The 141,810-nt window shown below is 46.7% G+C and overlaps 5 protein-coding genes across 5 annotated transcripts; 3 read left to right on the top strand and 2 right to left on the bottom strand.

The window, feature by feature from the left end:
• Positions 1-17,436: 17,436 nt before the first annotated feature.
• SAPCD2 (suppressor APC domain containing 2) lies at positions 17,437-40,676 on the bottom strand. Its single transcript, XM_090022225.1, has 6 exons — positions 40,093-40,676; positions 30,795-30,928; positions 24,699-24,845; positions 23,594-23,695; positions 21,596-21,721; positions 17,437-21,172 (listed from the first exon to the last, which is right to left on the bottom strand). The coding sequence occupies exons 1-6, from the start codon at positions 40,634-40,636 to the stop codon at positions 21,044-21,046; spliced, it is 1,182 nt and encodes a 393-aa protein (XP_089878351.1). The 5' UTR covers positions 40,637-40,676; the 3' UTR covers positions 17,437-21,043.
• Positions 40,677-53,149: 12,473 nt separating this feature from the next.
• UAP1L1 (UDP-N-acetylglucosamine pyrophosphorylase 1 like 1) lies at positions 53,150-73,162 on the top strand. Its single transcript, XM_090022228.1, has 9 exons — positions 53,150-53,658; positions 59,764-59,968; positions 63,324-63,499; positions 64,475-64,647; positions 65,509-65,702; positions 66,373-66,513; positions 68,272-68,457; positions 69,477-69,543; positions 70,734-73,162. The coding sequence occupies exons 1-9, from the start codon at positions 53,361-53,363 to the stop codon at positions 70,818-70,820; spliced, it is 1,527 nt and encodes a 508-aa protein (XP_089878354.1). The 5' UTR covers positions 53,150-53,360; the 3' UTR covers positions 70,821-73,162.
• A 2,922-nt stretch (positions 73,163-76,084) lies between these two features.
• MAN1B1 (mannosidase alpha class 1B member 1) lies at positions 76,085-101,877 on the top strand. Its single transcript, XM_090021071.1, has 13 exons — positions 76,085-76,292; positions 77,847-77,955; positions 78,692-78,828; positions 80,112-80,272; positions 82,006-82,115; positions 84,238-84,423; positions 87,897-88,045; positions 89,048-89,236; positions 90,199-90,389; positions 91,495-91,615; positions 96,157-96,354; positions 96,681-96,812; positions 98,080-101,877. The coding sequence occupies exons 1-13, from the start codon at positions 76,167-76,169 to the stop codon at positions 98,281-98,283; spliced, it is 2,013 nt and encodes a 670-aa protein (XP_089877197.1). The 5' UTR covers positions 76,085-76,166; the 3' UTR covers positions 98,284-101,877.
• Positions 101,878-103,861: 1,984 nt separating this feature from the next.
• DPP7 (dipeptidyl peptidase 7) lies at positions 103,862-131,526 on the bottom strand. Its single transcript, XM_090021072.1, has 13 exons — positions 131,367-131,526; positions 131,154-131,267; positions 127,717-127,856; positions 126,866-127,029; positions 123,718-123,853; positions 121,189-121,270; positions 119,710-119,876; positions 118,384-118,444; positions 107,034-107,152; positions 106,798-106,954; positions 106,085-106,149; positions 105,104-105,174; positions 103,862-104,959 (listed from the first exon to the last, which is right to left on the bottom strand). The coding sequence occupies exons 1-13, from the start codon at positions 131,419-131,421 to the stop codon at positions 104,818-104,820; spliced, it is 1,473 nt and encodes a 490-aa protein (XP_089877198.1). The 5' UTR covers positions 131,422-131,526; the 3' UTR covers positions 103,862-104,817.
• Positions 107,173-118,361, top strand: LOC149855496 (kelch-like protein 13). Its single transcript, XM_090021073.1, has 4 exons — positions 107,173-109,285; positions 111,251-111,503; positions 114,065-114,225; positions 117,361-118,361. The coding sequence occupies exons 1-4, from the start codon at positions 108,227-108,229 to the stop codon at positions 117,748-117,750; spliced, it is 1,863 nt and encodes a 620-aa protein (XP_089877199.1). The 5' UTR covers positions 107,173-108,226; the 3' UTR covers positions 117,751-118,361.
• Positions 131,527-141,810: the final 10,284 nt, after the last annotated feature.

The raw sequence follows: 141,810 nt of genomic DNA, 5'->3' as shown, positions 1-141,810 counted from the left end.
GGGTCCACTATAATAATGCGGTGAAGCCATGCAATAGAAAGTGCAATAAAAGCAGACCTTTGTAAAGGTCACCATGAGTCCAAGGGGCAGAGGAACATTGCAGGGGCAAAGGGATCATGCTGTAAAGCGGTAGGGACCCACCTTTTTTAGGCAGGCATGCCACAAAGCAAGCCCTGCACCCTCCCTGGGTGCCACTCCAATTCCCTTCTCCTGCCCTATCCGCTGCTCCGTTTTCTGCTCCCTGCCCTATCTGTTGCTGTGTATCCTGCTCCCTCCCCACAGAGGCTTCTGATGCCACTTGTGGCATACATGCTGCAGGTTGACCACCATGCTATAAAGCATCTTCAGAGATGAAGACTGTTGGATTTACTTAGAAATATGTGTGCGCATTTGGGAGTGGGGGAGGCATTTTCAAGGGAGGAATCAGTCGCCCACAGTAAAGGTCTCTTCCATGTCAACCTGAGGACCCTTAAAAACTGAGCGAGTGTTTCAGCCCAAGGAACAGAGGGCTCACATACCAGGTTTCAGATGAACCCTGAGCACTGCAATTTAGGCAGTAGGTTGGGACATTTTTGTTACACAACTCAGCATGGAGGCACAGGCAAAAATCCTTCCACGCTGGGAGAAAGCAAAGGAAGAAAACAGATGTGGTTAGCTAAGAGAGGTTTCCAGGGGTTTCCTGCTACAGGGAAAAGTCCTTACATCTTACAAAGGAGTTTCACTTCCCACCTTGGGTCAGCCCAGGGAAGGAACACAGAAAGCAGAGAAAGGGAGCCTAGAAAAGATCAAAATAGTGGAGCAACACCATGAGGAGGAAATTGCCTCAACTTCACACTGCGAGCAGTTCTTTCCTCACATCCCCGCTTTCCACACCGCTGGCCCCTATTCACCAGCCCTGTGTGGCTGCATATCTTAAATAAATACATTTGAGGTCCAGAGGCTTCCTCTCAGAATGGTCAGGATCCTAGAGGAGGAAGCAGAACATGAATCAGGCATGGGAAAGGGTCTCAGGCAGACACCAAAAGTATCCAGATGGTCTGTTCTTTCCAATGGGTGCTTTGCAGCTGCAGAGTTCTCCAAGCTGGAGGGGGAGAGTGGGATCAGCACAAGTAATCTAGCATGTGTATGGGTATCAACGTGTGCTTGTGCATGTGTACACATGTACATATGCTAGTGCTCATGTGGAAGCACCTGTGTTTGTGTGTGGGAGCTCCCATGTTTGTAAATACTCATGTTTGCCTCAAAGCAGGCTCTGCATGCCTGTGTTTATGCATAGAAATTTAGTGGATGCTGTTCTAGGTCTTCCACTCTTTCCCCACAGGTTATGCTTTCTAGACCTCTGTTCATTTCTGTTGCTCCTTGGGACCATCTCAAATTGGTCCGCATCTTTCCTGAAGTACAGTACCCCGACCTGGACAACAATACTCCAGCCAAGTCCTTTTTGGCACCAAGCAGCTTCCGCCTGTATCCTACATACAGCCCTTTGTATACACACTCCCAAATGCAATGGCTGTTTCCCCCCCCAACACACACACAAGAAAATTGTTGACTTATGCTCCATTTATGATTCTCTAAAACCACCACTTCCTTTTGTGGATCAGTGCCACCCAGCCAGTCCTTCCACAAATGTATTTGTGCAAGCAATTAAACCTATCTGAAAGTTGTACTTTGCCCTTTTCTTTGTTGGGTGGAATGCTATTCATTGCAGATCATTTCTCCAATTTGTTAAGATCATGTTTAATTCTAATCGTGTCTTCCCAGCTTGGTGTTGTCTGCATATTAAATAAATGTACCCTGTTCCACCAACCAAGTCAATGATGAAAGTACTAACTAGTGCCAGTCCCAGCACAGGTGCCTTGGGAACCCTACTTGACACAGCCTTTCTCTGTGAGATGATACCACTGATAGCTACTTTATCAGTACAATTTTCCAACCGTTCAGTAGTTCTGTCTGGGCCATATTTCCCCAGCTTTCTTATAAGACTGTCATGTGAGACAGTATTGAAAAGTCTCTTAAAAGGCAAAATACATCGTATTTACTGCTTCTCCCCTATCCATAAGACCTGTTAACTTGTCATTGAATAAAACTAGGTTGATTTGACATTATTCCTTCTGGACAAGGCCATATTGACTCTTAGTTATTGCTTTATTTACTAAGTACTTATAAATAGGTTGTTTGATGCTTTTTTCAGTATCTTTCTGGCTTCTTGAGTTAGGCAGTCTGGATTATGGGTCCCTCAGCTCTGCTTTTAAAAAGGTGGGTGCTATGTTTGACTTTCCCCTGGTTTTCTAGGACATCACCATCCTCCACAACTTCTAAAAGATGGTCACTAATGGGTCTTTGATGGTTTCCACCACCGTTAAGTTCTCTAGGATAAATTCCATAATGCTCAATTGATGTAAAAACATCAAACTCACCTAAGTATCTCTAACTTCTTTGTATGCCTTTCCTATTGATGCCAATTGTGTTAGCCATCCAGTCACCATTATAACCCTCTCTTTCCTTGGTCTTCCACTTCGGACTATTAGGTTGTATTACAGATAAACACCATCAAACAACACACTGCCTTGAATCAACATCTGTGGTTACATATAAGACCTGAAAATGCCAATAGAGGGCCAAATTCTGAACTCTGTTACACCCAAGTGCACTCACATTGACCCTTTCATAACTGAGGTCAGAATACAGCCTGCGGTAAATATGACTGCTGAAACGTATGCAGCAGCCCCCATTCTGTGCCCGGTCAACAGATATGTCCTTAGACCAGCACGGCTACAACATATACCCTGATCAGCAGATAGGAGTTTGTTACAGCTGAGGCTTGTGAGCTTGAGCAGCTAATACTTCCAGCTCTGAAGATCTTCAGGACAATCCCAGCATGTGAGCTAAGATGGCAGCTCTCACATAAACACACCTCTTACTGACTTTGCCAGAACACAGAATGGAAATGGCTCTTGTCCAACACATACACCATTGTAAGATCAGCTAAGAATTCACGTAACCAGAGAAAGTAAATCAACGGTGATTCCTATGAGTGTAAAACAATGGGAAACAAAACAGTCAAAAGTAATTAAGTCGTGTTAAAATTATAGGACTGCCTTTAAAATGAGATACAGCAAACTGCACTAACGCCAATACACAAGGAAAGAATGCGTAATATAAGCAAGCATATGAGCACAAACCTCTGCAGGGGGACCAAGACCAGATAAAGTTTATGACATGCAGATCCATTGGCAGAGTTTTTATGAGAATGCATATGTTACCAGGAGACACTGGGGAAACAGACTGAATAGATATATCTTTCCAACAGAAACACACCACCATGGTTTAACTGGCCTGTAATAGAATAGAAAACGTGTACCTTATTTGTCTATGACAAGAACAGTGCTACCACTCTTGTGATCTTATTGGTAGATTTGCAATATTGGGTAGTTTCCCAAAGTCCCAGCTCCTGGGGACAGGTGATTATATGAGTTACACATTAAACTAGGTTCCTGTCAGTTATGGTGGCAGTGAAAAGCCTGTACATGTGAACTCCAATGTATCAAGAACCAGAGAGGAACAAACAAACTCTCCTAAAGGTATTATTTAAAGAATTTCATTATTCTTAGCTAGTATCACAATTTCAGAAGGTGAGGCTTGTGGTCATAGTGAAAATGGCTTGGCAACACTGCAATAAACCCAACTGTCACAGAAAACCATACAACAGTTTTGGATGAAAAAGCAACTAAAAGCTGTTGAAGAAGCAAAAGCAAAACTAAGTAATTGCCTCCTGTTAGAAAGGCATTGCAACACAGTGCCACAGTTGAACAGGAAGCAGAGGATGCACCTTCCACTCAGCTGCCTGGAGAACTGTAGGTAGGGAGAAGAGGCCTGATCCAAAGCCCACTGAACTCAGTAGAAAGAGTCCCACTGCCTCCAATTCAATCCCCCCATGACAGTCCCCTAGGGGCTATGTCTAGGACTCTAGAAGTAGCACTCCTACTCTAAAAAGCAGGTGATCATTCAGAATCAGGCCTTGGATGTTTAATGTTGCCCTCTTCCCAAAAGCTGCATTCTGGGTATTGTGCCAGAGCATCCATTTCGTTCAGCTGCTGGGGGAAGAACACCCCTATTGAATCACCAACCCCACAGCTTCCCAGGACTTTTGTATGAGGTTTCCAGGTGGAGCTGGTCTGTCCCAGCTTAGCTCATAAGATCTCATGCCAGGTGCAGAAATACCTGGGCATGAGAAAGCTGGCTGTGGCACAGCTGCCTGTGTCTTATTTATATGTTAAGAGCACATGAAAACATAATATAAATGCAAATGAATAGGTCTGCATCTGTTCTTTCCCACAGGACTCTCAGCTGCAGCGTCTGCCCTCCTGTGTTTCTCTGCATATCCAAACAGGCCTGTGCATGCTCAGAAAACATCTCTCTTCCCCTTCCCTCCCCTCCCAGGATTCCCCTGAGGACTGGAAGAGGAGGAGGAGGAGGAATGTACCTTGGGAGACGCCTCTTTGGGTGCAGACAGAAGTGACAATTTTTGCCTGATTTGGTCACAGAAAGCAGTCTATCACTGTGACCAGACACAAGTGCATGGCTGCAAATAGCTACAAAAAAGGCCGAGTGAAAAATCCGACATCAGATGCAGACGGTTTTAAAAACAGAGCATCTTCTGTAACTTCTGTCTGTGCTGCCTGCCAGCCTGTTGCAGTTTTCAGAGTGGGAAGGGGGAGAGGGAGTGGAGGGAATTCAGTCTGAGGGTTTTTCAGCCCCTGCTGGAAGGTGGGGCAGATGTATTGGAGCCCCCCCCCCCAAAGTGTGGGGGGCTCCAATTCACTTGTCCCACCCTCCAGCCTGGCTGGGGAACCCCTAGAACCAGCCCCCTCTGCTCTCTTTCCCCCTCCCATTCTGAAAACTTTGCAGCCTTGCAGGCAGGAGGGGCCATTGCTAGAGAAAACTGGCTGCAGGCTCCCAGCCAGCAGCAGCTAGACTCCCCTCCTCCTGGAATGACAGTGAACTTCTGTTTGGTTTGGGGGGCTGTTATAACTCAGAACGCTTCCTACAAAGTGTTTCTCAGCTACAGCAGGCAGGTGCATTTTTGCCTGCATCATCTGGGAGAAACAGTGCCAGGACCATTGCTTCCTGTTGTCTCAAGAACGACCTTATCATCAGACAGAGCCCTAACAAGAAGTCATCTCGCCATCCTGGAAGCTTCTAATGGTCACTAGGCCAAGCCTGGTTTCCATTAGCTTCAGTGAAACCTCACCCAGTGACTTCAGCAGGCAACACTTCCCTGTGTTTGATTCCCGCAGCAGCTGGTGATTTTTGCTGTCAGCTTCATCAGCCTCCCGTCTGATGCTTTTGCAGTGGGTAGCCGAGGGGTTCTTTAAACTGAAGTGACTAAGTATGGAGAGAGAAGTTCAGGAGCTAGTTATTACTTAGCTCATACCCCAGACTGCACTCTCTTAGTCCCAAGGGCAGTCTACAAGGAGCTGGCCTGGATGGCTGGTGCCTGGCTACTCAGTCACCCTAGAGACACATCACATAGTTCTCTGTGAAGATGTGATCCCAAATCCCTTCCCAGTCTGTTGTGGCAACCGCATGACAACTTGTCTTTCTCAAGGGGAATTATTGGAAGGGTGCTGGAGGACTATCAGAAAGCAGATTTTGCTTGCATCCTCACTGCAGAGTAAATAGACTTGAAACTGGAGCTTAGACTTTAAGCTAAAGCCTTACCCAGGCCAGCTGGCCCAGGCTGAAAGCTCCTCCACACCTGGGTCAGAGCTTTCCCCATGTGAATGGTAGGGTGGTTAAACCCATGTTACTTGTGTAGTACCAACATTTCTTCAAGGTCGTTCCTTGTAAGTAAAGTCTATGGTAGATTGGGAGAAGTCTGCATTGCCGCTGCCTACTTTTGTGCCTGTTCTGTGAAGAAACAGATGCTGTCAGTCTCCAGAGCCACCACCTTTGAATGCTCTAACTCCCCATTAACCCTCCATCTTTCCAGTCAGACCTTTCTTCACACCTGCACATACCCACAAAGCTACTGGCCTGAAAAGCAATAGCTCCTTCTGCAAACTACTTCACTTTGCAGCTCACTGTCACAGCCAGGTTGGCTGCAGCTTTGCAAACTCCTACTGTCACCAATTTAAGCCCTCTACTTTCCCCTGCTGTTCACTGAGTTGGATTTTAACACCCACAGACCTCCCTGCAACACTGCTCAATATATGCTGCTCACACAAAGGCTTTGCCAAAGCATTGGCCAGAGCATGCCTGACCAGCAAACCTGACTGATGCATGAACTCCTTATGCAAGAAAAAAACTTGGCATGTGGGCCAGATGGGCACTCCTGCCAGAAAGGGGAGATGGCTGCATAAGGTGTAGGAGACTCTAGGGTTTGCATAACACTAGAACAGGAACACCCAGGTCAGGGTGTGAAAGAAGCTCATAGTACAGGATGGTTTAAGATACTGAAGATACAGATAGAATGCAGTATGTAATTTGTTTTGATCACTGTATAAAAGGAGGGGGGCTCACAAGCCCACCAAAGCCTACAATACTGAGGAAATGCCTCTGGCAGGGAAGTTTTGCTCCATGAAAAAAAGAAAAATGGGAAGGGGAATGGATTTGGCCACTCAAGATCTGAAAGTGGTAATGGGCTAGCTGGGTGGGCAGAGTATGCTGTGCCAGGAATCTTCACTCAGTGCTCTTCCCTCCAGTTTGATTTCCTATGGACCTACCCTGCCCCTTTCCCTTGCATCACCTGATTTTTCTGTTCCTCTGGCAGTAGATTCTCTGTCCTCTCCACATAGATCCATAGACTGGAAGGACCTCGGAAGATCATTGGGTCCAGCCCCCTGCACCAAGCAGCAAAGATAACTGGGGGTCAGGGGACCACAGCAAAGTACCCATTCAGTCTTCTTTTGAAGATTTCCACGGTAGGCAATTGCACCACCTCTGGAGCGAGCTTATTCCACAGTCTGGACACCCTAGTTGTGAAGTAGTTTCTCCTAATGTTGAGCCTGAAATGGTTTTCCAGGAATTCATGACCATCGCTCCTAGTTTTCCCCAAGGGTATCCTGGTGAACAGTTGTTCATCAAGCCCTTGATATACGCCTCTGATGTAGCGATCGGTTGCTACCAAGTCTCCTCTCAGCCTTCTCTTTTTTCAGGGTGAAGAGTCCCAGATCACTCAGCCTTTCCTTGTATGGCTTGCTGCGCAAGTCTCTGATCATACAGGTGGCTTTGCTGATCATACGGGTGGCACATCCTTCCTAAAGTGTGGCACCCAGAACTGGACATAGTACTCCAGCTGCGGTGTCACCAGTACCAAGTGGAGTGGGAGAATCACTTCCATGGTTTTGCTGGAGATGCATCAATTGATGTGTGCCAGGGTATTGTTTGCCGTGCTGCCTACAGTGTCACACTTCCAGCTCATGTTCATACTGTGGTCAGTTATTACCCCTAGGTCCCTTTCATTCATCATGCAGGTCAGGTTGGTACTGTCAAGCTTCCAGGTATGCAGGGGATTGTTCATCCCCAACTGGAGCACTTTACATTTCTCAACGTTGAACTTCATCTGGTTCTGGTCTGCCCAACTTGCCAACTTGTCTAGGTCTGCTTGTATCTGCAGCTTATCTTTCTCCACACTTTCTCATAACCTGGTGTCATCTATGAACTTGGCCAGGGAGCTCTTCACCCTCATATCCAAATCACTGATGAAGATGTTGAATAGTACTGGACCAAGCACCAACCCCTGCAGGACACCACTGGCCACTTCCCGCCAAGTGGACACAGATCCATTCACTACGACTCTCTGGGTCCTGCCCTACAACCAGTTTTTTATCCACCTAACTGTCTCGCAGTTAAGCCCATAGTTTTCCAATTTTCTTGTGAGAACATCATGGGATACCAGATCGAAAGCTTTTTGGAAGTTGAGGTATATAATGCCAACTTCCTCTCTCTTATCCAGTTGGTGAGTCACCTGATCACACAAGGAGATGAGGTTGATAAGACAAAACCTAACTGCAATGAAGCCATGGTGCCCATTGTTCAGAATCCTCCCTAATGCAATCCTATCACACATAGGTTCCTGGAACAGGAGGGGCCTCTTCAGGGTCTGTCTACTGGTGACCCCAACCACCCTCCTTCTCGCCTGCCATGCCTTGTTGGTAATTAGTTAATTAAGGGGGAGGCTGCCCATTTCCTGCCCCAATGCCAGGGGGCGCTATCTGTGGCTCCGTTCCTCCCCTACACCACAGCCCAAGCCTCGCAGATGGTATTTGTAAATTCTTCTTTATGTTGGGGTCTAGGCTGCTGTGGGCCTATCCCTTTTTTCTCTCTAGCTAGGCCTGTCAGTCATCCCCCCACGTGCGCACACACACATACACACTAATCAGGGTTTGATTCCCAGGCTCTAGCTCTCACAAAAAAAAAACAAAAAAAAAACCACCCCTCACTCAGGCTCCTGCCCCTCTGTGGTGCTGGGGTCTACTCACCGCTGAATACTGCGCCCTCTCTGGTGCTGGGGTCAGCTCACACCTGAATACTGTGCCCACTCTGGCACTTGGGTCCCCACACTGCAGTGGGCCCCCAATGAGGCCTCCTCCTTCCCCATATAGCCTCACCTAAACCACCAGTGTTAACATTAAACAAGGGAGGCAACTGCTTACTTCAGATGATCATGAGCATGGCTCTGGGCATGGTGTAGTCTTTCCACAGAGACTGCAGCCACAGCACCATAGTCACTGGGAGTCTACCCCCCTGCTGCCCCTCTGGCCTTCTACCTTCACCATTTGTAGGGTCCCAGCCTTCCCCTCCCTGTCAGCTGACTGGCTGGCAGGGCTTGAGCCTTAACCCCTACTTGACCGGTAGGCCGTGACTGGAAGGTTCTGGGCTTAAAGGGACCACCCTGTCTCTTAGTAACTCTCCTGTTACCAGTCCTTAATAAATTCTTCCAGGATTTTCCCTGGGATAGAAGTTAGGCTAAATGGCCTATAGTTACCCAGGTCCTCCCTCCACCCTTTCTTGAAGACGGGCCCAACATTGACCCTCTTCCAGTCCTCAGGGACCTCCCTGGAGTGCCATGAGTTTTGGAAGAGCTTCACCGGGTTCTGTGATGACTTCAGCCAGCTCTTTCAGCGCTCTCGGATGAAGTTCATGCAGACTTGCTGACTTACATACGTCCAGTTTCTTTAATTGATCACACACCAGTTCTATGGCAATAATAGGATGGCTCTGTATGGGCTGGGGGTGGGAGCAAAGGAGGCAGTTTCTTTTATCCAATCTAACACTTCACTTCTTCTCTTAGTAAGTCATTTGTCCTTCTCATATCTCATCTTAATCTTCCCTTTGGCTTGGTTTTATTGGGGACTCTCCAGTTCTTAAATAGTTTGTGATGCGTAGTTTTAAGGATCATAGATAAAAAATAATGAGGGCTGAGCGCATGGGTGAGTATGTGTGGGCCCAGAGGGCTGACGGGAAAGAAGTATGCATGTGGCTTAGTGGGTAGGTGAGTGTGTGTGAAAATACTCATCCTACAGAATTACAGCACAGGCTCAGTAGATGACTGAGGTTTTTGTATTTAATGTGGTCCCTTCCATAGTGGTATACCCCAGGTTCCTGACTTGCAACTTCACCTGCATTTTAATTATCTGCTTTCCAATGCCAAAGTGCAGCAGGCTGGCTCTGTGGTACACTGACACACTCATACAGACCTAGACCAAGACCCAGTAATCTTATCTCATTTGTGACACTGTCAGCTTGAACCTAGAGCTGAGAGTAAATCCTCAGCTGGTGGGAACTGGCAGATCTCAACCAGCAGAAGAGAATAAAAAAGCATAACAAGAAAATAAAAGAGGAATAAATAAAAGCAGGAAAAGAACTCAGCAAATCTCTGGCCATTGTTGTGTGGGTCTGGCTGGCAAGGATTAGCTGTCAGGGGTGGCAGGTCATTTTCCCTACCTTTTTATAAGGGATATCGAGTGCTGTCATCAACCGTCCTCATACCAAGTCACCCAGCTTGTCCATCCACCAGGTTCCCCCTGCCTGGCAGCCAGCTAATGCCACTACTAGCTCAGAAGCTTTCCTGCCCTCTCTCCCTGACATGCTCTGCTTCCGGGCTGAGCTCTGTGACAGCTAAACAGAGCCCTCCTTGTGCTCTCTGAGGAGCTATGTACACAATGCAGTTTGCCGAGGGATGGGTTGATGGAATTTCTCCCCCCATTGTGCTGATGAAAAATTAGCCCTTCACTGTGACATTATGTACAGGCCCCACTCTGCGTTTGGCAAGAAAGACTGGCACCATGCCTTTCTCCAGACAGCTAGAGCACTTGTCTGTCCTTGCCATTCAGAAATCGGCTCTGGGGGAATGTGTCTGGACTAAATGAATCCAGCACAAGGGAACCACAAGTAATTAAAGTTGGGGGAGTTTTGCCTGGCAAGCACAGCAGGATCCATAGAGCAGACAAAATGGGAAAAGACCTCCAAGGGACAGATTGTCTCTGTTATTCTGTTTGCACGGCACCTAGCACAAGGGGCCTGATCTTGGTGCAGCTGTAGTTGGAATGGTTTGTGATAACAAAAAGGGATGACCCTTACTTCTGGCTGGAGTTTCTCTTGGATGAATGTTTGAAAGCTGAACTGTGTGCTGCTGGGAACAAGAGGACATATTTGTAAAAGATAAGACTCTTGCTTTTCTGCATCACTTGCTTTTCATAAAACTACAGACAACCTAAAGCAGACTGCCAAAGCAAAACCATTGCCCTCTGTGTTCCAAACCCGTGGGTGGTATATTGCTACAGGGGATGTTGGATGGGGCTGCTGAGATGTAGGATCAACTTTATTTTGGGGAAAGGATCCTGGGACAGGTGGCTGAGCTGCAGGCTGCAGCAGGCTGCTAGTGCATCAGTCATTGCTTAGTCCAGGCTGTTACTGCTTGATTGCAAAGAGCACAGTTCCACTTAGTTTTCTGCTAATGGGTAAGTTGGTTTCCATAAAGATGCTGGCAGATCCTAAAAGCTTCGCAAGCTTCAACCCAAATATTTATTTCTCTGACACCTATTGTTTGTTGTTTCATAGACCTGGCACACCAATCTACATTACACTGGACTCAGAAACAAACAGATCCACAGCCAGTTAGTATAGTGGCATGCAGCAAGCAGCTATTACTGAGCCTTGCACCTAGGTGGGTGAGTGGGTTTACCTCTAGCAAACAGCTGACATCAGATGGATGCAAACGGATGACACCTAAACTGGTGTAACTTTGCACTAGTAGATTTTTATTCCTGCTTCTTTCAGAGAGAATTCTCCACCAGACTGGGTGAAGCCTGGAGTTTGCATCATCTATCTTCTACCTTTTCACACCAATATAAATGTATCATCTGTCCATGCCCTGTGCAAGTTAAATGACCAACCACACCAGCATGAATGCCATATAATAGTAAATAGTGAATGCCATATAATCAACATGAATAGCTTCAAATCTAAAAGCATTTCACTGAAACCATGCATCAAAAACACAAAGCGGAAAAGTCATAGGAACCAGAATGTGTATGTGCAACAGACAGTGAAAGTTGCAACTACAGCTGGTTGAAAAAGAGAGAATTGTGTGAAGATGTATATGCGATATGACATTTCCAAATGTTTCAGATGTTGATTTACAATGTGAGTTTTCACAACATGTGAACCAGCTCTGGAGCGAGGGGGTGGAAGAATGAGAATTTTTTTTCTCATTTCTTTTTCCATTTGTGAAATCCAAAAGATTACGGAAATGTTCTAATTAAAAAATTGCCAAACAGCTCCATTTCTAACAAGTGGCTACTCCAACTCATGACTGTCACTCCCCACAGTGAGCAGACAGAGAGCTGCATAAGAGCTTCACCTGCCTTCCTTCAGATGCATTGCCCTTGATTCCCTTCATATTGCTCTTCTGATCTAACCAGTTCTGTAACTCGTTTAATCTGCAATGACAGCTCCTGTGTCAGTGACCAGATTCACCCCAGAATCCTTTAAGCCAGGTGGAGCTCAGTGAACTCCCCATAGGCCAACTCCACTCTTAGAGCTGTCCTATTTGGAAACAAAGCTTAAGACCTAAGCCCACAAAAATCTGAGCCTCCCTCTTGCTCTCCAGCTCAGCTGGCATTGCGGGACATCTGTTGCAATTGTTTTAATAAGCCTCAGGAAGTCAGAATGGTAAATTCAATGAAGGACAACAGTGTTTGAAATGGAACGTATGGCCCTTGATTTAGGTCCCCTTTTAGACAAGAGCCTAGAGGTTTGATACTCACCCCAAAACTGGGAAAGCCAGGTTCAGTTTCTCACTCTGAGGGGTTCAAAGCCCCTACCTTCCCTGCAAGCTCCCAATGCTGCTGCTGGCATGGACCACATTGCAGGTAGCATGTTCTCAATATGGGCAGCTGTGGGAGCTGGGTCCTTCAGGAGAAACCAGGAGGGAGAGCAGTGGTCACACAGTGAGGCTATGTCCACGCTACATCCCCAGAGCGCCTGGGGAGGGATATTCCTGAGTAGTCATGCCCAGCCACTTGGGCATTTGCACCAAGCCTGGAAAAGCTGCAGTGAAACTGCTCTGGGAACACCGCCCACAGCCACTCCCAAGCAGGCTGGAGGCAGAGGTCTCCATAGTGGCTGTGGAAAGAAGCTCTTTACCATATCTGTCACTCCCTGCCCCTCAAAACCCTCCCCTTTCTCACTGCACTCTGAGGAGTGTGTCCTGGTACCCCAGACAGCTCCGTGCTTTCCTGGGCAGAATAAGCCTGGAGAAGCAGAGGAGATTCAGAACAGCATGGTCCAGAAGTCTTAACAGGAATGGCCTATTGACTGGTGGGGTGGATGAGGGGGACCATGACTAATATGGTCCTGACAGATGGACCATATTACTTCTGATGGTAGTCATAAGCTCAGCTTGGATCTAGTTTAACCCCAGTTTAACCCAAGGGTATCTCCCACAGCTTTAGTGGAGTTACTCCTTGTTATCACAGAGTATAATCAGAATCAAGTCCAAGAGCACAAGTCCCATGACTTTGGAGAGACCTCACTGCAGGCTCTCAGGATTGTATACTTGGAAGGCAGCACAGGGCTTATTTGAACTTGGCTCATGGCAGGAAAAGATATAAGGCCCCAGGCTTCCCCATGGGACCATTTACAGAGCATTAGAGTTTCAGTGCCTTGGCTAGGTGGTTTTTACATGTCCCCAAGTTTGTTATCTAGAGCTCCAGTTGTGCCATGGGGAAGTGGAAGGAATCTCGGTGCTAATTGCAAACATACTGTGTATAATAAACAACAGCAGTCATTGGAGTTGCACATCCAAAGTGTCTCACCATCAGCAGGGCTGGGATGGGCTCTCTTTGCTTCATAAACTGGGCAGCTGAGGAACAAATAAAACAGATGTTGATTTGAATTTCTTTGGCGTGGGCTGAGGTTCAGGCTCAGGCATCCTCTGAGAGGTAGATGGGTTAGTATAACCAACCCTATTTTACAGAAGCAAAAAGCTCAGGCAGAGAGGTTGGAAGACCATGGTTTGTCTGGTTAGGGTTTCATACTATGCCCATCAGTGGATGTTCATCCATTGCTGAAATGTGGCCCCTGTGAGGTGAACTGAGAAATCCTTCAGTGAATTTACCCAGGGTGCCAGTCTGGTCCAAGTGTCCTTGAGGTCTGTGGGAGGTCCGATTACTACAAGCCACCCAGCACATGGCTGACCTCTCACACACAAAGTGATGCTTCCAGCAACAAAGCTGGTGTGGGCTCCTCCAACACCAGGCTGAGACATGGGCTCGGTCCTGACTCAGTGGGCAGAGCCATCCATACTGATTTTCCATAAGCAGGCACAGTTTTGGAGAGGGCTTTGCAAGACACTGTTACTATGCTGAAAGATCCTTTGAGGGCAGGTAGAACATGGCCACACAACAGCACTGACATCACATTCATGAGATGGCCCTGCCTTGACTTGGTCCTAGAAGGCAAAGACCTAGGGTGGGATAGAACAAAACCTTCTGTTCTGTGGCCTCCTCCTGGAGATCCCCACACTGGCAAATACTGACTAGATTTATCCCTGCTTGACTTGTGAAAGGTAACAATCACACTGCCCAAAGTGCTAACTGGAAGAAAGGGCCCCCTGGAAACTTTACCATGCTCTTCAGAGGAGCCACTCCTGGTGCTGAGACCCATAATGGTTGTGTGGCTGGTTCAGGGGAATGTCCAATATTTCAGATCCCAGGAAAGTCCTGGGAGGAGATGGTCACCTCCAGCAGCAAGACAAGCCCTCAAGCCAGGTTTTGCAAAAGGCACTAAGAGGAAAGAAGGGTTTTGCACCACCCAAGCTGTATTGATAGCAAGACACTGAGATAATCACCGAACTGCTCTGTCTCAGGTGGGTGCTGACCCCTCTCCAGCGGATACCATCTAGGGCACCTTGTGGAGGGATGGGTGGGCCCTGGCTTGGCCCCTGTTGTCTGCTTCTTACAGAGGGAGAGTAGGGACTGGATACAAGTTAGAAACAGCTGTGCACATACATACTTGAGAACAGGAACTGAATGGTCCCATGACATGCAGCTGTACAGTGATTCAGAAATTCCAAGAACCCCCTCCCCATCTCACCCCCATCATTGCAGCTCTGCTCTGAGGAGGAAGCAGCTGGCTTCAGTGTACTGTACATTGGATAAGGCTCATTTAAGTAGACTGCACCAGTATGCACACCAGGCAGGGATCTGTGGCCCCAACATGAACAAATGAGACTTGATCAGGACCTAAGAAGGCTGAGGCAATTCCAGCAGCCAGAGAGAGACCCAGGACCACACCAATTTGTGCACTGCAACATTTAGAAATCCCTGGATTAGAAATACTGGACTGGGCCAAGGCTCATGCTGTTGACTTCAATCCCACCGACTTTAGCATTTCACTCACACCTACGTAACTTCACCAACTTTCAGGAGTCATTCCTGATTTACACCAGCCTATGAGAGAATAGAGTCTAGCCCATACAAGCTAAGATGCCTGAAGGACTGTTGGTTGAGTCTGAGGCAGAAGGGAAATCTGAAAAGCACTTGGGAGTCACAATGGACAAGCAACTCCAAGTGAGTTCCCAGAGAGCTGCAGTAGCAAAAAGGGCTAATGCAATCCTTGAATGTGCAAAGAACATCAGTCAGTAGGAGCTGGGGGTATGATTTCAGCTCTGTACAAAGCACTGGTGGGGAATGGAGTTCTCCTCTGGATAGAAGATTTGCTTGAGCCAAGTTATTGGGTTAAATTTACCAGTGTCAGCCTAGAGGACCTTCCCAATCTATTAGCTGCCCCAAACTGGGCACTGTACTACTTTCAGGCTCCTCAGTTCCAGGGTAGATCCACCTGATAGCTCTACTCTGGGGCTGGAGACCGGCAGTTTCCACAATCCTTGGCTCCATGAAGACCCCCTGGACTCCAGGACAGCTTCAGGAAGGCACAACCAAGAGTGCAGCAGGTCAGCAATGAGGAGCGTGGAGCCCAGAGATCCCTGCACAGTTCCTATCCAGGTCTTGTCAAGTCAGAAGCAGCAGCTTGCTCCAGCTCCGCAAGCTGAGCAGTGAAGCAGCAATAGTCCTGCAGAGTAATGCCTGCCTAGACGGAGTCCAAAGCAGGGCAAGCCAAGCCCCACGGGCTTGGACAGATCTTTCCCCTCTTCCAGGAGAGGACAAGGGCAGTGGCTGAACTGACCGGGGCTCCAAGCACAGAGATGGCATTCAGAGGGGACAATGACCTTTGTCACTGGGGCAACCTCAGAGACTCCAGACCCAAAGACAGTCATGAAACAGCCAAGAACTGGGGACAGCCACCAACCTGGGACAGGGCCAGGACTTTGAAGTTGCTGTCTCAATCACTTGAAAGCAATTGCTAATGGGTTTAATCAGAAGCTATAGAAATGTGGCTGTTAGGAGCAGTTTACACACAGGACAGCAAGGGCCCATGAATCTAATGGGCAGCCCCAAATCCAGGCCGGGTAAAAGAGGATGTGGTTTCAATGACGTGCCAGCATCCTTCTGCTGTGCTTGGACCCCATCCAGGACAGACCACACTGCTAGCTAGAGGGGCACTATGGGCAACATCAATAGCGCCATTATGACTTGATTCTGTTGCCATCGCATCAGAGCATTTTGCACTCGTTATTGCATTTCATCTTGTAACACCCCTCAGAAGGGCCCCTTTTACAGCTGGGCAACAGGGAGATTAAATGACATGCCCCAAAGACATACAGGACACCTATGCCAGAGCAGAGGACTGAACGCAACTCCCTTGAGCCCAGGAGAGCAGAGCGCCCTAACCACTGAGCCACCCTTCCTCTCTATGCCTCTGCTAGGCTGGGAAGGCAGACCTATTGCGCAGCTGTGGTGCTAGACCTCAGGACAGCTGTAGTATTAAAGCCCGGGTCTGAGAGATGAGAGAAATGGATTTTTTCTGCTACTGAGTCATTGGGGGGGCTTGGGCAAGTCCCCTTGCTAAGCCTCCTTTCCCTGTTGTAAAGTAAGGCCTAACCCTGCTCCTCAGAGAGCAGCTCGCCCACTGGAGAGCAGAGGAGGGTCTACTGAGCTCAGGAGTGAAAATGCCACTTCCAAGGTGTATGAGCAGCTTGTCTGACTCTTAATTAAGACCTGAGGGCTTAATTAGAAGAGTAAGATGAGGGAGTGGTTTGTTAGTGGGGAAAAAACACCTCTCATTTCTAGGCCACCTGTCTCTACTCAGGGCAGCAGAGCAGTGGTGGCCACAGCACTCTCTTCTATGTCCTGGATGTAAAGTCTGTGTGGTCTCAGCCTTGTTCCTGGTCAACCACATCCCTTAAGGTACCAGCTTTTTTCAGTCAAGGCCAAGAAGGAAGTAGATATGGCAGCCAACTGCTTACCTCACTGCATCTCAGGCTGAAGGAACTGCATGGGATAGGGCAGCAGCAGCTCACGTGGCACTGCCCACATTGTAGTCCTGGCTGCAAGTCTTGCCCAGCTGGGCTAGTCCACGGGGAGCAGCTGTCTCCAGCAGTGAGGAAACACCCAGGTTCCCGGCTGAGTCAGTGTGCAAGTGATTCAGTGGACACAGATTACAGGGAACTTTCCCTGCACGTTTTCCCAACAGGCTTGGCGGGGTGCCTGGCAACATGGCTTCCTGCAGGGGCAGAGCAGGACCTACCTCTGCCTCCATATCTGTGTCCAATACATACACACTAGTGCCTGGCAGGTGTGATAAGATTAGCTGGGGTGTTCCTGCTGCCAGAGCACACGGGGGCTGGAAGAAGGAAATGGGTAGGAGAACACAGCAGAGCCCCTTTCTCCAACTGCAGTGATCCGAGTCAGGACTAGCACCTCTCACCACATAGAGGAAAGTATTTATGTATGTATTTATTTATTATTTATTTGTTATTTATGTTACAAGCATGTATTTATATTAGCTGTTGCCTGTAATGACAGCAGGGCAGCTAGTGTTTATTGGGCTAGGTGCAGAGGTGACTCATGTCGGTATAAAGCACACTTGACTGATGGAAAGCATCTTACACACAGCTGTGCAGGTAAGGAAAAGCAGCTCCCAGCAGACAGAGGTGACCACTCCTTCCTACTTCACCTTACTACTTCCTCTATTTGCTATTCCTGTTCCCTTTCCACAGAGAAGTGGCAGGGTCTGGTGATCCTAGCTCAGCAACTTTGGTGGAAAGTTCCCTCTACCCTGTGACAGAACCAGGCCTTCCTTCACAGCTGCAGATAACTAAACTGATACGCTAGCTTAGCCCTAGTCCCAGGTAGCGGCTCAGAGCTGCTGCCAGCCTGTGCTGAGAGCAGGAGGTCTGGTGGAGGGGGGGGTCTGGCTGTTCTGCACCATCCTGAGTTGGCTTGGAAAAACTCGGCCAGGATAAGCAACCCAGCAAAGCCACCTTGTCAGGATGCAGCCCCACTGATGCTTTTACAGATAAAGCCTGGAGCTTGACCTATCTTGTGCAAAGGTATCAGGGGAACTAGTGCCCTCCCATCAGCCAGGATCCCCCACCTCCTTTCCTGCAGCCTAGTACAAGCCATGTAAAGACACCCCCCTTCACGACCCACTGATTACATGCTAGCTCAGCTGTCCCAAGTCAGCTCTCACCCCAGCCAGAAACAGGGTCAGAGGCCAGGTACATCACCAGTCCTTGATTTCCATCCCCGATCCACTAGGAGCAAGGACCAATTTCTATCCCAATCCCCTCTCAAGCAGATCTGATCCTGCACACAATGAAGAAAGGCAGCCAGGAGAGCCTCACTGCGCTCTCAGAAGCCAGCCTGTGCAGCCCATGCGCCATGGCAGGGCTCCCTCCTCTGGCAGGAACTAAGACTCGGTGGACAGGGTTGCTGTCCAGCAGCAAAGCAAAACCAGAGCCACAGACTCCGCGCAAACGGGTCTCAGCACCTGGGCTTGCAGAGAATAAATGCAGATCCCTTGAGATTCTTTCTGGTGTTTATTTGAAATATAAAGAAATTGTGAGTTATCAGTGTCATTCATACACACAATAAAACCTCCCCGAGGAGAGCAGCTGTTGCTACATACAGGACTGGCAGCTAGAGTCCAGGCTGTAAACATTCAAGGTGGGGACTTCCTACTGCCCATAGCAGTGGGAGGTAGGGCAGCTCTGAGAACAGAGCAGGGAGTTCAGGACAGAAGGGAAGGGGACCCCCAGAGGCTCTGGACAGCAGGGCTTGGAGATCTCAATGGGATGGCTACAGGGGAGCGGGAAGGTCCAGGGAAACCTGCTGTGTTGTAGACATGCACCAGATTCTATGTGATTAAGCGCAAAACCAGAACATTACCTTGAAACCTAAAATCCTTCCCTTCGTTGAGGTCTTCCTACAGCATCTCTGTAGACCAGGAGGTCAAGGTCTCCGAGTTCAGCTTGCTCACACAGCAGAGCCTGGTGAATGGCCAGAATAACAAAACCAGGCTTCAGTCTCACCCCCGTACCAGAAATGGGTAGGTCTGGCTCTCAAAGCCCGAGTCTCCTGCTGCTATTGTCAGGACCCTCTGGCTGAATCAGTGCTTATTGCCAGGAGCAGCTTGTGCCCAGCAACCAGAGTCCATCATGATTTTCTGTTTGCAGAGAGGCCCTTATTACTATTGCAGCAATACCCAGAACCACTTGTGGGCATTCAGGCTCCGCTGTGCTGGATGCTGGATGCTCCATGCTTTTCCCAAGAGACGGCTGTTTTTTTGGGGGCTGGGTTGTCAGGCAGGCTATAGAAAAATATGTTATGCTGCTATCTCAGCTGCAATGCCTGGAAAAAAAAAAGGTCCATCCTACATAAACTGAGATGTGGGAGGAGGGTAAAGGGGGGAAGGCATGGGGAGGTGATGGAGTGGGAATGGAGTTAGCAGCTTTATTAATGGAGACCAACTGGATTCATTGAAGACAAAGAGAGTAGCTGTAAGAGGCCTATATCTTGCAGCCTTTTTACCAAAGACTTGATCAGTTCCATGGAGGCATTGTGGAGACTGAGCAACAGGTAAGCAGCAGAGACCTGTTTCCACCTGAGCGCTGGTGAGTAAAGACTGGACCCAGTGCATGCTGACAGCCACAGGAACACAGCACCTTCTGAACTATTTTTCTCTTTCCTGCCCCACTCCTCACCCCAGCTGTTGTAGCAGCACTTATAGTTTCATAGTTTCTAGGGACGTGAGTAGATCATCTAGTCTGACCCCCTGCCATGGCAGGAAAGAGTACTGGGGTCAAACAACTTGTACAGAAGGCAGAGGTCATATGCTAATGTTCAAGGTAAACACTTGGAGAGAAGCTGGACTTTGGAAAGGGTAGCAGCTGGGAAGATAAAAGCTCCCAGAGAGGGGAAACAGGAGATGGGCTACAGGGAAAGTCGGGCTACAATACAGCATCCTTCACTGTACTGAGAAAACAACAGAATGTGTCCAGGCCCCGTTAGGTGATTCAGTGAATGAGAAGACCATAAACATGAAATCAGATGCCATGCGTAGTGCCTGTCCCCCTTTCATAGCACCTGCTTCCCCAAACCCTACCTGCCATGTAAACATAGAAGAGGGATGTAGGTCAGAGGAGGCTGCCATGTTCAGAGGTGCAAAACAGCTATGTTTTCCCCAGCTGGGGCAGGGTTAGGAAAGGGAAGAGCCTATGTGCTTTCAGGTTTCTTAGTCTTATGGGTGCTCTAGTCTGAGGCTTCAGGAGCTCACTAATTGCTATGTCATGCTACAGATCCTAGCCTTTCATTTCAAAAATTAACTTTGACCCTTTTGGTCACAAGGAAAAACTCCACCCCTGTCCATAATGTCTGCAGGCAGCTTGAACAAGATCTCAGAGGTAGGAATTGCCTCCTTCACTCACTAGGCCAGCTGAAGTGTAAACATTGTGTAAACCCATGAGGGATGATCGTACCATGAAGAGCTGTGCCACCCACGGTTGTGAGGTCTCATTTTGATGCCACAAGCAAGCAGGGCACTGGCTGTGGGCAGAACTAGAGTATACCATCATGGGTGATCCAGCCCAGGCCTGTGGGACAACCAGGCGAGAGACTGGTAGGCAGGCAAGGATCTTGGTGCCCTCAGTGCTCAATGGAGTGTTGAATGAAAACAGTCTTCTTCCCGCAGCAATTGGTCCTGACCCAGGTCAGGCAAAGGAGCAAGGCCATCCCAGCTTCCCAGTGTGCTGCCCAACTGCAGAGGGAGGAGCACACTGAGCCTGACAATGCCCCAGGCACCCGGGGAGCAAAGCTGGAAGACTGGCAGATCTCTGGAGTTTCAGGAGCGGGAAGAATAGCAGCAGCATCATGCTGTCCAGTGCGAGTAGGAGAGTAGGTGCTACTGGCCTCTGGAGAGGCCTGTGTCAGGGTTTCTCTCTGTCAGACACAGACAGTCTGTCCAAGCATTTTGTCAGCATCGCAATCCCTGCCAGAACTGAGGTGCTGAGGAGTGAGGAGTCTTAGACAAGAGCCATAGCCCTAGAGAGACCTGCAGGAAGCCTGGGACCCACAGAAACTCAAGTGCTGGGGCTGGGGGCTGCTTTCTGGCAGAGGGCTCAGGGGGGAGCTGGAGGCTAGATGAAGGTGGAGTCCAGCTGGCTTGTTTCATGGTTACTGCGGGCCCGTGCCTCGAAGAGCTGTTTGATCAGGGAGGATTTCTCCTGCTCCAGCTGGGTGATCCGCTCACTCTTGTCTGTCACCTCCTGTGCCAGAAGAGATGAGACCTTATGAGGGCAAGGAGCCAGCTGGGGACAGCAAGCTCCTCCTGGAGTCTTGCCCAGCCCAAAACACCCCAGATGTTCAGTTCTCCTGAACCTGAGGGTGTTCCAGTTAGCCAGAAAGCAAATTTTGTGCTGGAGAGAGATGCCACAGCTGCTGCCCTGAGGAGCCCCCACACTGTCCTAGCACAGTGTGAACAGCCCCGGCTGTTGTGGGGGCTCCAAGCATCTCTGCTGCATAAGATTCCCCTCCCACCTCCACCCTTCTTAGTTTGGTTCCCATTCGCAGCCTCCCTGAGAGGGTCCCTTCCCCACAACCCCAGGTCTCTGGCTGCCCTGCCCTTGCTTTGCCCCAGCTCCTGATGTTTCTCCACTGGGGGAGGAACTTCTTATCCCACCAACACTAACCTTTGTGAGAAGCCGATTTTGCTCCTTCAGCATGTTGATGGCTTGCTGGTTCCCTGCCAAGGCAAGAGATGCTGTGGGGATAGGAGCAGCCAGTCTGTTTACCACTGATGATGGGGAATTCAGAGGCTGAAAAGGGAATGGGGAGGAGTTAATCTTTCAGTCTGTCCCCAGTAACAAGAAAGGATACAAGACTTTTCACTTGAAACTGGGAGCAGGCTTTGGAACAAAGCACAAAAGGACTGGATATAGCCACTGCTCAGAGGATGACTGATTCATCAGTGCACTGCCACTATGGAAGAGGTGAACAGGATCCCAGTATGTATCAGCTACTGCCAGTAGAGACAGGGGAGTGCCTCTATACAAGGCACAGGTGGCAGTAGGGGGGCCTAATGGGACTTAGCCCCCACAAATGTAGGATAGAAGTAGGGCCACAAGGCAGTTTGGCTGAGGGTTTCCAGCGGCTGCAGTAGTGGTGGGAAGGGAAGTCACTGCACAGCCAGTGGGGCGTGGGACTGAGCCGTGAGCAGCTTGTCCAGGGGGAACAGCTCCTGCTGCTATACCCCAGGAGGCATGGGGGCATGTGCCCCCAGATTTGCACAGGGCAAGGCAGGCTGCCATTGCAGGCTGGGGCTGGGTATGTGTCTGGGCTCTTCCCGGGGATGACTTGGAGCAGGGTGGGCACGGGAGTCCTGGGGGCTCCGTTCCCTCTGGCCCAGCAGCGCAGCCAAGGCAGGCCCCATTCCAGCCCCCAGCTTCACCCCCCTCCCCGCCAAGGCAAGGAAAGGGCTGTCTGTAAATAGAGCTAGGGGAAGCAGGGAGGAGGAAGAGCTGGTAGAAGCTACAGAACTGTGGTAGCACAAAGGTGTGACCTAGCCATGTGGCAGCTTAAGCCAGACATTGGTAGAAGACTTGTCACCATCAGCAGCAAGGTTCTGGAGCAGCCCTGAAATAGGAGTAGCAGGATCCTGGGGGGAAGGAGAGCCTTTTAGGATGGGGTTGGATCAGCTTTAAGCAGGGCTGCATGATATGATTACTGGCAACCACTGGGGCTGGGTTCTGCCTCAGGAGATCTCCCTTCCACCCCTGCCTTTCTTCTCCTTTCTGCTCGGGGCCGCTATTCAGTCCTGCCTCCCTCTTTATACCTGCCTCCTGCAGGTAGTTCATTGCAAAGTCCTTCCCCAGCAGAGGCACTGACATTTCAGTACACACCTCAGCCAGCAGAGAGCACTGTAAGATCACTGCTAGGCCCATGCAATCTACCTGTACTTTCAGAGATTTAGAGTGCTTCAGCCTTCCCCATCTTCCACCTTCCCTGGAGCAAGGATTCTGCTTGGCTGAAAGCAGCAAGGGGAGTGCGGTCAGGGCTGCAGGAGAGGGAAGAGAAGGGAGCAGCTTGGCTCTGACAGGATGGGTGCAGCTGAGTTACACCCCCACCCTTCTCTCCCAAGGTAAGGACTCCCATCTTCCAAGGGTGCCAGCAGCCCTTCCCCTCAGAGCTGATCTCTCCTGGGCATGCAGGGGAATGAGGCTCTGAACTCCTGCTCCGGACTGGAGCAAACAGGAATCACAGCTCATTAACTGGCATCACAGGGAACTGCCAGACTGTCATGTCAGAGGCATGTCTAGCTCAGCACCCTGGCTTTGACAGTGGCTGGTCCCAGAAAGGGGCTGGAGTCCTGCAGTACAGGATGTTTTAATTATGGACTTTGTGCCTAATCCCTTGACAGATGCTGCCAAGACGCATCGCTCTGGGACACACTGGCGCTTCATGGACTGATTTGCAAATGCTGCTCATGTCCTGGCTCATTTGATCCAATGCTCTCCATGTGCCACCTCAGATCTCCTATCCGAAGCCCTGGGTACCCCTGTGGTTCTCCATAAGCTCCTACTGCTGGTCTGATCACTCTATCCATGGAGCTTTTGGCACTGCAGTAGAGATCAATGCAGGCTGCCAGGCCTGGAACAAAGGGCCTGGCCTTATAGACACACAATGCTCACCTTCCCCGAGGTGGTAAGGAGCTCAGAAAAGCAGTGAATCACTTCCTGCAGCTTAGGTAGGAGGCGGCCCAGGTGGCTTTGGCTTCCTTCTGGGAGGAAGTCCTGAGGACAGAAACAGAACAAGGAGCCAGTCCCCAAAGGTTCCAGTTGCTGCAGCATGTGGACAGAAGGACCCTTTAGCTGTTGTAATATCTGCACATGCCCCTTATCACAGAACTGATTGCACTGGACTTGTCCCCAAAGGCCAGACTGACATGCAAAGCACGGAGGGCAGAGTGAGTCTATTTCAGCCAGTGCTGACCTCAGGCCCTGGATGGAAATGTGCTTTCCTCTAGCAAGCAGAGTGGTGTGGGTATAAAGGAGCCTCCTCTGGCTCTTACCCAGAGTTACGAAGTCACCAAGACACAAGATCTGTGAGAGCACAAAGCCCAGCCAGCTGAGCAAGGCTGCAGGAGGTGCATGTGTACATGCTTAAGAAAGAGGAGACATGGACCCTTCTTGGTTCCCATAGGGCAGCCCTGCCATGATCTGGGATGGCAGAGCTAATTGGGCTGTCCATGGACACTAGGGATATCCTGCTCTTTATTACACACTCGCTCTTACCATTGAGCTGGCTCGGGCTATGAAGTTTCACCTTGGTGGAAGCAGCACTAAGCCTCAGCAATGTTAGGGGCCAATGCTTGCACAGGGGCTGAGTGATCTTGTAATTGGCTCCCACAGGGTAGATCAAAACCAGGCAAAGCGGGGCTTCCTGTCATTTACTGGCAGGAGCTGCTCAGCTTTCATGAAATAAGAGGGGAAGATGATCTGCCCCGCTGTCTCCCATGGCTCCTTCACAAGCAAATGATCCCAGCTGCTCCGAGCCCCTCTTCAGATGTATGTCCCACACGTGCCCAGCTCCTGACTTGTGGGGCATGCTTTTTAGCACACTTGACTCAGCTGCTCCTGAAGCTGGGGCACCTGGGTGCAATCAGAGCTGAGTGTTTTTGAAAACCCCACCTCAGCTCCACTGGACCTTCCAAACTTGAGGCCTAACCAGATCCAGCTTCTGCCAGGCAGGGATGTGCCTTGACAAGCCAACCCCCAGAGCAAGCCCTATACTCACATTGCTGGCTTTGTTTTTGCCCAGGTATTTCTGGTGCTCCTGCACCATCTGGATCTGTTGGTGGTACCACTCCCGGACACGCTCCACCACCTCCAGCCCCTGAAGCAAGACATCCTTTTCCTGTTCCAGCTCCTTCATTTGCTTCAGCTGCAAGACAAAACCCATGTACCTTTCATGCCCCATCATTAGACCCAAAGGCCATAGATCCTATACACGTCTACCCTAGGAATAGCTTGCTCATAGCTGCTATCCCTGGAGCAGACTGATGCCAGGTGTTCAGAGAGACAGGCCCACCACTCTCTGCTCTGAAGCCATCCATGACCTAGCAGAAAGCTTGAGTCACTCCAGCTCATGGGTCCAGCTCAAAGCCATGTCAAACAGAGTGAAGCTTTGTCCAGGAGCTGGTTCTAGCCATGGCATAAACAGGAATTCAGTTGTGCACTACATAGATGCCTCGTCTGTCTTGAAAGGTGGCTCCATCCTCTTCTTGAGGAAATATCTGGATGCGACTTATCTAGACTCATTTATGTGCTCAAACTCAATGGGTGTGTCTACACATGCATATTCATGTGCAGCAATAAACTCTGGTGCATATTGTGCCAGAATGTACTGCTCCTGGGCACTGTGTTTACGTGTCCATCTGGGACTGCAGCACATCGAGCCTAGTTGGAGAAGCCCTGGCTGGCAGAAGGCCCGGGGGGCCAGCCTGCCAGCTCAATGCACTGTGGAGGGGCTGGCTGGGGCAAGAGGGCGCTTCAGTGTGGGGCTAGCTGACAGGCAGCTCCTGCACTAAAGCACACTTGTACCCCAGCCAGCTCCATCAGCATTTACATGTGTGCTGCTACAGAGTAAAAGACTCTGCTGTAGGATAATACTTGTATTTACAGGTACTAATCTGCGGCAGAGTTTTTGGTTTACTCCAGCTTAATAGCCCTGTATGTGTAGATGCCGAGATGCATCTTGTGGAGCTAATTAGACAACTCAGCAGTAAACATCACATGTAGATGCGCCTAGTGTGGCCTTTTCACTACACTTACGTTTCAGTGACCTACCAGTCCAGCCTAACGCAACAGGAGGCCCTGTGATTGCTACAGACCTGGCAGAAGCTGGCCCACCAGAGAGCATGCTCTTTCAGTGAGGGCTTTCCCACAGCAGATCCTTGCCATATAAGGAACAGGTTTCTCCCCCTGGTTGATTCAGACGCATGTCACACAAGCATGGGAGAATCATGACAGCTCTCTTCCTCTACCCTGCATTGAGATCCCAGCTCTACAGGTCAAGGAGCCACAGCAGGATATCAACCCCCCACTTCTGCCTTAGGAATAGAGGCAAGAATTCCCCTTATTACTTTGCTGAAACCTGCTATTTAACCTCCAAGGGGCTGTGCTCTGATTTCAGACAGTCTATTGCTGGAGGCTACAATTTTACAGAGATGCTTAGGGGAATTAGGTGCCCAGATCCTGATGAAATTCAATGGGCTCTGTTGGCAATCCCAGCCCCTACTAATTTAACTCAGCATTTTCTAACTCTTGCTGCCTAACTGTAGGCAGCACACTCCCACTTAACATGAATGTTACAGGCTCACACCAACATGCTGAAGGTGTATGATCTTCCAGGAACACTTGAGCGAAACACACATGCTAAAAACTTAAAAAACAGGGTTACATTGGCCCCTCTCATATCAGAAGCTCAGAACCATCATCACCTTAACTCTGAGTTGCAGTCAAATAGTCTCAAAACAGAGCAGAAAACATTGCACAGGCTGGACATTGCACATATGCACATACAAGAGCCAGACTTCAGGTGGTTGCCTTGTGACTTTGGACCTTTGGGATGAAGTCAGTCACTTAAGGTTGATGGTGCCATGGACATTGTTGACTTGGACCTGCCATGGACAGAGAAGAGTCCTAACCTCTGGAGAATGCAGAAACAGGAGGCCCACCGTGGTCCACAGCATCATTGAGATAGGACCCAGCCCTGCGCCAATGATCTTTGTCCCCAGGTACAATGAAAAATCTTGGCAGCAAAATGGCTGGAGCAAATATTTAGCAAGACAAACTTTGGGTGTAGCTCAGGGGTGGGTATAAAGCAGCTCTGTGCTGCCCAGAGGCTGCGAGTAGGTCACCAGCTTTAATCATGATGAAAAGGAAAAGAGTAATCCCTAGAGTCACCCAGGGAGGAGACATCACCCGGGGAGATATCAGCCACCCGGACAGATGGGGCTCAGGTGCATGCATCTGCAACAAGGAAGAAGAGACCCAAAGTGTGAGGATGAAAATGGGATACAAAGAACAAGCACCCTAGAAACCAAAAGGTTGTAGATCTCCCTGACAAGATACAATGCCAAGGTATTGTATGGCTCAGTGCTGTTATTTAAGCACCAGCAGCTTGGTGTTGCTCCACTCTGGCTTTTGTTCTCCTGGCAGGGACAAGACATCAAATCTGGGGGAGTGTGATAACTCCCTCCCAAGCCAATTCCTAGAGACACCAGAAGGACTGAGGCCTGCAATAGGAGAGGAGATGGCTCTCCAGATAAAACCCAGGCATTTCCACCATCCCCTTACGCTCCAAGCACTCCAGAAGGACAAAAACATACATAATGGTAGAGGAAACTACATGAGATTCTCCCCTGACATCCTTCCTTGGAGAGGGACAGGCAGGAGGGTTTCTGAACATCATGTGCTTCATTCCCAAGGGGTTGTAGCCTAGTCCCACAGTCAGCCCAAGGGTCCTGTCCCTCATCCCAGGACCTGGACCGCTAGTGCCAACTCTGGGAGCCCAAGCCCTTGGCCTGTTCTTCAACCCTCATGTGAACTCATCATGACAGCAAGTGGCCCAGGGACACCTGCACGTGGAGACAGAGCCAGCTCTCGAGCTTGTCAGTGAGGCTTCGGTGTGGAGCCCTCAGGACACCTCTCTGACACCACACACAAACAACTTAGAGACTACGCAGGGCTCAGCTCACAGTACCAAAGGCAACAGATTCACACACCACACCTGACTCCTTAAAAGAAGGGCAAACTGGAGGGTGACCAGCCAAGCCACTGCTTCATGCAGCCTGCCAGGGATACCTCCCCAGAACACCCCACTGCCACCCATTCTAGCCCTATACACAGCCCTCCAGAGCTGCAGAGCAGCCAAGCTGACCCAGTCTCTCTCCTTCCACTTTCCACAACTCCGTCTGCAATGCCAGACGGACAGAAGGACAGCTTGGGACATACCCACAGAAAAAACTGCAGGGCCTTGGCACTGCACTGGCTGCTGCTCAGAGGCACAAGGAGGGTGCTGCATGTTGCAAGGATGCCCACCCAGCTCCGGCCGCAGCTCTTGGCAGAATGCTCCGCCATGGTCCCTCTGGGCCTGGCCCAGCTAGCTACCCTGGTGACCAGAGGACAAGACAGCATCCTGCCTGCTGGTGGGACAATGCTGTCTCCGCGCAGTGGGAGGAAGGGGCATGCCAGCAGTGGGTCACAGCTGTTGGAGGAGGCGTTTTCCAGGATGGGAGGAAGACGAGTGGCCCCTTTCCACTTGAATGGGAAGGGCAGGACTTGGGGAGGTTGCCACCAGGTTGCTCATGAATAAATTTACCATCTTGTAAAAATCTTCATCCCAGCTGCAGAGAAACCATAGGGGAACAGGCCGATCAATGGGCTAAGTAAAAAACGTGATAGCCAGACGCTCACTGTCCTGGCTCCCACCCTGCCAGAGCCTCTGCATTGCCTGTGGGAGAGGGGCAGATCCTAACCCCCTCCTCTCCCCAGCTCATGGATACCACTGGGGTGGGCAGGCTCAGGGCACACTTCAGCATCCAGCACTTTCTGCCCAAATACAGAAGCATTCCCTGGAGGGGCTGATCTGGTTTTAGGCTGATCAGCGAGAACAGTCACTCCACCACCCCTGCCCAAGGAAGGTGAAGCTAGTGGTTACAGCAGCAGCCAGTCAGGGAAGAGCCAGGATCAATTCCTGCTCCACTTCCCCGATCAGCAGCAAGTGCAATCTCAGGCAAATCGTTTGGCAACTCTGTGCAGAGATCCCCACCTCCCAGTGGTCATGCGAGGATAAGTGTGTTTGGATGGCAGGGCACTCGGTTCCTACAGTGAGAGGGGCTCAGGAGTACCACAAGATGGGTCTCTCAAGGCATTGTCACCACTGCCACTGCCAGTTTGCCAAGGGGGAAACCAAGGCACAGAGAAGCAAAGGCAAATGATTTGCTCAGAGCCACGAACTGAACCCTGGTCTCCCCAGTCCAGTACCTTAACCCCAACCCACCCTGCCTCCCTCCTCTGCCTCATGCACCAGTGACAGGGACCCACAGGGCTGGTTCCAGTATTGGAGAGCTGTGCGGACACTGGAGCTGCCCCTGGCCCATGGGTCCCTCAGCAAAGAACCCCCAGCTCAAATGCGGTGACACCAAGTGTCCAGTCAAGCTGAACTGAGGCAGAGCCCTCATCCCACAGCCTCCCTAGGGCACAAGCCTCCTCTAGTGACATTCACTCAGCACTGCTGCAGCACAAGCACATGAGTGCCGCATTCAGACCTGCACAAAACCCTACCCCCCCACCATATACAGCCTGGCCAGCAAGCAGTGTCATGCAGCCAGAAGCTGATGCACCAACCTACTTAATGCTACACAAAGGCACCCCACGCGCTCCATCAGCTCCACTCAGATCAGCGCTGGGAGACTCAGTTGTATGCAGGATCCCAGAGAGGCAGGAGACTGCACTGCAGATAACAGTGCAGCCTACCCAAAGGGAGGATTTGCAGGCTTGCTAGGTGCATTCACCCTGGGCAAGGGAAGCAAGCCGATAGTGGCCATAGTGTCCTGCTACGTGGCAAGACTCCTGTATGTGACAGCTGTCTAGAGGCAGATATCCCACCCCAGTAAATAGAAGCAGACTCCCCAGTCCTGTGCTCACCAGCGCCAAGCAAATTAAAACAGAGCAGCAAGTTTGTTTGATGCTGCTGGGAGAAGAGCTTAAAGAATTTGTGCCAGTTGGTGATCAGACATAATGGAGCCTTGCTTTGCCATGTTCTGTTCCCTGCCTGTTATGCCTGGTAACTGATACAGAAGGTGGCAGAGGGGATGCTGTATAGGGGAGATTCTCCACCACTCACCTACAGATATTGCAATGCAAAGAGACAGAACAGAGGATGTGCCCCTCTCATGTTTAAAGCCCTGATCCAGCAATAGCCTGAGCCCTGGCAGAACTCTGGACTTGCACAGAGCACAGCTGACTTCAGTGATGTTGTATCTGGACCCTCCATCATTGAGAGCATACTGGGGGCAGCAGCACAAATTCTGCCCCCTTACCACTCCAGAGCATTAGACGCTGGTGGTACCATAGGCCACCACAAGCCCAGAAGGGCAAACTTAAACCTGACCAAGTTTAGAGTGCTGCAGGAGAGGAGAAACCTTGCAAGCAGCTCCGCTGCACATCAGCACATATTAAAAGATTTCTCATTACAAAGCAGGAGCAAGATCTGACCATTAGGTGAGATAGCCTAGAGATCAAGCTACCCAAAAAGTAGTTCAGCTATGAAGTTTCAGGGGTGGACCACAAAAGAGATGGCAAAGAACCATCACCTACACAACAGGGGACATCTGGGAAGAGAGAACAGGTTTCCCTTAGGGTGGCAGGGATGAGCCTGGGCAGGAATGGATTGGGGGGGAGGGGAGGAGGGGTGCACTGATGCATTTACACCCCCTTTCAATCACTGCTTCACCTAAAGTTTAAAACCAACAACCTGTTTTTTCAGTGGTCTTGATGCTCCACCAATCAAGCTATTCTTTGCCCTGCAACTCTGCTGCCTGTTAGCCACTCCTGGGAATTAAGCCCCTATTTCATAACCCTACAGATTGTTTTTAACTCATTCCAATTAAAATATATTTGTTTTTACTTCAATCTTAAACTGAATAATATAGCCCTAGGCCCCTATCAGTTTATAAAAGCTTCTAGTTTATTTTTAACAGGACAAAAATGGGTTGTGTTATATGGGATGATGCACCTCACCATCTTCCCCCTCTTTTCAAAATTCTAGGCCTGCCCACAAGCCGGGGTAGGTGGATGGGTATCCAGGACAGGACAGTGCCCCTACCATGCTGTAATCCACACCATTGGTGATGGTGTGTCTCCGGTGTTCGCCACGTCCTCTCTGGTGTCGTCGAGCATCTGCCACCCCCACATTGTTGCTCTCGCTGTGGGACTGTCCTATAGGCTTTGCATCGGCACCTGCAACACAGGAATCAACACTGTATCAGCCAGGTACCAAGACTTCACCATATCTGTGGGGACCCTCTAGTAACTAGTGAGAGGGGCTGAGTAAGACAAATACTGCTTTCACTCCAAGACAGTGTGCAGACTAGGTTTCTCACAACTGCTCACTGGGCTGAGGTCTCTGGCAAGCTCGTGCTCATAAATGTTGGGCTGGGTCACACATCAGCCTCTTCATTCAGGGACTTGCAAGATCTCATGGAATTATGAGCTGAAAGCCCAGACCCATCAGCAATTTGATTAGTGACAAAAGCCTCTCCCTATATGTCAGAGGAAGCAGAATGCACACTCTGCATTTGCTAAAGAGTGTGCAGGGGAGAGGGAAGAGGGAAGCAAGTCAGCAGCACTTCTGGGTTGACCAACTGAAGTGGCTGGTCCCAAGAGCAAAGTGTGGTAGTGGGACGAAGAGGAAGAGCATGCCCACCAGCTTGCTGCAGGGAAAAGGAGCAGAGGCCTTATGTCACCACCAGTAACCTGCTCTTCAGCACATGTGCAAATGCCAAGTCATGTCCTTCCAGGCACCAGGGCATACTTGGCCCTGGCACCAATTACAGAAGCAGCCATGGGGAGATCAGATGCCAGCAACTCCCACCAGCCAGAAACTGAACCTTGGGCTGCCTACTCTCCCTAGCCAACACCAGTCAGCCAACAGCCCCACTGCAGGTGGCACCCTAAAAGTATCTGGTCAGCTGCAGGGGCTGGGTGCAGCCAGGGCGATCAGAGCTCCATCCCCACCTGACACAGACCCCTTCACCACCTCTAAACTGCTAGCAGCTTGAAGCCAGTCCTCCTGGCACCATGCAGGCACACAACACCTCTGCTCACACCCATTGCTGGGCAGCCAGGTTAGACAGCCCTGGTCCCTTTGCTGAGTAGCCATTATCTGCTACCACACAAGTGACCTGCAGTACAAGTTGGAGGTCTGGTCAGAGCTGAGATGCTTTGCTCTGTGTGTCCTGCTTTGACACAGCTCCTCCGGGCATGGTGAAGGGTCTTGTTTTTCTGCAGTAGGTGATTTCAGGAAGGAAGAGCCCTGCATTCTGTTTAGATGCTGCTTCAGGCTGGCCACAAAGGACAAAACCCTCCAGAGACCAGGGGCTGCCTTCACACTGCCCTCAGCAGCCCCCAACCTTGCACTAAGTCGAGTAGGTAGGGATGCAGGGTGGGTTCATGGCAAATGGCCTTGGGACAGACTTGGAAGAGAAATTTGAAAGGACGGGTAGTGGGACTGGGTAGAGCTGGTGCACTGAGATCGTCCCATCAAGGATTGTCTGGTTGGCTATACATGCGAGACTGGCAAAGCTTCACAGTTTGTAACAGACTTTCAGTAAAGCCAGCCTTAATGAAAAAAAAATCACGAGACTCCTGATTTCCAAGTCAAATTAACTCTGACTCGTGGTCTCCTGTTGGAGAGATCAAATTTCAGGATTTTTTTCTTCTGGCGCATGTAGAGTGCCAAGCTGGTAAATCCGTGGAGTGGAAGATGGAGGCCCCCACAGTGATGGAGGGAGTGTGGCAGGGACTGGGGTGAACGGGGCAAAAGCAGGCTGCCTGCTACAGGCTGGGGCTCTGCACCCCGCTGCTTTTGCCCCAGGAATCATGTGCATGAACACTTCAAAAATAGCATCTCATGATTTACATCCCAAGTCTCATGATTTTTGACATTGTGGGGTTGGCAATACTGGACTTGGGTGCTGGTCTCCAGTATAGGGCAGGCTGTTTCCAGGCGCTGTTTAACGAGACCCAACTAGACTATTATCCGAGTAGACTCTGCATGCCAGGCTCTGTCTGTGGCCCCCAGGCCAGCAGTTGCCTTGTGTCACCTTCTCCCTTCACCACCTCCATTCCCTCCTCTGCCAGCTGCAGTGCTCACTGCTGTGATGGGGTTATTGTCCAAGAGGCAGATGCCTCCTCCCAGCCCTGGCTCCAGAGGGCTGCAGTGCCATCCCCAGCCCATCCAGAGCAATCCAAGCTACCCTAAGGTTGCTTTGCAAGAGCCTGGGCAGCCTGTGTGTCACTGATAGGACCAGGGAGCAGACTGCAGAGACTGGCTCCTACTCCGAGAGCCTGGAGGCAACCATCCCAATGGGCTTCCTTCTGAGGTGGAAAGGGCCATAAAGTTTAAGCCAGGGGATTTTAGAGTCTGCCTATTTCCCCCCCTGCCCTGCAGTAGAACTAGTGCCTAAAGGCAGTGATCATGATCAATCAACCCAGCTCCTCTTTTGCCAGCGAGAGCTCTGCATTGCTCCTTCCCCACTTCGCCATCACCTCCTCCTATGGACACTTCCCAAAGCTCTGTATTCCCCATCCACTTCTGCTGCTTGTCTTGCCCATGTGAACAGAGCAGATCCCGAATCCAGGGCAGGGCTTTCCTGTCTTCATGGACACTGGCTGCAGGACCAGGAAACAGTAGCAGGGGGAAGCTGGTCATGCCAGTAACAAGCTAAGGAAGCAGTTTGGGGCAGCTGGAGAAGAAGCTCCACCCTTGACTTCCAACTATGCCCCCAAGGGCCAAAACCCAGTCTCACATCCTGTTCAGTGCTGGAGTTCAACTAGCTCTCTAGGTGCCTCTGGGGCATTAACTAGTCTCCAACGAGCCCGTACACTTTGGTTAAACTTGTGCCAATGGATGTAAAAAGCTGACAGTGCCAGACAGAGAAGGACACAGCAAACAGGATCTATGGACAGTGCCGCCAGCTGATTTGCCATTGTGATCCTGACTCAGGACACAATCTGCTGCAGCTATCATGTGCTGAGCAGAGAGCGATGATCATGCACAACAGGAATGTTGGGCTGCCTGAGCAATAAAAAAGTAAGGTGGGGACTGAGCCAAGATACCTCAGCTGATTTAATCTGGAGCCTGCTGCGTGAACCCAGGTTACCAGAAGGAGAGGGAATGGCTGCTGAATCATTAGCTATTGTACCACTGTGATGCTTGATCTGTGCTGTACAGTTCTGCCAGCAGAGCTGTGTCAGCTTGAAGCGTGACGAAGACTGCTCCCCCTGCCAATACGGCTGTGTTGGCAGGGTCTCCTGGCACAGAAGCAGCCATGCTGACAAAGGGGTAATTTAGTCCCTTGGTTTCATTGTTTAAGGATGTGGTGTAGCCAGCCACTGCTCCTTCTTACCAACAATATCCTGAGGGATACCCAGCATGGGTTTGTTGCGGGTAGGTCTTGCTTGACCAATCTCATTTCCTTCTACAACCAGGTGACCTATCACCTGGACAAGGGAGAAGAGATTGATGTCATATATCTTGACTTCAAAAAAGCCTTTGATCTGGTATCCCATGATCATCTCTTGGCAAAACTGGCCAATTGTGGCCTTGGGTCCATCACGATCCGCTGGCTGGGAAATTGGCTCAGTAGTCGGACCCAGAGGGTGGTTGACGGAAGTCAATCGTCATGGTGCTCTGTGACCAGTGGGGTTCCCCAAGGGTCTGTCCTTGGACCTATTTTCTTCAACATCTTCATTAATGATGTGGACACTGGAGTCAGAAGTGGACTGGCCAAGTTCACCGACGACACCAAACTTTGGGGCAAAGCATCCACACCTGAGGACAGGAGGGTAATCCAGGCAGACAGGCTCAGCAAATGGGCGGACAAGAACCTGATGGCGTTCAACACCGAAAATGCAGGGTTCTCCACCTTGGGAGGAAAAACCTGCAGCATGCTTATAGGTTCAGCAGTGCTACGCTGATTAGCACTACAGACGAAAGGGACTTGGGGGTCATGGTTGACCACAAGATGAATACGAGCCTGCAGTGTAATGCTGTGGCTAGTAAAGTGAGCAAAACGCTGGCTTGCATCCGTAGATGCCTCTCAAGCAAATCCCGGGACATCATTCTCCTCTTGTACTCGGCCTTGGTGAGGCCGCAGCTGGAGTACTGCATCCAGTTTTGGGCTCCACAATTCAAAAAGGCTGTGGAGAAGCTTGAGAGGATGCAGAGGAGAGCCACATGCATGATCAGAGGTCAGGAAAACAGACCTTATGATGAGAGGCTGAGAGCAATGGAGCTATTCAGCCTGGAAAAGCGCAGGCTCAGGGGTGATCTGGTGGCTACCTATAAGTTTATCAGGGGTGCTTATCAGGATCTGGGGGAACATCTGTTCACCAGAGCGCCCCAAGGAATGACAAGATCGAGTGGCCAAACTCCACTGTGACTGATTCAGGCTGGACATAAGAAAGGACTTCTTCACTGTCCGAGCCCCCAAGGTTTGGAACAGACTGCCGCCAGAGGCGGTTCAAGCACCTGCTCTGAATGCCTTTAAGACACATTTCGTTGCTTATCTTGCTGGGATTCTATGATCCCAGCTGACCTCCTGCCCCTGCGGCAGGGGGCTGGACTCGATGATTTTCCAAGGTCCTTTCCAGTCCTAATGTCTATGAAAGCTATGAAACACACGGTGCTTCCACTGGAGGGCTCTGTGATGTAGAGAAGCCCGCAGCATCTCCAAGAGAGAAAACACAGTCTTTGGAAAGCTCTATCAGCCTGTTATACCAGCTGCCTTTGGCTTGCAATGGCTGTGTCTACACAAGGAGAGCCTTACTACAAAGAAATATTGGTAGGGTATACCTACAAAGCCAGGGGGACACAGCTTTGCTGAGAGCACTACTGTAAAGTCACAGATAAAGTCACATAGGGGAGCCCTGTGGGCTGCAAAGGAGAAGTGGGCTAGTAAGAGGCAGGTGCTCTTGCTACCTGTAATTAGGGTTTACGGTAGCTCCAGGGACTATGGAGAGCAAAGAACCTGGAAAAGCCTGCATCTTAATCCCACCTGAGCCTCTTACGCACTGGACAGCCTCCAACAAAAAACAACTGACCCCCGTGCCCCCAACTAATCCAGATGAAAGCCAGAAGATAAAGCAATCAGCCGGCTGACAACCAGATGCTGCACTGAGGCCAGATTGCCCTGGGGGTACAGAACCCAATCAGCAGCAGGTGCAGATGGAAGAGACCCTATTCAGGCATCAAGCCCCTTCCCCGGTGAGGTACTGCTGCTCGCTACAGAGCATCTGCCACTGCCTTAACCATATGGAGTGGAGACCAGGCCACAGATCGATGGCCCAACACTGCTGGGGCCAGATGGCTCATGGCAGTTTCATACCTAAGCTGCCAGGCAATTAGGAAGTGAACTGCTTGGGGAGAGACCCTAGCAATTGGCTATGCAATAAGACTTAACACAGGACACCCTCCCATTTAACTGGCTCCCCTTCTCCTGGGCACTCAAGAAGACATCAAAGAGAAGGTTTAGCACAGCAAAAAGAACACCTTACAAGTAATGAGCTGGGGAAAGTAAAGGCTGGGCCAGTAGTTGGGGCACCAGTATGAACTCAGCCAATATGGGTTCAGGTCCCTACTCTGCCACAGATTCCCCACGACTTTGGTCACATCTCTTAGACTTTCTGTGGCTCAAGCTCTCCACCTGTAAATGGGGTGCTGGAGAATCACTGATGACTGCTGACCCAAGGGCACAGATACTTGTGCTACATGCCCCTACTTGGAGCTTTTCCTTCAGACAAATGAAAGGGACTTCATACCATACACAAGTAGGAAGGTCCAGGGGCTGGTACATGACAGGCCACATCACCCAGGTAAATCCTTTCATTTAAACTCTGTTTAATGCAGATGATGTTGAGGGAACTATTAATCCCTTGGCACAGCTCAAGTTATTACCAGACCAGCTCACCGGATACATTAGGCTGACTATTTAAGGACCCATAAGGTCTGGGATTTTCTATTTGATTAGAACCCACAAGTGCTGGGCATGGCAATGACAAGACCTTGTGGCAATACTTAGCACTAATCTGTAGCATGAATGGTTTCTAGTATGGGAAAGTATCACTGCCTTTATTTTAGATATGAGGAAAAGAAAGCACCTACAAGCTAAATGATTGGCCCAGTAGAAGAGACAGGACTATAACCTGCATCTCTTGACTCCTATTCCTATATCTTGTCTTTAAAATTCATCTCCATGAGCTCCCTTATCTTCAAAACATGGCACCAGCAAACCCAGCCCTTTTCCACAAGTCAAAACACTCAGCCCCTTGCTAAGCAATCACTCTCCAGGTACACAGGTAGTCTCTATTCGAGTATTCAAAAGGCAGCTTCCCATTCTTGGCCAGACTTTTATACCAGCTGCTTTGTATCAGCGCGGGCTCAGAATCACCTTCAGAGCAAAGGCCGTAATCTCACTAGAAGTCGAGAGGACTCAGTAGAAGGTGTTCTTTGAGGCAAGATCGCCGGCACTGGGCACGGACTCCCACTCCTAGCTGTTGAACTGCGGCACCCAATTCTGAAGAATTCCCGCCCCCAGCCCTTTCTACCATGCAGCAAATCCAGTTTTGTCAGCTGAATTCCTGCCTGGCTGTTTTGTGACAGGCAGTGGGGAATTGTCCAGCAAACTGATTAGAGGCTTAAAACCTCCCTTGTATAAACTGTCACTGGCTCCACAGTGAAAGGGCTAGGATTGCAACAGGATGCTTTCCTGAAAAAGGGCCCCCTGTATGCACTTGGCATAGCATGGATCAGCCAGGCTTCTGTTTGTATTTGGAGTCCATCACACCTCTGCTCCAGTCCCAGATATCGCCTCCAACCTGGCAAGCACAAAATGAATGGGCACTCAGGGAGTTTTCCAGACACCCGTACTACCAGCCAGAGGACTAAACACACAGTAAAAGCCAGTTCTAAACTCACTAGTGAGATTCAGAAGCGATTCTTCCAAAAGTACTTTGCCAGCTCAGTCTTTCTGCTACCCTACCTGGCGAAGGGGTGCACGTGCAGGTGGGTGGGGAAGGCATCCTTGTTATTCTAACCCCTCCTTGACTATTGCAAGGAGAGGGGAGATCTCCATCATTCTCTGCCTCCCGACTCGGTATTTTTTGTTCCTATCAACACGAACTGGGGAGAGCCAAGTTCAGCTCAAAGCCAAATCAGTGTGAAATCAACATGGTTCTTGTCAGGTTCGTGCTGTCCCACAGAGGTGGAACTAACCGGAGTCTTGCCAATTTAATTCTGCTTTTCCTTGGAGAAACTGGGGACGTGGTTAGAGGCCCTAAGAATACACACTCCAGTCATCTCAACCTCCTCAGAGCATAAGCACAACATCCTTTGCAATCAAAACAAGGGCTGTGCAAAGAATATGAAAGCTTAAATTCTGCAAAAGTTGATGCTTCGTCCCTCTTAAAAAAAGCTTCCCAGCTGCTGATGACAGCTACTAACTATATGGAGTTTTTAGATGTTATGTTCAGGGTCATTTCCGTGATGAAGCAACTGGCTCTCATCATAGATCCTCTCAATACATGTGAAAACCCAGATCATACGGGATCCAAAATGGAAGCAAAGTGGAGCGCAGAGCACCGCAATTAGGAGGTGAGATTGTGTGTCCACTACACAGAAAAAAAAGTGGAAGCAAACAGGGCCAAACACCTGCATCATCAAGAAGATAAAGGAACTAAGCAAGTTGCAAGGAATCTCTCAACATGATGTATATTGAGCTCTTACATAGCACTTCCTCAGCAGACGTCGAGGCACTTTGCAACAGGTGCTCTGCAACACTACTTCCATGGCCAGGGGGGAACTAAACCCCAAAGCCCCTACTCCAATTTCAGTGCACAAATGACCAGCGGATTTAATCCCTCTTCTTGCCACATTTTCTCTCTGCATGAGGTTCTGAATTTCCCCTCTTCCACATAGTCCTGCACTGAATTCCAGAGAGAAGTTTCATGAGGAAAACACTCTCATCTTAGGCTCCCAGCCTGTTTTGACAGCTCTCTAATAAAAGAACTGCACAATTTGGAGCTTGGTTCTTCTCTTTGGTAGGCAGTTAAGAGGTTTTCCTTCCAGCTTGTTTTCTTCTATCACCCAGAGAGGATCTTTTATACTTTCTGGCTGGTGGTAGCCTCTTTCAGAGACATGTTATTGGGGTAAATGATTGGATCTCGTATAACAATTTCTATGTTCCTAAAAATAAGGGTAACGAAAGTGATTGACCTGCAAGTCAGAACAGAGCACTTCTCAAACTATAATACGCAGGCAATGGAGCAGCGATTGCTCTACGCATCACCCAGCTGTTAACCACATTAAAAGACAACTAAACATATGTGGAATACCTACCTAGTGTTACTTCTCCATTTAAGCAATTGCTGCAATGGCCAGCAGGTTATTATGGGAAGGTACATATCTCACTGATGTAAAGGTTGGCATTATCACGACATTTGCTAGCAAATTTATTTCTGCAATTCATTCGGTCAAAGCAGTTTCCAGCCTCCCACAGATGCAGAGAACAGAACGATCAGCACTCCAAACCCCGAGGGTGATGTCATGCAACACCAGCCTAGGCAACAGGACAACTGTGGGCATGTTCATGTTAAGTCCCCAACACTTCTTGTCATCACTGGAACAGACATGTCAACACAAGGAGGAACATGGTGCCAGTGATTAACTGGGAGCTGAAAATCTGTGTGAAGTCTATACTGTTTAAGACAAGTGTCCAGGGACTTCTGTGAGCTTTATTTGCACCAGGCACAGACAGAGAGCACGCATTGTCCAAGCCAGAGAGAGAAACAAGCCCACACTGCCTGAAAACCAAACTGGCAGTGTGCAGCCAGACACGTCCTGGCTTCATAACACCCTCTAGCTACAGCAGTCCAGTGGCAACTGCCTCCTAATGATTTGAGACCAAGAAATCACTGCTGCAGCACCTGCCTAAATCCCACAGAAGTTTCCTCGCCACAGACAGCATCTGGAAACAAAACCAGAGGGGGCTGATCCCACAGTCAGATCGGAGCTGGGCAGGAAACCCTCCAAACTGAAGTCTTCCCAAAAGGCACCGGGGGCTGCTGGAGGAAGTAAAGCAACTTCACCCACTAACCTGCCCCGGATGGGACGGCCGACTCCAGAGGGGCACGGGGAATCCAGCCTAAATTCAAGACTGCCGCTTGGCAGCTTGGCACTTTGTCGGACCCACCCGGGCGCCGCAGGCTGGCTGCACGAGCCCTGCCGGGGAAGCCTGGCCCCAGCCCTGCCCGGCTGGGGAACCAGCTCGGTCCCAAACGGCAGAGCGAGGGGTCCGCCCCGGAGCCAGGCGGCGAAGCAGAGGCGAGACCCGCGGGGCACTCACCTGCGGCCCTGCCCTGGCTCTGCTCCGGCTCGCGGGGCCCCGCGCTGCGCCCCCGGCGCTCCCCGTCGGGCCGGGCGGCGGGTGCCGGTGCGGGCGGGCCGGGGATCTTCTCCAGGCTGCGGGACGCGCCCCCCGCCGCCCCGCCCCAGCCCCTGCCCCTGTCGCCCGGCGCCCGGCCCCGGCCCGGGGGGCGGCCCTGGCCGTGCGCGGCGCCGCGGCCGTCGGGGCTGAGCAGCGCGGCGCGTAGCCCCTGCACGAAGCAGTCGAAGGTGAGGTAGCCGCTGGCCGGGGCCGCCTGCCGCAGCGCCTCCAGCACCCCCGGCGGCAGCTCGCGGGCCTCGGCGCCCTGCCAGCGGCACTCGATCTCGCGGAGGTGCACGCAGCCGCGGCGCCGGTCGTCCAGGATGTCGAAGAGCGTCCGCAGGCTCTGCAGGAAGGCCCGGGGCAGCCGCTCCGCGCCGCCCGCCGGCCCCGGCCCCGGCCCCGGCCCCGGCCCCGGCCCCGGCCCCGCGGGCAGAGAGCGGGCGCCCCGCTCCGGAGCCATCGGCGCACACGGCCGCCCCGCGCCTCCGCCGCCTCGAGGGGGTCCCCGCCGCGCGTCACATATTTGCATCCTCGCCTCTCATTGGCTGGCGTCGCGCTTCCCCCTCGCCTGATTGGCCGGCGAGGGAGCAGCCCGGTTTGATTTTTCAGCGCGGCTCGGGCCCGGCGCGCCCCACGGCCGGCTCCTCCCGAGGGGGCGGGCGCGATGTCGGCTCGGGCCCGCTCCATTTTCTGTCCAAGCCTTTCAGACCCAGCGGGAGACGCTGGGGGTCGGTCACCGGCGGCCTTGCGAGCAGCCCGGCCGGGGGCTGCTCCTCCCCTGCGTTGCCTTTGCACGGGAGTGGCCCGACCGCCACGTCCAGCAGCACCCACCGCCGCCCCATCTGCCGCCAGCGGTGTCCAGAGGAAGCCCCGGCTGCCAGGCCAGGTCCCCCCCTGCCACACAGCGTGGGGGTCTCCTAGCTGGGGCGCAGCTTTTGCAGATCTTCATGAATTAGTAAACATGCATGGCTAATGACATGCTCTCCCGTTGAGAATGTGTAATGAATTCATGATGCACGAGCTTTTATTGTGTATAGATGAGCTTTGAAAAAGGAACTGGGAATAAGGAACCGACTTCAGCCTCGTTGCCCTGTAAGGGTAGGGCAGATGCTGCCACTTCCCTTCTTCCTCCAGCCAGGAAGGGTTTTACTGAGGAGTTTCAGCCTGTCCTTGAAGACCACGGATCCATCTTCCCCTCTGTAAATGTTGCTCTTCAAACCACCCCACAGCTTGAGAGAGTCAAGTGTGTCTGGGGAATTCAAGATCATAGGAAATACTAAAGCTGCCTCTCAAAGCAAAAGCCAGGCTGCTTGGTTTCCTTGCCCCTTTGCAGTGGGCTGTAATGGCAGCTTCCCTTCCTCTGCATCCAGAGGAAGAGCATCCCATGCTTATAGGAAGAGTTATGTCATGCTGGTATGTGCATGAACCTGGCCCCCTGAAGTATTTGCACAACAGCCAACAAAGTCAACACCTGAAATACCATAAGTACAACCATCCCAGTGGCTAACAAAGCTTATTTTGGTGCACAAGCCCTGAAATGAAACAAGCGTGATGCCATTTGTTAGGAGGTTTTTTTCATCTTTGTAGACAGATGAATCTTTGACCGAACAAGAAGCAATGGACTCAAGTTGCAGCAATGGAGGTTTAGGTTGGATATTAGGAAAAACTTTCTCACTAGGAGGGTGAAGAAGCACTGGAACAGGTTACCCAGACCAGTCTCCATCCTTTGAGGTTTTTAAAGCCTGGCTTGACAAAGCCTTGCCTGGGATGATCTAGTTGGGGCTGGTCCTGCTTTGAACAGGGGGTTGGACTAGCTGTGACCTCCTGAAGTCCCTTCCAACCCTCATTCTTTATGATTATATGACACCCAAAGGCTCCAAAGCTATCTGCAAGTTTTGTCCTGCCCTTTTCCATGTTATAGGTTACTCTTCTTCCTATTATGAATCAGTGGCTCATACTGGCATGACTACTTTTTTGTAAAGTATCAGCCCCAAATATCTTTGTGCAATAAGATAATGACAGGCATCATCTCAGCACTGGCTTTACCTAAGGTCACACAAGACCTCCATAGTTGATCTAGGAACACAATTCACATTTCCTGAATCTACATGGCAGGGGGAAGCAACAAGGTTGACTGAACAAGTCAGAAGGACTCAGTTCAGAGGAGTTTAACAATAGAAAAGCACTAAAGATTTATCTATATCAGAAAAAGCCACCTTGCCAGGTGGACTAGAGCCTTTGGAAAATGCCTGCATGCAGAATGAGTGTCATATGTACCATGCTTAGGATGTATAAACACAGCATAGCTATACCAATGGTGGCAACAGTGGGTAGCAGCCCTAACATAGATCCCATAGGGATCTTGGCATTTTAACTTATGGTATGAAAAGGGGATGAACACTAACAAAACTGTATAGAACATGAACACATAGAGGTGCAGGGAGGAAAATTAACTAGGGGAGACTTCTCTCTGCCCTAGGGCTTCTCTTCGGCTGACTATATCAAGCAGCCCATCCATTTCATAGTTTCATAGTTAGTAGGGTCGGAAGGGAACTGAGCAAATCATCAAGTCCGACCCCCTGCCATGGTAGGAAAAAGTACTGGGGTCAAATGACCCCAGTGCATCTAGCCTCCTCTTAAAGACCCCCAGGGTAGGAGCCAGCACCACTTTGCTTGGAAGTTGATTCCAGATCCTAGGCGCCCTGACTGTGAAGTAGCGCCTCCTGATGTCTAGTCCAAATTTACCCTCTGCCAGCTTGTGACCATTATTTCTAGTCACTCCTGGCAGTGCTTGGGGGAACAGGGACTCCCCCAATGCCTGCTGGCCCCTCTGACTAGTTTGTAACAGGCCACTAGATCCCCCCTCAGCCTTTTCTTGTGGAGGCTGAACAGTTTCAGGTCCCATAGCCTCTCCTCGTAGGGCCTGCCCTGCTGCCCCCTGATCATGCGAGTCGCCTCCTCTGGACCCTCTCCATGCTGTCCACATCCCTCCTGAAGTGCGGTGCCCAGAACTGGATGCAGTACTCCAGCTGCGGCCTGACCAGTGCTGCATAGAGGGGGAGGATCACCTCCTTGGACTTGCTCAAGATGCATCTGTGGATGCATGACAAGGTGCGGCTGGCTTTCCTGACCTCATCCCCAGTCGGCCCTTGTTCATTTTGACATCAATGATGACTCCAAGATCCTTTTCTGCCTCTGCACTGACGAGAAGGGAGTTCCCCAGCCTGTAGCTAAGATGCTGGTTGTTCCTCCCCAGGTGTAGCACCTTGCACTTGTCAGTGTTGAATCTCATCCTGTTCTCATCCACCCACCCCTGTAACCTAAATCCGATTGCAGCCTATTCCTTCCTTCTAGCATGCCCACATCCCCCCACAGCTTAGTGTCATCTGCAAATTTGTACAGGGTGCTTTTTACCCCCTCATCCAAGTCACTGATGAAGATGTTGAACAGTGCGGGCCCAAGGACTGCGCCCTGGGGTACCCCACTGCCCACATCCCTCCAGGTCAAAAATGACTCATCCACCACCACTCTCTTTCCCCAAAACTTTTCATGCGCTCACTGTGGAGTTCAGCCAGCTTTAGGAAAAGCCAGGTGGCTGGGTTGGTCCATGGCTAGAGGGGATGTTGTGATCTCTGACTTCCAGCTTGAGTGAAGATTCAGTATTCAGTGTAGCAGAAAAGCAGGTCACAAGGCCTCTGACAGCATGAAAAGAAACTCCTGAAATCCCCACGATGGGACAGAGGCATAACAGCTTCCTGTGAGTGACTCTAGGCACTTGATGCCACCCTTACATTCGGAGCAGGTGTGCGGGTGTGAGAGAGGAATTTTCTACTGAGAAAGCAAAGGAAGTTAGTATTGTGAACTCCAGTGTATTGCCAGACTTCATATTCTTTGCTTACTGAACACATACTATAGTTGTTACTTAACTAAACCACAGCAGTTTAGCATCATTAACTGAACTCACAGCCTTCCTCTTTGTTTTATTTTCTAGCACTCTGAAAACAGCAGTTGATTGCAAATTACCACGAGGGGGCATATCAGCACTGTGCACGGCACACAGCATTGCTTTTAACCTGAAACACCAATAAGGTGGATCAGATTCTGCCCCCTGTGACAGGCAGAAAGATATTAAAGGAGGCAAGGTTTCCTGCCAATTCAAGGGAGCCACCTCCACTACAGCCAAATCCACTGTCTAAAGTCCATCTCTTGTATTTTTCCTGTCTCAGGCTTAGAGGAGGTCCTGTGCCCAACTGAACATCGTGGCAAACTGTGGACACAATTGCTGAGAAGTCTCTCTTACAAAGGAACTAGGATGGTCCAACTGTAATCACATCTCAGCTGTGATCACTAAGCTTTGTGATAGTTTTCTTCCCTTCCCCAACTTCCCCCTGCTTTTTTGTTCACTGAATGGCTTGTGCCTGCTTGATTTTCAGTGCAGTAGAAACTTTCAAATATCTAGTGCTTAAGATGCCATAAATGCTTATTCGATTACTAAGTGAGCTTCATTTTCCCCTTAGTTTTCTAGCTTTTGCCAATAGAACATCATGAACTTTATACTTTTTAAGAGTATCTTTTTTATCAGTTCTACGGTAGTCAGAAACTGTGCAGCACAGAGGGGATCTAAAGGCAAGATGCAAATCCTGGTGTGAACAAATGGACTCAGAGCAGGAGTGGATTCCCCAGATCATGCTGCAGTCTGGCCCACAGTCAGTGGGCTTTGTGTTCAGTCTTAAAGGCTAAATCTATAGAGCTAATATTGCACAATTGCACCAAATTCTTCTGGGAGAAATGCCTCTCCTCTTCCTTCCTCTCCCTCCAATGCTCTGAAGTATTGGGACACAAGAGGGTGAGTTATAGCAGACTTTTCAACCTCCCATTTGGATTTTCTGTCTCCTGCAAAGGCAGGTCACTTCAGGGAAGGGACTTTATAGCTTTCCCACCCTTTTGTTTTAGTCCAGATTCTCTACCATGAACTGGGATACAACTGTCCATTGCAATTCAAGTCGTGCAATGTTTTCTATACACATATATGATCTGAAAAATGTCATAAAGCAGATATGCCCAGGGCAGTTTTATACTCTTTCCACAATCAATACTTCAGATAAAGACAATGAAATACTATCATGTAGTTTAGATCCATATTTGATCTTATAATGGTTTAAAAACTGGAGGAGAGTACCACCTGATTTAAAAGACTGATTTATTTTAAAGGGCTCATTGACAGTGAGAGTTAATTTTTGTATCAGCTGAGGTTTTTTTGACTGGAAAAGCCTTTTTATATGGTAAATGCAAAACGATTTAGTTATTCGATTTCTCCTACCCCAGGCTTCAAAAAGGATCAGTTATACAGATCTCAATATTTACCATTTTATCTTCCAAACTGTCCTATGGAGTCATCAGCTTAGGAGACAGCAACGCTCTTATCTGTCTTCACTGAAAAGCCTTTTGAACAATACCAAATATGAGCAAACACCATTATCACTTCTTAGTGGAAGGGGAGCCTGAGGCATAGAGGAGACTTGATATCACCTAGAAAGCCAACAGCAGACAGCAGAATAGAACCCAAATCTCTTGATTCAAGACCTAGTACACTATCCACTGCTTCTCATAATAGAATAGGTCCCGTGACCTTACTAATAATAACTTAAAACATGATTTTAAGTGGATTTTGGAACAGATGGAGAGAGAGTGTTGCCTGGCACTCCACAGGGGTGAAACCCAAACCTTAGAAGTCATTTGGGCATGACCCATGGAGGTCATTCGATGGACATCAATGGGAGTTGGACACAAGAGTTATGTGAGCTCAGATTTTTGTGTCTAAAAACCATGACAGAAGTTGTGCAGAAAGGGGCATTTGTGACTAATACTACTAGACTGCAGCATGCTCAGATCCACAACTGGCCACATGCACTACCCTGCAGGGTACTCTTACTGGGAACTGCTAAGTTTCACCCTCTTTCATTGCAACCATTAAAGCACCCAAGGCCAGCTGATTTGTACCTTAGTTTCTAGTAATCTTACAAAAGAAAAGGTCTCCCCAAGCCTAGTGGCACACTGATTTCTTTAGCCAATCACACACAAGGGAATGATGTGTCTAGTACTGTACCCAATCACCTTCAATTCCCCAGCCCAAATGGCTGGGTACCATGTACAGCTAGGGCCAGCTTTTCACATCCACCTGGACTAGGAATTGAACACTGCACTTTAGCTCTGTGGCAATGTGACTAAACTGCTCTGCCTAATAGCAGAACTAGAAGTGTACAGGTGTTTATGGAGACAATCTCTGCCCCAAAAACAAAAGCACAAGAGGCTCAGGGCTGGGACCATCTTCCCATTTTCCATGCTGCCCTGTGAGTTCATGGTGCTATGAGCATGCTTCATACACCCAAGGGATTAGCATCTCACACCCTCGCAGTGGATCCCCCTGAAGGGTGATGGGTTACAGTATGGCGGTGAGGAGCCAAACTATAAAAACATACACAGAAAAATATCGTATGACAGAGGAGATGAAGGGATGACATTTCTCCCTCTAGAAAGGCCGAGACATGCAGTTGGGCTGGAGGAGAAGATGGTGTTTTGGGGGTGGGGAAGAGCAGTTGCAGTTCTGCCAAATACCAAGATCCCATGATATTTTCTTCTAGCTCCTCACAGCAACCTTGTGGGGCCTCTTCAGGCAGCTCTGTTTGTTTTGGAGGAGGGCATGAACTTTCCACAAAGTCACTTTTCTTTCCTTCCATCTGTTTTTCCTTCCAGAGATGTTCTGGGCAGGAAGCCGTCTGGCAGTCTGGCTACTCATAGACCGTCATGTGGAGCAGGTTTGCCTGGTGACAGGAGAAGCAGAGCTAAAATAAGCTACTTTCTTCTGCACTGTGGTTGGATAAGTAAATCAAGGCTTGGTATTTCCACTGAATGCCACAAAAGTCTTAATCTGACTAGGAGGCTCAAGGGGGCCAGTCCTGGATCATACTCTGTACAGAGCCTGGACCATAAGCTTCGAAATGTCTAATCTACCCCTTCAGTTGGTATAGATCCACCTTATTACTGTAAAGCTGATGAGAGACCTGTGTTCCCCTTCAAGCAAGGGGAGAAAGAAGTGATTTACCCGAGGAGTGGAGCTTACTACAGCTGGCACTTGCCATGTCTCATGGAGCAGATGGATTTCAAAGGCTGAATCACCCTGGGCCACTAACAGCATTTCTAGCTAAGCAAATGAAGACATTGCAGGTCTTTAATGACATATTTCCAGGACATAAGCTGATCACTGAGTGTCGGGAAGAGATTTTTCTCCCATTGTACAGAGCAACACAGCCAGCCAGGAGAATTAGGGCTGCTCAGCAGCCACAAATACCTGATCCTTCAGAGAAAGGTGGAGGCTGAATTTATCTGATTGGGTATGACAAAGCCTAGGTATTCATTAAGCCAGCTGGAAAAGGGTCTCCAAGAGGTCATGCTTACTGTGGTACCACAACCACTTCATCTGAAAGTCTCTTTGCAGCTGTAAATAAATGCAAATGTGCACCTACTCATAAATCAGGCAACCAGCAAATGTAAATACCAAGGCATAGAGAGACGTCAGGAAAACAAGAAGCTGAGGAAGCACAGACATAGGCTTTTAAAGTCCCAGTCACTGTACAAAACAACAATTTTGTTTGGTGCTTCACAGGGGACAAAGATATTAAATGGAAGGAAAGGATGTGCTGTGAATGATATGGAGGACTGAGAATAGAGGAATGAAGTTACTTCTTTGGGGATGAATGGAGCAATCAGTGCACCTGCTCACATGAGCAAGGGACTGTTATGTAGCCAGCTTGTCTCTGTCCCCTTGTCATGGTGTGCAGGAAGTGGAATGGCTTTTTAAGAAAGTTCCTCCAGTGCAGAGTTGTCCAGCCTGTAGCAGTGGTGCCACAAGTGGTATGGGTATGGACAGCCTCTGTGTGTTGCATGTGGAAGACAGGAAGACAGCACAGCAAGGAGCAGAAAGCAGTGCATTGGATCAGGCAGGAAGAACAGGACAGGAAGCAGAAAGCAGAGTAGCATTTTGGCCAGGGAGCACAGGGCAGCTGAGCAACAGATCAGATAATGGAAAGGGATCAGTGGCCCTTGAGGAGGATGCAGGGCTAATTTGTGGCATGTCTGCCAAAAAGGTTGGTCCTTATTGCCCTAGTTTAGGGCCAACATAGGCAGCCATAGGCTAGCTACACAACACTGTTGTAAGAGCAACCCCTAAAGCTACTTTATTTTGTGATTGCAGACAGATTGTGTCCTAGAGCAACCAAAGCTAGGGGTACACAGAGGTGGTTTAAATCTGTCTTTGCTCTCCCCTGCTCTAGGGCACAGCCACAGTTTTCTGGCAGGCACTACAGGCATTTCTCTGTTTTCCAACTTTTGGAAACTGGCCTTTCCTCTATAGGGAACAGAACATGTTAATAGCAAAGCAAACCCACAGAAGGATGTGGGGCCCCTGCAGGATATGCTTGGCAGTCTGGTGGTTGCACCAGAGGAGAAAGAGACCTCTTTAACAAATTCTTTGCCTCCATTTTCTTGTGCAGGGAACGGGACTCCCAGACCAAGATTCCAGATGGACTCGGGAGAAACGCCGCCAGGCCTAATTTTGCAGAGGACCGGGTTAGAGAGCTTCTGGAGGGGCTGGATGTGTTCAAATCAGCAGGTCCAGATGCTCTCCATCCCAGCGTACTGAGGGAACTGGCAGGTGTTATTGTGGGGCCCCTGCACTCGTGGTGCTCGGGCAGGTGCCTGATGATTGGAAGAAAGCCAGCGTGGCCCCCATCTTTAAAAAAAGGGAAGAGGGAGGACCCGGGCAACTATTGGCCTGTCAATCTTATCTCAATCCTAGGGAAACTCTTTGAGAAGATCATCAAGGAGCACATCTGGGATGGGCCGACTTCAGGGATGATGCTCAAGGGCAACCAGCACGGTTTCATTAGGGGCAGGTCATGTCAGACCAACCCGATTGCCTTTTATGATCAGGTCACAAAAGCACTGGATGCAGGTGTCACCGTGGACATAGTCTTTCTGGACTTCAGCAAGGCCTTTGACACAGTCTCCCACCCCATGCTCATTAAAAAACTAGGTGACTGTGGCACTGATGCCTACACAGTCAGATGGATTGCAGACTGGCTGAAGGGTCGGACTCAGAGGGTGGTGGTGGACGGGTCATATTTGACCTGCGGGGAAGTGGGCAGCGGAGTCCTCCAGGGCTCGGTCCTTGGGCCTGCGCTGTTCAATTTCTTTATCAGCGATTTGGACAACTGGGTGAAAAGCACCCTGTTTAAATTTGCTGATGATACTAAAATTTGGGGGGAGGTGAACATGCTAGTAGGGAAGGAAAGACTGCAGCAAGACCTGGATAGGTTACAGGGGTGGGCTAACAAAAACAGGATGCGTTTCAATACTGACAAGTGCAGGGTGCTGCACTTGGGCAGTAGTAACCAGCAGCACACTTATAAGATGGGAAACTCCCTTCTTGAGAGCACAGAGGCAGAAAGGGATCTTGGAGTCATTACTGACTCTAAGATGAACATGGGCAGACAATGCGAGGTCACGGTTGGCAGGGCTAACCAGACCTTGTCGTGCATCCACAGGTACATCTCAAGCAGGTCCAAGGAGGTGATCCTCCCCCTCTACACGACACTGGTCAGGCCACAGCTGGAGTACTGCGTCCAGTTCTGTGCGCCGCACTTCAGGAGGGATGTGGACAACATTGAGAGGGTCCAGAGGAGGGCTACTCGCATGATCCGGGGACAACAGGGCAGACCCTACAATGAGAGACTGTGGGACCTGAACCTGTTCAGCCTCCACAAGAGAAGGCTGAGGGAGGATCTCGTGACTGTCTATAAACTCACTAGGGGGGACCAGAAGGGTTTGGGAGAGACCTTGTTTCCCCTAGCGCCCCATGGCATAACAAGGCACGACGGCCACAAGTTGTTGGAGAGGAGGTTTAGATCAGACATCCGTAAGAACTACTTCAAGGTCAGGGCGGCTCGGATCTGGAACCAACTTCCAAGAGAAGTGGTGCTGGCTCCTACCCTGGGGGTCTTTAAGAAGAGACTTGATGCCTACCTGGCTGGAGTCATTTGAGCCCAGTTTTTCTCCCGCCCAGGCAGGGGGTCAGACTTGAAGATCTACAAGGTCCTTTCTGACCCTACTTCTATGAATCTATAGCTTGGTGCTGAATGCAGCCAGGACATCAATGTTAACACTGAGCAGCGTTCTGGACTGTGGATTGACTCTCAGTTGATTTGGGTTCTAGTCCTGGCTTTTCTACTTGGCTGCTCAGTTACCTCAGACAAGCAATTTCACTGCTCTGTGCCTCAGTTTCCCCATCTGTATCCTGAGGGCAAGACACTGATGCCCCATATAAAGTGCTTTGTGATCAGTTGACATGCTGTGTAAAAGGTAGTATTGACATTACAGTTGTCTCATATTATTCTCCCAGCTGCGGTTTTATCATGCAATTCAGGCCTGCTAGGACAAAAAAGCTTGGCACAAAAGTCTATGATATGGCCTTTGCTCCAAACCTGAGGGTGTGCACTAGTAGGATATTTTTTTCCATTTAGGTCTCTGTGATGCAATGATTATTGCTTCTCCACTCAATGGAGGGTGAGTTTCAGCTTCTATCCAAAGCCAAAAACTGGATGAATTGTATTAATCTGCAGAGATTTGTACTTCTGCACTCAGGGACAGGACTATTTGGCAAGGAGAGCCTTAGTGAAATGGATAAAAAGACTAGGAGTTGTCACTATTCCAGGATGACCCAAGTCCTCTATTGGCGGTGGTGGTGTTGGGGTGTTGTTTACTGGACTCTCCAATCATCTCCCCCTAAAATCCATCCCCGTTCAGGACATCTGTAGTCCAAGCAGATGATGTAGTACAATACAGATCCTTCATGGAACATCTTCCACCCCTTCAAGGCTCCACTCTTTTTTCACAGCAGCAGCTCCTAGCTTCCCTCTAGAATTGCCTGGCAGGAATTAAAAAAACAAAACATAATTGACACCTGCCAAGGTAGATTTGAGACCATCTCTGACTTCATCTGTGGGAGTTTGACTCACAGGATCACCTGCTGGGGTCCAATGGCACTTACTAATGCTAATCACCATTGGAAATACCTTTACTTCTTGTCCCTACTCGTGAATCCCTTTCCCAGAAGGAGGGAACTGGGATGTCAAGCGACTGACATCCTTTATCATTACAGAAGAGCAGGGAGCTTTATGTTATTTCTTAACGGCAACCACCTAGTGTCCCCCGCCCTTGATGAAATGTCAGGCTGAAATGAGCCCAACAATCATACCCTTCAGGGTGACAACCCACTACCTTTGGACAAGTCTGCAGGTGTAACAAGGTGAACTAATTGAGCCTTTAGTAATCCATTAACCCTGTATTAGTGTACATGGCGCTTACACACTGTCACACAAGCAAGGGTCTTGAACCCAGCACTAAGCAGGAAAATAATTTGAAATTGTCTCACAAGTAAGGTGATCCACTGCAGTTTCAACTAGAAACTTTATTTATTTTTCACTTCCTGGCCTAAATTAGTGCATAGCATTGCTCTGCTTGGATGTGCTCCCCTCCAGACATGCATTTCATTGACATGGCAGGATTGTATTTGTTGTTTCTCAGCCGGCCCTTTCTAGCTCAGCTCTCAAACAGGAATATCATCCTAGCCACAGTGCATGTGATGGAAACTGCCTAGCCTCAATTCCTGCTGAAAACAGGATGTCTCAGAGAAAGACGGGTGGACCTGTGCCCACATCCTCATATGCAAGGGAAGAGCATGCGCTTGGAGCTTTCTACTAGCAGCGCTGGCAAGGGTTCCAGCCAGGCATGTGCTCCAAAACTGTTTCTTTGCACACAGTTATTTCCTCTGCACTGAGTTTCCAGTTGCTTTGCTGCCACTGCTACTGCCTGAGTCTCTGTTTGGGGCATATGGGCAGGAATATTACTCCAAGGCTACATTATGCTTTATTCTGCTCTCAAACCCCTCTTTTGTACCAGCAGAGCTACTAGCTCAGTAAGACTTCTGCTGCCGCCTGACAGCTGGTTGAAATCCTGATAGACATGGCTATGTCTCATCTACCTGCCACAGCTCATTCAGCAGCAGGTGCCCCCACGAAGCGCACGTCGTAGTTCAGTAGCAGAGCTGCTGGGTGAAGCCAGGCAGAGCCATCACCACCAGAAGCATACGGGTGGGCATGCTCTGTGGCAGCCGCGTGTTGGTGGTGGGTGTTTCACCAGCAGTTCTGGCGGCAGGGCAGGAGCAGGATGTAAATGCCACTGCCTCATGCTGCAGGTGTCTTCCGACTGCCCATGCAAACACAAGGTGATAATGAGGTCAGAAATAGCTTCTTGTACAGTTTTTCTTATCTTCATGCATTCCAAGTGTTCCTCCTGAGATCAATACCGGGCCTATCCAACTAGCCACATCCTTTTAGACAAATGGTATTTAATTTTAAAAAATGACTGCAGAAATGTGTCTTTGGGAAGACTGCCACAGGAGACCCCTTAGCAGTGCCATTAGTAAATATGCTGAAGGCAAGCGCTCTACACAAGCCATGACACATGGAAAAGCACTCTGCAGCTGGAGGGAGAGGGCTGGAAGGCAAGCCTCACTGCTAGATCAAAGGGAACGGAAAAAGCTATGCTGACAGCCCAGGAAACTAGACAGCCTTGAAGTCATATGATGGGAAAGGAAAAACTTGCGGTGGAGGAGAGAGAAACTGAAGAGATATGAACAGGGCAGACTGGAAAGCTCCTGGGTGCCTACCACACAGTTCCCCTGGGCTGTGACTAGAGCTCCTGGCGCCCATCCCAAAAGGCGGCAGGGCCGGGCTGACACCCCTCCACACCTGTCCCCTGTGGCAGGGACCCCCCGGGGGGCAGCTGCTCCAACCCTGCCCTGTTATTTGATCCTTGGCTATGAAAACCACCACCCCGCATCCAGCCCAAGCAGACCCGAGCGTGGCAGGCGGGCAGGAGAGTGACAGGAAGCAGCCGGCAGCTCAGCCGCGAGGCTGCCGCCGGCTCTTCCTTCCCCGGGAGCAGGAAGGCCCGGGCCCGTGAAGCGGGCGGGGCGGGGCGGGGGCAGCGGAGCCGCCTCGCCCGGGGGAGGGGCTGCGACGGAGCCCCGCGCCCGCCGCCACCGCCGCTTCTCGCCGCGCCGCAGCATGCTGGGCCCGGGCCGGCTGCGGGAGGCCCGCGCGCGGCTGGAGCGGGCCGGGCAGCCGCAGCTGCTGCGCTTCTGGGCCGAGCTGGGGCCGGCGCGGGCGGGCGCGCTGCTGCAGGAGCTGGAGCGGCTGGGCCCCGAGGAGCTGGGCGAGCACTGCCGGCGGGCGGCCGCGGCCGGCGCCCGGCAGCAGGGGCCGCTGGAGCGCCTGGACGCCAGGATGCAGCCCGTGCCCGCCGGGGGCCTGGGCAGCGCCCGCCGCAGCGCCCCGGCCGCGCTGCAGCGCTGGGAGGCGGCAGGTGCGTGGCGCGGGCGCGGGCGCGGGCACGGGCCCGCCTCCGGCCGGCTCCCGGGGACAGCGCCGCGCTCAAATCCCGCTGCGGGCTGGCGGTCGCGGCGAGCTGCATCTCGGGCCCGGTGCCGGCAGCGCGTCGGCGCGGCCGGCTCCGCTTCCCCTCGCAGCTCCCCCGGGCCGCGCAGCTGGCGGGCCTGGCTGCAGGCCTGGGCTCCGGTCACTGCAGGCTTCTCTGCCCCCTCGGGGGCTCGGATCCAGCGTAGTCTGCGCTGACCTAGGCACCCCGGGGAAAACTGCGCTCCTGGTGCAGGGATGGCCCCCCCCGGGGATGTACAGTAAACCTCCCGCTTGCTGCTGGACTGGGAAGGTCTTGGCTTTACGCGGACTTTACGGAAAAGGGAGACTCCTCCCTGGCTTGCTCCTGCGGCCGTCTGGCTGAGGGCAAGCAAAATTTAGGGGCATCCGAACCCCAAGCCTCTGGGCTCGGGCCTGCAAGTAGGATGCCTGCCAAAGGTTTTGGAAACATCTGAAGCCCCAGATGGGGGGGGGAGGGTGTTTGCTGGTAGTAGGGCCACTTGTGGTTCTGGACTGACTCATGGATTTGGAATTTGTTTTGGCTAATTTGGCTTGGAATACGGAAAATTAAAAAAAAAGAGCCTTTGCCACCCTGAGTGCTAATGACTTAGTTCAAGATTGCCCCAAGCCAGAACACCAGGCTTGTCTGTATAATGAGAGGGCTGGGTTTGCGCTGAGATGCAGGAGACAGACCTACACCAGGAAAGTGAATACCTGCCTCCTGTGCTCACAGCCTTTCCCTCCTGCTCTGGAGTTGCTTGTTCTGGTACAGCAGAGCTAGCTCAGGGTGATCTAATCCTGAGCAGAAAGATACTCCCAGTGGCTAGGACAAGTTGTATGAATAGCTCTGGTCATCCTGGCAGAGATCTGGATTGTGTCCCACGTGTAACCAGTGCAGAGAAGAGAGCACTGTTGTAATGTGGGGTACTTGGGCTGGCTTATGGTACCACCTTGATGGGATGTATTAATTGGTACGAATTGGATATTTCTACCTATAAACTACAAGAACTGAGCTAATGGATCGCATATAGGTGGCTCACTGTGGCAAGGGGGAACAAAATAATAGCAGCCTTCAAATACCTGAATGGGGGAGTTGAAAGAGGAGGGAGCTAGAGCTAGACTGTCCTCAGTGGTGGCAGGAGACAGAGCAAGAAGCATGGGTTTCAAGTTGCAGCAAGGGAAGTTTAGGTTGGATATTAGGGAAAACTTTCTCATGAGGAGGGTAGTGAAGCACTAGAAGAAGTTACCCAGAGAGGTTGTGAAATCTCCATCCTTAGAAGTTTTTAAGACCCAGGTAGACAAAGCCTTGGCTGGGATGATTTAGTTGAGGATGGCCCTGCTTTGAGCAGAGGTTTGACTAGATGACCTCCTGAGGTCCCTTGTAGCCCTCATTTTCTATGATTCTTTGAAAATGGAATGGTCTTCTGGCCAGCTGTAGGCCAGCACACAGTTTATGCAGCTGTGGCTTTCTGAGGATTCACATTAGGTTGCAAGATAACTTGACAATGTGAAAGTTGGCACCCTTGATAACAAGTGATGCTGTAGAACAGCATTTTCTACAGTGGGTGATATGCTAGCCAGGTAGCATGCAAGGGACTAGCTGGAAGCACAGAACCATGGCTGTGATAAATTAGCAGGGCAGAATGAGTGTGATTGATTTTATTTTCTTGGCAAGTAGGTAGGTGAGTGGCCCAGCTTTCATAACCTTGGAAACACTTCCAGAGAAGAATTATTTCAACAAGCAATCTTGTCCATCCTGCCTTGTCATCTGTTCTTCATCTAGAGCAGCATTTTCTAAACTAGGCATCACTTGGGTTCCACGTGGGGTCTTATAGAGTTCCTAATTCCACCAAGTTTGCAATTAACAGGGGCAGGGACTTACTGCCTCTTAGCTGCTCTTTGGTAGCCACCCCTATCCCTGCAGTTATCCCATGGTATCCTGGTACAGTTTAGGATTGGGAGAGGTAGATCACAGTGATAGTTTCTTTGTGTAGGCATGGGGATAATTCTGGTTTCCACCAGAAGAAGGGGGTGCAATTCTTGTTCTTTTTATCCAGCTTAACGCTTATTAGGGCTGCACGAAGCTTCGGGTAGCGATTCAATTCGGCCTGATTCGGTGGCCGAATCTCGGAATCGAATTAGGGAACCAATTAAAAGGTCTGAATCAATTTGAAGCTCTCCAAATCTTCGGAAGAGGTTCGGAGAGCTTCCCTGGTGGCTGCAGCAGGGAGTTGCAGCCAGACTAGGAGCTGGTAAGTAGAGGGGGGCTGAGGGAGGGGACTATGGGGGGGACCCATGCCAGCCCCCATACCCTGCCTGCTCCCCCCCACTCCCACCCGCTCTCCCAGCCCCACCATGGCTGCTCTGCCCACCATAGCTCTCTGTGCTTTAAAAAAGCCTCTGACTCACCAGTTGCTGCTGGGCGGGCAATCCTTACTGCCTCCCACTGCCCCGTGCTGTGTGGGGGGTTCTGCACAAGCCCCACAAACTCCCCTTGCTCCCCCAGGCTCCTCCCATGGCTGCCCCATCCACCCCAGCTCTGGCCCTTTAAGTAAAAAAAAAACCCAAGGAAAAACCCCAGTTCTCAACTGCAGGTTGGTTTTATTTTTTCTTCACCCTAAACTTTGAACAGCAATTCAGCCAGCTCTGCTCAGAAGTGCCATGCATCCTCAAGAAGTCTTGCTTTAGTTTTTTTCCCTAGGCAGGGTTGTAATCAGTTGTAATCCTGTGGGTGCAGACTGTTCATCAGGACAGTTCAATTTGTTCTTGCAAGATGGATCTGTCCTCCTTGCAGGTTCTAATTGTATATTGACATTATCTGCATAATGAGTGTTACAGCAATATTTGTAGCAGCTGTCAGCCAACAATTTTTTCCCTTTTCAGCTGAGCTTTTTATATGCTGTGGAAAACAAATTGGATCTTTTTTTTTTCCAGAGCAAACTGCAGATTCTTCCATTGCCTGTGGGAATTGACAGTAGGATGAATTGTTTGTCTTTAATCATAAGCATTCATCCATTTTATATATTTATTATAAAGAAGGAAGAGCAGACACATGTCAGTTCATTTGTTCAAAAACCCTAAGAGCAGAAAGCTGAAATATTACTTATTTATATTCCACTGGTAGCTGTAATAGTTCTGGGTACTGTACATCCCTGTACCATCAAGGGAATGAGGTGAGGATTCAAGTATGGCTGACCTAGGAGCTAGTAATGCCACAAACACTACAGCTGGACACATGATGTCTTTTTTGGTTTAGCTGCTAACAAAAACATTGGAGGAAGCAAGTGTGACTCTTCAGTTACACCAAAGAGAGTGATTTAGAGGGTGTTGGGGTTGACAAAAAACAGAATAAATCACTGTGTTCCATTTTTAACCTCTCTTGTTCCTCCTGAAATGAAATTATTTTATCACTGTCCTGATTTGATTCAGCTACATCCAGTTCAGAGATTCAGCTGCTGCCAAATCTCTGAATCGGTCAGGCCCATCACCCACCCACTTTCCCAGCCCGGCAATGGCTGCCCCGCCAGCCCCAGCTCCCAGCACTTTGGAAAAAAAAAACGCCCTGGTGCTTAGCAGGTGCTGCCAGGTGGGGGGGTGATCCCTGCTGCCCCACGCTGCAGGGGGGGCTCTATATGAGCCCCCCAACCCCCCTCTCACTTCCCCAGCTCCACTACGGGTGCCTGCCTGCCCCAGCTCCAGCCCTTTAAGAAAAAAAAACGTGATAAAATCCTAAGACGAGCCCTGCTGCCCCCTGCTGCCCTGCACCATGTGGGGGGCTCTGCATGAGCCCCCAAGGCTGCTGCTTTTTTTTTTTTTTTTTTAAAGGGCCAGAGCTGGTGCGGGCAGGTCACCTCTGGAGGGGCTGGGGGAGCAGGGGGGAGGTCAGGGGGCTTGTGCAGAGCCCCCCATGCAGTGTGGGGCAGTGGGGATCGTCCTCCCACCCGGTAGCACCCAGTGAGCGTCGGGGCTTTTCTTTAAGTACTGAGCTGGGGCTGGTAGGGGCAGTCATGTGGGGTGCTAGGGGAGTGGGGGGCATCAAGGGGCTGGCAGGGGTCCCACCATGGTCCCCTCCCCTGCCCCTAGTACTTACCAGTTCGGAATCAGCTGCAGCTGCCTGCTGCAGCCACTGGGGACTGCCCGAATCATCAAAGCTCTCTGAACCTTTGCCCTGATTCAATTTGGATTCGGAAATTTGACCACCAAATCAAGCCAAATCTCCTTCAAATCGAATTGGTACCTGAAGCTTCACACAGCCCTAATAGTAGAGTTTTAGTAACTTGTTTGAGAATTGTATTGGCATCCTGCCAACCCCCATATTTCTCTGTTTGCCTGGAGTAGACTGCTGTAGCTCCGAGAACAGATAGGTGAGGAACCCTGCCATAGATCCACCTTGAAAAGGAGAGCAGCAGTGAGGGCAGGAAGGAGGGGGTCCATAACAAGGGGGCCTGCTGAGCTTTATGGAAAAGCTAGTATAACTCCCCACCTCTGGTCTTGTGGAGAGGCAGCACTTTTTTTAACTTCAGTCCTGTACTATTTGGAGGTTACTACTTTTACTTATGCCTAAAATAGCTGAACCTTATAAGAGTCTATTGTAAACTTTGCACATTTTCTGCAGACCTGGGCAGTGCGGGAAAGAAGCATCTGCCTAAATGTTTGTTCTGGCCCTTGGACCAATGTCCCTTTAACTGTAGTGCGCTGAACAATGATACCAGCCTGTATAATGATAACGTGTAATTGGCTTTCCAAAGTGCATTTGACTTGGTATTAGTTGCCAACTTGGAAGCAATATATTTAAGCAAAGAACATAGTATTGCTATGGTGGATCAGAGCCCTATAACCCTTGTGGCCTGTGTTTGCTGCAGCATTACCTTACATTAACTCCTCTCAACTCAGCAGTCACCCTCCCCAACAGCCCTGCAAGCTATAAGGAGAGTTGGTATGAGCTGGACACAGTCCTAAAGCACCTCCAGGATACCCTAGTATCATCTCTTAATATCATCAGTGATATTATGATATTGGGCAGGAGTCTGTCCCACTGCTTTGATTGTTGGAAGCTGAATCTCTGGCCAGCCTCAAACCACGGAGGAGGGTATTGAGATGGCAGAAGGCTTTTCCTTCTTATCACCTATTTGGAGGGATGGTTGGATGGGACTGAGGGGGAAGGATTACAGTTGTCAGAGGATTGACCCTGTGAGAAGTGCTCCATTTTGTTCGGTGTTCCTTGTTCCATATGTGTTTCTGAGTCAAAATTAAGATTTGACGTTTTGCAGCCTTGCAGATCTGAGATGACTAACACAATATCATAGTACTCACCAAAACCCACAATACCATAATACCCACCGTGCTGATTGTCAACAGTTGGCACTACTGAACACCTTTCATTGGGATGCTATCGGAAGTTGTATGTTTGAGGTTGCTGCACCAGCAGTATCTTATGGGAAATGCCTGCCATAAATGTTTGCCTCTTGCTATTAACTGGTGCAGCTCTGGTCAGTGGGAAGGCAGGGTGCATTCAAAAGAGTGCAAATGAGAGAACTTCTATCAAACCCTTCTCTAAATTTTTAAAGACTGGGATTTTTGAGGGAGGGCTTTTGTCTATTGATTGGAGTATGCAGGTTCAGGGCTTCTGGCTTGTGTTCCCCTATGCAATAGTTTTGCTGTGCATATAAATCTCACTACTTACTAGTAATCTGTTCCCATCCATCGTGGTTGCTAAGTCACAGTCATCGATAGTGTCTGCTATACTCTTAGCTAAAGAGCTGGGTCTCTTGGCTCTGTAATGTTCTTGTAGGATCCAGAGGTCATTATTTCTGTACCCAATGCTGGCAGCCAACCCAGAAGCACAGTTGCATACAGCATCGGAGAACACACGTTGTCTCTCGCTGCCTCAACATCCTCACCTGAAATTGGAGAGAATATTATGTGTGACCCCCTTTGTTGAACAGGCACATGAGAAGGGCCTGTGATTTTAGTGTTTATTGATCTTCACGTTCCTTCTCTTCTTTTTCTCTTGTGTGGCTTCTGTCCCAACCAGGTTTTCATCAGATCTCTCAGAATAAAGTGGCAGTGCTGCTCCTGGCTGGAGGGCAAGGAACGCGTCTGGGGGTGACCTATCCCAAGGGGATGTACGACGTGGGGTTGCCTAGTGGCAAGACCTTGTACCAGATTCAGGCAGAAAGAATCCGCAAAGTGGAGCAGCTTGCCAGCAAGAAATATGGCACCAAGTGTACCATCCCCTGGTAGGTGGCATGACATGTTGTGTATATGGTACTGATGCCTTTGTGTTATGCTGCCATCCACATGCTTTCACTCAGCTTCCAGTGGTGTTGTGAGGTGCTGTGCTAATGGACAGAAAGGGGTGTTCATTGTTTTTAAATGTTCATAATAAAGACAGACAAAGAGGGGAAGCACAGAAAAGGGAAGGGAGTTTCCCAAATTCAGAGAGCAGTGGCAGAGCTAGGAAAGGAGCCCTGGTCTCCTGGATCCCAGAACAGTGTCCAAACAATTGAACTATGGTTCAGCTGTGATCTCTCCATCTAGTTTTTTATACAACACCTACCTCTGATATCTGGGCATCTATTTCAGACCTATCATAAGTACCCACCAGGGCTTCTAAGAGTAGAAAAGATGAAAATGTATTGTGCCTTTCTCTGAGGGTTTTTTTGGAGCTTGAGAAATCTTATTGTGCAGCTTCCAAGAGCCCAGCATGTACTGTTTCTGCCACGATAAACAGTGGGGTTTTTTCTTCCCACAAAGGTAAGTGCTTTCTTTCCTACTTAACCTCTTGCTCCATAAGGAGAATCCTGCACAGTGATTCTTCAACATATCTCCTCTGTTTTTACCTCCTGCCATGCCTATCCAGGTGTCAGCAGGAAGCATGCATAAAAAGAACAGCATTAAATGGGTTATATCAAAGATAGAAGCCTTGAAATGCTGCCTGCTTTAAGAGCAACTGGGCTTCTAATCTCCTGCCTGCTGAAGGCTTGTTTTGCCTCCAGGTTTCAAAACAGTCAAAATGTTCAAAGTGCAGAAAAAGAGTTCCTTCAGTGAGCAGGTTATGAGAAGGGGGAAGGCTCTTAAGTGTGCACTTCCGGCAGTAGGCTGTTACCAGCAAGAAGGTTTTATTAATGTCACCACCTTGTCCTGCTCAGTCATAGGAGGGAGTTGGGGAGTGTGAAGGCCCCAGAGTATCCCTGAGGTTTGGAATTTAACACCTTGAGACTTTGTCCAGGTGCTGTTTATAAATAATTGACTAACCTGACACGGCTCCAGGTTGTTCTCTGGGAAATCTCATTGGGGCAAGTGTGTCTTGTGCCACATATTTGACCTGATTTATACTGATTGCATTTGGTATTTGCCTAGAGCTTTGTTCACTCTGAAAGGGAGCACTGGAAAACACAATAGATGAAAGCCTGATGCCAGTTTATGCCAGCACCCATACTATCCAGTGCTGGGCTGGCCATTCTAGTGTGCAAGAACAGGACCCTGCAGGCCTGTAGAAATAGGAATTGCAGAGCTACTTAGGTGAGGATTTTATGAAAATGAGCTCTTGCCCCCCCCCCAATTACCCCCCCCCCCCATTAAAGAAGAAAAATGTGGAGGAAGAAAGAGAAAATGATTTGGAAATGGAAGGAGAGAGAGGAATAACAGTATTGGGAAAAATAAAGTAGAGGGAAAACAAGGTTAGAAAATGTTCTGTTTCTCCAGGAGAAGAGGATTTGGATTCAGGCTGTTGAAGATTCATTATTGGACCTTGAGACCCAAAGCCAATGAAAACCTACTGTAGACCCTTCCTCCTCCATGTCTTGGCATTAACTTGATTATCAGGCATGTGTGAGGAGGTTTTTTTTTCTTACTTCAACTACTAAGTGACCCTCTGACACATGGATGCCACTCACTTTTGGAGAAGTCATTTCACCCTAGTTAAAAATGTCTGAAGTTAGGGCTGAGCTAGCCCTTGTGGATATCCTATAGAATAGGGCTGCGCGAGGCTTGGGACAGAGCTCAGATCTGGAGAAGCTTTGGATGCTTCGGGGTCCAAGCGCGGGCCTCATTTGGCTTCCCGAAGCGGTTCAGAGCTTCCGAAGCGCTTCAGAGCCGCCTCAGAGATTTGGCCATGGGGTATAATGGGGAAACCATAACATATCTATAATTTTGTTGTTTTTTGTCTGATTTGGATGAAATGTGCAGGGGTGGTAGACTCTGCAGAGAGCATGAAGTCCACCAAGTTTCAAGATGATCAGTGCAGGTGTCTGCACCCCAAATTCTTGAAAGCAAAACTCCTGTCACATCTGTGTTGCAACACAGGGGGGACAAAACTGCAGGAGCGGTAGCACTTACTGAGGTCACAAAGCCTACCAAGTTTCAAGAAGATAGGTGCAGGGGTTTGGTGGGGAACTGCCCCTCAAGCTGTGGACAAGCAAAACTCATGCCATGGGTGACACTGTGTGTGTTAAGGCACAGCGGGTTGACAGCTGCAGGGATGGTGGCCCCTGCTGAGGCCACGATGCCTGCCAGCTGTGGAGGAGATCGGTGCAGGGGGGTTTTGGGGGCCCTGCACCCCTGGCTTGAGGCATGGGAGACACTACTACAGGCCTGACTGCTAAGCTACTGTGTTACCAGTTACCAATCAATCATGATTCACTCATTGACCAGCTCAATACACAGGACCTAACTAATGTAGCCAGTTAATTGCCATCGATTAGCACCTACAAAACCAGGCTAAGGAGAGGAAATAATAAATTCAGGCAATCAACTGCCCCAAGACAGACACATTCAGTCCCACAAGCACCCATGGCACGAGTTTTGCCTGTCAGCAGCTAGGGGTGCAGGGCCCCAGAACCCCCCTGCACTGATCTCCTTGACACCTGGTAGGCATTGTGGCCTCAGCAGGGGCTACCAGCCCTGCAGCTGTCACCCCACTGCGCCTTGACACGTGCAGGGTCACCCATGTCATGAGTTTTGCTTGTCCACAGCTTGAGGTGCAGTTCTCCCCAAACCCCTGCACCCAGCTTCTTGAACATTGGCAGGGTTTATGCTCCCAGCAGAGGCTACCATTCCTGCAAGTTTCATCCAAATTGGACAAAAACCAACAAAGTTATAGTTATTTCATTGATTCCCCATTATACCCTGAAGCAAAAACTGGGTCCGGAGCTCCAAATCAGATCCCTGCCATCCAAAGCGGCCGGATCTGAAGCTGGATCGGATTGCTGCTGACTCACACAGGCCTACTGTAGAACAGTGGTTTTTGAACTTCTGAAGTCAGAGAACCCTTTTATATCACTCCTGGCATAGAACCCCTACCCCTATCCAGAGACTGGTGTGGTGCCAGGTGACCTGGGTCAGGAGTGGTGGTACACTGCCTCCTGGCCTGATCTGCCATTACTGTCAACCTCGTTGCAGAACCCCAGAGGTCCACGGAACACAGTTTGCAAACCACTGCTATAGTCAAATAGAAATGGCCTGAGGATGTTTCAGGCAGCTCTTTTCCCTGTTAGAAAAACCCAAACGATAGACTTGATCAGGGTATCTCCTATGTGTCGTTATTTTTAACTGTGTTTCATTCTGATTAGTTCAGTTTCTGTTCACTTGCAGGTACATCATGACAAGTGAGTTTACACTGGGGCCAACAGAGAAATTCTTCATAGAACATGACTACTTTAACCTGGACAAGTCTAATGTGATTTTGTTTGAGCAGAGGATGCTGCCAGCTGTAACATTTGATGGGAAAGCTATCTTGGAAGAGAAGGGGAAAATTGCCATGGCACCAGGTACCCTGCTGTCTACTTATGATTGTCACAGTAAGGAAAAACATGTTGAAATTCAGAGCTGTCCACCCCTACCTTGGCACAGAAGAGTTCTCTGTAGAATCAGATGTTAAAGTTTTGGTGAAAGTTGCTGATTAGCTTGGTACTATGGTGTTCAGACACATTCATGGTGTGATGATCTCAGCTCCATCCTTTTTAGAGGTTTGCCCATGTCACAAATGCTTTCTTACAGATTGGGGATATTGGCCGGACTGGAAAAGTATAGGCTATTGCAGGTTGAGATAAAAGAGCATTGGCGGAGGGTCAGGACTGCAGTAACAAGGGGATGCTACATATCAGGATTGAGGGGTGTTAGCAGAGGTGAGAAGCTGGTAGATCTCCTTGCCTGTGCCATGGCTACCTCATAGTCTGTGCTGTTGATCCCTTTCCAAGCACCAGGAATGTGATCTGCTTTACAAGTGCTTGAGGTGCCTCCTACAAAACCCAGTGTGATGCATCAAGGAGACAGTGTGCTGAAACACCATGGAGAGTAAGAACTTCTTTTAAAGCTCTATTTTTAAATATGTCTGAAACTAGAGTATTAGAAGATGAGGAGCATGATAATTATTTCCCAAATTCTAATATTTTCCTTCTGGTACTTTTTCCTCCAAGGATCTCAAAGTGTATTTGGCATGTAATTGAGTAATCCCTCATATTCACCTATTCCACAGCAGGAGTTATCACTATTCCCATTTTATAGGTGGGGAGACAGAGGCACAGAAACTAAGCAACTCATTCCCAGGGCTACAGTCAATATGTGGTAAACTTGGGATAATATTTAGCCATGCTAAATTCCAGTCCTGTGTTTTAGCCACTAAAAAATGTCACCCCATCTTTCCTTGTTTGTTCATGGTTTAAAAATTCTGCTCTTGACATCACTGTGTGGTTTGGATGCTCGGACATTAACAAAATGGGCTCTGTTATTTCTTTGGATTATAGATGGCAATGGAGGTTTATATCGTGCAATGGTGGACAACGGGATCTTAGATGACATGGAACAACGTGGGATCCAATATATCCATGTTTACTGTGTGGACAATATCCTTGTTAAAATGGCCGATCCGGTCTTCATTGGCTTCTGTGTGTCCAAAGGAGCAGACTGCGGCGCTAAGGTGAGTTAATACTAATGTTGAGCCACTTCTCCAGTGTGTGTATTTGTGTTCTCCCCTGCTTGGAAGCTGTTGGGTAGCCAGGGCTCTGGTGTGCTCAGGTGTTTGTACCATCTTGTCCTCTAACCATTCTCAGAGAAAGTGTGACATGAAGACCAAACACACTGAGCTCCACATGTGCAGTCCCCACTAGTGTTCCCTGGGTGGTGACTGCACTAGCGGCAAACTGTGTCCAATTTGTGGTACTGTAGGTGTATCTGTAGGACACTGTGCCCTTTAAGCATACTTGAGAAGCCTAGAGGCAAGAGGGCTGTCTGGACTGAGTCATTATTCACTTTTATTCTAGTCCAGATACCTCTGAAGTGGGGACTTAGGAGATTGAACAAGGCTGTCTTGTCTTTGTAGATCAAAAGCAACAGGTCTTTGAACATCTATGGAGAGAAGCTTGCATAACATTTAATTATTAACAGCCTTAGCAAGAGAGGAAATCTTAAAGCAGTAATTATAATTTTTTTGCATTTAGCATTGGGCCAACTTCCTTAATAGGAAAAATGTGCCCCAGTGTGCTCTTGGATCCAGTATGATAACTTAATGTTTCATTTTCTTCCCAGTGGTTTGGATAGATACCTAGTTGAATACCAAGCTCATAGGGCAAAATGAATCTCCAGTGCTACCCCATACACATGGCAATGTGTCTCCTGGGCTGATTCTCCTGTATCACACCAACACAAAACACAACCTCCACAAGTGTCAGTTTGCATAAGAGCTATCTTAACATCTGGCAGCATGAAAAGATTTGAATCCCACTTGAACTGAATCCTTGCTTCCTCACTGCTACCCTCATCCTCTGTCCTGTCACTGCAGGTGGTGGAGAAAGCCTACCCTACAGAGCCCGTTGGGGTAGTCTGCCTTGTTGATGGAGTCTCTCAGGTGGTAGAATACAGTGAAATCAGCCTGGAGACTGCACAGAAGCAGAGCCCTGATGGGCAACTAGTGTACAGTGCTGGCAACATCTGTAATCACTTCTTCACGCTTGAGTTCCTCAAGACAGTGGCACAGTAAGTTTTGCTAGGTGGCTTCACAAACTAAAAATGTACTAAGCAGGGACTGTCCCAGCCACTGTGGGTTGTTGGTTTCTGTTACTGGGGGAAAATTGCTCATGTTGCTGAAAACAGCTGTCTTCTCTTACTGAAGTGTTTAGGATCCTTTTTATGAGGACTGATCAGTGATGAGTTATACCCTGCTGTGCCAAAAATGAATTTAGTTACACCAAAGGAGGTGTCTAATGTAGATGATCTTAACTATTTCCTGCTCTCTGAGTAGTCAGCCAATGTGAGTTCATTCTAATGATTTTGTATTTTCTTGCCTGAGTGAGTGGGTCTCCTACTGGAGAGTTGTGGAGTGGAGGTTTAGAACCAGAGAAGTTAGTTCATGCCTTTGTACAGTTCAGTCCCACTCCCATTTAAACAGAATGGTACTGTTACTCTAAGTCTCTCCTGGTATCTGCTGCCATGGTGTGCCCTTTGATTCTGTCCAGTGGGAATCCTGTAGGGCTTGCTGTTTTGGAACAGTGCGTGTTTGGGTGTTACAAGGCAAGAACAGTGCTTTCTAAGCCCAAAGTGAGTTAATGGTAGCAATACTCTGCCTACTGTTGAGAGCTGAGAATCTCCTTGCTTCTTTATGCATAAAATACATTAACTTATTTTTGTTTTTGTTTCACCCTGGCAGGAAATTTGAGCCCCAGCTGAAGCAGCATGTAGCCATAAAGAAGGTGCCATACGTTGACGAGGAGGGAAATCTGGTAAAGCCGCTAAAACCAAACGGGATAAAGCTGGAGAAGTTTGTGTTTGATGTGTTCCAGTTCTCTAAGTTAGTGGTAGATGTGAATCTTTTCCTTCTCATTATTCCTTTCCATGACCTTAGATTGTAACATGTATTTATGGGGAGGGCAGATTTTTGAATGCTGACATTATGGGTAACTTATGAAAAGGATGCTAGGCCTGCCTCAAACTGATGCTTGGTGACAATGCTGCCTTGTATGTCAAGGGGCAGGGGTCCCGCACCTGTAAAATTTACTTTGAATACCTGCAAGTTAGCGACTGTGCATTTGGGTGTTTGTGGCTTGGCTGAGTGAGCCTCCGCTTACCTTGTGTCAAAGAAATTCAGGGTGGAGCCTCAATTTAATATTAATCCCATGATGGAGAATTCAAACCCACTGAAGTTGACCTATTCAAAATTGTGGCTCTTGTAGCAACTGTAACTCTGTTACATTCTACATGCATAGCAAATCAAGCTTCAGTTAGCGTACTATATACAGACATAAAATACATTACTTAAACACCATGTGGCCAAATTACTGTTGCTGTATGAACTGTAAATTTTGCATTGCCTGACTTTTTAAGGCATGTCAGAGATCTATCTTACTATGCCACTAACACAACCTGTGGTGTCTTTATTTAAGGGATGCTGCATTTAATAGCTTAATGATTTAGCACGATTTCTATATTTTAGAATTTAAACCTTGCTTTCCTGGGTCTAGAATTTGACAGCAAAGATTCACCAGGTTGAAACATAAGCATAAAGCAGCATCAGCTGGAGTGTGATAACATTCTCTTCGGGGGTTTTACATCTTCCATTTTTAAATGGATTGAATTCAGGATTGAGCAGCTTAAAAACTAATTCTGCCCTCGGACCAAAAAAAAACCAAAAAAAACCCCCCAAAAAGCTTTCTAAACATATATCTTACATCTGCATTGTTGCTGCACTGCCCAGCCCTAATGAGGAACCCTACAGTAACTTAGCAGGAGACCAAGAAAGCAAAATCATTTGGTGTCAAAAGCAGATATAAGCTTTAGGTTTTGAAATGGTAATTACAGCGGTGACTCTTTTTTCTTTTTAACAATGATGGCAACTGACACTGCTGGATGCATTTTACATTTGAAATGTAAAAACACGCAGTTGCTGCCTCTGCTTGCCTTCCCATGACTGAAAAACAGCTATTTATAAAATGTGACTAAATCTGGCGGAGGGAGGGTTTCCATAAGCCGTATTCATGAAACTGAACTTGGCCCCTGTCCCACAGGACCCCTGATTTAACATCCGTTTTGTGGGATAGAAAACTGAAGCTCAGAGCTGCACTTTTTTATTTGTAACAGACTTTCATATGGGTTGATCACAGACAGTGGAGCAGGGCCTTCCCTTTCTAGCTTTTAGGCTCTGTTGGTGCCTCAGCTACCTCTGCTTATGCCCCCATCTTTACTTTTTGCTGTCTTAGCTGGAGTTTTCACTCACCAGGCTCCTTTGCCCCGAAGGTCTCTTTCTTCTTGGCTTTCTGCCTGGGACCTCTGGAGAATTGTTACATGCCTTCTTCTTAGCAAGCTTCCTCTTCAGACTCCTCCAGTTCCCTGCCAGGCTGGGTTTCTCAGCCCATGTCCCCATGGACCTGATCTTTATACTCCTTTGCTTTCCACATAGGGAAGTAAGCTTAGCCTGGTTTAATTCTGCTGTGGGCTCTGCTACATTAGTGTTGTCTAGGATATACGGCATCCCCTATGAGATGTGCCTTTACTGTCAAGAGGAACCTATGCTAAGGCATTTTTTTTGCCTTTCTTTACTGCTTGCTGACAGGAACTTTGTTGCATTTGAAGTTTTGAGGGAAGAAGAGTTCTCCCCATTAAAAAATGCAGATACAGGTGACAAAGATACTCCTACCACAGCTCGGAGAGCCCTCCTGTCCCAGCATTACCGCTGGGCTCTGAAGGCTGGAGCCAGGTTCCTGGATGAAAATGGCTGCAGGATTCCAGAGAAAATCAGGTAAACACATCTAGTCAGGTATTTGCTTCGTTCCAGTCACTGCCGACTCTTAGCTGGCTTTCGGCATGTCCGCTGGTACAGAGAATTTGTGACTTCCTCAGCCAGTATTTCAGGTGGTGACTGGCATGGTTCCTCTTCTGCAACAGGCCTTTCATTGACACTACTTGAGATCAATATCTACAACCGCTCCTGGTGCATTAATGATCATAGATCGTGTAAATTGCTGCAGGCTTTCCCTGGGGGCACAGTGTATTCTGCATGTAGGTAGCACATCTGCATGTTCATGGATACAGGTTTACCACCTGGCAGCCACTTCAGCAGAAGCAATGTCCACCAATAAATAAGACTCCAGAAGCTTGAAGGGGTTGTAACTTGAGTTGTGCCAAAGTGGTGTTGGGAGCGGTGCATCTCCAAATATTGGAAGTACAGCCTGGTGCCGAGTTGTTATCTCACCTCTGTGTTCCCACAGAGCTCTGGCAGGGCTTAATGCTGTTCCCTATGATGGAAGCACTGACAAGAGAAAGCAGTAGCAAAAATATTCTCTGTCTCTGAGTCAGTCCTCTTCTTGGCAGGAAGGACTTGGCCAGCTTGAGAAGGTGTAAGTTACAGCTTGTCTGAATATAGATCCTGTACTCGTAGATGAATAGAAAACCTCTTGTTCTCTTGGGCACAGACATTTGTCAATCTATAGGAAACCCTGTCCCAGATGCTTCCTTTGTCATTTTCAATTCCCAGAGATCCTTTACCCTCAGTAGGGCTTCTGCCTCATAGCTCAGTAAAACTAAAACCGTTGATCTCTGTTAAAAAGCACTTCCTAGAAATCTTCATGAAGTTTTTGATGTGAAGTAACTAGGAAATGTTAACTTTTAACCACAATCCAGGTTCAAACAGTCTCTGGGGTAGGCGATCATAAACTCTCTTCTCTTCTTGGTGATATGTCCTGTTTTCTGAGTTTCTATGGGACAGCTGTCATTTTACAAGCGTGTAAAGAATGGATTTAATTCTGTTCTGTTCTTTAGTTTATCAGGAACTGAAGACCCTCCTGCTGTATGTGAAATTTCTCCATTGGTGTCTTATTTTGGAGAGGTAAGACTAATTGTCTAAGCAGATATTTTTAAGTACCTGGAGTTCAGAACCTCTAAGTCCTGTCAGTATAGTTTTGTCAAGACACATAACCTCTCTGTCTTAGTTTTGCTATGAAATGACATTTGTAATAGTTGCCCACTTCTTAGTGGGGCTGTTCAATCTCATTAAGATTCAAAAATGCTTTGAGGCCTCCTGAAAAACAGGTCTATTGTAGTGGAATAGATCATCATGATAGATAAATCCCTGGGGCCAAATGCATAAGTGGTGCAAGTCCACACACATTTAGAGCAGTAAGGGATCTCTTCTAGAGCAAGCAAGCACTAAACACTCAAAGCTAGGTACCTGCTGTACCCTTTTGGGGACCAGATTTCAGAAGAAATCTCTGGAATTTTGCCTGGGGAACAAAGTTGTCATGACAGAGACCTTCCTTTGTGCAGGGGGAAGAGAGTTTTTCTTGTTGCACAGAGCCACACAGTTGGAGGCTTCCTTTTCATGTTAGGTGCCAGGAGCATGGTGTGAAGGAAAGCAAAGAATGACACTTCTTAGTGAATAAGGGCAGACCATGTAGTGTACAGCCTCACCTGGCCCAGGTAGGGTGGGGAGAAACGGCCCCATGAGAACTGCAGAGGGTGACTTAGACCTCAGCAGTGGGAACACAGATGTATTTGGAAGGTTTTCTTATACTCTGAGGCCTTATCTTCATCAGATGTGCTGTTAACTCTCGGTAGCTAACACATGGCAGTTGCTGGAGGCATAATCTTAGCACTGACAAGGCAGTTTGGAGTTTTAATTCATGGTAGTAGGCTTTCACATAATTATCTTCCCTTTCTCCAGTAGTTTCCATGTGTGAACTGACATGAGTTAACAACACTGTTTTCTTTCCCCAGCGATAATGCATGCTTAGACATCTGTTGCACAGGGGTTTGCTTCTGCCACTTGCACTTGCTCTATTGAGAGCCTTGTAGCTAAAAACCCATTGCATCTCTTTCTAAATACAGGGTCAGTATTTCAGTGCATCATTGAAGCTTGTGCTATTCATGGCTGTACTTGTCTTAATCTGTAAACAGAAGATCTTAACCTGCTGAGGTGTCAGCTACCCTTCCCCAGCAACACCAGCTTTTAATTTTGGCAAATGTAACTGGGTTTGATGCATCTACAAGCTAACTGTGTATTTTTTCACACATTTGCAGGGGCTGGAAACATACATGAAGAATAAAGACATCTCTTCACCCTTTATACTTGATGAAAGCAAAACAGAAATGCCAGAAAACTCTTGAAGAAGGGGAAAACCTGGAACCAGTATATATGACCATCAGCTCCATGATGGGAACAGGCACTAATTAAACGTTGGCTTTACTATTAAAATGCTATCAATAATTAGTTTGCATTATCAGGTTGATGCCAAAAGCCAGTAGTGAGTATGTTTACAGGTAGAAAAATACTCCAATGCTATTTGATAACTTCAGAAGTTACATCCTCCCTCACTGTTATGTGGAGGTTCAGGTATGAATGATATTTGTATTTGTTAATCCAGTTACTAAATAGGCTTTATTTCTGCAATCAAAACTGTTATCCTTTTAGTTTCTAAGTTATACAGATAAGTGATAAGAGCCAATTGGGACCAAAACAGTTTTGCATGTCACATAATTAGATTAATTAAACTGTAATCCTTACTAGATGTTTTTTATTTTCATTGATGTTAATGCAGGAATGTGAAAAAGATTAATTTGAGGCCCAGGCCCATAAAATGCTGAATACACAACTACAATTATTTCTTCCAGAGTCTATGCCCCTTTTGTCCTAAGCTCTGTCTTGGCAGCTAGTCCTGTATTTGCTCTGATTAGAGAGTTCATTCAGATGATGAATGGTGCTCACCCATGTAACGCCATTTTATAGATTTCTGACTTCAGTGGGGCTTTATCTGAGAATAAATGTGACTCAGCATTCAGGTTGTAGAATCAAGATTAAAAGACTTGCACCTTTACGTCCAGCTGTGGATTGGTTGGATTTTAAATTGTGTTGGTCTAGTTTTTAAAAAGAATCATCAGAAATACTTCAGGTTAACATTATCTTCCTTCTGTCCTGGGAGATGCTATTTTTTATTTTGCTGTCTAAGTTTTTGTAACATGCTTTTCACTTTTAGACTTTTTATCAGTGTCTTAAAGGAATACATGGAGTTAATCCAGGGGGGTAGGATTGAGTGCTCTAAAGTAAAAAGGCATTTAATCTTACCATGAATGGTATAAGCCATAAAAAGCCAGGATGTGCCTTTGTAACCAGTGGGCAGGGTTGGTATCCAGCATTCCTGCACCTCTCGAACCATTGCATTCCTCTTACTTTCATAATTGTCTTCATTTTTTAAAGTTATTTTTCGAGTTTGTTGGCTGAACCTGCCAGAGCGTTAACCAGAGATATTATCAGAATTGTATGTAACAGATAGACCTCAGTCCCGGCATAGAAAGCACACATCTAGTTGAGAGAAGAATTCATTCTTCGTGTACTGTGCAATCTTTGGCCTTTTTGAGAGTGTGTGTGTGTGTGTATTTTGTGATGTGAATACCTGTCTGATATAAAAACCTGATTGAGGTGGTCACATTCGTTTTATCTGGTTATAGAAAGAAAATGATGGTCTCTTAACCAAATCCTTTCCTCCCTTGGTATTGTTCTGCAGGTAGTCAACAGAGTTGGGTTTTTTTTCTTTCTTCCAAACAGCTGTCTTTTTAAATCTAAAGAAGGTATTTGGCCATATGTTTTGTTTGGATTTTGATATTTCACCTGTTCTGACCGATAGTCATCGTACCTAAATTATTGAGAATAAACTTTTTTATAAAGTAAGATTGAGGTGAATTTGGTGAAATATAGGAAAGGCCTCTTGTGATAACTGTTTTTACCACAGGCTCATAGTTTTGAAAGAAATCATCTACATTTCAACTGCAAAATTTGCTTGCGTATGAGCTATATCTGCATAGGTATAGACAAATAGCTATTTGCACATGGAGAGGAGCTAATCACACTTCTGATTAATCTGCTTGGATGTGAAACTGTTAATTATAAAAGATTGTCAGGGTAAATTATAGACTGAATTGTCAAAGGCAAATACTTTGACAATTGGTCTGTTGCATAATTTTCCTGTGATGATTCCATTTCAGTCAGTTGAGTTAGCGAATGAAATCTGGGGGTAGACACACGGTATCTTTATGATTAATTCCTTGTTAATTCTTGCACAAGTTTATTTTAAGCTATATTCTGCCTTAATGAAAGAGAACTTGTCCTGCATCCTTGTGTGCATTTGCCAAAAGGGTACATTCTCTTTGGAGCCCGAATTGCCATTTAGCCTAACACTCTTTCATCTCATGAATGTATAGCTGCTTTACATGTTTTTTATCATGCATTTTCCAATAGGAGCTGACTGTTCTTTCTTGTATTTCAAACTGAAATGTTAAAAGGGATTTTAAAGGAACTTTAAAAATACTAAATACATATCATTTATCATGTGTTTGGTAAAATGATTCCAGCTTCTATTCTGAATGACTCCTTTTTATAAAGCAAAAGGAGATCCCTCTTGTAGGTCTCCCAAAGTTTTCTTGAATACATTTCTCTAATAAAGATACTGTGCAACTTCTAATTCATCTCTGTTTTTTTCATGTGCATTAATAAGCTGGTGCTTTGTTGCTGCACAGTTATGAGTGTATCCACTGCAATTATGGAAATCTGACATAGTGCCGCTGAAGAACTGTTACAAATGTGGGTAATACTGTAAGCTCTCCTAAGATCCAAATATATGAGAACTCAAAAATGGGACACGAGAGAACATAATACAGGAAGACGTTTGACATTGTGGGAAGTATTTTCCAACACAACACTTTTTTTCATTGCCTCCATTTTCAGACTTGTTAGCTCTAATTTTCCATGGGCTAACAGACTTAATGTGGGATGAGGTTAAATTTGGATCTAAAATGAATGGTGTGCCTCTTTATTAAAATACACTTCAGTGGTATGGTTCTGAGTCAGTGTTTCACAGCTGTTGTTTATACAGTGGTGTACCACAAGGTGTCAAGTGAAATCATACTTTTACTATATCACGGATTAGCAATCACTTTTAAAGAAAATGGTGGCTCTATGGAACAAAACTGTAGAAAAGCCCTAGTGTTTCTATACAAGGGTGAGTTGGGTGGCTTTTCCATGGAATTGCTTGCATTTAATGCTTTAGTGATTGATCCACTGTTTCAGATTGTTCAAAGAGCAGAGCATGTTCCCCTACCCACAGAGCTTATTTCCTCTTATACCCACCAGCACTTGCAAAACAAGCAATGTTGTTCAGCTGCTTGAATTAATGATGAGAAGCAAGGTTTGTTTGGTGATATTGCTCTTTTATTGGGCCAGCTGGAAGAGATGTTAGACAAGCTTGCAGGCACAGGATGCCCCTTCCTCTGTTCTGGGAAAGCAGCAGGAGCAGCTTCATACACCCCCTGCTGTGTCATTACTAAACACAGCGGAAGTAAAGTTAATGTTAGTCTTCTTGTGAGACTAGTTTTCTTTGCTCTCTTTCTGGATGGAGTGAGGATGAATATACCCTGCTCCCTTTCTCTGAGCTGTCCTGTGATTTTTCTGCTCGCTCCAAATCCTAGTGTGAGATCAGCTTTGTGGGATGGGGCTCGCTTGTGAGCATGGATTGACCTAAGACTTCGAAAAGGGGGTTGCAAATGGTGTGGTGCATCACTGCATGTAACACAAAACATTTTTCCTCCAATTAAGAAACTGGAAGCTTCGCTAAAAGCAGGGGCCTAAATCTCTAGAACTCAATTTAAGACTGAAGGAAAACAGCAAAACCAAACCAGACACTTTATTGGAATATGCATTAATTTGCTATGTAGTACATTACATATAAAAACACAACAAACAAAAATAATCCAAAGATGTTGTTTCATTAGTCCTGGAGTCATTGTAGTTCATTCCAGATACATAACACCAAATCAAGCCTCGAGCACCTGGAGAGTGCCTCCAGTGCTTTGCTGCAAGTGATTTCCACCTGAATTAATGTTCACCTGAGCTAATGCTACCACATGGGAGTTAAAGTTTTTAGCTAGCATTAAAAAACAGACTGCAGGGCTGTGAAATATATTATTAGAAGCAATGAACAGCAGCATGGAAGGAGGAAGGATTGCTGGAGATACTAGGAAAGACTTTCCCTTGGGAGGGGAGGGCAGTACAGCACAGGAACAGGCTGCAAGGAAGGCTGTGGGGTTTCCACCCTGGAGGTTTTTAAGACTGGGGTAGACAAAGCCGGGGCTGGGATCTAGCTGGAGATGGTCCTGCTTTGAGCAGGGGGTTGCACTAGATGTGACCCCCTGAGGTTCCTCTCAGTCTGAGTTTTATGATTTATGAGTAGTGGAACTGTTAAAGACCATTTAAGAGGGTCTTAACACGGGTGGAGTTGAGAAGGGATCAGGTAGATCTCATGAACTATGAAGTCAGTGGACTCCCTCGGTGCTGCCTGATTAGATGGGCGGCTGCCACTGCCAGGCAAGGGGGTCTAAACCAGCGGTTCCCAAACTGTGGGTCATGACCCCAAATGGGTTTGTAACATCAGCAGATGGGGCCCAGGGGTGGGGGGCTGTGGGTTGGGAGCAAGGGGCCATGTTGGGGTAATGGGGTCATACATTCGGTCATGCTGAGGAAAAGTTTGGGAAGCACAGCTCTAAACTGCAGGCAGAGCAGGAATCGCAGTGGGGAGCAAGGGCATCACTGTCCCCTTGGCCCAGCATCCGCCCCAGCATGGGCAGGTGAAGGAAGCAGGGGGTGGCTGGGGCTTTCCTGCCGGCGATGGAGACGGGTGGGGGACACCCGGGGCTCGGCAGTGTCCGAAACCAGGGCAGCGCATAAGGCAGAGCATCCTCGCGCTGCTCGTGGCATCCGGCCGCCTCGCGCCTGCAGAGCTGCATCAGCACGAGCGGCTCCTATGTTGCCCGGTGGACACAGCTATGCATTTATTAATGGACCCTAATTACTGTGCATGTACTTTATTACTTGTTTAATGAAGTACTAACTCAATATGCAGTAACTAGAGTTACTGCGCAGCAGCGCCAGTGTGCATTTTCATCACTTACTGCTGAATAACACGGCGCAGGAGGCCATTAGCAGGAATCCTGCTTTTTTCTGGAAAAAAAAAAATCCCCAGTTTTTAGATTTGAAAAAGTAACCTCCAATCCACATTTTCCCATAATTTAAATGAAACACGGTCTCTATATATAGGTCCCTATATTGATGCACCATTACACTATAAAGACCTATATAGAGCCGTGTTTCATTTAAATCATGGGGAAATTTTTTAATCTGAAAATTGGAGATTTTTCTTGTTTTTAATCGGATAAAACCAACCCCCTGGCTATTCCCACAGCTCTTAACGCAGTGTTTATCCGTCCGAGCGAGTCGTTGCCCTTTAAGGCCTCCCTGGGCGCCCCCTCCCCCCCGTTGCTAGGACACGCCAGCAGGAGACTGTTGCTAGGGGCGCTATAGAGTTCCGGAAGCGGGGAGGCCAGAGCGGTACCCGGAAACGGCAGGTTTGTCCCGGCTTTCGGGCTGGAGGATAATGGCGGCGGGCGCGGGCCCCTGAACCCGCCACCATGTACTCGGCGGTGCCTGCTCCGCAGAGACGGGACTTCATCTCGGTGACGCTGAGCCCCGGCGAGGCGGCGGGCGTGGGCGGCTACAACAACAGCAAGGCCTGGCGGCGGCGCTCCTGCTGGAGGGTGAGAGCGGCGCCCCCTGGCGGCCGCGGGCTGTGCCCGAGGGGGCGCGCTGCCTTGGGGACCCAGCACATTTCTACCTCCCTTGGTCCTGCATGGGCTGGGCAGGGCAGGGGATGCTAGTGACTGAGCCTGGGGGAGGTCCCTGCGACCCGTTACATTTATTACGGAGCACACAGGGAAATCACGCAATAAATGTAACCCGGCCCCACGTGCCAAGGACTCGGCAGAACCGTGTGCCACACTCCAGCTGTCAGAAGGGCCGAGCAGCTGCAACATGTGGGCCTGAGGGGTGCGAGGGCTCCTTCGGCTTTCGTCTGGGAGGGGTCTCTTCTTCTTCCTGGCAAGGAGAGGGCACTGACTGCATCTTCCTTGGCAGGAGAGGTTGGGGCTGAGGCTCCAGGCACTGCGCTGTTGTGAATTTTCAGCGGGGTATTTGCAGCTGGCGGTTGGTTGGCTGGAGCAGCTGGGCTCTTCTCCCCACTGGGAGGGTGAAGTCCGTGGGGAGCATTGTGGGGCAGAAGAGCAGGTGGGAAACCAAGGGATGTGCCCAGGTGGTGCTTTGTGGTAGGGAGGGGAAGGTTTCCCAGTGCAGAGGCCAACTGCTGCCTTGTCATTTTCTGCCCTGGCAGGTAACTAAACAGGGGTGGGTTTCAAGATGAGGCTGGTGAAGGATTTCTGAACTGTATAGAGCCCCATGTGCTGTGGCTGATTGCAGCTTGCTGAGGATCCCTGTTAGAAGGCAGTTTTTTATTGCATTCGGGCTTACAGTTTGATAAGATTTCTGCTTGCTGCAAATACTTGCCCTTAATTGTAAAAATAGGTAGTATTTCCCAAGGGTAGTTTTGTATTGTGCTTCTTGCCCATTTAGTTCTGTGGTTGGTTTGGTTCCGTTTCACATGGCTGAAGTTTTGTGGCTGTTTCTGCTGCTTTTTTGTGGCAGCCTGTGTTTCACATAACAGCTTCACAAAAGCTGATTGTTAGTGGCTGGTGCCCTTCTGTCCAGCTTAAGTTGCATCTTCTTATTTTGACCCATCTGACTTTCATGCACTTAATATTTTTTTTTCTCCCTTTTTCCCCCCCACTTCCATTTTCCTTATTCCTTGCTTCTACTTTGCATGTCCCTCTTGTTGCACCCTGCTGAACAGAAAGGAAGAGTCTCTTGGCTCTTTCCCAAATTGACATCTGGGCAGATGCACAGATCAGCCAACAAAAGGTTGCTCTAAAAATCAGCATACGGTAGCTGATGTTCTCTCCGGGAGACTTTGCATGTTGCAGTTTCTTACTCTTGATTGACTTTGGCAGTGAGTGGCCCCAATATTATTTTTGAACGTTCTCTGCCATGTTGACATATTACATGCATCCGCCACATCTTCAGAGAAAATAAGTGATGGATGTGCAAAGTAAGAAACAGGGTAAAACCTACACTTACTTGAGTTCTTTCAGAGCAAGGAATACAAAATAATTAGGTGGGTTTATTTGTGACTGTAGGGGTCTAGTTTTCTCCATGTCATGCTAAAAATTCTTCTTCCTTATACTTATTTTCTTTTTTTAAAGAAATGGAAGCAGCTGTCTCGACTACAACGGAGTGTAATTCTCTTCCTGTTTGCCTTCTTGGCAGTCTGTGGAGTCATTTCATATACAAACATGGGGGAACAGTGGAAAAGTATGTGTTCCATAAAGCTCAAGATTTACCTTTATACATGCTATAATAGTTGATAAATTGCATATTCACAGTTTTTGTAAATAGATCTTTCTGTTAACTGATTAATTTTGACAAGCTCTGCTTACTGTTTAAGTTAATGTGCTATACACTTTAATGGAAGTGTTCAGTTAGAAACAAGCCTCTATCATCTCCTATACCCTGACAGTATAAAATCTTTAAACAAACAAACAAAAACAGTTTTACTTCTTCTGGTTCTTTATTGTTTATGGTTGGAAATGTCATTTTGTTTTGGCCAGTTATTCTTGGAGGGTTGTGGTAATCCTTAGGACATAAGTGGTTTTTGTTTTTTCTTAAACCAGCAACACAGACCTAAAGACTGGAGGGTAAGATGATCCTCTCTTCATTGTGTTTATGCAGCAGGGTTGAACTTTTAAGCATTTCTTTGGGATAGGTCCAAATTTGTCTTCAACACTGGCTTTTACTTTTTGCATTGAAAAGATTTAAAAAAAAATCCAAAGCCTTATATAAGGTTTAGTAATTTAATGCTTCTGTTTAGGTCTGAAAGATCTATCAGTCAGTGTTTTCTTGAATGCAAGTGTGTTGTGGCGTTTTGTTGGGTTTTTTTTCCTAATGTACTTACCGTATAGAGTTAATTCCTTTAGATTTCCAGCTATAATCTAAATTGCTAATTCCTTATGCCCAGTAGTTGTGTACTAAAGTTACTTTATGTGTGTAGGCCTAACAAACAAATCCTCAGAAGATATGAAGCCAGAACCAGAAATTCCTGGGTTGAAACCAGCAAATCCGGCTGTTTTGCCAGCACCCCAGAAAGCAGATGCCAACCTTGGACAGTACGAAGAGCTTTCCCCTCAGGTATTACAAAGAGAATGATTTCTCTTAAATTTACTTGAGTTTGTGAGAACTGCAAATAGTGCTAGTTTGAGCACAGCAGTAAGAAAAAAAAGAAGCTATGGCCAGGTATAACAATTAGTTCCTGTGCAGAGAACCTTTGGTTTCAGAATAGTATTTCCTAGCTTGTATCCTTAGACTTAAAGAAGACAGTTGCTGTGAGTTTTGGAAATTTGTTTTTTGCTCTCTCTGAAAGAGTAGGCCATCTCTTTAACAAGAGCACTAATATCTTGTGAAAGCATTTGGGATATGTAGGGGCAAAGACGTAGCTGGAAACTTTATTTGACCTAATAGGGGCTTTGTTTAGCAGTGATCTTAAATGTATGGCATGGGTTTTCTAAACCACTGCTGTGCCTAGTAGCACCAGTACTTCAGGTTTTTGTGACCTGGGATTCTAGGCTCCACCTCATTACCTTGATGAATTTGTTTGTGCTTGAAGCACTGGGATTGCAAGGAGTGCAGTCATTTATTTCTGGTGAACTGGAATTGCTTCCAAGAAGGATTGACAACCAGCTAAAAACAGCAATAAATCAAGCAGATTCTCTGCAGGTTTATGAAAGTATGGAAAGCCTGCTGGGTTGTGCAGTGTGTGTGTGTGTGTGTGTGTGTGTGTTGGTTTTCTTTTTCTTTATTTTTTGGATGTCCTTTTAAAGCAACATACAAGCTGATTGTTTTCCAATAAATGCAGTGAAGGAATAATGGAAAAAAGGAATGCTGGTTAGTTTGATTGTTCATATACATGAATTTCACGTAATTACCTCTGGGAATTCACAGCTCTCTGTTTTTCTCATGTAGTGGGTGTCTTGTTTTGTTCTTACTTTCTGTAAATGTACAACTGCTATTTAAAGGTTGCTGTTATTGACTTGCCACTGCTTTTTGTAAACCCTTAATAATGTGCCTAGCAACACTTATGCTTTGTTAAAGAGTTCATTTAATTTTCACTTTGTTGACAATGCACTGTTAAATACATATCTGCTAATGATGCAGTAACCGTAAGGGATCCTCATGAAAATGGTTTTTGCCTAAGTCTGTGTATAGTTTTATCGGAGCTAAAATTTGAAATGTGATTGTTGTTTACCTCCTGCACTTTTGCAGTGCCACAGGCTCCATCTCTGCATTAAAAATTAGGTTTCCTTCAAGTTGCAAAATACAGCTCTGGCCTGCTTTTGAAATGTAGGCTGGGTATTGGCCACTGTGATAGTATGTTACATGCATCTGGATTTACCTTTGCTTTACTTTCATCCTAGAAACATCCCAAACCTCTTCATGTCCGACGGGGTCCTCCTAATCTGCAGATCAGACCACCACGGAGAGAAGCAAGGCTGCAAACCCAAGATGATGCCGGCAGGGCTAAGGAAGAACCTCACCGTGCCGATAAAGAAGAGAAAACGGAGAAGTCTGTTATCAGGTAGACATATTTTCAACAAGTTTATAGTTTGATGGAGCAGTGTTCATTTTTTTTTTTTTTTTTTTTTTTTTTTTTTTTTTTCAGGATATTATGCTAGTAAAATTAGTGGATAAAATGATGAGGTATTTTCTTTGTCTCTCCACCATGCTGTTGAATTATGCATGATTCTTTGACCTTCTGTAGTAGCATGATGCTGATTGTCAGAATAATTTGTTTGGTTTGCGTGAGTTTGTGGTCTCACTATTTTTGTTAGTTGTAATACAGCACCCTGCCAAACTAAGCTCCATGGAAACACCAGACTGACACAGTTAGTGCAGAGAAGGGTTTGCAGTCTCTTTGTAGGGTTCTTCCAGTATTCCTTGGAAAATATTGATATCATGGTGCAGTTATCAATATTTATCAATATCTTAGTTCTGGCCTACACATAAGTCTACCAGGCTAGCTATTGGTTAGAGGTCTGACTCTTTTTTGTTGGTACCGCTAAACCTAGTAAGCCCTAGTGTGGATGCAGTTATACTGCTATCGCTTATTCTCTTCCTGTATGAAAATGGCTATACTGGTATGAATTGCCTTAGTATTGATGGGACTGCGTTTAGACAGAGTTTTGTCACTTTAGCTTTACCGATATATTTAAGAGCAGTACAGTTTTTTTTGTTTTTTTTAGGGTATTAGTGATTTGGTAGTTACTTGATTTGGGATCACTGATGGGTAAGACTTCGTGTTTGATATAAAAAAAAAAAAATCAGTAGCAATCATAGAGATATGTAGTGCATGTTTAAAACTAGGCTTAACTTCCTGATTTTTTTTTTTCTCTCCGTATTTGCTACCACTGGTGCAATTTTGATGGTGGCTTTGTTTGCATATATGTTTTAGCAGTTGGATTATATAAAGCCTCTTAAGGCTGGCTGCAAACTTTATCTGCCCTTAGTGATTACCATTAGAGGAGCTGCAAAAGTGGTAACAACCATAGAGAATTTAACATAGACCAGACCTCAGGTGTGTTGTAGGTTTGTAGTATGCTGTAGATCTGTTATGAGTGTGCCTTAAAAAAATATATAAGCTTTGGAGATTCCATAAACTCTGGTTCTTTGGGCTGATAATATACAAGTATCTAAAACAGCCATGTCAGTGTTCTTGGCTCTCGGTGTATCTTGCCTTTGAAATGTGCTACCTTCAGGACCCTGTCTATGTGTAAATCTTTTCCAGACTGACTTCTGCTGTTGCTGTGGTGGGGGAAGCATGTGATTTACTGGGGATCTTAGAAATAAAAGCAAGCAGTGTATACTGCTCTTACCTTGTGTTCACTCTTGAGCTCTTAACAGTGCTCATGTGTATGCAGATATTCCAGTATAGCATGGAGACTTCCTATGGTAATTTCAGTACCAGAAAATAAGAGGTACGATTATTTCTGAATGACCTGATTTTTCAGACATTTTGTTTGTATGTCTTTCATTCTTTTATGAAATTCATCCAGTCCCACAAGCCTTGCCAGGCATTTATTAATCCAATAAAAGATGAACACAGTGATTTCTTCCAGGACAAATGGTAATACAAGTAAAATTAATTAGCTTGTAAGTGACTTTTTACTATTTTTAGCCTTAATCAACATCTCATTTTAGCATCTTGTTAATCAGGCTGTTGTGAAATAAGAAAGAAATAACTTTTGATAGTAGTGATAAGGCTAATTCATTTTAACTTTTATCTCTTATCTAGTTAAATATTTGTATTTGCAGCTGGAGAGGAGCAGTGATAGAACCTGACCAAAGCACTGAACCTCCTTCCAATAAAATAAAGGAACCAGAAAAACCTTCATCTTTAGAAGGGGAAGACCAGAAAGAGCCAGGTAACACATGATAGAGCAGCAGCTCTCTAAATTTTAGGAAAATTAGGTTGGACGTTAGGAAGAACTTTCTGACTGCGAGGGTAGCCAGAGCCAAGTACTGGAATAAGCTACCTAAAGAAGAGTCTCCATTCCTGGGCTGGGATGGTTTAAGTCAGGGATGATTCTGCCTTGAGCAGGGACTGGACAAGATGACCTCATGAGGTCCCTTCCAGCCCTGCTTTCCTATGATCTTTTTGCTGACTATAAGGTTTAGGTATTTATATATTCTCATTCACATTCATGTGAACGTTGTGCCATTGACTTCCCTACTCTATCTCTTTCTGTTTTTAATGAGTTCTCATATATTTAGGTGAGAAAGTTTCACTTCCTGCAGGGTAAAGGGGCAGAGAACAAGGAGTGAACAGAGAGTTGTGTTGGGTTTACCTGAAACTTTCAAGTCCTGCAGAATTCTTGATCTTGCTTGATCTGAGATGCTTAACTTTTTCAAGATTTACGTTGTTGACTCTCGAGTAATGTTGAGAATAGGAACATTCTCATGTACAAATATTGTGAATCAGATGAAGCACCAGTTACAGTCGCAGCATAACCCACCTGGCTTTAACTGCCAGATCAGATACCAAGAGATCGAATGCTGTGGTTGCAGCCTCTGTGCTATTTGCTACTCCCAAAGTGTTCATGTTTCTTTCTGATGGTGTATTTCTCATATACATCTGTACCCTAACCCTGCCTTTGATGGTGCATATAAAGACAATATAATTTCACTACCAAAACCAAACTACAGTTGCCTATAAACACCAAATTGTTTTATTTAAATGGATTAAAATTTAAACTCTGATTAGCCTTAAGGAAAGAACTGCAGATTCCTGTCTTTGAGTCTGCAATGTGTGTTTCCCTGCCATGAAGCTATTTTGTTCACATTTTCTTCTAGTTTCCTTACTGTGTGCATGCCATGGTGCACAATCTCCTCTCTCCTCTTTGTTTAAACATGGCACATGCCCCACCTTTTGGTTTGATTCTTTTTTTCCTTCCTAAGAAAAATGGAGATGTTGCTGAAAAGAGGCCTGATGGCCAACTATCTCTGTTTCATTCCACCCCTCCCCAAAGGAGGAATAGCTGTTCAGAATGATGGCTTGAAACGCACAGTTTCCTTTCCAAGCTATGGTTTAGTGCAGCCTTGGAGATCAGGGGAAAGTGACTTTCTTCATTAATTAATCACAGACTGTTTGATGATTACTAGGAAATTGGCAGCTGCTGCAGCTGTCATTTGATTTGTTTTCCTTTTGCAGCAAAGAATCTGGGAATCTGTTTTCTGAGCTAGTGGGAGAGAGCTCATGTTTATTCCAAAGCTCAGGTTTTCTGCATAATGCCATGCAATGCAATGTTTTGCTACCCGGGTGTGTGAGTGCATTTCTATACATGAGGTCTGCTAGCACAGCCTGTTGCTTGATGCTTGCACAAGATAAGACCCAGTTTTGATTTGCTTATAACTCTGCCAGACTTCTGTTCTTTTGGAATGTAACTTTCCACGCCAGGTATCTGTCTTGAAAGAATTTTTAGTGGAAATTTCTAGCTGAAATAGGTCAACCATTTCAAAAAATCAGCCGAGGGGAAAAATAGGTTGTTTCTGCTCATATTAGAAGTTTATTTTGTGTAAAGTTTAGGTGCTCTCTCATGCTTTAGACTTAAAATTTAGCAAGGGATGAATGCGGTAGAGGTCCTGTGGAAAAAATATGTGATGTAAATATTGTGTTCTTAAGCATATGTACAAGGTGGCTTTTTGGTTTTGCAGGCAACCATAGTTCTGGTATTTCCCACTCTGAGTGTGTGGCTTTGCAAGCTCAATAATGTTCTTCTAATACAATTTTTGAGTAACTATCTTAATGTTGCATTTGGAGGGATGAGATCATTGCATATGCGAGAGCTCAGTTTACGTCTCAGCAGGGTGACAGGACCCCACTGTGAAGGACTGTTTCAGGTAATTGCAGCTTGGGATAATGAGACTTGTATTTGCAGGGATGAGGATTCCTGGTTTCAGGGAGAACTCAATGGAGAGAGGTCTTGCATAACTGAATAACTCTGGGCTTGCAGGTTTCCTGAGCGCGGTATTGTTTTCCTTTCACAGTGCCCATAAATGAACGTCAGATGGCTGTGATAGAAGCATTCCGCCATGCGTGGAAAGGATACAAAGAGTTTGCTTGGGGACATGATGAGCTGAAGCCTTTGTCCAAATCCTACAGTGAGTGGTTTGGGCTTGGACTTACGCTAATTGATGCCTTGGATACCATGTGGATTTTAGGTTTAAAAGAAGGTAAATTTTCTCTTTCCTCTGCTGTTTTTCTCTCACATCAGTATTTGGTTCTAACAATTTCTGTTAAGGCAAGGGATCATTTTATGTTTGGTGGGTAAAACACATAATGATTTATCCCAATAGGTTTTTTGGGATATGCTGGGGCCTTCAGTAATATGTTCAATGCTCAGAGCTTCTCAATGGTGACAGTTTATTATGAACTTTCATGAAAGTTCAGTTTATTATGAGCTTTGCTTTGGCTAAGCAAAGTTCATATTGCGTGAGAGGTGAGATCTCAAAACAGATATGCCTTTAAGGGATACTTAAGGTTTTTCCTTCCAGATGGACCTGGCAGATGATAAGTACACACAGAATAATTTTACTTGCTTTGTTTGTTTTAAGAACTAGGTATTTCTGCTAGAAATTGAGGAGTGGATTATTAGACCTGCCACCTTCCTTTGTTTCAAACTAGCAGCTAACACCCAGCATAGTGCTATGGACACCATGGTGCTAGAGAGACCTTTCTTGCTGCCAACATGAAGTTCCATAAACTTAGCCTGGGAGATCTCTTGATTTGAATATCATCACCTATAAGAAAGCTATTCCACATTTGGAACTTAGAATTTCTGTTTCATGTATCAGTGCTGTAGTGGCTCAGCAGTGCCAAAAGGAGTAAAATTATTACAAAAAAACCCTGTCATTGAAGTAAATAGAAGTTGTACAGTTCACACAGAAAACTTTTCAGTTGAGTGGATTACTGCTATTTTTTATTCGCTTTAACAATAGTATGCAAGTCACATTTTAACTTGCTTGGTTATCTACTGTCTTGTAAGTGTCCTGCTAAGTTCAGTGGGATACAGTTCTTGTCCCCTTCCTCTCCCAAGTTATTGTATGTTTCTTTTCTGTCCATAACAGAGGTGGCTCTACTTTGGCATTTGGTTTTAAGACTTAGAACTTTACTGTTGTGAATTATTTTTAAATTGCTGTCTTAAATGACTATAGGAAATTTGCATATGCTGATTAGGTGATGTTAAACAAAGAATCTACAAGTGGTACTTCTAAGAATTCCTGCAGATGTGTTTGTTGGTATGCATTGGATATAGCTATGTAATCTCTGGAAGTGGACACCTCTATAATACAAGATGCACAGTCTAGTATGTGTTAAGGCAGGAAGATCAGAACTGCCCTGCAGAATACTGGGAACAGCAAAAGTCGCCCACTTCTTTCGTTTTATTTTTTTTCATTTTTGTTCAGTGTATATGCATTCATGTAAAATTTTAAAATCAAACCAAAATCCCAATTGGAAATCTTGCAGTTTAGTGTGTTTAACTGCAGATCTCAGCAACTTGTCTTGATGCTTCATCAAGTTGACAAGGTAGCTACTTTATTAAAAAAAATCAGTATGAACTACAAATAGCTTTTAAAATAAATTATTAGTTATTTAAACATGGTTACAATGAATTCTTGACTGGAAACTTTTATTTTTTATTGCAGTTTAGCTTTTAGTGACTGTTATAGATTCTGTAAAGCTCGTTGGGATTCTTCTAGATTAGAAAAACAAAAAAAGCACCAAGATCTTAAAATGAAAAGGGTGAACATCATGACAGTTGAGTTTTACCCAACAACTCCATAAATGTAAACTTTACTTGTGAAAGAAAATCTCAGAATTCTGTGTTGTTCCATCTACTACTAGACAGTGATAACTTTTACGACAACACAGACAACCCTATTTTGTCAGCTTCATTGCAGGCAAGTGTAATGGCATGTGTTTTGTAGAGAACAATCTGATAAACAACAAACCTTGGTGAGCTTTTCTCTTGATTAAATATCAAGAAGTGTCAGTTAAACTGGGGCATTAGTTTCTAACCTGAATAATGGGTCACTAACTCGCTGGAGGGCTGCACCCAGAGAGAGTGGTGGTGGATGGGTCATTTTCGACCTGGAGGGACGTGGGCAGTGGGGTCCCCCAGGGCTTGGTCCTCGGGCCCGCACTGTTCAACATCTTCATCAGTGACTTGGACAAGGGGGTAAAAAGCACCCTGTTCAAATTCGCAGATGACACTAAGATGTGGGGGCATGTGGGCATGCTAGAAGGGAGGAATAGGCTGCAATCGGACCTCGACAGGTTACAGGGGTGGGCAGATGAGAACAGGATGGGATTCAACACCGAGAAGTGCAAGGTGCTGCACCTGGGGAGGAAGAACCATACCTACAGGCTGGGGAACTCCCTTCTCGTCAGTGCGGAGGCAGAAAAGGATCTTGGAGTCGTCATTGATGTCAAAATGAACATGGGCCGACTGGGGATGTGGTCAGGAAGGCCAGCCGCACCTTGTCATGCATCCACAGATGCATCTCGAGCAGGTCCAAGGAGGTGATCCTCCCCCTCTGTGCGGCACTGGTCAGGCCGCAGCTGGAGTACCGCGTCCAGTTCTGTGCGCCACACTTCAGGAGGGATGTGGACAGCATGGAGAGGGTCCAGAGGAGGGCTACTTGCATGATTGGGGGCAGCAGGGCAGGCCCTACGAGGAGAGGCTATGGGACCTGAACCTGTTCAGCCTCCAGAAGAGAAGGCTGAGGGGGGATCTAGTGGCCGTTTACAAACTAGTCAGAAGGGCCAGCAGGCACTGGGGGAGTCCCTGTTCTCCCAAGCACTACCAGGAGTGACTAGAAATAACGATCACAAGCTGGCAGAGGGTGGATTCAGGAGGCGTGACTTTGCTCTCAGGGCGGCTAGGATCTGGAACCAACTTCCAAGTGAGGTGGTGCTGGCTCCTACCCTGGGGGTCTTCAAGAGGCAGCTGGATGAACACCTTGCTGGGGTTGTTTGACCCCAGTACTCTTTCCTGCCGTGGCAGGGGGTCGGACTTGATGATTTGCTCAGGTCCCTTCTGACCCTACCAACTACGAATAGTCGTGCAATTTCTGAAGCTGTCTGTTCCAGTTGCAAAATGGGGAATAGTATAACTTCCTACTTCACTTCACTGGGATGCTTAGAGGCTAATGACTAATGCCTGAAAGCACAGCATGAGAGGCAGCAGACAGGCAGTAGCTCTGGTTTAAGTGACTTTAGCTAAAACCTGACATCTTGCAGTGAAAGTTTTTAACTTACATTACTACTAGTAACAGATTATGGATTTGTGCTGAGAGGGGTGGGATCACGAGGTAGCAGTTCTTGCATTATTTTAATAAGGAAGGAGTGTACCTTCACAACTCCCGTTAAGCATAAAATTTCTCTGCCAAATACCGGTCTCCTTGCACATCCTTCTGGCGCTTTGCCACAGGAATTAAACTGATACTAGGCCTCTCTTCTCCCAGTGTATATTCTACAGCATGTTATAACCACCTGACTTGTTCCCCCTTAAAATTCCAGGTTCCTTCTTTGTGCTGAATAATAGAGCCTAGCACACCTATATCTTTTAAGCTGGTCATATAGAATATGTTGTTATAGCTACTTTGAGCCTTCTCCAAAGTTTATTTTCTTTCATGTCTTGCAGAGTTTGAAGAAGCAAGGAAGTGGGTGGCAACGGATTTATTGTTTGATAAGAATGTGGATGTGAACCTCTTTGAGAGCACAATTCGTATTCTGGGGGGCTTGCTGAGTACCTACCATTTATCTGGAGATAGCCTCTTCCTGGAAAAAGCTGTAAGTGGTCAGTCTTGCTGGTAAACGTGTCCTTTGTATTGGGTGAAGTCTAATCTTGGCCACCTTGCCCCTTTATTTTACCATTGCTGCAGAGGGGAGGTGACAGATTTGACCCTCCAACACAATGAAGCTGTCCAGTGTTTGGCTAAAGCCTGTTTGTGCAGAAGATGGCTTTCCTAGGGCCAGTCTAAGGTGATGAAACAAACTTTTTGCAGAGTCCAAAAGAACTGCCTCAGGCAACACCAGTTCTCATTTCAAGTGAAACGTACACTTCTTTGTTTTCACCCACAACAATAAACACACACGGTGATTTGAAAATAGATTTAAAAACTTGCTTCGCATAATTTTCCTTTGGAATAGGTGGCCTGTAAAATGAGGCATGTTGTTTGGTTGAATTATGGATTTATCATGCTCATTAATACTTTCGCTGGCCTCCCCTCCTGGTTGCTCATGGCCCACCATCTGTTTTTATTGAAATAAACCTACCTTGAAGCTTTGGGAAGGGCAAATGTGGAGTATTAAGTGTCACATTAACTAGATGTGCTCAGCTGGGTCCTGACAGAAAAATGGAATCTTGACAAAGTTGCGTTTCCTTTTGTTGCTAAAAATAGGGTAGTAGGAGGTTTGGAAGATGAGATGAGTGAGCTGAAGAAGGGATACGAAAAAAAGGGCTGGAGGAGAGTAAAGCGCTTTCTTCCTCCATCCTATCCATGCATCTCAATCATTCTTGGCAAACCAAGTGCACATACACATCTGCTCCAACTGCTGGGCAAACATACAGAGAGCCTGAGCTCACATCAAGGGTTATTGAGTAACCTTGTATTTAAAATATATTATGTGGGATTTATAGGATGAACTGCACCACACTACCCATTCTTAATTTTTGTTGCCTTCCTCATGGAGGCAAAAGTTAAAACCAAGCTTCTGGGGTTTTTTTCTGTTTTTGATGACTGTGAGAGACAACAAAGACCATTTGGTACCATGTTTCTTGGGTTTCTTTAGAAAGATATTGGGAATAGGCTTATGCCAGCATTCAACACGCCATCCAAGATACCATACTCAGATGTCAACATTGGCCGAGGCACTGCCCATCCTCCTCGCTGGACATCTGACAGCACTGTGGCTGAAGTGACCAGTATTCAGTTGGAGTTCAGGGAGCTTTCTCGTCTCACCGGAGATGAGAAATTCAAGGTATCAAAAAGCCACTTTTCATCCTCTATTTCTTTCTCCAGTACTGCCATTTATCTCTCCACCACATTAGTTGAAATGCTTACTTAAATTGCCTTTTTAAGAGAGGTTTCTGTTCCGTGGCAAATGAAGCAGGTTTCCCTGGGTTGATGAAAGTAAGTGAATGCCATAGCATTGCTGATCCATGTCTTAGCAAGTGCAGTCTCTTAAACTTCTTGGATTGAGCAATTTTATACCTTGTGGTGCTGTATAAACCACTTCTCCTGAGTAGTTTGTCCATCTTTCAGCTTACTAATGCATTTTTTTTACTCTCATAATTCCTCCAGAGTGGAAGTAATAGAAGCCTGTACTTGGGGGTGGGAATGGAAAATAAAGAGTCCATTACTTTCTCAATTATTTACTTAAAGTATGTGTAGAAAGCCCGTGCTGTAGATGAATGCATGCTCCTTTGTCCTTCAAAAGGAACGTCCAAGAAAAAATGGGTTTTGAACTTAAAGTAAAAGTTTTATAATACTTTACACTAGGTTACTGTAACTGGCTTTACAAAATGGCAATCTGAAGAGAAATTTTATTCAACTGTCCTCGTCTTAATATTGTCTAAAATATCTTAATGGTTTTAGACAACAGATCTTACTCTAAGGTTGCAGAGACTAGTACTCCCTTCATATGCCCTGCAGAGAGCTTATCTGGTGACTCATGTTTTAGTTAAGGGCCTGGTTGTAAAGATTTCTATCTCATGTTTCAGGACAAAATATAGTAAGTCAGGGTATTAACAATTCCAAAGATAGTGGGAGGTTTTCCTGGACATACAACCATGTCACATTCTCACTTGAAAGAATTAAATGACAAAGAAGGAAAGCTGATGAAAGTCTTTAGCTAGTCCCAATGCAGATTTGCTGTAGGTTAATCAAGATTATAAAGCAGCATTGTGTTGTTCAGAGAGATGCTTTCTTTTTGTCCTGCAGAAAGCAGTAGATGAGGTGATGAAACATGTACACGCCCTCTCAGGGAAAAATGATGGGCTAGTGCCCATGTTCATAAACACAAACAGCGGACAGTTCACTCACCTGGGTGTCTACACTCTGGGAGCCAGAGCTGACAGCTACTACGAGTATTTGCTTAAGCAGTGGATTCAGGGCGGGAAACAAGAAAATGAGTAAGTTCTTCCCCCTTCTAGTATATTTTAATAAATGAAGCAAGCTATACATCTTTTTACTCCATTGGGCTGTTTGAAGGCAAGACTGCTATGAGCTTATTTTTTAATCTCTTGGGTCAGTCTGTGTAAAAGAGCATGCGGATCAGATTTCTGCTTCCCTCTCCTTGGGGGGTGGGGGGAAAAGGATCAGAAATATTTAAGCTGTGGGAGGGATTTAAAGCTTTCTATTTATGTTACAAATGCTGCTACATTGTTCTTGTCCGGATGAAACATCACTTCTATTGTGGTTCTCTATAGGTGCTAGACTTAGTACAGGATCTGTTAAAGGGAGGCGGAGGTGGTACGTCATACGCAAAAAGGGTTCTTGCTGGGATGACAATTATATTTTTCTAAGATCAGTTACAGGACTGAAATCAAGTCCAGCCAGTCTTGTCCTTGTGTTCACTTTCCTACCTGGGTCAAGTAGGAAGGGTTTGGAAGTCTGGGATTGGGGAAGTTTTGTGGCAGGGAGGTTATGCTGTTGAGCCTCCTCAGGAGGCGGGTTGACTGCACCTTGGAGATTTGACTTGCTTCTACAGAGAGTCCCTCCAGATCTAGGCATACCGTTTCCTTTAGGGGAAGCATGGAGAGATGCCTCTGCTGCACCTCTTCTGTAGAGAGAGCTTCTCACTGCAGAATTGCGACTCCATCACCTTTCCCAAGCTGTAGCATTCACTGAACACTTTTTAGTTTTGAAAATGGTTTTTTTCCTGATAGTCTTGGAGTTCTAGACATGCTTAAATGTTGCGCTCCTAAGTACCCTTCAAAGAAACCTAGGTGATTAGATGTAAATGAAATGGGAACCTTTATGACTACTTATAGGTTGGTTTCTCAAAAGAAAGCTGCAGATACATGCTCAACTCATTTTCTACAATCATGGGTACTTGGATTTCTTTTAGTGTTTTATGTTAGGTTAAATATCTTCACTAATGCTTGCTTAAATCAAATTGCAAGGTTCTGTTGATCGAAAGACATTGTATTTTGAGATGTATGTAACGTACCTAAAGGTTAGATTTATTCTGAAATGTATTTATTGGGATCAACTGGGAATGACTTCTATTTACAGGCTGTTGGAAGATTACATGAGAGCCATTGAAGGGGTAAAAAAGCATCTGCTTCAGAGGTCGCAACCAAAGAAGCTTACTTTTGTAGGAGAGTTTGCTCATGGCCACTTCAGTGCCAAGATGGTAAGTACCCAACCTGATTTTTTTTCTTTTCTTTTTTGTAGTGAAACTTTTTTAGTGCTGTTATGTTTCTGAACCGTCTCTCTTACCCATGGGAGAGAACTGAGTGCAGTTTTGTTACAACTGTCAGCTCAGATCTGTCCCTGTGCATGTGAACTAGTGATTTTGAGTCTGGCTGCTAAAAGATGAAACAAAGTAAAAGATGAGAAGGGGTATGGACCTTTTTTAAATCTGCACATACCTTGTGCATTTAGGCCACACTTGTGCCCTGTGAAGCACATGAATATGTATATGGTTTGCTGCAAGTCTATGGGCAGGTGTTGTCTTGTTTTAAAAGAATGTCTTGGGTTTGTAGTCACGGTAATGACAATACTGAGTAACCAAGTTACAGATAACAGTCCCTGCTGTAGACAGAAACATGAAGGGGTTTGATATGAAGTGGTTGTCCAATTTGTTGTGAACGGACTTTGTTGACAGTTGAGTTATTCCCAGAAAGATAACTGAATTTACCCTCCGTTGTTTGAGAATGTTTTGCAATATTTGTGGTAATAGCAATTCTCCTCTCCCTTGAGCAAATAACAGTAGGGTTGTAGTGTGTCGAATCCAGGAAGGGCAGGCACGTCCCTTGAACTCTTTCACTGCTGCAGCTTTTAGACCCAGGGTGGGCAAAATACGGCCTGCAGGCTGGATTTGGCCCATGAGGCCATTCTATCCGGCCTGAGGGGCCCCTAAAAAAAAAAAATTAGAAAATTAATATTAATCTGCCCTTGGTTCCTGTTTAAAAAAAAAAAAAAAAAAAAGAAAAAAAAAGACAGGAACCAAGGACAGTAAGACCCAGGGGAAGCCCAGCCGGGGCTTCTGGCCTGAGACCATGTAGCTGCCAACCACAGGAAAGGGGGTGGGGGAGGGCAGGGAAGGAACCCGAGGAAAAGCGGCCCCTTGCCCACCCTGTGGCCGGTGCCTTGCGCTGCAGCGGCTCGCAGCCCACCTGGGGCTGCCTGCGCCTGCTCTGGACAGCCCCACGGGCTATGAGAGGCTGCAGCAGGGAGTGCCGGCCACAGGGCAGGGGAGGGGCTGCTTTTCCCACCCCTACCTGCACCCAGCTTTTCCCCTGGCTGCGGCCCTTCCTGCACCCCGTGGCCAGCACTCCCCGGTGCAGCTGCTTGCAGCCTGCGCAGGGCTGTCTGGAGCAGGCACAGGAAGACCCACGCAGGCTGTGAGTAGCTGCAGTGCAGGGCACCGAGGATGGGGCGGGAGGGCTTTTCCTCCTCCTGCACTCAGCCCCAGTTTCTAACCCAGCGCCGCAGCCAGCCTGAGCCCTGCGCTGGCTCCAGGCTTGCTCAGGGCTGTGTGTGACGCCAGCAGCTGCGGCACCCCTGCTTGCCATGCTGGGCAGTGTTTGTCGCCACTGCCTGTGGGCTGCCCAGTGCGCGAGCACCGGGTGGGCGGCAGCAGCAGCAGCAACAAACACTGCCCAGCACGGCATGCAGGGGGCCTGCAGCTGTTGTTGCTGTGTGCAGCCCTGATGGGCGAGCCCAGGGCCAGCGTGGGGCCCAAACTGGCAGCGGGACCAGGTTACAAGCTCGTGCTGAACATGGGGAAAAGCGGCCCCTTGCTTGCCCTGTGGCCAGTGCCCCGCATTGTAGCCTCTTGCAGTCTGTGTGGGGCCCACGTGGACTGAGCAGCTGCATCAGGGAGTACAGGGCGCAGGGTGGGCCACAGGCCGCTTTTCCTTACGCTCAGCACCTGCTGCTTTCCTGCTAGCAAGCAGGGGGTTGGGGCTGTGTGCTGCCCCCCGCCTGTACCGCAGACCTGGGGGCCACTGGGAGTGAGTGGGCAGGGAGCCAGTGGGAGCATGGGGCCCGCACCAGTGTCCCGGGTCCAGAGCAGGGTGGCAGGAACACGGGGTCCCATCTGGCAGGGGTTCTATGGAGCCAGGCCAGCTCCCCCCTCTGCATGCTGGTGCAGCCCAGCCAAGCTCCACAGACCTCTGCCAGCTTGTGCCCTGCTTTCGGCCCCACCGGTGCTGGCCCTGGGACATTGGGTCATTCATTGGTTCCCAAGATGGTGCCTGGGGCAGGGCACCTGTCAAGGGGCCATGCGGCCCTTGTCAGCCTGCCAAAACTGGGTAAGCAGCCCTCCGCCCAAAATAATTGCCCACCTCTGTTTGGAACAGAGATAAAATCCAATCCTGTTGTGTGGAATTGCAGTCTAATAGAGGAGGAGGAGAAGTGATATATAGCCAGTACTGAGGGTGTTTTGTTTAAGCTACAAGGTGTTTCTGACATTCCAGTGTCTAACAAGAGACTAATTACAAAAGCTAGTGGCAGGATTCTGCTTGCTTCATATCAACGATGGCTCAGAACAATATAAATCTCCCCCAAATCCTTTCTGAAACTTTTTTTTTTTTTTTTTTTGCACTTATTTCTGTGACCAACTTCTATTCACAGTCTTATGTTTGTTTGACATTTAAAAAAAATACATGAGCTTATGAAACTCACCTTTGGATATAACTTTTATCATAATTTTTTATCATTTTTACCATATACTTCATCCTTTTTTGGTCTGCTTTTTATGCTTATTCCAGTAGTATAATTTTATTCTTTCTGGATCATTTACAATGTTTAAAAGGAATTTCTTTGGAGGAAATTCTTGCAAAACTTGCAAAATTAGGGCGCTCTGTAGATGTTAAATGTACATTGGCAACTTCTCAAATTTTGATAGAATCAACTTTTAAAGCGCACGCGCGCGCGTGTGTGTATAATACCAGTAAAGCGGTGCTTTTGTTTTCCTCTTAATTCTAGGGTCACTCACATAGCTAGTTTCTCTCTTGCCTTATTGTCTTTTCAGAGCAAGCGAGGAATTGACTTTGCTAGCTGTGTGCATTTATATAAACTGGGGCGGGGGGAAGAAAATTTCTGGCCCCTTTCAGTTATTTTTATTTTAGCAATATAAGATGTTACAGTACTAAGTACAACTATAGGCCAGTTAGTCTTACCTCAAGCCTAGGCAAGCTGTTTGAGAAAATTATGCTGGCACACATCCAGGAGGGGCCAGCAGGGGACTGCATGCTTAGGGGCACCCAACACGGGTTCATCAGTGGCAGGTCCTGTCAGACCAACCTGGTGGCCTTTTACGATCAGATCACCGGATCATTAGATGCAGGGGTAGCAGTGGACATTAGTCTTCCTGGACTTCCGGAAGGCTTTTGACACTGTCTCTTACCCCGTTCTCATTAAGAAACTGGGGGGCTGTGGTGTTGACACCCACATAGTCAAATGGGTCGCCAACTGGCTGGAGGGCCGCACCCAAAGGGTGGTAGTGGATGGGTCCTTCTCAACCTGGAAAGACGTGGGCAATGGGGTCCCCCAGGGCTCGGTCCTTGGGCCCGCACTGTTCAATCTTCATCAGTGATTTGGACGAGGGGGTAAAAAGCACCCTGTTCAAATTTGCTGATGACACTAAGATGTGGGGGGACGTGGGCACAGTGGAAGGATGCAACAGGCTACAATCAGACCTAGAGAGGTTACAAGGGTGGGCGGGTGAGAATAGGATGGGATTCAACACAGACAAGTGCAAGGTGCTGCACCTGGGGAGGAACAACCAGCACCATACCTACCGGTTGGGGAACTCCCCTTTTGTCAGCACAGAGGTGGAAAAGGATCTTGGAGTCATCATTGATGCCAAGATGAACATGGGCCAGCAGTGTAGGGATGCAGTCAGGAAGGCCAACCGCACCTTGTCATGCATCCATAGATGCATCTTGAGCAGGTCCAAAGAGGTGATCCTCCCCCTCTATGCGACACTGGTCAGGCCGGAGTACTGTGTCCAGTTCTGGGCAGTTCAGGAGGGATGTAGACAACATGGAGAAGGTCCAGAGGAGGCCACTTGTATGATCAGAGGACAGCAGGGCAGGCCCTATGAGGACAGGCTACGGGACCTGAACCTGTTCAGCCTCCACAAGAGAAGGCTGAGGGGGGATCTAGTGGCCTGTTACAAACTAGTCGGGGGGGGGGGAATCAGCAGGCACTGGGGGAGTCCCTGTTCCCCCTGAGTACCACCAGGAGTGACCAGGAATAATGGTCACAAGCTGGCAGAGGGTAGGTTTAGGTTAGATATCAGGAGGCGCTACTTCACGGTCAGGGTGGCTAGGTCTGGAACCAACTTCCAAGAGAAGTGGTGCAGGCTCCTATGCTGGGGGGTTTTAAGAGGAGGTTAGATGAACACCTTGCTGGGGTTGTGTGACCCCAGTACTCTTTCCTGCCATGGCAGGGGGTCGGACTAGATGATCTGCTCAGGTCCCTTCCGACCCTAGAAACTATGAAACTATCTTATTTCAGATCACTCTTATTCCTTTATTGTTGCCTGCCCTGTTCTAAATTTTTAACAAATAGATGTTGTCCACATATGCTGTATGCCTCTACATGTTTACATGGGTTCAGAGTGTAAGAACATAGTCCTCAATGCCATAATGTTGTTAAGTCTTGTCTTGATTTGCTTGTTTCACGTTCCCCGCATTGAGAGGTGTTTTTTTTGTCTTGCAGGATCACCTGGTTTGCTTTTTGCCTGGTACCCTGGCTCTTGGAGCTCATAATGGATTGACTGCTGATCATATGGAGCTGGCCAAAGCCCTCATAGAAACCTGTTACCAGATGTATGCTCAAGTAGAGACAGGCCTGAGTCCAGAGATTGTACACTTCAATCTACATGCACAAAAGGGTCGCAAAGATGTGGAGATAAAGGTAAGCAACCAGTGGAGCAGGGCAACAGCTTAAAAACTCTGTATATGTAACATGTTGTCCTGTGGAAGTCCCAACAGAAGGTTAGTAGCTGGGGGAGGATGCTCTTTGTTTTGTTGAGCGCATCTTCCTCTCTTTCACTTCACATGCATACCCCTAATCTTTAGTTCCTTACATGGTTCCTGCAACATATTTGAAAGTTGATTTGCATATAGTGAATTCTTGAGGGCTGTTGGGGTTAGGATGAAAGAGGTTAAGCAGTCAAATGGTTTTACCTCTCCATTTATTTCCTGTGTCTTGTTTGAATTACAATCTTTACTTTCTTCCAGCCTGCAGATAGACACAACCTGCTGAGACCTGAAACAGTGGAAAGCCTATTTTACCTTTACAGATTCACAGGGGATAAGAAATACCAAGACTGGGGCTGGGAAATCTTGCAAAATTTCAATAAATACACACGGGTAAGGCCAGCCTACCACACTGTAATAGTCTCAAGCATAGCAAGGCAAAGTCCTTTGAGAGAGACTTTTCCCAGTTCTGCAATTGCCTATTTTCCAAAGATCATAAAAATATCTAATGGATAAAACAAAGCCTTTAAGGACCAAACAGAGAATTCCAATCTGTATGCCTTCAGACTTGTGATACAATTGTATTTATTGCATATCATCTCACTGGTCAAAAAAGGAAAGGAAGCATCAGGGAAATGCTGTCTGTTTATGAACACTATTAACAATTTGGGCAGAGGGGAGGCATTCTTTTTGCTTGTGATGGGCTTTTTCCCCTTAGGAAAAAATGTTGAGCTAGGATCATATCCAAGTAAACTTGTTTGCTTGTTTTAACCCTTTTTCAAGTGGCTCTGAAACCCCTCTAATAATAGGCACAACTTCTAAGGGGGTTTATTTTTGTTTTACTATTTGTACAGCAGTACAAAATACATTGAAGGTAATTTACAGATTGTGAAGGATCAGTGTTTTTAGTGCTGTGTGTGTGCATGAACATGTTTCTCCATTGTATACCATGTAATTCAGAGTTTTTATAATGGAGGGTAATATTACTCCTGTAAAACTTTTCTTTTTAAGAAAAGTAATTTGATAAATGAAACTTTAGTGCAGCTAGGTGTCCTTAAGCTCTCTCTGAAGCAACACAAATGTCTTCCATGATCCCTCAAAGTAAATAAGATCTAGCTGGACAGGTACAGTGTTTGAGTGGAAGTAAGAAAGCTGCTACTAGAAGTAATGTTAATGGCTTAGGAGGAGGCACTCTTACACTGAACCAGTGTCCCACCATAGCCTTAGAGAAGTGCTGTGCTTGTAAAAATGTCTCTCTTGACTGAGCTAACACTCTGTGGTCCAGACTACTCAGTTGCTAGAGTTTGTAGCTCAAAAGCAGGATGGTGCCACTGCACTCCTGACCAATTCCCACCTAGTAATTACAGTAATTTGTTCCTTAAAGTTCTGCTGAAATTTCAGCCAAACATTTCCCGCCCCCCTCACTTTGCTGATAAGTGTGCTACTTTTTACAGAGTGGGCCTCACTTTATTATATGTGGTTTCTGTATCACTTTGTCAAGTGCTCTGATATCCATCAGACTTAAAAAGCTTTCTACATGTAAAATATGATTCTCAGAGCTGTGCTGGCTGTCTAGTGCTTTCACTTTTTTAATAACAGAAAGAGTTTGTTTGTATTTCTATAAATCAAGAAGAACGTGTCTACAATTTGTCTTGCCCAGGTGTCTACAGGTGGTTATACGTCCATTAACAACGTCCAGAACCCTAGCAACCCAGAGCCGAGAGATAAGATGGAAAGCTTCTTTCTTGGGGAAACGCTCAAGTATATGTTCCTGCTGTTTTCAGATGATGTAGACCTAATCAACCTCGACAAATATGTGTTTAACACAGAAGCTCATCCCCTTCCTATCTGGGCACCGGCATAGAAGTGCCACCTTCCACAGTGGCACATTATCTTTGAGTCACTTTACTTTTCAGGGTTTGAACTAAAATAGTCGAGAAGGCTATATTTACACTTCTTGGTTTAAAAAAAATTAAGAGCATCTCTGATTTAGAGAAGTCTTGTCAGTCTTAAATCTAACCCTGTGCTTTGGCTCTGGGATGGACAACCTGTGTGCACTCTGCTGCTTTACCTGGGTTTGGTTGCACATATGAAGGTTGGAAAACCAATTACAATATGAACCCTGAAGTATGTTGGTCGCTAGGGAACTAGGGACTTGCTGGTGCCATTCTTGGGAGATGGTAAGATTTCAGGAAAGCAGCAAATTGTCTTACAACATGGAATTGTCTCTGGAGGGAAGGAATAAAGCTAGAGAGAACTGGTTTATTTTGGACGTATTGAAAACCTTGGCTACAGCTTCATTCCATTGTACAAGCCTGTAATATCTCCAGATGGTACATGGAACAAAGAACTATCACTGTACCAGCTCAAAATGTGGAAATCGGGTATTGCTGATGCTCTGATTTCATTCCAGACCATTATGCTATGCTGCATTATGTCAAAAGAAGGAAGTTATGTGACAAAAGCAAGTTTGTTACGAATGCATCTACAGTACAATATCTTAATCTTATAGAGCACTTTGAACAATATGCTAGAGCTGTGGTTAAAATGAGTGGTGGAGAGTTACGAACAGAACTTGCTGCTGGTTTGGCTCAGTGATATATAATTTTGTAGATGTACAGTATAACAGTTGTTTTTGTTTGGTTGGTTTTTTTAACTGGATCTGCAGAAATGCAGGAGGCAATGTGAAAAACAAATGATACTATACATACATGCATTATATATATTTGCATCAGTTAGACTCAGGTATTCTGACTGAAAGCTGCTTTGAGAGGTTGAGCTATGGGAAAAGCTTGTGAGCACATTTGTATTCAAACTCAACCTCCCTTCCCATATCTCGTATTGTAAAATGTTAGATCAATCAGGCGTATTGTTGTACAGAATAATTCTTACTATTTGTCTTACAATGGATTAATAGGGATACATTTGCAGTAATTTTTTCCTTAGAAATATCCTGGTGAAAATATTTTCACTAGTAGATTTAAATGTGGATGGTCTAAGTGATACTTAATGCTCTCTGTAGACTTACCAAGACCTGTCTGGGTGCTCCGAGGGGGAAAATAGACTCCGTGTTTGTGTATAAAAAGGTCTCATGTGATCCCAGGAGTCTTGCATTTATTTTTTGTGAAAATCAGATTTTAAAACGTGAATTTTGAAAGTGATTTTCTAAAACACTTTTTTCCTTTTGGTTCTGTAGCTAACTTTGGGCAGTCCATGTACACAAATACGTTATCAGAGCAAGCATACATTCACTTTTTAGGGTATATTGTCTTATCATAATATCCATTCCTTTCTCACCAACAGGGAACTATAGAAAGTTCCACGTTTGTTTTGGAGGTTAAGCACAACAGCCTCTGTTCTTTGGGGGCTGAGAAATAGTGGCAGCGTGAACATGACCCAGCAGTTCACTTTCAGTTACACTTACAGACTTAACATTAACTGTAACCTCCTTTTTGGTAGAGTAAGTTATGTTTTTCTAAGTTGCATTACACTTATCTGGTCTCTGTTTGCTGGAGTGTGACTGTTACCCTTTGGACCATTGTTTTTACTCCTTTAGGCAGTATTTATCATTCCTTGTCCCCCTGATGGCTCATGGAAACAATTCTCAAATTTATGTATATGTACCACTTCCTAAAATGGCCTTCGATCTTGGGAATGGGGGGATTTGCTGATTAGACAAGCTAATGCAGAATGATGTGATCCACCAATTCAAAGGGTTTTAGTAATATTGGGTTTGCTGAAGGTTTTTTTTTCCACTTAAGTGCACATTGGAATTTAGAAGCCATAGACAAAGGCTGAACAGTTGTGTTGTTGCTAGTCTTTTGTTGTTTGACACAATGGAGAAAGCAAATGCTACTGGAACGTGGGAAGTGACACTGATATTTATATGAAATTGTGCATCCTTATCCAAAGGGACTTTTAAAATTAGGCTTTTTTGTTTGTTTTTCTTCAAATGAAACATGTTCAGTGGCAACTCCAATTTCCTGAGCATTAACTCAGTTGTGAACTAATGTTTGTTACCTCAGACTCGCATTTTGACTGAAAGTTGATGGGTGAAAGATGAGGAATACTGGTCCTTTGTTTTTCTTTCTTGATTTGTTATCTTGTCCTGGAGCTGATATTGAGGCCCTAACCTCTTAGGTTAAGGTCAAGGTGGGGAGGCTCAAGTTAAAGAGTAAAATACTCCATACAGCTGAGAGCTTCTGCAATGTCCTGTGTTTCACTTAAGCTCTGTGTTAAGGTCTTAAAGGGCAGCTGACTGTGAAAATAGCACTGTGGGTTTCCATGTCTGCTCTGCTGTTATTTCTGCCACATCTTGTGCTCAGCTTCCACACAAAAAGGTCTGGGAGGAGTTTCTCTGCGTATAAACAAAGAGGAGGGAAGAACACATCTTAACTTCACGTATCGCCCTAGAATCCTGATTTAGTCCCTCCCTGGCTTTGTGCCGTCTTGGAAACGAATTTATTGTTGCTGAGGGTCTCTTCATTGTCAGCTCTCACCCTTCGTTAACACTGTGTTTTGCATTGATCACCTTTGTGTGCACTACTGGAGAGGAGAGAAATAGATTGCTTGTTTTAAACTAACGTGCATTGCACCTGGAAACCCTTGGGGCCGTCTGGTTCTTCTCTTTCCGACTGCTGAGGGTGAAGCTTTAACTGCTGGTGCCCTGAAGTGCTCCTCTACTTCCTTAAAGGTTTTCTGTCTTGACTGCTCTGTGTTCCCTTTCGTTATACCACATTTCTTGGTGTCTCCCCGGACACGAGGACCAGTGATGACTCGCCATTGAGAAGTTTCTCTTCAGGTTACTTAAACCATGGTCCTCCCAACCTAAAGCCTTAAGTGCACTGGACACAATCCAGCTCCTTGGCATCTCCATTTATTGAGATGCCTTTGCATAACTAGGTAAGGGGATGGTGTAGAAAGGATATTGCTTAATCCAGTGCTGTTCAGCCTCCTTACACAGAGCTGACTTTCTTATTTTCCAAGAGCTTGTGTGTTTTTTGCATATTGGAAAAAAGTCAATGCAAACAGCACTGCTGTTCAATCAGTGTCTGCGTTCCCTGAGCAATGGAAATTGCTTTTTGGTCTGTTTACTGCCGTAAGTACTGCTTATCTCAGGGGAAGGTTAGTAGTAAGCCACACTTACTTACCTCTGAGTTTAAGCTAGGTTAATGGAAAAATACATCTATTAGTGCAAGGGAGATGTAGAAGATGATTAGGGAGGGGGCAAGAGTGAAAATTCAGATATCTTTTGAGAAGACCAGCCCCAATGTCATCCTTGGCATGGGGCTTTCTACCAGGGTGCTGTCTGTGGAGTCTTCTTAATGGGGCTCCCCCATATTTTACATGGACCTCTGATAGCTGGAGCCAAGTTTGATTTCAAATTCCCCTCGCCCTCTCCAGCAACTGTGAACACTGCCTCCTAAAAGGCTATGAGGATAGGGCAACTTTCTGCTCTCCCGAGACTTCCCTCAGCTTTCTTTTTGCCCCTCTTGCCCTGAAAAACTTAAATTTTTCATTTACAAAAGTCAAAATTGTATTGGAAGCGATGACTTATGGTTGCACATAGGTTTTTAAATCCTATTCTGTAAATATTGTATTGTATTGTGATAAAATGAAATAAGTCTGCTCTTAAACCCACTGCTTTAGGTCTTAATCCAGTGCAATGGGGCTGAATTAAAGGGAGGAGTGCTCTTGCCGTCCCTCCCCAGCTGCTCAATTCATGTCTTCATCCATGCCAGTATTCTTGGTTCTTTCCACATTTCTCCAAACCACATCACTGTGGAGCTGTGTCCAAGGGATGCAGTTACTGTGATTACCCAGCTCCTTTTTCCTCCCAGGATGCATCTGCTGACTGGAATCTTCTACTTTGCTCTCTTGCACAGGATTTTAAAGCCTTGGTTGATCAGGCTTCACATTTCTCCATTGTGGTGTATATTTATTTTGTTACCAGTTGAAGGGTACTTCCATCCATGTGAAAACTGTAGTTCAAAGCCTGTATGTATCTGCACATCTTTTCCCCCTTGCTCATAGTATCTACAAGCCTTCTGTATTTGGCCTTTCATACAGAAGCACCATTTTACCTGTATTGTTTTGTGCTTTTACTTCCCTGATCTTCCTCTCTTTTTCACCACTCTTCAGGAAGATAGCTAATTGGCAGAATCATCTTCCTCTAAGTTTAATACTCTTATCATTAAATAGCACACACTGGTGGTGCAATACTTTTACTATCTTTCACACTGCTGCAAGAGAGGAAGAAAACCCTCCTTCTCCCCTCCCCACTGCCTGAAGAAGCTAGAAAACGTTATTAATGTCTGTGTTAATTTTTGAGGGCAGAGAGCAAGCCTAAGGCCATCATCTGCCCAAGGGTTTGAGCTTCGAGGATGCTTTTTAAGAGGCACTTATTTTGGGGGCAAGTGCAACAAAGCAGCTAATTGCCATGGTCAAATAGTTGGCCTAGTTTTGTGGCATTTCAAGGGCTCAAAATACTAGAAAGTAAGAAAGAGAAAGGAGGATAAGTCACTGTGAGGCATGTACTTTTTATTTAGCCTGGAAATTAGAAGCACGAGTTCTGTAAATTAGGGGGTGGCTTTCTTTTATCCCTTTCCTTCTCTTTCTAGGCCAAGGCATCTGGCATCTCTTCCCTAGATTTATGAGGCACCAAACCCTACCAGTCATCACGTCCAAACTCTGAGTGTAGTGGGATTCTAGGCTTCAGAGCATGAATATCAGGTTTGAGCTCACAACTAAGGCTGGGAATGGCAAGGCAATACATGTAGCAGGTGCAACTGGGATAAAACCCAAACTTCAGTGCAATCAGGCTCCTTCACAGGAGAGACCAAGGTTTTCCTGTTATATTAAGCTATGGCATACTGTATTTGAAAGGGCTGAGGACTGGTGTTCAGAAGCTCTCATGCAGCAAAGACATTTTCAGATGGTTTCTGTATAACTCTTAGTTGTTTGGAACTGCTGTTTAGCCAACCAGGTCTTCCATGCATGCCACTTCTGTAATGCTTCAGATGTCCTGAAGTAATTCCATCTATTCTTCCTTTTCAAAGGTACTATAAAGTCTGGGAGCAATGGGAAAAGCTTATTTGAAACAGGGAAGCTTTAGCTTTGCTTGTGAGTAAGGAGGAGTTAGTTGGATTTGTATGTGGAGAAACTTCTGTTTGCATGGAGTCTACTTCAGATCACGTGAAACAACATCAAGGTTTGGCCTAGGATCCATGTGAACCAAATAGGGAGTGTTGGTAGGACTTACCAATACATATTAACACCAAATCTTATTTTGAACAACGTATTAGAAACTGAACCAGGGCTGTACTTTGCCTACCTAGTAACATGAGCCTGGAATGCCCTACAAGGCTTTTCCTGTCCTGTGTAATCATTATCCATGGATACAATTTATTTTAAGGCATATAATTGATTACTAAGTAGTAAGATTTTTTGCAGTCTTGCTAGTATTTATTGGTACACAGTGATTCCAGTAGGTAAGAGTCCATTTGTTAATGTACAAAGATGAATTTGCTTCACCTTTTTAGAAGGGTGAGAGAGAGATCCTTTTTGTATCCCCTTTGGTTATACTTAAAGCCAAGCCATGGAATTCTATCACACAGTTTAATAAAGTTCTAATTTATTTTAAAAAAGAGTGGCGCTGTCTTAATTGCAAGTGTGATTTATTACTCGATAATATTGCAATCCGGGTATATTAGCAGTTCCCCTTGGCATTATTTTATGTAGGCCACTTGCTCACCAAAATCTGATCTCTGCTATGCAGCTGACAATTACTAAGGTTTTTAAGTCTCGGAACAGTCACTAACAATTAATTATTTTGGACAAACTAGTCTCTTCAGCCGATTCCCATAACTGATCATTACAATTAGGAATCACCACTCGACTTCTCCCAGTCATCAGATACCACCTACTTACTTTGAAGATGCATGCTGTTTTGAGCTGAAAGAAGGCAGTGTCTACAACTATCTTATAATTGTCACAGTGGTGATTTCTATGGGATGAGCATTACAATGATAATACTTGGTGTTTATCACAGGGCCACATCCTTTCCTCCAACGTTCTGGAAAGCATGTTGTTGTCGAATGGTATGCTGGTTTTACGTTAGCATTTTATTCTGTCCTTCTCATTTAGAATTACTTTGATGCAATATGTGACCCATACAAAGTGCTGTTTGTGTCCTGCCACAGGATTTGGCTTAATGGCTTTCTTGGTTGACTCATGCTATAAGATCAATTTCCACTGCCTTGGCAGAACCACCTAAACTGACCATTTTTCCTCAAATGATTGGGTTCAAAGTTAGTGCAAAAGGCTGCTATTGCCCTTTATGCTTTCTGGTACAAACAATAACAGCACAGTATTCCTGCTGAAGACTGCATAGCTGTTTTCATGGCAACAAACTAGAAGAAGCTCCAGAAAATTTCTCCCAAGCTTTCTCGATCCTTGCAGATTTCACCCAGTCATGGATAATCCTTGCTTCTAGCTTGCGTGCCTCTATGACAGATGGAGGATCAACTGGATTATATCCTCTGTGGAGAAGGCAAAGCGATATACACATTAGTTGTGAGAATACATTGATAATCACTTTCCTCAATCTGCTGGCAATGCTCCTACTAATGCACAGGTCAAAGGGGAGAAAGTAACCAAGGATTTGCTGGCACAAAAATACATACCGGAGATCCAGATGATGAGCACCTCCCTCAATGGTTATTGCAATAAGTGATGAACTCAGGTTACTGCGTATCTGGAATAAGATCTACAAGTCAAGTTCCCCCTTCTACATAAGTAAAATTTAATAAGGAATTTGAAAATTAGAAATAAAGCCAAGCAACAAAAGGAAGATGATAAGGCCACTAGGAACAGCTGCTGGTGCATCAGGAGCAGGAATCCTAGACTCCTGCTTCTCTCCTGCTAGTGGTAGCTCAAGTATATTGCCCCAAATAAAAATTACCACTTCTCCCATTGCAGGTGAAAGCACTAATTACTAGGTAAGACTTGTTCCTCCAATAAACAATTGGTAGTAACAGGACCCATCAGTCCACCAGGAATGACGAGTTACATCTGTCTGCTGAGGGGTCTGACTTCGGTATACACAGAAGTTATCTTCAACCATTGAAAGTGGGGGTCTGCATTTAACTTGCAGGTGTGATAACTACTGCTGCAAGCCTCCATCAAAAACCATCACAGAACAGAGAAGGGATAGGCTTTGTAGCAAAGTAACAGGTGCACGGAGGTGATGGAGGCTACACAGCCTGTGTGATAGCCATGGGCTGGTCTAGTCACATTTCACCAAATTACAAACCTAAGGTTAAACCACTACACAGCACAGCTACCTCTGAATCTACTATCCCTGCAGCAGAGTTAATATAATCCAGTCCCTTTTCTGGCAGCCTGAAAGACTAAATTTACTGTTGTCATAAAAGTCCAGGGGCTGTCAAATGATTTAGCATAGCAAAAAAAAAAAATCTTGAGTCTTCCACACACAAGCAGCTCCTGATTGCATGGCAGCTGCTTTCTAGAAATGCCAGCTGGCTATCAATGGGTTGTCAGTGCTACACTGAAAGGGGGAACCAGGACTGGCTAATGCACCCTGTGTCTGACACTCATGCCCTGCTCCCCCACATTTTATGCAAGACGGAAGTGCAAATACTTACACCACCTCCAGCCCACGGATCCAAGTCTCCATTTGAAAATATGATGTTGCTCGCTGCTTTCAGGTCTGAAATTCAAAGAGATGATATTGGAGAAGTTCCTTTCCTGCCTGTTTCCCAAACCCTGTCAAACTGCTTCAGAAAACATGAACAACAGGGGAAAACTGATAAGAATAAAACATGTTTTGGCAGGTACACTGATTTTTCCACTTGTTTTTAACTACTGCAAAATCTGGGCTATGTGCACAAAGCCAGGCTGCCAAGGTACCTTGCTCCTTACCTCAGTTGCATGTGATAAGGCACAGAGCGGGGAATGAGGCACAAAACTCTGCTAGAAGAGAATGGCTATCTTTTTCCAGAAAGGAGACTGACAGAACTGGCTTCTTTTCTAGCATGATGTTTCCACATACTATTAGTGCAGGAATCAGCAGGGAGGAGAAGGGAGAGCCATCCGATTGAGGACTGGAGAAAGCCAGCAAGTGTCATAGCTGGGGCGAGGGGGGTGGCAGGCATAAGGAAGGCTGGGTTCATAGGGAGCAGTGGGTAAGCCTTGCAGTGAAAAACTAGGACAAAAAGGCAGAAGGCAAAAACCAGTCCCCAATCCCTTGAGCAGCTGCTCTCACTTTTTCCCAGCAATGCTGCACATATGCTCATTAGCACCGAGTAGGCTCCACCCCATAATCCTATCCAAATTCTCACCCCGATATAGCACGTACCACTGCCCCAAAAGCTGATCTGCAGCCAATGCTTTCGTGGCTGCACAAGCCATTTGTTGTAGCAGTACTTCTGTCTCATGGTGTCAGTGAAGGGGATCTCAGGGAACATGTCAGTCACATTATTGCTGCTGAAAGTTAAGTTGATCTCGGTGCAGGCCTGTGACAGACGTGGGAATTGCCATTATAGAAATGCAGGGACCCCATCTTAAAACTCCACTGGTGCCTCAACCATGTACCTGATAGTCCCATGCCTCAGCATCTGAGCCAGTGCCACAGCCTGTTGGGTCAGCACACTTTCTGTACTGGCTGTAGATGTCGTAACATGATGCTTTTCCACTTGAATTGTAGAACACACCTGCCAAGCAGAAGGTTAGTGTTAAGCCAGTGTCAGTACCTCCGTCTCAGCATTAAAAACAGAGCCCCATGTGCTAACCTGAGACAGTTTACAATCCAAAGGCAAGCTGGAGCAGGATGATGCAGCAGACGGTGGGTCGGGATAGGGATTACATAATGGATCCAAGAGGATTTGCTAGTGGTGGCAACCACAGCTCCTGCACCTGCCTAGTCGTTAGATCAGCAAAACCCCTACATAGTCTTTCTGTTGCATGAGAGCTTGCTTTGCAATGCCCATTCTTTGAGAGAGCTTCCCTAGGTCTTTTTCCTTCTGTGGCTTTCCCATCTCATTGCACACATCATCTGAAAACTTCTCAGGCCCATAGGTGAGTCTTGGACTTTAACTTTCCCAAGCACTTGGGCTTCATTTCACATACAAGACACCATAACAGGGAAGCCAACCCAAATTCTCAATACTCGGTTAAGCAAATGCCCACTCCCCAGCCTGAATGCTCTTTAGCCTGAATATGGCGACTTTCGGTATGACAGTCGATGCCAGCCCATCCAAGAAAGAATTCTCTTTGATCACTGTTTAGAAAAGGAAGGGTAACAAGCCTGGACTCGCCCAGATTAACACAAATACCTAGGCCAACGCGAGCCACTCAACCGTGGTAAGGGAGCTAGAGAAAACAGTTGCTTTTGTGTGGATGAATAGCTGCCAAATACAGAAGGGAAGAAACACGCTATTGTTTGAGTGGCCGTCAGCGAGCCTGCTCCCAGACTAGTTGGAAAGAAAAACACTGCAGATAAACATTCATGACAACTACCCCTAGACAGTATCGTTGCCAACAAGACTGTTCAACCCTGCGAGGCACGGCACTCAGCACTCCTGCAGAAGCAACACCCAGGACTTGTTGCAAGTAACAGGTTAGCAAAGTACCGTTAAATTTCGGACAAGATTCTGGAAACGTGAGTCAGCTGTGATATAGGTCCCCCACAGGGGGAAACTAAAGGCTTTCCTGAAAGTCCCTATGTGGGAGACTGACTCCTCACAGAGACCAGCTAAGATTTCTCCACCTGTCTGGTTTTCAAGGCAATGCTGCTCAGCACCCAGAGCTGTGGGTCCTGTCTCACTTCAGACACTTACCTGGCCAAACTCCTGGAGGGAGTCAGCAGCCTCCGGTCCCAGAACGCACTCTGCGACGTCACACTGGAGGCAGATGGAGTTCGTTTTCCAGCACACAAGATCATTTTGGCTTCAGCCAGCAATTACTGCAAGATTTTGTTTGTTGGAAATGCAGCAAGAGCGGGGAACACAGATGCAAACATCCAGCTGAAAGCCATCAGTGCCAGGGGGCTCAGGAACGTTCTCAATTTCATTTACTCCAACACGCTGGATCTCTCGCTACAGAACATTGAAGAGACGTTCAAGGCAGCAGAAGCCCTGCTTATCCGGGAAGTGATCAAACTGTGTTTCCGGTTTCTGGAAGACTGCTTGAATCACAAGAACTGCTTGGATGTTCTCAATATTGCTAAGAGGCTTGGACCAGAAGAGTTGAGGCAGAAAGCCACACGCTACATAGGGCAGCACTACAAGCAGATACTGGCTGATCCTCGACATGTGAAAGAGCTGGACAGAGCGACCTTATGTGAAATCTTAGACAAGACAGACATGGAGGGGTGCACTGAGCTGGAGCTATTCAATGCCGCCATATGCTGGTTGCAGCACAACAATGCAAGGATGAAAGAAGCAGCAGATATTTTAAGGAGAATCCGACTGCCTCTCATTCCTCTGCGGGATCTACAGAGATATGTACAAGGGATGCCCATTATGAGGACGAATTCCGACTGCCACAAGTACCTCCAGCATGCCGTGTGCTACCACTCCCAGCTCTATGCCCAGCCAGTCCTGCAGACCCAGCACACGAACATCCGCTCCAGTGCCACCAGCCTGCTTGTGGTTGGGGGCAGAACCCTCGAAAACAGCGTGCGCGCTGACATGTGGGCTGCAGACGCAAGCTTCAGCACATGGCAAAAGGTCGCGGAACTCTGCACACCCGTGTACAACCACTGTGTAGCTGTAATCGGTAATTTCCTCTTTGTCATCGGAGGCCAGTACAGATTCGATCCGACGGGGAAACATCCTTCAAATGAGGTAAGGCCTGAAATAAAACAGCCTTAGGCTGAAGAGACTCCAGAACCCAGGGAAGTGAGCTGGCACTACAGTGCTGTGGACACGGAGGCTCAGATAAGGCCAACTTTATGACCTTAGTGTCTAAAGTTACGTAGGTGCCTGGGGTTGGAAAGCGCTAGCCTTTAACTCGGACACAAGTGGCTGCTAGATGTTTTTATCCCAGCTGCCTGGGATGAGAATGGGCCCTCCCCCAGTTCAGAGCTACTGTGAGGATGCTGGCGGGGGAACAAGTCAACATTTGCTCTCTCAAAGAGGTGCAAGATGAAAAGTTGTGTTGGAGACAGGGTTGGAATCACTCCCTTGAGTCTGGCCAGAGCTCAGCATAGGACTCCTCCTTACTGCATGCTTCCTAATGTTCTGTCCCATTCTGCAAACCCTCTAGAGATGGGGCTCCCCCACTCCCTTGGGAAATGGCTTGTTCAAGTCTACTTCAGCCATCTTTGTTCCACTTTGGATCCCATCATAGCCCAGCTCCAATGTGTGCCTGCCTCAAACAGCAAGGTGGTGGAGCAATCAGTCCCCAACTGCTTCAGCCTTTAGCTGCTGCCTCACTTGATCCCATACAAGTGGGGCCAGATTTGGGATTGAAGCAGAATGCATCCTCTGCAGGCAGAATGGTTCTATCAATCCAAAAAACTACTGTCTGTGTCCAGCTAAGAACAGCACCAGCATTTCTTCTGCCCATGAAAGATGAACAGCCCTTTACCCTGCCTAGGCATGAAGACCTCCTTTTGGTTTTTTGTCAAAAGTGCGAGCTCTGGTGGGGTTGCAAATGGCTGCTCTAGGAAGCCTCTAGTAAATTCTACTCCCTAGCCAGGATTAACCTGGAGGGCAGGTCCCTGTGCTGAGCTGAGTGTGTGCCAGTCGTTCCACCATAGTCACTTCCTCTAGTGGGACCCCAAACAATTAGCTCCATCTTGGAGCTAGAAAATCCCAGGATGGGGAAGGCCCAGAAGCTGTTTCAGTGTCTGATGCAAAAGGTGCTCAGGTGACAGCCGTACTGCGACTACTGAAAACTGTTAACAACTAGGTGTGAATTAATACCTGTAGTCTGGCTACCGTCACAACGTACAGAGTGAGCCAAACACTCTCAGTGACGAGGAAAGCAAAGATTTCCATGCAGATGACTTGTTCTGAGAGCTTTCAGTGTGGTGGCTTTATGTGGTGTGGGTGCAATTACATGGGAGAATTCACCAAGTGGCCCAGTCACATCCCTAGCAATCTAAAGCAGTGCTTCTCAGTGGTGGTCCGCAGATTGGTGCCGGTCTGTGAGCCACCAGTCGCCAGTCCGTGAGCCACCAGTCGCCGGTCCACAGCCAGTTGCCAGGAAAGAAAGAAATACATTTTCAGAAGCATAACATTGATATGTCATAGCGCCACAGCTCATATGTTCCAACACTCCAGGTGACGTCACCTCGTGCAAGGTGAGGAAAGAGAAAGCAAATGCGCAACTGGCTGTTTCGTAGCGCTGTTACACGCAGTTGCTGCCACTGGCTGAACCAGGCACCAGTCCCTGGCTGGAAAAAAAAATTGCTGGTCCGCCACATCAGATAGTTTGAGAAGCACTGATTTAAAGCATCCTGGAGCAGCAGCTTGTAACAGGCTCTTAGCATCTGCTGTGTTTACATAACTAGGGCAAAGAGTAAGCAAAGAATTCACCAAGTTTAACTCAGTGGAGGGAGGGATATGTGAAGTCATCCTGGATTCAGAAAACATGTATGACATCTAGTGCAGTCTACATACAGGTAAGGCAGGACAGACTGGGTTCTCTTGAGCATAGTAAGCACCTTTAAAACAGAACCATTCAGGTTCAGCATTACCACTCTTGTTGCCTACAGTAAAAGTCTTTAAAGCCACAGTGCCCATTGGATGCTTGTGCACAAGCAAGGCCAGCTGACTGCTTTCCTCTCTAAACACTGATCCTAGGTGTTCCGGTTTGATCCCCGTAATGCTTCGTGGCTGCAGGTGGCTGGCATGTTAGAGAGGCGGACGCGCTTCCACGTAGACGTGATGTCTGATCGCATCCTGGCCGTGGGTGGCGGGACACTACTGGGGAACCTCACCAACACAATGGAATCCTACCAGCCTGCTGAGAACAAGTGGCAGTTTATGGCTCCCTGCCCAATGCCAGTGGCTGACCACGCAGGCACCACACACAAAGGAATCCTCTACATCTCAGGTGAGAGGCAGCTGCGTCACAAAGTACGGCAATCAACAAAACTGAGTTAAGCAAGGCTGGACCTAGGCCAGTGCTTGGATAGCTCAGTAAGGGGAACCTGTATGGAGCATCCTAGTGAATCAGCTCCCTCTGCACTAAGGTACTTCAGTTAATGCTGCTCTTTACTTGGGGTGTCATCTTGCAGAGAAGACTTAAAACTGGGATCCAGGTGATTTCCCACTGCACTTGCTGTCAGAGCAGAAGACCGTTTCCTCCAATGTGTCTGTACAGCACCCAACACATGGGGCCTCCAATATTTACAGGGATCATTTGGATACATTTAATAATTAAAACATTTGATACATGTTGCTAACATGTTAGGAAATACAAAATAAAACCATAGTTGTTAATCTGGGCATGGTGTATGTACAGTTGAATCTACTCCTGTCTTCTCCTGTGAAAAGCCCACTGTGTTACAGCAGTGATAAAGTAAGACATGGGGCTGACTTGACATTGCCATAAGAACCCTTTTGCTTTAGCTTTTCATAAATTTTAAGGCCTTAAGAGACCACTGTGACAATTAAAGTGAGGAGGCCAGGTTTGATTATAACTGTGTCATCTTAATGGTGCACTTAATAGGCAATTACACTTCTGTAACCTTAAGAGGGGAATTTCCAAGACAGACTTTAGCGTCTCAGTAAGGCATAAAAGCAAGTCTGAAGTGACAAGTCTACTGAAATAGTCTTTTTTAAAAACTCTGAATCCAGTGCAATGCTCTTGTATCAACTCAATGTATATGCAAGAGGGAGGAAAGAGAGTCTAGCAGACAGGGGACTAGCCCTAAACTTGGGAGTCTCGGTTCAACTCGGCTCTGCCATAGACTTCCTGTGTGACCCTGGTCATGTTAAGTGTCTTTGTGTTTCAGTTCCCCATCTGTATGATGAGAATGGACACACTTCCCTATGCCATGGGGTGCTCTGAAGAGAAATGCATTAAAAACACCATGAACTGTTTAGATAGTACAATAATACAAGACCTTAAAATAGTCTAAGACAGTTCAGACCGTGGACTTGTCTACATCCCTCTTCTATTAGACTGAAAAATTAAGTATGCAATGCTAGCGTAAGAACTTTAAACAAGACTTACTGTAATTTCACTAGCACCACGACCTAAAGAGACTTGCGGGTCACTACTGATCACAAGATGAACATGAGCCACCAGTGTGATGCCGCAGCCAGCAAAGCAAATAAAAAACTCTGGCTTGCATCTACCAACACATCCCAGGCAAAACCCAAGTCACCCTCTCACTTCAGCCTTGGTGAGACCGCAGCTGGAGAACTGCATCCAATTCTGGGCTCTGCCCTTTAGAAAGGATGTAGAGAAGCTTGAGAGAATCCAGAGGAAAGCCACATGCATGAGAGCAGGCCTTATGAGGAGAGGCATGGGACTCTTCAGCTTAGACAAGGGTTGGGGGGGACTTGGTGGCAGCCTATAAGTATATAAGGGGGGTGCATCAGGAACTGGGAGAACATCTGTTCACCAGGGCACCCCAAGGAAAGACAAGGTCTAATGGTCACAAACTACTGGAAGACTGTTTTAGACTGGGCATAAGGAAAAACTTCTTTACTGTCCGAGTCTCCAGAGTCTGGAATAGATTCCCCCCAGAAATGGTGCAAGCACCTACTCTGGGTACATTTAAGAAACACCTGGATGCTTATTGTGCTTGCTGGGGTGATCTGACCCCAACTGACTGCCTGCCCTTTGAGCAGGGGGCTGGACCCGATGATCTTGCAAGGTCCCTTCCAGCCCTAATGTCTATGAAATCTATGAACTATGCAGACAGAGGTTATGTGCACAAAGCAAGCCCAGAAAGATGCTGAGTTAGCTCTTGCGTCAGCCAGATTTGATATGCGTTTTCCTTGTTCCTTGTCTATACTAAAGATACAGACTTGTCTGCTCTAAATGTCAGCAAGTACAAAGGGGTGTGTCAAGTCAACTATTAGCCTCTTCCTTCCGTGAGGGGAAGCCTTGTTTAATATAGCACCAAAATACCCATGTGCCCTAGAGAACGATTAGATAAGAGGAACCAACAAAGTGGCTCAGATTTGAGAACTGGACAAAACTTCAGAAATTTGAAGAAGGTGAATAGATTTTCTTTGTGATACTGTACATTCTGGTTCCAGTGGGAAGCACACACTTAAGAAGGGCTATTCCTGGTTTTGGCTGGGTTTGGAGATACCCCAAACACCATTAGAAAATCCTGAGGGAAGAGTCTACTTCCAGGACACACCTAGCAGGACACCCAACAAGTTCAGTGCTCAAAGCCTTCACATTTCTGGATGCTCATCAAGCAAGAACCTTTTGTACCCGTTTTTCATCCCCTCCATTGAGAAAATTCCCCTCTTCACACCCGTGAGAAACAGAAAAGGTCAGGGTCTTCTAAAGCCTTCAAGTGTCACAAAACGCTTTAATTCCACAGCGAGATAGGCAATAATGGTACCTAGGCTCTCCTGATGCATTTTTGCAGAGTGTTTGGTGAGGAACTTGCTCAAAGCGTTTCTCTTTCCGTGCTTCTCCTCCAGGGGGATTTTCTGGTGGTAAAGCCTTGCGAGATACACACAGCTACCTCCCTCGCCTGCGACGCTGGGTGAGTAACCGGGCTATGACCTTTGCCCGATGCGAACATGGAATGGCCACAGTCAAAGAAAGAATCTTCTGTATTGGAGGAAGGACTCTGAATGCTGTAAGTCTGTTTGCTTTAAGTGATCTAGCTAACCTGAAATTCAGTCTTTGCAACTAGAGCTCCTGACTGGTCACTGCATCACTCCAGATCAGGAGTGGGCAAAATTTGGCCTGGCAAATGATTATGCCTGACCTGCAGCTGCTTCTCTGAAAAGAACTGTATCTGGGCTGTGGCTGCCCTGGCTTTCAGTGCTTCTTGCCCTTCTCCCTTCCCCATGCCAGCCAGCTGCAGCAGCAGCAGCAGCAGCCACCACTCTCCTCCTCTCCCTGGCTGGCCCACCCCCATCCTGCCCTCAGCCCCCAGTGTAAACTCCAAGGCAGAGGGCACTGAGCTCCTGGCCAGGCTTCTGCCTGGCAAGGCTGTCTGCACACTGCTCCGACCCTGTGCCCAGTAAGTTGGAGCTCAAGTAAGGTTTTCCCCACTGGCAGGGGGAAGGGGTGCAAGAGGAAGATGGCTAGAAGCCATGAGTTATCTGAGCCCTGCTGGACCAGGGCCTGATAGGGGCATTGGCACCGGTACCACGCTGTTTTTCTACGAGCCACTTCTGGCTGCACTGTGTGAGCAGAGCTGGAGCAGCTAGTGCAGCTCCTGGCTGACCAGGTGTCCTCACTCCCTAGCATGCAGCTGGGTTGGGCAGGAGCCACGCCAGCTGCATCCATGTGGTGTGGCCCAAAGCAGCGCACAGAAGCACAGCACAGCACCAGTGTGGCCACATGCTGAGTACTCAGGGTAAAGGAGAGGTTTCAGAGAGAAGGGGGAAAAACACAATGCAGCACCTGCTTGGCAAGGTCCAGATAAATCTACAGATCTCAACCCCTCTCTCCCTGCACCCTCTCCCCAGCCCCAAGTCCCTGACACGTGGCTGGGCCAGTGCTGTACTGTCTCAAGCCACATGGGTGCAGCTAGCATGGCTCCTGCCTGAGCCAGCCACAGGCTGGGGACTCAGGATGGGAAAGTGGGGGCAGAGAGAAAGGGGCCAGGAGCCATGGGTCATCCAGGCCTGGCCAGGCAGTGCCATGCTCCGTTTCACCCCTTCTCCTTGTATCCCATCCCCCACCCTGACTCCCCAACATGTGGCTGGGTCAGGCAGGAGCCAAGCTAGCTGCACCCACATGACCCAAGGTAATGGAAGGGAACACAGTGCAGTACTGGTCTGGCCCGGCCATGTACCAGGGACTCAGGGTGGGGAAGGGGGTGCAGGGAGAAGTAGGGAACAACGGTTCAGTTCCCCTAACCTTTGTTCTCTCTGCCTGGGGAGTAGACAATTATTTGGGCTGGAGGGCCACTTGGGGAGTTCTGGTGAGCTGTTGCAAGTATGTGGGGGGTTATGACCTGGCTCTCAAAAGTTCACCCAAACACCCCAGGTGGTCCTCCAGCCCAAAATAATTGCCCATCCCTGCTCCAGATATGTGACAGAAGAACTTCATTGAGTTCAATGGATTTTTAGTCTTAGAGTAGAATGACAAGGTGTTGAATCAAGCCAGCCAGTTTCTACATAGGCCAAGGTCAACAAAATTGTTTTCACTAGCTGCTGCTGTGTTAGTAATCAGATTCTAGTTATTCCCATTGTTTAAAACATTAATGGAAATTGTTTAAAAACCAAACAAACATTCCTTAACTTGCACATCCTGCAGAAGAATCAAAAAGTAAAGCTGACTGCCTGATCTTCCTTCTCCCAGTGGGAGACCTGAAGAAAGCAAGCAGTAGTGAGATGGAAAGGGTGGCGCAATGGTGAGAGCATGAGGCTAGGATTTGCCAGATCTGTGTTTGAGTCCCTGCTCTGTCACTGGTCTCTGGTGCGACCTTGAGATTTGATCTCTCTGTGCTTCCAGTCTCACCTTTAAGATGAAGCTAATCACACAAGCCTGCTCCCAGAAGGAAGTGTGAAAATACATATAGTGCAGACTGTGAGATACTCAGAGGCAAGAAAAACAAGGGCTAGATAAGCACCTAAAATAGATCAAGTGCTATTCAGTAAATGCATATACACAAGATGCTGACTGCACAGTTGTGTGCTGGGCAAAACACATGCTAATACGTTACTCTGCAGTAGTATTAGGCTACTGTGCAGTTAGTGTCTGTAAAAACCTGCACAGTAGCACCAGTTACTGTGCATTGATTTAGTACTTGGTTATCCAAATACTAAACTTAAACTTAATGTGCAGAAACTACAGTGCATTAATGAACATGTAGATGCACCCAGTAAGTCAGGTTCTATAAGCTCATTCAGTTTTACTCCTTTCAGAGGCTAAGCCCAGATAAAGACTTCTTTTGGGTTTAGAGCACAATTTCACCCCTTAGCATTCCTTCTGAAGAGATTCTTTGGGTGTATCCAGAGCCTTTAAATGTGGTGATTTCCCAAGGAGGAGAGAGAATTCAGTTTATAAAGAACATACCTGAATCAAGACAGGCACAATACTGCGCTAACAGGCCCTGGGGACTCCAACCACACTGCTTCACCCCCTTGCTTCAGACTCTAGTGCTATTTGGCGAGTTCACACGTGGCCTGTATTATTGCTGGTATCAGGATCAGATTGGAGGATCATGGGTAGTCAGTGGTGTACTGTATTTTAACATGGCTTTTGGGTACTTCGCTTAACTGTACCTTACCAGTTTTGTGCCTCCAGTGGAGCTTCCCTACATAACTTAAATACCTAAGAGTGAAATGCTAGATGCAAAACATATATCAAATGTTCAAAATCTGTCTTTGAGCCTTTACTGTAGATAATCTGGGGACAAAATGGCCTCAAAGTCCAGTCTTGGCTGCTATCTTTTTAAGTGCTCCTCTATGATGCATTGAGTCTAAAGAGGACAGACAGAGCTTGGGCAGTTTCAGCTCCTTTCAGAGCACTTCATTTTTCACTGCAGCATCTGCTTCAGCCCATCCCTCTCTACTTTCAAGAGAGGAGTTTGCTGATGCCTCTTTGGGGTTTTCTACCATTTAGTCTCATGCTTTGCTGAATTTTAACTGCAAACACCCTAAGCCCCCTAGCGGACAGTTTGTATACCAAGTTTGCCTTTAGGCATGCAAGTCACCAGTCTCCCCAGTCCCTGTGACCTGAAATAGGCAATCATGATAGCGACACCCCTCCAGACTGCCACATGGTGAGTCAATGCTGATCTGATTCTTTGCAGGCAGAGGAATGGATTCATGTCAATGAGACTGAGTGTTACTGTCCAAGCACTGACCAGTGGACCACACTAACTCTCTCGCGTTTTGACTGCTGCCAGTTCAGCATCACTGTACACCAGTCCAGACTCTACATCACAGGGGGAGGATCGTTGCGACACATGAGTAAAGAGGATGGCATTTTCGTGTATGATCCTGAGGGAAGGATCTGGAAGAAAGCTGGCTCTCTGCCTAACCCTTTAGTTGACCATGCTTCCTGCATGATTACACTGTCACATAAGACTATGGCCAACCAGCAGGAGAGAGGAGAAGAGTGCTCACTCAGCAGCGGGAGGAAGAAATCCACTCTCAACTTGTTCATCACTAACAAACAAGAGCCCCAATCAGTGTCTTAATGGGAGCAGGAAGTGGATGCGCAAGGTAGCTGCTCCATGGAAACCTGCTCAGTATTGTAACAGTTCTGCTCCATTCTCTGGTAAAATACCATAACCTGGAATTTAGGAGCAATGCCTTCTTAGATTAACCTCAATATGTCCCTGTGCACTGCCAAAGTGGCAGAGAGAGCAGAACAAGCAGGGAAGGGAATCAGTCCCCTCCTCCCAGTGCATCGGCCTGAACCCCAGGCTTCTTTTAAAAATAAAAAAACTACTGACACATCTAAACCTGATTCTTTTCTAAAACAGCAGATCGTTTTAACAAAAAGGGAATCATTCTAGGCAGATAAGATGGACACCACCCTGCCCCCCACTGATGACACCATTACTAACACAAAGTTCCACAGATTATGGCCAAAATGGATTCTTCTGATCATCTAGCCTGAATGTGAGTTTAAGGATAGAGCAGCACAATTTTGGTGTGTAAAGGATCAAGGTCTTCATATGGAATGTGCCACTGATGAGCCCAGCACTCGAATGGGAACTCTGGGTTCTCATTAGCTGTGCAGACTCAAACTCATGAAATAATATGGGATAAAATGACTTCAAAAGGGTTTTGCATTAAAAAAAATTAAAGCGATGGAGCTAACTCACCAACAAGAGCAGCCAAACCTCTAATAGGGTCCTGATGTGCGAGGATCTGGTCACAGCCAACCTGAATGAAAACACACATGCACACACTGGTCAACATCTAGGCAGGGGTTTTAAATGACAAGTGATGAGAAGTTAAGTTGAGGAACTCAGTGATGATGGAACCTTCTAAGAAAAGGTAACCAAGAAAAGGCCACTACTTAAGCATTTTTATTTCTGTTTGGCTGCTTTGCAAAGAATTAACGAAGAGTTTCCATCTCCAGTTAAAAAGAACGTTGGAGGGACTGACCAGAAAGGAAGAAGTTCATCTGGAGCAACTGAGGTAAGAGGCCACATCCTGTCTAGGATCAACAGATACTTTACTAAGGACATCAGTTTACATCAACCTCCATTTTACAGATAGAGAGACTGAGGCCCAGGAAGATGTGACCTACCCAGTGTCTCAGAAAAATCAGTGGTGGAGACAGCCACAGAACCCTGGGCTTCTAAACCTCAGGCTAGTGCTCTATTTTCTAGAACACACTGCCCCTCAAATTGTGCAAACTTTATTCTACCCAGTTGAGATTGATATCCATATTCCCTTGCTAAGGAGACCAGCACCTTATCAATTAGACCCCTGGGACTAACATGGGGGAAAATAATCAAAGGCCCTTATAAGCCCATGTTTAGAGGAGTTTGGCCATGTGAGGTCTGAAGAAAAGAATCCACACTGCCAGCCTGGAATAGGAAGACTATTTAGGAGCAACTAGTGACTGAGGATCCAACCTGGGATACTGCCGGAAGGAACTGATCATAGCAAAACACTCAGCACTAGCCATTTAGAAACAAGGCCTCTTTAAGGTCTTTGGATTAGGCACCCAACAGCATTTAAAAGTTCAAATCAGTAACATGCATTCTTAAACGGCACAGGTACTACATGAACAGCCAGTGCTTACTGAAACCCACAACAAAGACACCTGAAGGGGAATTGTGACAAACCCTCTCTAGTTCAAACCCGCCCCCTCCAGTCTGCAGTTAACAGGGTGCATTATTGTAGTTTCACATATTGCGCTGGTCACAGTTGCAGGAAAAAAGCGCAGTTAAAAAAACCACACACAAAAAAAAATCAACCACCCAAAAACCAAAATTTGGTAACATCTTCTACCAACAGCCACAGGTGATACAGTTTGAGTATGACTAGTTTAACCCAATGTCTCTGTGACTTCAGTGAAAACAAAGTCTGGCTACCACCACCCATCCCAGAGCAATGGGTTTAAAGAAGGTTAAGTGGCAGAGCAAAGGAAAAATCACCCAAAGCACCCAACTCTCATTTTCTCAACTGGTGCTCACCTTCACTGGGTTAGCAGGGAAGTGGCCCATGAAGTCTGTTTTGTATGGATAGTCCATCATTGCCATTACGGTGAAGGCGTTTCTAGCAAACTCAAATAGCTGGTAGACATCATTCTTGTTTGAAACTTTCTTGCAGGTGGACATGTCACTGCTGATTTTATCATAGGCTGCAGAGGCAGAGAAAATGGATACGCATGCCTCACAAGAGTGCAAGCTGATCTGGTGGAGCACAGCCATGTTTCATTCATGCCTCCATGCTTGGCTAGCCAGGAGTAACATGAGCCTCTACACATAAGACTTACATTTTCTAATGGGAAAGATATGTTATGTATTAACTTACTCAAACATGAGTGTCCAGATGCAGTGTAACAACACCGCAGATGCAAACCCAATACACAGGCTCCTATTTAGCTGAGTTGTATAAAATTTTCAAAACAGAGAGAAAACAGTCTAAGAAGAACAAGAACCAAAGCACTGGCCTAGCAAGAGCAAAGTTATTTGCAAACATCTCCGTACTCCTCCAGCCTCTCCCCAGCAGGTACTAGTAAGTCCCATGTGAGGCTAATGAAGGTTGCTGATACCCTGCAGTTTTGGCTCCTTAATTTGCTCACAAAGTGCCTGTCACTTCCCTTAACTCTGCAGAGCCAGGAGAGAGCATCTTACTACTGCATCAGTTAAGTTATCACTGCAGACTCCAGGACAGATGGAGGTAGGAAAATCCGAGCTCGATTATCAGGCCCCAGTTTAATAAATCAAATAGCATTTAGGGGAGATAACAGAGGTGGATTTACACTTGGGAGGGGGACCTGTTTGCTGTGACAATCACTATAGCACAGGTACTTTTCTGGCTGCAGATGTACCTTAAAGCCCACACATTGGAGTCAGATGACCCTAGCTGGAAGAGGACCCTCAGGCTTCTCTGGGTGGCTGAGATCAGGGATGCAGAATATTACACCACTCATCACACCTTTTCTGATTAAGCAGCAATGGCTGCCTTTAAGGTTCCGGTACAAGCTGTCATTTGATTAGAGGCAAGGAGCTGGAATCCAAAACAAAAACTCAAGGAGGGGCTAAGGCAGCGAGTAAGAAAAATAATGTTCAGTCAGTGTTCCACCAGGGGGTGGCATTAGACCAAACACAAGCTGATCTTATCACTACCAGCCCAAATACAATGCATGATGCCTAACACCCTGTGCATCATGCCTTTATGGTATTAAAAAACCCACCTGAGGCCTTGTCTCTAGTAGGGACTTTCATTAGTCTAGTTTAAGGTGAGGTTTGAACAGGGTTAGTGAAACTGGTGCAACTCCTAATTTGAAAGCTGAGTTTACACACGGTTTTTCATTGGTTCAACTAAATTGGTTTAAAAGCTGATTGAGGTTAGGCTGAGGCAACTTTCTCCTGCAGACAGGGCCTTGGAGAGCACCTCCTGCCAGATCTCTGGAAGCATGAGGCTGTGGAGGGCCAGACTTATCTTACCTTCACTCAAGTACAGGTTGTTGATTTGCTGGAAAGCTTCACGCACAGCTTTGACACAATCCAAACTGGACTTCCTGAAATCCTAAAGTGAGGCAAGACAGAGAGATGAAAAGAGCCAAGCCAAGGTGACACATGTTCATATCTACACAAACACACAGGTATGAGCCATGGGGCCTATATCAGAGAAGAACAGCAACAGACAGCAGAAAACACCACAGGGCGCAAATAGGGCTAGCAGGCAGCAAGCCATATAGGCAAGAGCCATATGCATGTTCTCATACTGATACCATCTCTGCTCTCTCCTCCATGTCATCCCCCAGTCCCACCCCAAGGAGGAGAAGCATCCTGCTCAACATGACTGACCGCAACTTGTTCCTCATCATCCATTGCCAAATAAGACACGGACAAAGGCACAAATTGTCCGGACAAGCTGTGGAACCTGTTTCACGGAGGTTTTCAGCAAGTGGCTAGAGCGGCAGCTGTCTGGGTTTGTTGAGGAACAGCAAATCCTGGACCTGTGTTGGAAGTTGGACCACGTGAGGTCCCTTCCAATGCTATAATGTATGATGCGTCTCTGCTAATAAGTATGATATGCAGTAGTTTCTCTTATCAGTGTTAAATTCAGTAGTCAGGAGAGCATAATGAGGCTTCAATTCTTGTTTACACTGAAGCCACTAGACAGCACTCTCACAGTCATCGGGAGCTTTAAGCTGAGCAGACACTACATTTTGAGAGGCACCAAACTGGACAGAGCACTGTACTGGAACTCAGAGCAAGTTCCACTCCTTTTGCTCTGTCCTTGACCTGAATGGTGACTTGTGACAAATCACTTCCCTTCCCTTTGCTTCAGTTTCCCTTATCATTTGTAAAATGTGTGGGTGGAATACCACCTTTCTCTGTCCCGTGCTTTGAGACCTGCTAACGAACTATGCTTTATAATAGCTGGGTGTTGTTATTTACTGACAATGTTCATTTCTTTTTACTTTGCCAGACCAGTGTAAATTAGCTACAGGCCATGTATACCGTAGAAGAAAACATGTTTACTAACGGCTTTTCTAGTGAAGACTCAGCATTAACTTATACCAGAATCCAGGGACTAGTTACTACTTCCATGTATGCTATTTCCCTCCTAACCTTAGACAAGCCATTTAATACCATCCTTATTACACCTACACACTTGGCACATGCCAGATGCATGGATGCAAGATGAGGAGATAGATGCCTGCAAATGTTCTATGAAAGGTTTGTCTTTGTGAATACTAACAACCCTCAGGTGTGTTCCCTCCCCAAGGACAGCAATTGAATGCTGAATTGCCTCTCTTCAGATTAGGGTGGCTATCATAAAGGACATTCCAGTTTTCTGCTACTCTGTCCTCTATTGATATGAAACCATGTGCCTTTATGTCCTCTATTTTTCTCGTGAAGAGAGAAATAGAGGACATAAAGGAATCAGGTTTCGTATCAACAGAGGACAGAGGAGGGCCAGACTATCCTCTATGATGGCCACCCTACTTCAAATCGATACAATGAGGTTATAAAAACATGACCATGGGGAAAGGAAACATTTTTCAAACCACAAGCAATGAGCCACTTAGAATCTAAGCATCCAAATGGCCTCCAACACTACTACAGATTAACCCAGGTTAGAAGTGAATAGGAAGGAGTTTTTATTTTTAAAAGCTATACAGGATTCTCCTCAGGTATTTGCAATGATTTATGGCATTGTTAATAACAAGCTCAGGAGAGAGAGCAAAAAGCTATGTCCAACTTTCAGGAAGGATTTAATGTTATGTGGAAGAATTCTCAGGGCTGAACTACCAGGGAGTTAATTCAAGACTAAGGAGCAGCTGTGCTGTACTGGGTGCACCTAAGCAGTTCTGGGCCTAGCTCATTTTGGTATAGGGGACCCCATGGAATCATAGGTGCTGTAGTTACAAGCTAAAGAATCATGGTTGAACATGGTGGCCCAAATCCAACTTCCCTTGTAGAGGAGTAAGTAGCACTCTATGGATACACTGAGGACTTCAGCTTCCAAAGCCAGCAGCCTGGGACCTTTCAGCAGCAAAGCACTGACAATTATCAGCAGGCAGGTCACACCAGCCCTAAACTGCAGTCCTGAGAGACACTACTATGTGATACTACTACAATTTAAAGTCTCTGCCATTAACTGTGACTTCCAGAGTCTCTTACCACTCTCTAAATAGACACAAGAGTCCCCTCTGTTTCCACTGGGTCTTTCCTTCACCTAACATGAGCCTAGATAATGCATTAGACTACAGTAGCTAGGGGATGCCAATTTCTGTAGCCACTACACACAAAAGAGTGATGTTACTAGCACCATGTCCAGATGCCTTCAACTCCCCAGCCCAAATGGCCAGGTACCCATTTACAGCAGAGTCAAGTGGGGACAGCCTTTGATGCAAGTCTAGAGAAAGGCTCAAACTCATGACTTCAGATCAGTAGCAAGACACCTTACCTAGCCTGGCCACTTAGAAACAAAACTGTCCATTATGCACCACTTCCACTTACTGCAGTGACGTCTTTAAAGAACTGGGTGGGGTCTCCAAGCCCAGCCACAGACAACAAAGGCGCGCTGGCTGCTAATGCTCCAGCCACAACATTGGGATATTTCATTCTCATGTAAGCGCTCAACATGCCTCCGTAACTGGGGAAAAAAAAGAGAGAAGATTACTTCACTCAATGGACATGACACAATGCTAGCCTGTTCAGTAACATAGGCCTGAAGGAGCCAGTGGTGGTGAGCTCATCCAACCCAGGGCAACTGAAAATCTAAATGAGTCTCCTCTCCCACACAAACTCTTGTCCTTCCTTTGTACAGAGTATTAAAACAAATATAAATCAATTAGTGGAGACAAGCAGCTGGTCTCTGTATAAAGCCACTTGGATAGATGGGCTGCTAAAAAAATCACACATACACACAAGCAAAACCAGTCACTTATGTTTGTAGTGCATCCAACAATATCTCCCTGCTGACCTTTCCCCAGACCTTCAGGGCAGCTCTAGGCATAATGATGGGAATATAGGGGACTATAATCACTGGGATTTGATTACAGAAGCAAATCATGGCCAAAAACATTAAGGTCAGTTCTGCACAAACTCAAGGACCTTCTGATAACTTTAATGCAAAGCACAAGTGGAGGTCATGCCAAAACTGCATTGTATAGGGTTAGGGAAGGAACTGCAGGAAGGGTTTTTAAAAAGATTATCAAGAGAGGTTCTCAGCAAAAGATGTCCAGAAGCATTTAGGAAACGGTAGCCTCTCTAGTGCTGAGAAGTAGGAAATGACCTCCCAATGAACCTGTATGGCAGCAAGGAAGATGATTAGTAGCAAGGTGGCTAAGTTGATAGGGTGGCTTTTTTTTCCCCCCAAGTCCAGTGAATCAGTCCGTCTCCTTTGTTTCAGGCACCACTGCTTTGTGGATACAACAGGAACTGTCAGATAAGCCTGAGGCCAAGCAAGTTATTCAGTCAGTTATTCTGGGTGCACATATTCAGAGGCTTACCTTGGCCAAATCTGGGTATGCGTTAGAGGGGTAGAAAACAAAGACAAAGGATCATTTCTGCCCAATGTCACCTCTGTTCCAAAGCTATAAAAGTTTCCCTGTCCCTCCCCAACATGGGCAAAACAATATCATTTTCTCTTAAATCAGAGGGGAGCTATATTGGCTGAAACTAAATCAGCCTGTGGAAAGTATTTGACACAGCAAATTTCAATGGTAAGCAAGTAGAAATGGGAAGGCATTGGGCAACCTTAATTATAACCATATGCCCATCTGCCATATTGCAACAGCTTTCATCTGAAGTTAATGCAGGGCTGAAGTCCCTGGAAACAGGGATTCACTTTACCCACAAAAACACAGCAGCACAAGTTTTCCCCATATAGCCTAAACGCTGTCTTTCCAGACCCCTCCACGGCTGAGTGGGACATTCAGACCCTGTGATAAATTCAGATCCTGGCTTCTCCCCTAAGCCTGTCAACTGCTGTTGTGTTCCCTGTATTGCCAACACAACTGAGATCAATGGTTTCTTTTGCATGTGTTACCGAAAGGAGAGACAGTAGTAAAAACTTTCCAGTAATCATGGGCATGGTCTGGATGGAAATTGAATGCTTACTAATCTAAAGCCCTTCAGTCTGTTACCACTTTCCTGCCTTCCTAGTAGGTAATGTTTTGTTCTGGTGTCAGTGTAACAGGGACCCCAACCTCTGTTACTGAGACTGAGGCCAGGAAGCTAATTAAGTTATGGCTGCAGGAAAGGGCAAAACGCAGCCTGCAGAGAGCTCTGCGTGGCAGATTGCTGATTAAGCCTGCAGGATAAAGGATTAGTGTCACTTGGGCTCTGTTGTGAGAGAAGAGGTCAGGTGACCAGAAGGAAGCAGAGGAGTTATGTGCTACATAAGCCTGGCTCTAGGGCTAGTAGTGTCATCATCTCAGAGTAGAGATAGACATAGGCATTTTCTTGCTAGGAGCAGCTAAAAGCAGCACTGGGGACTAGCCTAGGCTATCTTTGCTGAAGAAACTCTCTGTACTGAGCAGAGAAGTAATACTGGAGACTAAGAGTAGGTCCAAGAGGCCCAAACTGGGAGAAGCCAGTATGACTGAGTATGAGCTAGGCAAGAAGACTGAACAAAGACACTCTAAATACAACTGATTATCTTATGGACTGGGCTTGTGCTGTTTTCAGACCTGTGCAGCATGTTTGCAGCTATGGTGGAGACTATGATTAATGTCTCTAAAGTGATGAGAACCATGACTAATGCACAAAGGACAAGCCTAGTGTGACTGGTCATGAGTAATACTAACACAGTGGAATAGTTTGTTAGCAGACTGAGGGTCTGGTGATGAGGAGGACCAAGGGTCTGGCTAAATAACTGAAGTTGGACTACAGGCAGCACAACTGCTCCAAGCCTCTAGACAGCCTCCCAATGTGCTATAATAGTGACATCAAGGTGTTGCAGGTGTGACTAGCAAAGGGGTACACTAAGGAGCTGGAGTGGGAGCAGGGTAGCCACCAGAGGGCACCAGGACTACCCAGATTTGGACTGTAGCAGGACCATAAGGTATCCCTCTATCGCAAAATGCAACTCCATGTTGAACACAAAGCTTGACATGATTTATAAACTCAACAATTGAAACTTTCTGGAGATTTTTTTTTTTTTCCAATTCCTGGTGCCTCTTTAAATTAAGCAGGAGCCACAACTGACTTGGGAAAATCTGCTTTTGAATGGCAGCCCCCAATAACTGTGAGTACCCTCTTCTCTGCCTTAAGGCAGATGCATTTTGTCTGATTTTTGAAGGGAATTTCTGATCTCCTTATCTTAATTTTCCTTGGTAGGGAAGAGAGCTGGAACAGATTGCTCAGCATGGTTTAGAATGCATGTCCTTGTTTGTTTGCATAGGACCAAAGGCTTCTATATTAAGTTTTCAAGGCTTGCACAAACAGCAGGCATTTTAAATAGAGAGGAAATACCAGGTAGCCATATCGGTGAAGAAAGGGAGGGCAGGTGTATTATTTCAGTCATGCACTTGCTGCAGGTAGCCATCCTGCTTCAGCAGAAAAAAGGCTAACATTGGAGACAGCGCAAGAAATCATGGAAAGCCTGTGGTATATGGCTAGGAAGCAAAATTTAAGAAAGACCGATTTAAAGAGCATTTACCTGCCTCCGAAAACAATGACTGGGCAGTCCTTGGCATTGTACTGAGCTTTCAGGTCCGTAATAAGCACCGCATAGTCAGCCAAGGCTTGTTCCACAGTGAGCAGGCCAATATTCTTCTGCATTGTTGATGGGATTCCAAATGGAAGAGACTTCCCATAATATCTCTGAGGCAAGAGGTACAAAGATTAGATAATGCTGACTATGTAACCTCAAATACCACCTCCCCTTATAAGCCACCACATCTGAGCCTGAATGGGCTGGGAGGAGCTATCTGATGGCCTACATCAATTGTGAAAGCAGTTTTGGTCCTTAACAGATGAGCAGTCACAGGGCATGTTCTCATTGGACCCCTTGTTGACCATCTTAGCAGGGAGGCCAACAACTGAAACACCCAGGGACTAAATAGGCAATGTACATCCTACCCTCCCTTCATCCTATAGACAGAAGGCTACTTGCAGGCTATAGAGGGCTTATTAAGGTGGTGAACCAGAATAGAATTTCCTTCTGCACATGGCAGGTTAATGCACAATAATATGAGCCTTGCACAACCATTCTGCTGCTCTGAACTTACTGCATGCTCAGAACTGGGGAAAAATGCTTGCTACAGCCCAAGAAAATGCAGCTAAGGTTATAGTGAACAAATTACTCTTACAGTGCTGTGGATGGGCAAAATAAATAATTATGTAGTTCTACAGGGAAGATCTTCTACAATATGTAGACCCTAGAGCACCTGCACATCAACTTCAGGGTGTGAGATTTTCATTTATTTGTCCTGGGACTACTGGAGGCTGAAGCTGATAATGCCTTGTAGGAAGGAAATCTGTTATGAACAAGTTTAATAAACTACTTACATGCTCTGCAAAGATCACCAGTGCATGCTGCTGTTCTGCTAGCTCAAGGATGAACCCAGAATTCCAAGCAAATTCCCAGACGTCTCCCTCATTCCCAGTATAAAAGAATATCGGCCCGACTTCCTTGTTCCAGAATTTCTCTGTTTGAGGTTGCCATTAGGAACGTGTTAAAGCAAATAAAAATGCACCAATTAAAGGGTCTGCCCTCAGTCAAGCTGATCAGGAATTCTGTAGAAGCCAAGACTTAGGAGAGAGCTGGATGGGGCACAGAAAGGAAGTTTACTCATGGGGACACAATACTGAGGAATACAGGTAGTCTAGATTTAGGGACCGTCTCCCCTGTTCTAAGTCGTTAACTGTGATAAATGGGCTCTACTGAGGGCAGCATATGGACTACTGTTTCTCAGAGCTATACCTCAAAATTCCCAGAATTGCAGAATACTGTAGGGCATTTGGAAGTTGTTTCCCCCAATAGAAATAAATGTGCATTTACAAAGTACATTTCAGCTCATAGGAACCCTAATCATTTATAAGCACATCTTTATTCCCCTACCATGGATGAGTAGGGGGAAGTGGAGAAAATCTGCTTGATGTCTCCATGCATGTATCTGATCCTTCCTTCCTACTATAATATGAAATTGAGCCTGGTATTATGAAGACTACAGCAGATCAAATGTCTATATATACCTACAGTTGAAAGCAGGTTTAGTGTAGCAGGGCAGGAAGTTGTATGGTGCCAAGAGCTGCACATGTATTGCTGAGTATTTTTAGGTCCTGTTGATTTCATTAATGTTTATGGAAGAATAATATGGAAAGGGGCCATATGTTGATTGTCCCTCTCCTTCCTGCTTTCTGTCAAATTGTTAAGATGTGTCTAGACCTCAACTTTCAGTTGGCAATTGGTTAGCATTTTAACTTAAACATGACTAAAACTTTACATCCCAACAAATCCTTAAACTTGCCAAAACAATGAAATATTTTGTAACTGTTTCTAATTTAACTAACTCAGGGAATAGGAGTTGGATTTATTTGCAATGGGGAATTTTTTCTTTGCATGACACATTTGAGAGAAGGCCGGGCAGGGTAGCAATTAACAGAGAAAGATCAGAAAAGGAAGGTACTGCTAAGAGGAACCACAATGAAACAAAACACGCTAGTAAGACTACCAGTATGATTCAAGGTTCTGAAGAGCCACAAAAATTGGTTATGAGAGTAGATACAATTTGTTCTTCTTTTTATACTTATTTTTAAGTTCAATCTTTGAACAACTTTCAACTAATCTCATTATGGAGAGAATGAGCTGATTTAGTTGCGAGAGAGACTAAAGTAAAGGCAGTTCCCGGCAAGCAACTTTCTTCCAAATCCTGACTGATAAATCGGACAAGACCCACACTGCATAGAAGAAAGGGGAACAAAACAACCCTCAGCACTCCCACAGACACTTTGCTACAATGAGTCATTCTTACCAGCAAGACAAACTATTTGCAAAGCAACAAAACCATAATGCCTATTCCATTTACCTTACAATGATTATTCAGCTGTACTTTAGAGCTTGGCTAGACATGGCACTAGAATCCAAAGAGTGGTGGAACACAGTTAAAGTCAGCTTTCCATTCCCTGGCATAGGTTACATATATAAAACTTGTGTGCACATGTAATATACTCATACATAACTGAATGAATGCATGGGGTGTTGGAGCCTGCTGCTGCAGTCACTTCCAAGAGAGGGAGGAGAAGAAAAAAGCAGAGGCTAAAGATGTTTTTTTTCCTTCAGTCCCTAAGAAAATCAGATAATCAACTGAGGCTATTGGTGGCTTAAACTCAACTTCATCTCTTCCTTTCTGCCTAAAATCAGGGTCTCTAACCTTTTCCCCCAACTATTTCCCAAAAGATCTTTGTTCTTTCCATTGTTTAACTGAATTTTTTTCCCATTGAAAAACCCATTCCGAATTAAAAATTCAAAACAGTGTTTGGTACAATTATTACAATATCTCTATTTATTAACTCAATGCTTGAAGGATATATTGCAACACACAAGATGACTTGCTATCTAGTTTTTCAGAACATAACAAACGACACCTTTATTGACTTTTCACTCGTTCTTTCTATGTGCAGTCCAAAACATTTAAGACTTTAAAGCACTGTACACAAAAAAGTTACTTAGTTTACCCCATCTCAGCTATTCATGTTGTCTGGAAGTGAGCAAAGGCTGTATACGCTGGACTGGAATATGGTGCAACTCCATTCACTCCAACAGACTTTCTCCTGGTTTATATAGGGCTCACTTCACCTCTTTGTGTTTGGTAAAAGAGCTTTTGGCTAAAAATAAAGCAAAAACACCCCCTACTTGACTACATTTGGAACTTATACCCCTTAACCTTCCAGACTCTGAATTGGCTAACCTTCCAGGATGCATCTACATTGTTTAATATTTGAGCAGCCATTTGTTTTCTCTGTTGTATTCAAAGCATCAAGCTATACCAGTAAGAGCTTATGTAGAAGTTGGACAAAAATAACAACACAGCAACAAAAGCCCCATGGTGAGTCTTATCTAGGTGGTCATTCCTGCTCCCCCTCTTCAGTCTGCCATCACCAGGGATTTAGCTCTGAGCACCTCATTACCAGGAAGATGAACTGAGATGAAACCTGGAGAAGAGCAGTGTACATGATTAAGGGGCAAGAACTGATTTGTGAGGACAGATTAGAAAAGCTAAACTCAAATGGGCTGACTTTTGAATCAGAAAAGCGAAGGGCTTATCCTGTTTTTAAGTATTTGATGGGTGGACATATTGAGAGGAATTATGTTAATACAAGAGGATGAGGGCTTGAAAGTTTGTTTTAAAATGCAGAAAAACATAACAGTGAGACATTAGACCATGGATGCTCAAACCCTAACCCATCAGTCCCAAACTGGCCCTGGGTACCATATCATCCAGCCTGTGGAGCTTCCCATGAGCCTGGAAACTGGGTGGCAGGGGAGCAGTGGCAATGTCAGGCCCTGATCTGTCCTGTGCACCAGCCTCGGCCCACTCATGGCTCATGGGGCCAAAAGCTTGAGCATCCCCTGTCTGAGGCTGCAGAAATCCTTGCAGGGCAGGCAAAGCTGGAATAGAAGCCCCATCTCTCAAGACATTTGAAACTAAGACTCAGGGAACAAGCAAGGGCGCTTTTTTCATTTCTCATTTGGACTCCTTTGCATGCCCGGTGCCATTTATTAAGCAGCTGCCCAGTGCAGCGCCTGCTCCTTCTTTCGCATGTGTGGCCAGCTGACATTTATCCCGTGAGGGACCAGTCAACCGTGCCAGAGCTGCAATGTGCCATAGAGATGACCCTATGACAATGGTATCGCTCCAAAAACATTGCCAGGCTCCCAAGCCGCTGCAGGGCCTTGCGCACAGGCTCTGCACCTGCCTCAGGCCCGCAGGCGAAAGCCCTACCTGCGACGAGGTATCGCTGGAAGAAGGTCCTGTTGTAGTAGGTCTGGAAGTTGAAGTGATCCAAGACCTGCTCGAAGTACCGCTCCTGAAAGCCGGGGTCGCGGGTGCCGTGGGCTGGAGGAAGCAAGGTGCGTTAGGGAGCTGGTTTGCTGGCAGCTCAATCCGAATTAAGCCCGGCGGGGGGCGTTCACACGGGCACCCTCCCTCCCGTACCCGGCGCGAGCAGGAGCAGGAGCAGCGCGGGCAGGCAGGCGGGCCGCGTTCCCATGGCAACAGCGTCCCGGCGGGAACCCCGCACGCGCCCCGAAACTCGCCGGCTCAGGGGGAGTCACATGACCGCTCCCCTGGATCACGTGACGCGGCCCCGGTCACGTGGGCGGGATGCCATCGCTACCGAGGCGCCGCCATGTTGTGTAGCGAGGCGTAGCCCCGCCCGCGGGGAGGAGCAGGGCGGAGCTTCGCCGGCTTGATCCACAGCCCGGCGGCGGGGTGGTGATTGTGCCTGTTTGTAGGGGTTGCGAGTGCACCTGCCTTCAGCGCTCCCGCACGCGTCGTCCCTGCTTTCTTCGGCAGCAAATGGCTTCTGACAGTTTGCTTCAAAATAAAGGAATGTTTTAACTTTGACCCAGTTCTCACTCACTGGCTACAGTGAGCAACATAAAGTAAATAAGAAGTATTTGCATACTTACTTGCATTTTCGATAGGTTTTCAGCAAATATGACAATTTTGAGCTTCCAATAGGATAATTTCATATTTAAGACCTAGCAACGCTGTTCCCCCAGCACTGCCAACCCATGAGGCATGCAGGCTGGGAGGTGGGGCAGCCCCTGAAGCAACATCTGGGCCTGGCGGGTGGGTGCTCTGTAGGGCTGGCCAAGTGTGGCGGTGACCAGCCCAGGACTCTGAGGGAGGCAGGAGATCTGGCCTGTGGTGCAGAGCCCTAACAGGGATCAAGGGCTAGGCTGTAACGCTGCTCCGGGGTGGGGGCCTGGTGGACATGCCCGCCTGTGCGCTGGGTATTGACAGTAGCACCCAGCATGCTCCGTGTGAGGATGACATGGTTCCCATTGGCCATGACCACCTGGGCTCAGACCCTGCCAGGAGCAGGAGATCAGAGAAGCAAGATATGGTCCATGATCCCTGTTCCTTCCCGTCCACATAATGACACAACTTTCAGGGATGTACATGCAATCAAAGCAGCCCGTCTCCAGAACAAAAAAGATGGATAGAAGGCACTTAGCTACTATTCGACCCACAGAGAAAGAAATAGGAAACACCTGGATCTCTGAATTGTACCAAGTGGCAGCACTGTGAAACACATTTAGAAATGACCCCTTCACCTCCCTGCTTTTTTCACTCCCCTTCTCTCCCCCCGTCCCCACCCATTGAAAAATCCATTGGACCTAATTGGGCCCAATTCCAACTTTGCAGGCAGCTCTCCCCCCGTCACATACAGCTGCAGCGCCCTAATGTGATGGTGTTTTCGTTACGGCTTTTAGTATTCTGACACCACATAATGTTTGTGTGAGTCTGTCCGTGATTGTAGAGTTGCCACCTACACAGAGATAATTCACTCAGAGACAGAGGTGAAGGCAGTGGACAAAACTTGCTAGCAATGTGCTGAGCTTCACAAGAAAACTGCATCACAACTGGAAAATCACAGTATTTCTTCTCTAAGCTCTAAATGCCTAAACAGTCAAACAGAACTTTTAAGATGGTAGTAGTGTCATATAGTGACTCCTAGCCAATATTACAAAGTTTGAAGTAAAACTCTTCAAACCTTTTTTTTTGTTTTTTTATAGGGGGGTGGGCGTGATTTTCCTCCGTTAGAGTCAAATGAATTATTTTCAGGGCACTTCCAGTCTGCCAGCTTGTGAAGCAAGAGACCCCATCAGAAGAGTCTGTCTGAGGTCTCTCATTTGAAGGTAGATTGCTGATTATTATACAGGCTTCTAGTCCAGTTTTAAAGGATGGACATGGCCATAAAGGATATTGTGAAAAAAAGTTCTTATGGGACTACGTGCACTTATTTGTCTGTAATTTGAGAAAAAAGGACAGGATAGAGGCAACAGCAGCCATGTAAAAGAGCCCCAGTGGCTCTTAGTGCTGGAAAACCAGGCAAACAATGATGGATACCCTGGATCCAATGATCTGGATTCCAAAAGGATCTATTCAGTTTTAGGAATGGACATTTCAAGATAATTTGCCAGCCTCTGTTTGCAAGCACTGAGAATTGCATCTTATAGATTCATCAATTGTACAGCTGGAAGGGACCTTGGAAGATCATCGGGTCTGGAAAAGTCTGCCCAAATTTTTTTCCCCAAGATTGTTTAGGACTAGAAAAATCACCGTATAAATGGCCTATTAATTAGGACTCCATGTGCCATCACTCCAATACTTTCAAATACAATTTGCTCCTGTCTACAAATCAAATAAATACTTTTTTTCTAGACCAGCCCCACAAACTACTGTGTACCTCAAAAACTGAGCTGTGGAATTTATGTTGAGTGTGTGCATCGAATATCACTTAGCATTCACTGTTTCTGGCATTGGAAGTTGAAACTCTGCTAATGATTTTATTAATTATTTTGATCCACAGGCATGGATAATGGCCTGAAAGTCCTGGCTCACATTAAAATATGAAAGAAAAGGGTGGAAGGATCTTAAGTAAGGGGATCCCTAGGTTGTAAGAAGATGTTCTCACAAGAAAATTGGAGGATTGTGGGCTTAACTGCAAGACAGTCAGGTGGGTATGAAGCTGGATGCAAGGTAGGACCCAGAGAGTCCCAGTGAATGGATCTGTGTCGTCCTGGTGAGACGTGGCCACTGGTGTCCCACAGGGGTCGGTGCTTGGTCCAGTACTTTTCAACATCTTTATCAATGATTTGGATGTGGGGTAAAGAGCTCACTGGCCAAGTCTGCAGATGACACCAAGTTATGGGGAAGTGTGGTCATGCTTAATGATAGGCTACAGATACAGGCAGATCTAGACAGGCTAGCAAGTTGGGCAAGTCAGAACCAGATGAAGCTCAACATTGAGAAATGTATAGTGCTCCATCTGGGGACAAACAACCCCCTGCACACATGCAGCTTTGGTGGTGTCAAACTGACCAGCACCATGAACAAAACGGACCTTGGAGAAATAACAGACTGCAGTATGAACACGAGCCAGCAGTGTGATGCTGTAGCCAGCAGGGCAAACAGTACTCTGGCATGCATCAATAGATGCATCTCCAGCAAAACCAAGGAAGTAATTCTCCCGCTGTACTCGGCATTGGTGAGACTACAGCTGGAGAACTGTGTCCAGGTCTAGGCTCTGCACTTTAACAAGGACACGATACAACTTGAGAGTCCAGAGAAGGGCCACCCATATGATCAGAGGCTTGCACAGCAAGCCATACAAGGAAAGGCTGAGGGACCTGGGACTCTTCAGCCTGAAAAATAGAAGGCAGAGAGGGGACTTGATAACAGCTTACCACTACATCAGGGGAGTACATCAAGGGCTCAGTGAACATCTGTTCACCAGTGTACCCTTGGGGAAAACCAGGAGTAATGGCCATTTCAGGTTCAACATTAGGAAAAACTTCTTCACAGTTAGGGTGTCCAGACTGTGGAATAACTGATTGCAGCAGAGGTGGTGCAATCGCCTACCCTGGAAATCTTTAAGAGGATAACTGGATCTTGCTGGGGTCACCTGGCCTCGACTGTCTTTCCAAAAAGTCTGCCCAAATCTTATGGGAATTGACAAATGTTAAATAAATGGAATATGTTCTCCAAACAAAGCCTCAGCATCCAATAATTAAAGGCCTGCCTTGACATTTTGAAATTACAGAGATCTGCTGCATCTCTAAACCTTTAGCAGTTTATTATGCATATCTACCTCTGCTCAGCTAGCACATTTCAGCAGTTGTAGATTCCAGCTATCTATCTTGCTATGAAAATTCACAGGGTGATACTGAACGTAGAAAGTAGAGATCTGCCTAAGCCATAAACTTCCCATTTACATAGAAACATCTTTCTCATTTAGGTGTGCTTGGAATGGGAGTTTTGATTCAAAGCAATCTCTGTATTATGACGATATATTGCAGTGCTATAGGTGTGCATGTTTAGCAAGTATAAAAGAAGTCACTGTGCGCAAATCATTTATGCTATAGAAACTAATTTCGTAATTGAATTTAGCTGTACAAGAAGCAGCAGGTTGCTTTGCCAGGACTTGAAAACATACCAAATGAAAGTGCAACTGTGTCATTTCATACATTATGCATTACTAAATCCTTTTATTTGAAAACAAAAATTTCTCCCAGGATTCAAAACAAATATATTTCCAAGCAGTTTCATTATACTGTACCAAATGACCTATGGGATGGGTTCTGTCCCTGACCAATGCAGCCTTTCCATAGTTTCTGGGACTAAATCATGCTTAAGCATACATCAGCCTGTACAGCTCAGGTTCTACCTGGAAAATCTTCCTTTGACTGTCTCTCAGTTCACCTTTGGGTTCCTCCTTTCTCTAGGCACAGCAGGGATACCTGGAAGTCACTCATCTGAAGGCTGAAAGCAAGCATCTCTCCTCAGGATTGACATGTTAAAGGAAAGGACATAAAAGTAGCTACCACTTCAGCTGGGATGGAACCACAACTCATCATTTCATCTCCACTTGCACATCCCTGTCTTCAGTCTGGGTTCAATATGTTCCCAGGGGATTTAGTTTATGAAGAACCCATTCTATGAGGCATTTTGTGATGCTGGCTATGACAACTGTTTCTGTTCAGGCTGACACCTTGGAACTAAATCCTCACAATTCAGCATACTTGTCATTGCAGTGGCATGATACAGTGACACACCAGTCCTCATGACTAGACACTAAGCCCTACCAGGGGTCTTTGAGGGTCCACAGACAAGATTCAAGCCAAACTGATTTCCATTATCAGAGAATCATAGAAAATTAGGGTCAGAAGGGGACCTTAGGAGGTCATCTAGTCCAATCCCCTGCTCAAACAGAACCACCCCCAACTAGATCATCCCAACCAGGGCTTTGTTGAGCCAGGCCTTAAAAACCTCCAAGGGTAGAGATTCCACCACTTCTCAAGGTAACCCATTCCAGTTGTTCACCACCTTCCTAGTGAGAGAGTTTTTCCTAATATCCAACTTAAACTTCCCTTGCTGCAATGTGAGACCATTGCTTCTTGCTCTGTCATCTGCCACCGCTGAGAACTGTCCAGCTCCATCCTCTCTGGAACCACCATTCTGGTAGTTAAAGGCTGCTAGCTGAAGGGTGGTAACAAAGAGGATTATGCTGCTGCTTAGAAATATAGAAAGAAGGCAGAGTAGAGTTACACCTTATAGATTAACCAAAGTAGATAGATATCTATATAGCACATACTTATGGGGCCTGAAGCTCACTTCATCACATGCTGTGAAAGGATGCACTTAAACCTGTGTATGAGACATCTAAAATACAGAAAGAACCGCTAGAGGGCTCCTTTGATAAAGACCTGGACAGCCAATACTTCAGAAGCACTGCTCTGAGTGACAGCTTATCTCCCGTTAGACTCTTTGACCTTAAAGATATTTAATTATTTCAGTGACAAGAAAACACATGGATGTTACCAGGTCAGATTATAATCTTAGCATGATTGAAAACAAGGTAAGGAAATACTTTTTAAACCTTGATACAAAACCCAGAGGGGAGACAGCTGGCTGATTGCAAGTCAGGAGCTGATTACACAGCTGCTGGTATGTGGCTGCTAAAGGCTTTTCTGCTTCCAGCATTTCAGGGCTGTTTTGGGCACATGCAAAATAAGGGGCTAATTCAGACCTCAGCAAGCAAGCAAGCAAGCAAGCAAGCAGATAAGTGAACTGGAGAGGAAATGAGGGGACGATGGTATTATTGTGGGTCTTGTAAAGGAAGAAAGTATATGAAATTGTATGGGAGCCAAATAAAGGATTTTAGGAGGGAAGAGAGATGGCAGTGCTTGGAACATCTTAATTCCAGGAAGAGTCTAGGCTGTAATATTTTGCATTAATACATAAGCAACGGAGAGAAAGTTCTGATCCCCCCCCCCACTGTTGATGGTTTCTACATCATCCTTCTATTCTGCACCAAATTAAGTATGTTTTGGCATTTAGACCCTAAATTAAAAAAAAGGGGGGAGGAGAGGATAATGTGAAAGAAGAATAGTCGAAAGAGCTAACTTCAAGAGCATTTGAGGTCTGGAATTCTTTAGAGATGAGGAAGACTTTTTTCATACTATTATAATCAAGATGAAATTATAGAGAACAAGTGTTGGTTTTTGTAAAGGTTTAGACTAATTGTCCACTTGGCTGAAATAAGTTGCAAAGATATACACGGGGATGTGTGCTTCATTTTATACATACATAGGTTATATGGGTATGAGTAGGAATATAAAACACTCTCCACAAACACGAGATAGATTTAAGATCTAGTTTGGGTGTTGCACTGTGGAGTATTTTGATCCTTATAGGACTACAGTATAAAGATTTCAGCCCCATACTCTGGAAATATACAGAGCAGATGCATGCACTGCATACCAGGTATAGCAGACATCAGCAGGTATGTTCTGTGCCATCCATTAGAAGACACTAGCACAGATACAGAAACAAGTCTGTTACTGAGCTCAGTTTTCAAACCTAGATACCTCAAATAGTATTTTGACACCTCTATATAGGGACTGAGAAGATTAATTTTAGACACCTACATACGGAAATTAAGCCCAGGAGTCACTGTGGTAGAAGACCATTTATTATATGTTAGTAATATGAATTAATTGGCCTGTGCTCTATTGTGTTTAACTACTTGCTCAAACCCCAATGGCTCATTAGAGATTCAGCTATACAACATGTTATGTGACAGTGTGATTGCATTACTCTGGTAATAGACTATTAACCTTTCCAACTCCAGCTGTGGTCAGTAATAACCTCAAATCTTTCCTGTCTGACACCTACAGATGCACATGAAGTCAGCAGCACATATATCTCAGTACAACTCTGTAGCTATAATGATGGTTGAGTGAGTGGGGCATGAGCCACGGGCACTGCCTAAGGAGGGGTGCTGGAATGGAGCTAGGGGGCTGCCTTACACTTTCATCCCTGCCCATTCCACCCCCGCCCCCTCAATCCCCTGCACCTTCCCCGTAGCGGTCTTGGTTCCAGCTCTGGTGGTAGGAAGGGCAGAACAGCAATAGTGGTAAGTGATGCAGGAGCAGCAGCTGGTGGTTCACTGCTCCAGGGAGAGACCTTATCTCATTTCCTTGCTACCAAGAACTGGTGCTGAAACATCCATTTGATGTACATGTCAGCAGCAAAAAAGGTGACCTCTCCCCCAACAGCAGCAAACCTCCAGTACTGCTTTTGCACCATGCACTGTCACTGCCAAGGCTTGGTACTCTTCCACGACACCTCTGGTACAAATCTAATACAGCGTCACAAATAGCCCTTATAATATACCCCCTTTTTAGCAGGAGGGGCAGAAAAATTCATGGAGATGCAGTTCCCCAGGGTAGGGAAGGGGAAACTGTTGCTCATGATGTGCACATTTGGCAGATACGTTGAAGACTTCAACCTGTAGTCCTGCCAGTCAATGACTAGAAGCTAACGCCACTGCAAGTTCCAAAGGAAAAGCCTTATAAATCATGCATGTGGGGCAATGTGTAACCTGCACCTGTGTTCTTACCTCACATAGGAATTGCAAAGGAGAAACTGTAGACAAAGAATTCTCATCCAACCTGGAAGATTATGTCTCTTGATCTCTCCTTTCAGTTGGACTCGCTTATTAGTTCACTCATGATTCATCTCATTAATTTGAGCTACACTCTGATAACTCTGAGGCACTTAATGGATACTAAAGATCTTTATTCATCCTGGAGAAATCATATCTATCTTTATACATATGAACTCAATGTCTGTCTCTCGGGTTGGTTTGCTAGGACATACGTGAGCTGCATTTGGTGACCCTTCTTACTGTGAAGCATTATAGCTATTTATAGCAAGGGTCATCAAAGAAATTTCAAAACTGGATAAAACCAGGCCTCCATCTAACTCAGTTGTGTGGCTCTGACAGTGGGTCATTGCTAGCTACTTCAGATGAATGGTCAAGAGACTTTGATGGAAACAGTGACAAGATAATCTGCCCCAAGGAAAAGTTTTCCCATTTTCTAGTAATCTAAAACTTTGACTAATGCCACAGAGCAAGAGGGGTTGTTGCATCGCCTCTAGTCATTTTGTTCTTCTCTATTAATGTTCACAGTCTTAGTTCTGGATATCTTTGCCATCTGTCTGAATCTGACAAAAGTACATTGTTGCATATGAAAACTCATGCCTCTTTGAACCAGTTAGTTTTTAAGGTGCCACACTGCCCTGCCTTCTGCCTGACTTCTGCTAACCCAGCTAACCACCTCTGTGCTAATGATAAGGGAGTCTAGTTTATTGAATCTTACACCTGTGGCCCTACATCAGGGATTGGTAATTATTTTGGCAAGAGGGCCACTTACTGACTTTCGGCAAGCCATCAAGGGCCACATGACAGGCAGCTCAGGGAAGATTAATATTAATTTTCTAAATTTTTTAGGGGCCCCGTGGGCTGGATAGAATGGCCTGGTGGGCTGCATCTGGTCCCCGGGCCACATTTTGCCCACCCCTGCCCTACATCTTACTGTAGAGCTCCAATTGAGGCCCTACAGCTTACTGTAGTGACGCAGCTGGGTTTGGGTGCAGATTTTTTTCAGTATTTTTCTTTGCATGTTTAAGGACATTCTAGCCCCAGGTTTTTGGATCAGTGTAAGTGGTTGTGCTTGGTATACTGTTCCTCGGAAAGCAATGTTACTAGTTGTGTTCACTACATTCTCTTTCAGTACTGAGTCCCAGATCAAGCATATAATTTAAACATTAAAATAGGCAGAGGGAAAAGTTTTGCATGCTTCAAGGTAAGCACATGCTTTGCTGGATCAGAACCTCAGCACAGAGGTAACACTTACCTGAGCAACAGCAACACCTGTTAATCCTGGCTTCTCTTCTGGTTATAAAAATAAAACAATCAATACCAGAGATGCTTCAAATATTTCCCGTATAGCAGTCAAGGTAAACATCTGGCAAGACACTTCATCTAAGTAAGGCGTCATCATATAACTTATTTGTTTTGTGCCCACAATGTGCTCAGAATAAGTACATTGTATGAAAGAGTTTCTGCTTCCAAAAGATTTCACAGTTTAACTGATGATAGCACAAACCCTGCACACTTGGGAATCCAGTTCTTTCTTTTTCCCACATAAATTAAATTCACTTTTTGGGCCCCACAAAGAGCGATTTGCAAGGAGGAAAATGAAAGCAAAAAGGTGAATTGGATGAGTTGGAGGGGGTTTATTGCACTGAAAGTGGAAGGTCATGAAAAGAATAGGGTAGGGCTGAGGTTAGTGACAACTTTGTTCTTTGAAGCATAAACTTCTAATCTAGCTAGAGGTAACAATAGAAGTGAAGATGTGGGTGTAACAGCTTTAGCACAGGTTAGCAACCAGAGTATAAATCCTACCAGGGAGCCTCTGTATGAACTGAATGTATGGCAGCCCCCAAGCTGTTTTTGCTGCTATTGTTACCTGTGCTAGCTAAATTAAAGAGGTACATCTACCCACACTAAAATCACCTCTTCATTGTCACTTGACTGTATGGTGAGGCTGCTTTGAGATCTACTTTCCACATGTAACCAGAAGAGTGTGTTCTCAGATGCAGGCAGAATTAACTGGCAATGGACAACACATTCTTCCTGTTTCCATTAATTAAATTTCTGTAACTCAAAGGATCACAGAAGCATAGCGCTGGGCAGGACTTTGGGAGACGATCTAGTACAGCTCCTTGCTCCGAGGTGGGACCAAGTATGGCAGTGGGGGCCAAACTTTTTGGCAGGTGTGTCACAAATAAGCCCTGAACCCTCCCCACGTGCCACTCCAATCCCCTTCCTCTGTTGCTCTGCTTTCTGTGCTCCCTGTCCAATTTGCTGCTCTGCTTTCTGCATCCTGCTGTACCTTGCACTGTGCTGCCTGTCTCATCCCTAATCTGCTGTGTGCCACCCACAGGGGCTGCCTGTGCCTCTAGTGGCAAACCTGCCAAAAAGATTGGCCACCCCAACCTAAGCCATGCCCAGTAGATGCCTGTCTAATCTGTTCTTAAAACTTTCAGTGAAGGAAGTTCCATGGCATCTCTAGGCAGCTCCGCTTCCAGTGTTTCTCCACCCTAACAAATAGAAAACTTTCCGAGATAAGCACCCTATATCTTCTTTGCTGTAAATTAACCTGCTTTCTACCTCACCAGAACAAACTTTCCCCATAGCCTTTAGTGCACTGGTTTTCAAACTTCTTTCATTTCCGGACCTGTAAACAATTTTGAACAGAGGTGTGGACCCCTTTAGAAATCTTGAATGGTGGTATTGTAAGTGTGGGTATTCACATACTTTTGATCACAGTGATCTTAGACATAGTCTGCAGACCCCCAGAGGTCCACAGCCCAGAGTTTAAAAACCACTGCTTTAGTGAATTTTAATGTTGGTGATGATTTAGTGACTCATTACTACTGGTGATGATTTAGTGACTCATATAAAACACTGCGCAGCTCCTACATGCTTATCCATCACATCATAGAGTCATTTCGT

Source organism: Crocodylus siamensis, chromosome 11 (genome assembly GCF_052110815.1).
Source record: "Crocodylus siamensis isolate JL-2025a chromosome 11, ASM5211081v1, whole genome shotgun sequence".
NCBI classification, from domain to species: Eukaryota; Metazoa; Chordata; order Crocodylia; family Crocodylidae; genus Crocodylus; species Crocodylus siamensis.
Note: the sequence above shows the minus strand (reverse complement) of the source record. Positions and strands in the feature narration are given on the sequence as shown.

Coding starts and splice junctions, on each gene's coding strand:
- UAP1L1 (XM_090022228.1), top strand. CDS start 53,361: ATGCTGGGCCCGGGCCGGCTGCGGGAGGCCCGCGCGCGGCTGGAGCGG. Junction 59,969..63,323: donor ACCAAGTGTACCATCCCCTG/GTAGGTGGCATG, acceptor GTTCACTTGCAG/GTACATCATGACAAGTGAGT. Junction 69,544..70,733: donor TGGTGTCTTATTTTGGAGAG/GTAAGACTAATT, acceptor ACACATTTGCAG/GGGCTGGAAACATACATGAA.
- SAPCD2 (XM_090022225.1), bottom strand. CDS start 40,636: ATGGCTCCGGAGCGGGGCGCCCGCTCTCTGCCCGCGGGGCCGGGGCCG. Junction 24,846..30,794: donor ATGGTGTGGATTACAGCATG/GTAGGGGCACTG, acceptor TTTGTCTTGCAG/CTGAAGCAAATGAAGGAGCT. Junction 21,722..23,593: donor TCCTTACCACCTCGGGGAAG/GTGAGCATTGTG, acceptor TTCCCTTTTCAG/CCTCTGAATTCCCCATCATC.
- MAN1B1 (XM_090021071.1), top strand. CDS start 76,167: ATGTACTCGGCGGTGCCTGCTCCGCAGAGACGGGACTTCATCTCGGTG. Junction 76,293..77,846: donor GGCGGCGCTCCTGCTGGAGG/GTGAGAGCGGCG, acceptor CTTTTTTTAAAG/AAATGGAAGCAGCTGTCTCG. Junction 96,813..98,079: donor ATTTCAATAAATACACACGG/GTAAGGCCAGCC, acceptor TGTCTTGCCCAG/GTGTCTACAGGTGGTTATAC.
- LOC149855496 (XM_090021073.1), top strand. CDS start 108,227: ATGCTGCTCAGCACCCAGAGCTGTGGGTCCTGTCTCACTTCAGACACT. Junction 111,504..114,064: donor AGGAATCCTCTACATCTCAG/GTGAGAGGCAGC, acceptor CTTCTCCTCCAG/GGGGATTTTCTGGTGGTAAA. Junction 114,226..117,360: donor GAGGAAGGACTCTGAATGCT/GTAAGTCTGTTT, acceptor GATTCTTTGCAG/GCAGAGGAATGGATTCATGT.
- DPP7 (XM_090021072.1), bottom strand. CDS start 131,421: ATGGGAACGCGGCCCGCCTGCCTGCCCGCGCTGCTCCTGCTCCTGCTC. Junction 127,857..131,153: donor CCAGCGATACCTCGTCGCAG/GTAGGGCTTTCG, acceptor AACCTCAAACAG/AGAAATTCTGGAACAAGGAA. Junction 127,030..127,716: donor TGGTGATCTTTGCAGAGCAT/GTAAGTAGTTTA, acceptor CTCTTGCCTCAG/AGATATTATGGGAAGTCTCT.